Consider the following 141212-nt stretch of genomic DNA (forward strand, 5'->3'; position numbering starts at 1 on the left):
TGGAAAATTGGGGTCCAGGGCTGTCCTCGGCACCGGCCCCCACCCCGCCCCGCTAGACTACAGGGGTGCTTTTTTCGTGGCAGCTCGGCTTTGTGTCCGAGCGCATTTGCTGTTGTCCGTGGATGCAGCTCTTGTCCTAAGACATCTCCCATTCTTGCCGCCCTCTGGATCGAGCATCCACCGAGCACTTTTTCCAGTTCCTTCGTTCTGCGCGCCAGTCAACTTGCTGTGTAGGAACAGAAGATGAGGACGTGAATTCCTCCGGCCCGCAGAGCTGTTGCTGTCGCCCTCATCCGTGAAGCAGGGCACGCTCTCGACCATCCACTCGCAGATCTGCCACAGCGCGAGCCGCTTCTCCGCCGAGCTCTGGACTGCCTGGTGCTGAGGTCGGCGTGGGACAGGTCGCGCCCGGCGTTGCGATGGGACCAGCTGCTCCTGCGCTGCTGCCCCGCGAGCGGCCCGGCGGTGGCGGGGTCCCGTGTGGGTGCTGCGGCGGCGAGGAGAGAAGGCCGCCCGCCTCGGGCCCTGGAGGTCCCCGCACACCCCCGGGGCGGCGTCCCGGCGATCGCGGAAGCCCTCGCTGTCCTCCAGCGGGCTCAGGTTGCTCGTGAAGTCGGCGCTGACCGCGCGGGGCTGGAGGTGGCCGCGTGGGACCCGCGGAACTCCCGCCGGGGCAGCGGCTGGAAAACCGGGTCGACCTCCGTCCCCCGGGGCGCTTCGGCCCTGGGGTCCTGTCCCCTCCCCTCCCCTCCCCTCCCCTCCCCTCCCCTCCCCTCCCCTCCCCTCCCCTCCTCTCCCCTCCCCTCTCCTCCCGTCTCCTCCCCTCTCCTCCGCCAGCCGCGGGCGAGCCAAGAAAGGGGAGAGCAAAGCACCGGGCGGAGGGGAGGGGGCGCGAGGAGGAGGCGGAGATTCCGGGGACAAGGTCGGTTCGGCCCGAGACCGAAAGAAACTGGGAGCCAGGCGGGGGCGGCGGGGGCGGCGGAAGCGCGAGTCCAGAACTGAGCCCGGCGGGGCCGTGCGCGGCGAGGCTGCTCCCGGTCCGCTGCGCGGATGGACGGCGGGCCGGAGCCCCGGGCCGGGGCGGATCCGGGCACAGCGGGCGCCGCACTCCCGCAAACAGGGCCGTGGACCCCGCGGGCCGTGGCTCTCCCCCGAGGCGCGCCCTCTGAGCTGCTGCCTGTGGACTGCGGCACGGAGGCTGCAGAACTACGCGGCCGCGCGACTGACGGGGTCTGCCCTGGTTTATTTATTTTTATCTTTTTTTAAAGTAAGAGTGCAGAAGGCTTCCCCTCCTCTCACGCCACCTCTCCAAAGAGGGCCAATGTGGGTGACTTTCTGAGTGGTCCCCAAAGCAGATCCCGAGGCCTGCGCGTCGCGAATCTTCTCTGCCAGGGCGCTGGTGGAGTAGTTTCTCAGCTGGTGCCTCTGGCCCAGCGAATCCTGCCGGATGGCGGTGGTTCTGGAACGCCCTGTGGATTCGCCCTAAGGCCTTGTAGGCCCGGGGACTCTGGGGATATTGTATAAAGCAGGAAAATACGTAAATGGGTTCCAGGGGGAAGGTAGCGTGGCCGAGCGGTCTAAGGCGCTGGATTAAGGCTCCAGTCTCTTCGGAGGCGTGGGTTCGAATCCCACCGCTGCCAGCTTGGCGTGGTTTGTCCATTTTTGTCCCCCCATAGGTTACAAAAGGAGGATTCGTTGGAACTTTCCTCGGGCCCCACGCTTGCTCGGGATCTGGATTCCATTTGGCAGCGCGCAGCCGTCCAGTGGACGGGCTTTGTAGGGAGTTCCTCGGACCTGGTGTTCACAGCAAGTGAGGTGGGTTCAGTTCTTCCCAGGTTCCAGTGGTTGAGGTGGAAAGGCAACGGTATAAATACCCTGTATAGCGTTTTCTCCTTAACCAGGTGGAGATAGTGGTGGAGTGTTGTAGGCTAGTCCTAAGTGTAATACATTTGAAGTAATGAGGTAAAAAGTAGAAGGAAGTGTTTCCGCCCGGTTTCGAACCGGGGACCTTTCGCGTGTGAGGCGAACGTGATAACCACTACACTACGGAAACCTGCTTGGCTTTCGTGTGCCATCGTAATGACCGACCACACAGGGCCGTCTTTTATTTCCTCATCGTAATTCAGAGCTTCCTCCATGCGTCCCTTCGAGCTTTATTAATGAGCATAAGCACACACACAAAGATATTTCAGCACCTGGAAGGCTGAGGCGGCAGGATAGCTGGAGCCCAGGAGGTCGAGACTGCACTGAGCTATGATTGCAGCACTGCCCTCCAGCCTGGGCGACAGAGCAAGACCTTATCTCGAAAGAGAGAAAAGAAAGAAACGAGAAAAGGAAGTTTTCATGTGCAATGTGGTGGCATAAGTGGGCACGAGAGTCCTGAGAGAGGATGTCCCGGCGACAGTGGGTATGGGGGTTGAACAGCAGGGGCGCGCTGGCACCCACCATTTTCAAAGAGAAGAGACATTCAGAAGAAGCTGCTTGGGGAATATGAGGCCACGTGTTCGTGAGTAGAGCTGAAGCTTGTGTGTCCAGAGAAATTGGAGTGGAATGAAAGAGGAAGTAGCCTAAAACACCATTTTTATTGTTCTATTGTTTGGTAGAACTCTAAGATTTTCCTAGCAGCCACTGCTCTTGGACATTTAGATTACTTTCCTCCCACCAACAGTATGCAAGCGTTATGAAGGCTACCCCCTTGGCAACATTTGGCACTTTTCATTGATTTTTTTTTTAACTTCTAGCCATTTGTGGGTATGTAGTATTCCTTATGGTTTAAGTTTGCATTTAGCTGATAAGAAAAGATGGGCACTTTTTCATGGGTTTATGGCCCATGTGTTCATCTTACTGTGTGAAGTATCTCTTTAAATATCTTGTCCATTAAAAACAAACAAAGAAAAAAAACACACAAACAGAAAACCCCAAGAAACAAAAAACAAAGAACTGGCATGGCATGGTGGCTCACACCTGTAATTCCAGAACTCTGGGAGGGCGAGGTGTGTGAATTGTTTGAGCTCATGAGTTGAGACCAGTCTGGGCAACATTGGGACATCATCTCTACAGAACGTCCAAAAATTAGCTGGGAGTGATGGCGTTCACTTGTAGTTTCTGTAGGTACTTGGGAGGCTGAGGTGAGAGTATTGCTTGAGCCTGAGAGATGGAGGCTGCAGTGAGCAGAGATCTCACTGCTGCACTCCAGCCTGGGTAACAGAGCAAGATCCTGTTCCAAAAAAAAAAAAAAAAAAAAAAAAAAGACTCTCATAGGTTTTTTTAATCTGGAAACTTCTAAATTTCAGCTTGTATGTTTAAGTGTAAACTCTTTCATATAATTTTTTTTGTTATGGTGTGAGGTTGGGATTAAGGTTAATTTCTTTCCCCTATGGATATCCAGTTGTTCCTGAACCCATTGTTGCAAAGACACTATTTCTTTTTTTTTTTTTTTTTTTTTTTTTGAGACGGAGTTTCACTCTCTCGCCCAAGCTGGAGTGCAGTGGCACGACCTCGGCTCACTGCAAGCTCCGCCTCCTGGGTTCACGCCATTCTCCTGCCTCAGCCTCCCTAGTAGCTGGGACTACAGGCGCCCACCACCGCGCCGGGCTCATTTTTTGTATTTTTAGTAGAGATGGGGTTTCACCGTGGTCTCGATCTCCTGACCTTGTGATCCGCCCGCCTCGGCCTCCCAAAGTGCTGGGATTACAGGCGTGAGCCACCGCGCCCGGCCCCAAAGACACTATTTCTACATTGAATTGCTTTGGTGCCTTTGGTGAAAATCAAATAACTTTGAGTATATGTGGGCCCAAATTCTTTTTGTTCATTTTTTGCTTTTCAATTAAAAATTTCAAATAGGCCAGGCATGGTGGCTCACCCCTGTAATCCTAGCGTTTTGGTAGGCTGAGGTAGGAGGATTGTTTGAGGCCAGGAGTTGGAAACCAGTCTGTGCAACATAGCAAGACCATGTCTCTACAAAAAAAAAAAAAAAAAAGTTAGCTGGGCATAGTAGTGCGTGCTTGTAGTCCCACCTAGTTGGGAGGCTGAGGCAGGAGGATTGTTTGGGCCCAGGAGTCCAAGGCTGCAGTGAGCTGCAATCACAGCAGGGCACTGCTACCTGGATGACAGAGTGAATCCCTGTCTCCAAATAAATAAACAAATAAGTAAATTAATAAATGTTTGCATTAGATGAATTATGCCATGTTTTGTTTATCCATTTGTCAATGAATGAACATTTATGTTGTTTCCAATTTTTTTTTTTTTTTTTGAGACAGATTCTCACTCTTGTCACCCAGGCTGGAGTACAGAGGAGCCATCATAGCTCACTACAATCTCCACCTCCTTGGTTCAAGTGATCCTTCCACCTCAGCCTCACAAGTAGCTGGGACCATAGGTGTACACTACCACACCTGGCTAATTTTTGTATTTTTTATAGAGACGTGGTCCCTATGTTGCCCAGGCTGGTCTGGAACTCTTGGCCTCCAGCAGTCCACCCACCTTGGCCTCCCAAAGTGTTAGGATTACAGGCATGGGACACCTTGCCTAGCCTTTGTTTCCACTTTTTCGCTATAATGAAAAATGATGCCATATATATTTTGTGTACATTTTTTTACGTGACAAAAAGGTATATATAAAACTCTCTTTTATATATACCTAGGAGTGGAATTGATGGATTGTATGGTAACCCTATGTTTAAATTTTTGGCATAGCAAAGTGAAACTTGAAACTAGCAATTCCACTAATACTGTTTATTTATATGATATTTCCAGAAAAGGCAGATGAAAACAGAGGAAAAGCAGATCACTTCTTGTGTACCGCTGAGGCTGAGAGCCAGGATTGGCTGCAGATGGGCATGTTGGAAATCTTTGTGGTAACGGAACTGTTTTAAAAGCGGATTGTGGTGATGGTTGCAGAATCCTATGCAGTGACTAAAAAATCATTGATCTGTGTATTTACAATGAGTGGATTTTATTGTATTGAATTGTACCCCAATAAAGCTGTTATAGAATGCTAAACCATAAAAACAAACCTCCAAACACAGCAACAGGCAGTTAGTGATTCCCTGGGATCAGCTCAGGTGACAGTTGCATTGTGCAAAATGATTCCTGTGACCCAGAGTATAATTAATGTTTACATAATGCTTTACCGCAGCCTTGGAGGGCAGGTAACTTGCACCTTGAAACTTGAAGGTCTTGCTAGTATTGCTTGTAATCAAAGTAAAGTAATTGTATAAATAAACAAGGTGTGAATAAATTTAAGGAGATGCCAAGTAAATGAAGGAGATGAGCAATCACCGCGAGACTGAAGCTGGGAGGGGCGTGACGGAAGTCATCCAATCCAAAATTATCGGAATAGAGACCTTGCCAATGGATGGGTTTAAAAAACGAAAAGTGCGTGTTACAGAAACGAAATGAGGATCCGTCATAGGATCCAGTTTATGGTCAACACGGGGACGTCCACCCAATACTGTGCGTCTACAGGAGGCACTAATGTGTGCTGCTGTGCTTTGGGTGTGATGTGCAAAGTACCGGTCCTTGAGGAGATGCGGGCACTGGTTTTTATTTTCCACAGCTGTCTTTTTAAATCTAGAAGACAAAAGCTTCTGTTGAGGAGCGCTCGGGGCTGCAGGAGGGTCGTGGAGTTGAATGTGCTGGCCCTCTGCAGGGGCCGCCTGTGTGTGTGTGTTTGGGGTGGGGGGTGAGCTCCTGCACTGGCTGTCAGGGTGCGAGTTACACAACCCCTGGAGGTGGCAGTTCCTTGTCTGTAGAATGGGGTGAGAGCAGCGCCTTTCTTACAGGTGGATGACGAGGGTTAGAGCAATTAACACACGCACTAGCACTAGGTAAGACTGAAGAAAAACTCACTGGATCTACAGCTGTGCCAAGGCAGCTCAGTTCCAGGCCCAGGGGACACAGCATGAAGGAAACAAAACCGAAGGATCTTTCTCCCCAGAAGGGAAGGGTGGGGGTGAGGAACAAGGGAAGACCGAGGCCGCACAGGCGGACAACGGCGGACGGCACTGCGCGATGGAGAGGGGCCTCCGCCCAGGAGATGTGAAGAGGCGGCGCTGGGCGCACGGAGCTGCAAGGGAAAGGCGGGTGCGGGGGCTGCAGGGGCCGAGCAGGAGGCTGGGCGAGGACGGTGCGTACCCCCAGCAGCGGCAGGAAGGAGACAAGCCTGGATAGTGGGCCCGTTTGCCGCAGCCTCGGCTTCTGGTTTGTGTTCAGGAAAAGCCCGCGCTCAGTCCGGTCTCAGCCACTCCCAGGAGCGAGCGCAGATCGCGCTACACCCGTTTGTCGTCCTCCGCTCCCGCCTTGGGAGCAGCAGCATCTCCGCGACTTCCCCGTGTCCGCGCTTTCTTCCAGGGCTTGGCAACCGGAAAGTGTCTAACAGCGGTTCAAGGAACCGCCTCTGGGCTGCAGCGGAGCGGGGACATCCCTTGGGAAAGGCAGCGCGTCCTCTGGTCGCGCCCAGGAACATCCCGAGCCTGCGAGTCCGATCGCGGGAGTCCCCCAGGCCGACGCCGCCCCAGCTCGCTCGCAGCTCGCCCTGGAGAGGACCTGGAGCCTCCGCGGATGACCCGAAGCCAGGGGTCCCCTGCACATTCTCGAAGCGGCTGCAGGGAGACCTGCCCGGCGCGCCTGGGAGTAGAGCAGCGCCGCAGTCCCTCTCGCTGAGCGGGATCTGCCCCTGTCTGCTGGACCTCTCCAGGGCCACGGGTGGGGGTGGTACTGTCCCCGCGGCAGCCCTCACCCCGTTCCAGGCGCCGCCTCCCTGGATGGGCCAGCTCTTGGAGAGGGCCGGCTCCTCTCAGAGTTGGTCTGAGCACGGAAGAGAGCCTGGGTGTCCACTGTTTTCTCAAACCCACCCGTATGTTACACTGTGTCCTGGATGGGGTGAGGCTGGAGCTCAGAGCGGGACAGCGGTGTGAAGAGCTGCGGTGGTGGCATCTTCCCTCGGGCTTTCTGGAGAAGGCGCCTCTGAGCGGATGGGGCTTCAGACCCGGCTCCCTGTGAGCTGTGAGCCTGTGTGGGCAGCAGCCAGCCAGGCAGCCCTTCACCTGTGACTGGGAGGTCGCGCTGGGCTTGGGTTTCCTGGAGGTTTCACCCTGGGCATGGGCCTGGGAGTGACAGGGCCGTCTGTGAAGACGTCTGGAGGAGTTTCCTAGGGCTGCCAGAACAAAATAGCCCGGCCTGGGGCTTCGACAACAGATGGTCGTTTTCTCCCAGGTCTGAGGCTGTGAGTCCGAGATCAGGGCACACGGAGGCTTGTTTCTGCGGAGGCTTCTTTTTTTGGCCTGCAGTTGGGCGCCTTGTTTCCGTGTCCACACGTGGTGTTTTGTCTGTGCACCTGCACCCATGATGGCCCCGTGTGTCCACATTTCCTCTTCTTCTAAGGACACCAGTCAGGTTGGATTGGGGTCCACCATGGTGACCTCATTTTAGTGTGACCACCTCTTTAAAAGCCCTATGGCCAAATACAGTCACATTTTGAGGTGAAGAGGGTTGGAGTGCTAAGATGAATTTTGAGGAAACATGATTCCACCATAGTAAGACTTTTCAGGCCTGAGATCTCCCGGTGAACAGAAAGGCAGAGTCCAAACTGCAAATGGAGGCTCTGGGGGGTGTGAGGGGGGCGGAGGGTCAAAAGTGTCGCCTTAGGCTGGAGGTGGGAGGAAGTGATCTACTGGGTCCTCTTTTACTGGTTGTTCCAACGCGTCCAGGAGGAGAAACCGGGTTGGCGCTGCCTTTGCCCATCTGGAAAGCCATCTGGATTCATTTCCAGGGTTGTGTGTTTCTGGAGGCGATGCATACCCAGGCCGAGTGCCAGTTTAAGGACGTGCTCTGTGACCACAGGCCAGCCACTCCCATCTCAGCCTGTTTTCACATCAACAAGATGAGGATGAATGAGATGATCTCAAAGGTCCCTGCTGGCTCTAAACTCTCAGCTTTCCTGTCCCTGAGATTCGTCCTGTTTCTAAGATCTCTGCTGAATATCCTGCCCCTCAGCAGAGTGAGTGAAGCCAAGATAAAGAGCCAATTTTCTGGGCTGTTCTTCAGTACAGGAGGAGAAGGTGGCCCATGTGACTGAGATGAGGCACCCACCCCCAAACGCCCCCCCACTGGCATCCCTCCTGCCACGGCTCTTCTTCCTGACTCCTTGACCCCTAGAGCCCTGGGCCTGGGCCTCAGCAGGAGCTCACAGCTGTCTGTCATCAGAGTCATTCCACTGCTGGCTCAGCTGCTCTGGGCTGGGGCAAAGCTGGCCACTGTCTCAGAAGGACTCGCAGGGTGTTCCAGAAGACAGGGAGGGCTCTGGGTAGACTGGGCCCTGCTTACTCCTCAGGACAGAGTCTGGGTAAGTTGACCAGAAGAGCCATTGTCATCATGTGAGCTGGCCCGCAAAGACGAGAGCTCAAGGAGTAAAAGTGCAGATTGGTATAAATTGTCACAGTGTCCTGGAGGGGGCCTCTGGGGTCACTTGGTCAAATGCCCACAGCGTCTTCTGCGGAAACCAGGAGTTGAAGGCTGTGCTGCCTGTGGGCCTCCCCCTCTGCTCTAGTCTCTGGGGGGAGGAGGGGGTGAGGAGGTTCCTCATCCGGGTCTTATCTGGAACCTCTTTCCTCCTGATCACCGGACTCTAGGTCCTGAGTTTAAAACACTGGTTTTCCCCTCTCAGCAGGGGTAACTGGACTCCTGCATTCATTTCCACTCAGGATTGGCCTGCAGAAGGCCCTTCTTTAGCCTTTAAACTTATCCCATGTCTTTAAATTCATTTATCTGTTCCCTGCTGTGCGCACACTCAGTCATCCCCACTCCCACGTCTGTGTGAGCAGGGCTGTGCGTGCCAGGGCACCTGGGTGTGTGAGGGTGTGGGCACCTCTAGACATCAATCTTGGGCACATCTCCCTTTTCCCCACTGGTCTCTGGGCTCATCCACATGGCTGCCCACCCCCAATGACCATGCCCATCCTGGCCCCACCCCCAGTGACGATGCACGCCCTACTCCTCCCCCAGTGACGATGCACACCCTGCCCCCACCCCTGAGGGTTTCTTGGGGACATCCTAGGTGTGATCTCACTGGGTCTGGGCTGCCCCCTCCTCACTGCCTCCTAGGAAGCCCCAGCCTCTACTTGCTTTTCAGTCATCAGGCTCCGGCTGCGTCTCCCACACATTCAGAACCAGCCTCTCCCCTCATCCGCCCAGGGCTCTTCCTCCTCCTGGAGCGGCCCCCTAGCCTGCACCTAGCATGGGTTTGGGCAAAGCCCCTGCATCCTTCTGAGCTCAGGGCCTGCCACAGGCCGAAACCTTGGTCCACTCCCTGGGTGCCCCTGCTCCCTGCAGTTCTGTGCTGGTGGGGCTGTGAGCGTGCCATGGCCAGGGTGCTACTATTGCACTTTGCCATGTGTGGAGGGTGGGGAGTCATCCTCGGGTGTCAGCTCAGGACCACACAGACAGATGGCCCTGGAACAGGCTTGCTGAGAGCACGGTTGCCTTCTCCAGAGAGTCCCAGACCTGCCTTCCTGGGTCACCCTCATGCAGGTCCCAGTCTGCCAGTGACTACAGTGGGTCTTTGGGAGACAGGCAGACCTCCCAGCACCCCTGAAAGTTGGGCCTGGGGATGGCTGTGGGTTTGAGGAGGGGGCCTTGCCCACGGGGACCTCAGGCATGGGAAATTCCCCGCTGCAGCCCCTGCCTTGCAGCGCCCCCTGGCTCTGGGTGTGGCTTTTGAGGTCCCCAGAATCACACCCACCCTCTGCCTGCAGGTGTTTCCCACCACCCTCCCGCGAGCCCCTTCCCCGCACCTCCCCCAGGCTGTCCTCAGCGGGGCCCCTGCTAATCCTCTCCGCAGTCAGTAGGAGCTCCCACCGGATCCTCCTGGGCTGGCCTGCGCTGCCGCCACGCACCTCACTCTCTTTACTGTCGCCAGCCCCCTGCAGTCCATGCTGTTATTACCCCCATGTGACAGATCAGGACGCCCATGCACAGAGAGGCTGGCAGCCTTGCCAAGGGCAGCAGGTCGGAGGCTGGAGTACAATGTACCCCGCTCCCATCTCTCCTCCACCGGCACTGGATTCGTCTGCACGGCCACGTCTCTGGCTATTTCAGACCCACGGGATGGCACAGGTTACTTAAAGAAAAACAGACAAAAAGCTGCTTCTGTCCCGGGCTGGTTGGGATCGTGGCTCTCTGCTGCCCTCCAGTGGCCGTTGGTTTTCCTGGGTAGGGAAGGGCGCTGACCTCACTGACAGCAGCAGATACTCCTGTAGGGTGTGGGAGGGTCAGACTATGGAGCACAATGTGGTCAGGACGGATCCGAGGCTTTCTGTTTTGGAGAGGCCAGCTTAGTTTTCATACATTACACAAACACATATGCAGTCTTTCCAAATGCAGGTGCGAAACAGTTTTTAAATTTAATTCTTTTTATTTTATGTTTTACTTATTTATAGAGCCGGGATCTCGCTATGTTGCCCAGGCCGGTCTCGAATGCCTGGGCTCAAGTGATCTGCCCGCCTTGGCCTCCCAAAGTGCTGGGATTACAGGCGTGAGCCCCCTGCCCAGGTGTAAGTTAAAAAGTTTTAATTTTTAGAGACAGGGTCTCCGTGTCGCCCAGGCTAGAGTGCAGTGACATGATCATAGCTCACTGCAACTCCAAACTCTTGGGCTCCAGTGATCCTCCCACCTCAACCTTCCAAGTAGCTGGGATTACAGGCGTGAGCCACCAGGCTTGGCTTAAAGCAATTCTTCATATTCACACAGGCAAAGAAAACATTGACCTACCTGATTGAAATGCAGATTCATCGCATGTATGCCCCCAAATCTCCCCAGAAACTGAACGGACCATTTAATAGCAAAGGATTAGGTATGGTAGTTGGCAAAAACCTGGCCTGTTAGCTTTTTAAACCATTAATTATAGAAAATTTCAAGCATACACAAAAATGAAGCAAGTATCATAAAGTCCCATGTCACCTAACACACAAAAGGTTCCCGTTTTGAAACCGGGCAGTAACAGCTTTTTCCGTTGTTTTCTTCATTACTTCAAATTTATGACATCGGGTACTAGAACATCCTGCCGCTATCTCCACCTGGTTACAGAGGTGCGCGGAGGAAAGGACGTCTACACCGTTGCCTTCCCGCCTCGACCATCGCCACCTAGGAAGGACTGAACCCACCTCACTTGCTGTAGACACCAGGGCTGACGACCTTGGCGCAGAGCCCGTCCACTGGAGAGCTGTGCGCTGCCAAATGGAATCTCTGATCCCGCGCAAGCGTGGGGCGACGGTGAGTTCCAACGATTTTTTTTTTTTTTGAAACCCGTTGGGAAAAGGGGCGCAGTCTCAACAAGCTGGGATTCGAACCCACGTCTCCGAAGCGACTGGAGCCTGGATCCAGGACCTTAGAATGGCTCAGCCACACTACCTTCTTCGTCGGGTCTGCTTGTGTATTTTCCTTCCGTGTACAGCGTCCCCAGGATCCCTAGAGCAGCAGGGCACTGGGGCGAATCCACAGGGCACTGCAGAACAACTGCAGCTTCCAGCAGGATTTCCTGGGCCAGAGGCGCCGGCTGGGAATCCGCTCCACGAGCGCCCTCACAGAGAAGATATGCGAAGCGCAGGCCTAAGAATCTGCTTTGGGAGGGTCACTTAGGAAGTCGCTGCAGCCGACCCCTTTGCGGAGTGGGCATGAGAACAGGAGAAGCCTTCTACACTCTCACTTAGAAAGGAAACACGAAAGATCGGATGCGGTGGCTCACGCCGGTAAGCGCAGCACTTTGGGAGGCCGAGGCCGGCGGATCACTTGGGTTTGGAAGTTTGAGACCAGCCTGGGCAGCATGGGGAAACCCTGTGTCTATGAAAAATACAAAAGTTATTGTATTTTTACAATAACCCGCTTGAACCCTGGAGGCTAAGGCTGCAGTGAGCCGAGATCGCGCCATTGCCATCCGCCTGGGTGACAGAGCGACACTCCATCTCAAAATAATAATAATAATAATAATAAAAACAGACAACAAACTGTGAGCATTAATGATTTTATGAATTTAAAAAAACAGAAAAACCCTGTACATCCATTCCGTTCCTTTTTTTTTTTTTTTCTTCTGTGAAATGTGTTCCCTAGTAGATGTTAAGCTCTGACACCAGGACCTTCAGGTGTCGGATAAAGAGCATTGTTTTTGCAAAAGTACCCGTGATTACCCAGATGTTTTGCTTGACTTCAAAAACATCTAATCCTCCTGCCAGAGTCTTCACAGAGAACTGTTGGTTTGTGGTGAGGTCCAACTTACTTTTTTTTTTTTTTTTTTTTTTTTCTGGTGTCAAGTCAAAGAACTCTTCACCCAGCTCTAGGTCTAGATTTTCTCCTATGTCTTTTTGAAGTTGTATAGTTTTAAATGTGACAGTCAAGCCCACCTTCTCCTTTGGGTTCATTTTTGTCTCAGCTGCGAGGCTTTGCTAAGGTTCATTAGTTTGGCCTATGGCTGCTCCAGCACTGTTTGGTGAAAACGTAATCCTTTCTCCGTTGGATTGCTTTTGCACTTTTTTTTTTTTTTTTTTTTTTTTGTGTGTGTGTTATGAGACGTATTCTCCCTGTGTTGCCCAGGCTGGAGTGCGGTGGCGAGATCTCGGCTCACTGGAAGCTCCGCCTCCCGGGTTCCCGCCATTCTCCTGCCTCAGCCTCCTGAGTATCTGGGACTACAGGCGCCGCCACCACACCTGGCTAGTGTTTTTGTATTTTTAGTAGAGACGGGGTTTCCTCGTGTTAGCCAGGATGGTCTCGATTTCCTGACCTCGTGATCCGCCCGCCTCAGCCTCCCAAAGTGCTGAGATTACAGGCGTGAACCACCGCGCCAGGCCGGCCCTGGTTTTTTTTTGTTTTTTTTGTTTTTTTCTTTTTTTAATCTTTCTTTAAAGTGAGAGTGTAGGAGGCTTTCCCATCACTCACGCCGGCTCCCCAAAGACAGCCGATGTGGGTGACTTTCTGAGTGACCCCCAAAGCAGATCCTGGGGCCTGTGCTTTGCCAGTCCTCTCTGCCCGGGCGCTGGTGGAACGTTTTTCCGTCTGGGTCCTCTGGCCCAGCGAATCCTGCTGGAAGGCGTTGGTTCTGCGATGCCCTGCGGATTCGCCCCAATGCCTTGTTGGCTCGGGGACCCTAGCGATGTTGCATAAAGAAGAGAAATATGTAAGTACACCGCCGTGAGAAAGAGAGCTAAGGCCGAGAGGTCTAAGGCGCTAGATTAAGGCTGCAGTGTCTTCGGATGCATAGGTTCGAATCCCACCACTACCATCTTTTTGTGATTTCTCCATTTTGTCCTCCCATGGGTTACAAAACGTTGGAACTCGCTTTGGGCCCCACGCTTTCTCGGGATCTGGATTCCATTTGGCAGCGCGCAGCTGTCCAGTGGACGGGCTTTGTGCGAAGTTTGTCGGCGCTGCTGTCCGCAGCAAGTGAGGTGGGTTCAGTTCTTCCCAGGTGCCAAGAGTTGAGGTACCACCTGGGGTGCCTCAACCGTTGAGGAAGGGCAACGGTATAAATACCCTTGATGGCCTGTTCTCCGTAACCAGGTGGAGATAGTGGTGGGGTGTTCCAGGCTAGTTGTCTGTGTAATTAACTTGAAGTAGTGAGGTGTAAAATAGAAAGTGCTGTTTCCGCCCGGTTTCGAACCGGGGACCTTTCGCGTGTTAGGCGAACGTGATAACCACTACACTACGGAAACTCGCTTGGGTCTCCAGGCCCATCACAATGAGGCACGACAACGGGCCCTATTTGATTTCTCACGGTGATTCTGAGCTTCCTCCATGCGTCCCTTTGAGCTTGGCTAATGGGCATAAGCACGCAAGAAAAGGACGTTTCAGCACTTGGAAGGCTGAGACGGATGGACGGCTGGAGCCCAGGAGGTCGAGGCTGCACTAAGCTATGTTTGCGCCACTGCACTCCAGCCTGGGAGACAGAGCAAGACTCTGTCTCGAAAGAGAGAAAAGAAAGAAAAAGCGAGCGAGCGAGAGAGAGACAGGAAAAGGAAGTTTTCATGCCCGACGTGGTGGCATAAGTGGGCATGGGAGTCCTGAGGGAAGCTGTGGTGGCGACCTCAGAGAGATGCGAGGCAGTCGAGCTGTCTGGGGTTGACAAGTGGGCGTGGGGTTGAAGAGCAGGGGCGCGCTGGCACCGTTTTCTAAGAGAAGAGACTTTCAGAAGAAGCTGCTTGGAGAATATGAGGCCATGAGTTCGTGAGTGGAGCTGGAGCTTGTGGGCCTGGGGAAATTGGAGTGGAATGAAAGAGCAACTAGCCCACAACACCATTTTCATTGTTCCATTGTTTGGTGGAGCTCTCGATTATCCAAGCAGCCACTGCGGTTGGACATTGAGGTTATTTTCCTCCCATCAACACTGTGCAAGCGTTGTGAGGCTCCCTCCGTGGCAGCATTTGGTACTTTTCACGTATTATGATGATATTTTTTTAACTTCTAGCCATTCTTCTGGGTATGTAGTATTTCCTCATGGTTTAAGTTTGCATTTAGCTGATGAGGAAAGATGATAAGCACTTTTTTCATGTGTATGACTCATTTTTTTTTATCTTCCACTGTAAGGTGTCTCTTAAATATCTTCCATTAAAGACAAAGAAACACACAACAAACAACCAAAACTGGCCTGACATGGAGGCTCACACCTGTAATCCCAGCGCTTTGGGACGCTGAGGCTGGTGGGTCGTTTGATCCGATGAGTTCAAGGCCAGTCTGGGCAACATATTGGGACACCATGTCTACAGAAACTCCCAAAATTAGCCAGGAGTGGTGGCGCACACCTGTAGTTCCTGTAGCTACTCGGGAGGCTAAGGCAGGAGTATCGTTTGAGCATGGGAGACTGAGGCTGGAGTAAGCAGAGATGTCACTGCTGCACTGCTGCCAGGACAACAGAGCAAGACCCTGTTCCAATCACAGCCCCCCCCCCAAACACTCTCCTATTTTTTTTCTTTTAATCTGGAAACTTTAAAATTTTAGCTTGCATGTTTAAGTGTAAATTCTATTTCATATTAATTTTTTTGTTATAGTATGAAGTCGGGATTAAGGTTAATTTCTTTCCCCTGTGGAGATTCCATTGTTCCTGAACCAATTGTCCCCAAAGACGTTATTTCCACATTGAATTGCGTTGGTACCTTTGGTGAAAATCAAATAACTGTATATGTGGACCCTAATATTTTTGTTCATTTTTCAGTTAAACATTTCAAATAGACCAGGTATGGTGGCTCACCCCTGTAATCCAAGGGCTTTGCTAGGTTGAGGCAGGAGGACTGCTTAAGGCCAGGAGTTGGACACAAGCCTGTGCAACATAGCAAGACCACATCTCTACAACAGACAAACAAACAAAGTTAACTGGGCATGGTAGTGCTTGCTTGTAGTCCCACCTAGCTGGGAGGGTGAGGCAGGAGGATTGCTTGGACCCAGGAGTCCAAGGCTGCAGTGAGCTGTAATCACACCAGTGCACTGCTTCCTGGATGACAGAGTGAATCCCTGTCTCCAGATAAATAAATAAATAAATATATATATATATATATAAATTTTTACATTGTGTGAATATTCCATTTTTTCTATCCATTTATCAATGGATGATCATTTAATTTTTTTCCACTACTTATTTTATTTTATTTCGAGATGGAGTCTTGCTCTGTCACCAGGCTCTAGTGCAGTGTTGCAATCTCAGCTCACTGCAATCTCTGTCTCCAGGGTTCAAACGGTTCCCCTGCTTCAGCCTGCAGAATAGCTGGGACTACAGGCGTGCGCCACTACACCCAACTCATTTTTTGTTTTATTTGTAGAGATGGAGTTTCAGCATGTTGGCCAGGATTTCTCCATCTGCTGACTTTGTGATTCGCCTGCCTCAGCCTCCCAAAGTGTTGGGATTACAGGCGTGAGCCACCGTGCCCAGCCTATTTATTTATTTGTTTTAAGACAGGTTCTCACTCTGTCACCCAGGCTGAAGAACAGTGGTGGCATGACAGCTCACTGCAACCTCTGCCTCCTTGTTTCAAGTGATCTTCCCACCTCAGCCTCACAAGTAGCTGGTACCATAGGTGCCCACCACCAGATGTGGCTACTTTTTGTATTTTTTGTAGAGACAGGTTCACTATGTTGCCCAGGCTGGTCTAAAACTCTTGGTCTCCAGCAGCTCACCCGCCTTGGCTTCCTCAAGTGCTGGGATTACAGGTGTGAGCCACCTTGCCCACCCTTCTTTCCACTTTTTTGCTATGATGAATAATAATCCTATGAACATTTTGTGTACAATTTTTTACATGAACACGTGTTTTCAACTCTTTTTCATGTATACCTAGGAGTGGAATTGATGGATTGTATAGTAACCCTATGTTTAACTTTTTGTTATAGCAAAGTGATACTTGAAACTAGCAATTCCACTACTACTGTTTATCTATATGACATTTCCAGACAAAGCAGATTAAAACAGAGAGAAGGCAGATCACTTCTGTCTAGGGCTGAGGCCGAGACCAGGGCTGGCTGCAGATGGGCATGCTGGAAATTTTTCTGGCAAAGGAACTGTCCTAAAAGTGGATTGTGGTGATGGTTGCAGAGATTAAAAATCATTGAGCTGTAGACTTACAATGAGTGGATTTTATTGCATTGAATTGTACCCCAATAAAGTTGTTATAGAATGCTAAACCATAAAAGCAAATCCCCAAACACAGCAACAGGCAGTTAGTGTTTCCCTGGGATCAGCTCAGGTGACAGTTGCATTGTGCAAAACGATTCCTGTGACCCAGAGCATAATTAAAGTTTGCATAATGCTTTACTGCAGCCTTGGAGGGCAGGTAACTTGCACCTTGAAACTTGAAGGTCTTGCTAGTGTTGCTTGTAATCAAGGTAAAGTAGTTGTATAAATAATCTAAATGTGAGTAAATTTACGGGGATGCCAAGTAAATGAAGGAGGTGACCCACCACCGCGAGACTGAATCCAGGAGGGGTCGATGGAAGTCATCCAATCCAGAACCGCCGAAATAGAGACCTTGCCAATGGATGAGTTTAAGAAACTAAAAATGCATGTTACAGAGACGAAACGAGCATCCGTTATAGGATCCAGTTTATGGTCAACACGGGGACGTCCACCCAATAGTGTGTGTCTGCAGGAGGGGCCGGAGTGTGCTGCTGTGTTTTGGGTGTGATGTGCAAAGTACTGGTCCTTGAGGAGATGGGGGCACTGGTTTTTATTTTCCACAGCTGTCTTTTTAAATCTAGAAGACAAAAGCTTCTGTTGAGGAGCGCTCGGGGCTGCAGAAGGGTCGTGGCGTTGAACGTGCTGGCCCTCTGCAGGGGCCGCCTGTGTGTGTGTGTTTGGGGTGGGGGGTGAGCTCCTTCGCTGGCTGTCAGGGTGCGAGTTACACAATCCCTGGAGGTGGCAGTTCCTCGTCTGTAGAATGCGGTGAGAGCAGCGCCTTTCTTACAGGTGGATGACGAGGGTTAGAGCAATTAACACACGCACTAGCACTAGGTAAGACTGAAGAAACACTCGCTGAATTTACAACTGTGCCAAGGCAGCTCAGTTCCAGGCCCAGGGGACACAGCATGAGGGACACAAAACGGAAGGATCCTGCTCCCCAGAGGGGAAGGGTGGGGGTGAGGAACAAGGGAAGACCGAGGCCGCACAGGCGGACAACGGTGGACGGCACTGCGCGATGGAGAGGGGCCTCCGCCCAGGGAGATGTGAAGAGGCGGCGCTGGGCGCACGGAGCTGCAAGGGAAAGGCGGGTGCGGGGGCTGCAGGGGCGGAGCAGGAGGCTGGGCGAGGACGGTGCGTCCTCCCTGCAGCCGCATGAAGGAGACAAGCCTTGAGAGGTGGCCCGTTTGCCTCGGCTTCTGGTTTGTGTCCGGGAAGAGCCCGGGTTCAGCCCCATCTCAGCGGCTCCCACAAGCCAGCGCAGGCCGCGCTGGACCCGCTCCTCGTCCTCGGCTCCCGCCTTGGGAGCAGCGGCCTCTGCCTCCCTTTCCAGGTCCGGCGCCTCCCTCCAGGGCTCGTTAACGGGAAAGTTTCTATCAGGGATTCAAGGAACCGCCTCTGGGCTGCCGCGGAGCGGGGACATCCCTTGGGAAACGCAGCGCGTCCCCTGGTCGCGCCCAGGAACTTCTCCAGCCTGCGAGTCCGCTCGCGGGAGTCCCCCAGGCCGACGCCGCCCCAGCTCGCTCGCAGCTCACGCGCCCAGGGAGAGGACCTGGAGCCTCCGCGGCTGGCCCGAAGCCGGGGTCCCTGGGCCTTCCCGCAACGGCTCCAGGGAGACCGGCCCGGCGCGCCTGAGCGCAGGGCGGCGCCGCTGTCCCCTCGCAGGAGCGGGAACTGCCTCTTTCTTCTGGACCTCTCCTCTGCCAGGGGTGGGGGTGGTACTGTCGCCCTGGTAGCCCCTACACAGCCCTAGAGGCCGCCTGCCCGGATGGGCCGGCTATTGGGGAAACCCATGGGGCCACCCCCTCTCAGGACTGGTCTGAGCACAGAGACAGCCCGCGTGCTCCTTGGTTTCCCAAACCCACCCGTATGTTACACTGTGTCCTGGATGGGGTGAGGCTGGAGCTCAGAGAGGGACAGCGGTGTGAAGAGCTGCGGTGGTGGCATCTTCCCTCGGGCTTTCTGGAGAAGGCGCCTCTGAGCGCATGGGGCTTTAGACCCGGCTCCCTGTGAGCTGTGAGCCTGTGTGGGCAGCAGCCAGCCAGGCAGCCCTTCACCTGTGACTGGGAGGTCGCGCTGGGCTTGGGTTTCCTGGAGGTTTCACCCTGGGCATGGGCCTGGGAGTGCCAGGGCCGTCTGTGAAGACGTCTGGAGGAGTTTCCTAGGGCTGCCAGAACAAAATAGCCCGGCCTGGGGCTTCTACTACAGATGGTCATTTTCTCCCAGGTCTGAGGCTGTGAGTCCAGGATCAGGGCACACGGAGGCTTGTTTCTGCCGAGGCTTCCCTTTTTGGCCTGCAGGTGGCCGCCTTCTCTCTGTGTCCACACGTGGTGTTTTGTCTGTGCACCTGCACCCATGATGGCCCCGTGTGTCCACATTTCCTCTTCTTCTAAGGACACCAGTCAGGTTGGGTTGGGGTCCACCATAGTGACCTCATTTTACTGTGACCACCTCTTTAAAAGCCCTATGGCCAAATACAGTCACATTTTGAGGTGAAGAGGGTTGGAGTGCTAAGATGAACTTTGAGGGAAACACGATTCCACCATAACAAGACTTTTCAGGCCTGAGATCTCCAGGTGAACAGAAAGGCAGAGTCCAAACTGCAAATGGAGGCTCTGGGGGGTTCAAAAGTGTCGCCTTAGGCTGGAGGTGGGAGGAAGTGATCTCCTGGGTCCTCTTTTACTGGTTGTTCCAACGCGTCCAGGAGGAGAAACCGGGTTGGCGCTGCCTTTGCCCATTTGGAAAGCCATCTGGATTCATTTCCAGTGTTGTGTGTTTCTGGAGGCGAAGCATACCCAGGCCGCGGGCCAGTTTAAGGACGTGCTCTGTGACCACAGGCCAGCCACTCCCATCTCAGCCTGTTTTCACATCAACAAGATGAGGGTGAATGAGATGATCTCAAGGGTCCCTGCTGGCTCTAAACTCTCAGCTTTCCTGTCCCTGAGATTCATCCTGTTTCTAAGATCTCTGCTGAATATCCTGCCCCTCAGCAGAGTGAGTGAAGCCAAGATAAAGAGCCAATTTTCTGGGCTGTTCTTCAGTACAGGTGGAGAAGGTGGCCCATGTGACTGAGATAGGGCACCCACCCCCAAACGCCCCCCTGCCGGCATCCCCCCTGGCACGGCTCTTCTTCCTGACTCCTTGACCCCTAGAGCCCTGGGCCTGGGCCACAGCAGGAGCTCACAGCTGTCTGTCATCAGAGTCATTCCATCACTGGCTCAGCTGCTCTGGGCTGGGGCAAAGCTGGCCACTGTCTCAGAAGGACTCGCAGGGTGTTCCAGAAGACAGGTAGGGCCCTGGGTAGACGGGGCCCTGCTTACTCCTCAGGACAGAGTCTGGGTAAGTTGGCCAGAAGAGCCATTGTCATCATGTGAGCTGGCCCGCAAAGAGGAGCGCTCAAGGAGCAAAAGGCAGACTGGTATAAATTGTCACAGTGTCCTGGAGGGGGCCTCTGGGGTCACTTGGTCAAATGCCCACAGTGTCTTCTGGGGAAACCAGGAGTTGAAGGCTGTGCTGCCTGTGGGCCTCCCCCTCTGCTCTAGTTTCTGGGGGAAGGAGGGGGTGAGGAGATTCCTCATCCGGGTCTTATCTGGAACCTCTTTCCTCCTGATCACCGGACTCTAGGTCCTGAGTTTAAAACACCGGTTTTCCCCTCTCAGCAGGGGTAACTGGACTCCTGCATTCATTTCCACTCAGGATTGGCCTGCATAGGGCCCTTCTTTTTTTTTTTTTTTTTTTTTTGAGACGGAGTCTCGCTCTGTCACCCAGGCTGGAGTGCAGTGGCCGGATCTCAGCTCACTGCAAGCTCCGCCTCCCGGGTTCACGCCATTCTACTGCCTCAGCCTCCCGAGTAGCTGGGACTACAGGCGCCCGCCACCTCGCCCAGCTAGTTTTTTTTGTATTTCTTAATAGAGACGGGGTTTCACCGTGTTAGCCAGGATGGTCTCGATCTCCTGACCTCGTGATCCGCCCATCTCGGCCTCCCAAAGTGCTGGGATTACAGGCTTGAGCCACCGCGCCCGGCCAACAGGGCCCTTCTTTAGCCTTTAAACTTATCCTATGTCTTTAAATTCATTTATCTGTTCCCTGCTGTGCGCACACTCAGTCATCCCCACTCCCACGTCTGTGTGAGCAGGGCTGTGCGTGCCAGGGCACCTGGGTGTGTGAGGGTGTGGGCACCTCTAGACATCAATCTTGGGCACATCTCCCTTTTCCCCACTGGTCTCTGGGTTCATCCACATGGCTGTCCACCCCCAATGACCATGCCCATCCTGGCCCCACCCCCAGTGACGATGCACGCCCTGCTCCTCCCCCAGTGACCATACACACCCTGCCCCCATCCCTGAGGATTTCTTGGGGACATCCTAGGTGTGATCTCACTGGGTCTGGGCTGCCCTCTCCTCACTGCCTCCTAGGAAGCCCCAGCCCCTGCTCACTTTTCAGTCATCAGGCATCCGGCTCCCCCACATTCAGAACCAGCCTCTCCCCTCATCCGCCCAGGGCTCTTCCTCCTCCTGGAGCGGCCCCCTAGCCTGCACCTAGCATGGGTTTGGGCAAAGCCCCTGCATCCTTCTGAGCTCAGGGCCTGCCACAGGCCAAAACCTTGGTCCACTCCCTGTGTGCCCCTGCTCCCTGCAGTTCTGTGCTGGTGGGGCTGTGAGCGTGCCATGGCCAGGGTGCTACTATTGCACTTTGCCATGTGTGGAGGGTGGGGAGTCATCCTCGGGTGTCAGCTCAGGACCACACAGACAGACAGCCCTGGAACAGGCTTGCTGAGAGCACGGTTGCCTTCTCCAGAGAGTCCCAGACCTGCCTTCCTGGGTCACCCTCATGCAGGTCCCGGTCTGCCAGTGACTACAGTGGGTCTTTGGGAGACAGGCAGACCTCCCAGCACCCCTGAAAGTTGGGCCTGGGGATGGCTGTGGGTTTGAGGAGGGGGCCTTGCCCACGGGGACCTCAGGCATGGGAAATTCCCCGCTGCAGCCCCTGCCTTGCAGCGCCCCCTGGCTCTGGGTGTGGCTTTTGAGGTCCCCAGAATCACACCCACCCTCTGCCTGCAGGTGTTTCCCACCACCCTCCCGCGAGCCCCTTCCCTGCACCTCCCCCAGGCTGTCCTCAGCGGGGCCGCTGCTAATCCTCTCTGCAGTCAGTAGGAGCTCCCACCGGGTCCTCCTGGGCTGGCCTGTGCTGCCGCCACGCACCTCACTCTCTTTACTGTCGCCAGCCCCCTGCAGTCCATGCTGTTATTACCCCCATGTGACAGATCAGGACGCCCATGCACAGAGAGGCTGGCAGCCTTGCCAAGGGCAGCAGGTCGGAGGCTGGAGTACAATGCACCCCGCTCCCCTCTGTCCTCCACCGGCACTGGATTCGTCTGCACGGCCACGTCTCTGGCTATATGAGACCCACGGGATGGCACAGGTTACTTAAAGAAAAACAGACAAAAAGCTGCTTCTGTCCCGGGCTGTTTGGGATCGTGGCTCTCTGCTGCCCTCCAGTGGCCGTTGGTTTTCCTGGGTAGGGAAGGGCGCTGACCTCACTGACAGCAGCAGATACTCCTGTAGGGTGTCCGAGGGTCAGACTATGGAGCACAATGTGGTCAGGACGGATCCGAGGCTTTCTGTTATGGAGAGGCCAGCTTAGTTTTCATACATTACACAAACACATATGCAGTCTTTCCAAATGCAGGTGCGAAACAGTTTTTAAATTTAATTCTTTTTATTTTATGTTTTACTTATTTATAGAGCCGGGATCTCGCTATGTTGCCCAGGCTGGTCTCGAATGCCTGGGCTCAAGTGATCTGCCCGCCTTGGCCTCCCAAAGTGCTGAGATTACAGGCGTGAGCCCCCTGCCCAGGTGTAAGTTAAAAAGTTTTAATTTTTAGAGACAGGGTCTCCGTGTCGCCCAGGCTAGAGTGCAGTGACATGATCATAGCTCACTGCAACTCCAAACTCTTGGGCTCCAGTGATCCTCCCACCTCAACCTTCCAAGTAGCTGGGATTACAGGCGTGAGCCACCAGGCTTGGCTTAAAGCAATTCTTCATATTCACACAGGCAAAGAAAACATTGACCTACCTGATTGAAATGCAGATTCATCGCATGTATGCCCCCAAATCTCCCCAGAAACTGAACGGACCATTTAATAGCAAAGGATTAGGTATGGTAGTTGGCAAAAACCTGGCCTGTTAGCTTTTTAAACCATTAATTATAGAAAATTTCAAGCATACACAAAAATGAAGCAAGTATCATAAAGTCCCATGTCACCTAACACACAAAAGGTTCCCGTTTTGAAACCGGGCAGTAACAGCTTTTTCCGTATTTTTCTTCATTACTTCAAATTTATGACATCGGGTACTAGAACATCCTGCCGCTATCTCCACCTGGTTACAGAGGTGCGCGGAGGAAAGGACGTCTACACCGTTGCCTTCCCCCCTCGACCATCGCCACCTAGGAAGGACTGAACCCACCTCACTTGCTGTAGACACCAGGGCTGACGACCTTGGCGCAGAGCCCGTCCACTGGAGAGCTGTGCGCTGCCAAATGGAATCTCTGATCCCGCGCAAGCGTGGGGCGACGGTGAGTTCCAACGATTTTGTTTTTTTTGAAACCCGTTGGGAAAAGGGGAGCAGTCTCAACAAGCTGGGATTCGAACCCACGTCTCCGAAGCGACTGGAGCCTGGATCCAGGACCTTAGAATGGCTCAGCCACACTACCTTCTTCGTCGGGTCTGCTTGTGTATTTTCCTTCCGTGTACAGCGTCCCCAGGATCCCTAGAGCAGCAGGGCACTGGGGCGAATCCACAGGGCACTGCAGAACAACCGCAGCTTCCAGCAGGATTTCCTGGGCCAGAGGCGCCGGCTGGGAATCCGCTCCACGAGCGCCCTCACAGAGAAGATATGCGAAGCGCAGGCCTAAGAATCTGCTTTGGGAGGGTCACTTAGGAAGTCGCTGCAGCCGACCCCTTTGCGGAGTGGGCATGAGAACAGGAGAAGCCTTCTACACTCTCACTTAAAAAGGAAACACGAAAGATCGGATGCGGTGACTCACGCCGGTAAGCGCAGCACTTTGGGAGGCCGAGGCCGGCGGATCACTTGGGTTTGGAAGTTTGAGACCAGCCTGGGCAGCATGGGGAAACCCTGTGTCTATGAAAAATACAAAAGTTATTGTATTTTTACAATAACCCGCTTGAACCCTGGAGGCTAAGGCTGCAGTGAGCCGAGATCGCGCCATTGCCATCCGCCTGGGTGACAGAGCGACACTCCATCTCAAAATAATAATAATAATAATAATAAAAACAGACAACAAACTGTGAGCATTAATGATTTTATGAATTTAAAAAAACAGAAAAACCCTGTACATCCATTCCGTTCTTTTTTTTTTTTTTTCTTCTGTGAAATGTGTTCCCGAGTAGATGTTAAGCTCTGACACCAGGACCTTCAGGTGTCGGATAAAGAGCATTGTTTTTGCCAAAGTACCCGTGATTACCCAGATCTTTTGCTTGACTTCAAAAACATCTAATCCTCCTGCCAGAGTCTTCACAGAGAACTGTTGGTTTGTGGTGAGGTCCAACTTACTTTTTTTTTTTTTTTTTTTTTTTTCTGGTGTTAAGTCAAGGAACTCTTCATCCAGCTCTAGGTCTAGATTTTCTCCTATGTCTTTTTGAAGTTGTATAGTTTTAAATGTGACAGTCAAGCCCACCTTCTCCTTTGGGTTCATTTTTGTCTCAGCTGCGAGGCTTTGCTAAGGTTCATTAATTTGGCCTATGGCTGCTCCAGCACTGTTTGGTGAAAACGTAATCCTTTCTCCGTTGGATTGCTTTTGCACTTTTTTTTTTTGGTTATGAGACGGATTCTCCCTGTGTCGCCCAGGCTGGAGTGCGGTGGCGAGATCTCGGCTCACTGCAAGCTCCGCCTCCCGGGTTCCCGCCATTCTCCTGCCTCAGCCTCCTGAGTATCTGGGACTACAGGCGCCGCCACCTCACCTGGCTAGTGTTTTTGTATTTTTAGTAGAGACGGGGTTTCCTCGTGTTAGCCAGGATGGTCTCGATTTCCTGACCTCGTGATCCGCCCGCCTCAGCCTCCCAAAGTGCTGAGATTACAGGCGTGAGCCACGGCGCCCGGCCGGCCCTGGTTTTTTTGTTTTTGTTTTTGTTTTTGTTTTTGTTTTTAATCTTTCTTTAAAGTGAGAGTGTAGGAGGCTTCCCCATCACTCACGCCGGCTCCCCAAAGACAGCCGATGTGGGTGACTCTCTGAGTGACCCCCAAAGCAGATCCTGGGGCCTGTGCTTTGCGAGTCCTCTCTGCCCGGGCGCTGGTGGAACGTTTTCCCGTCTGGGTCCTCTGGCCCAGCGAATCCTGCTGGAAGGCGTTGGTTGTGCCATGCCCTGCGGATTCGCCCCAATGCCTTGTTGGCTCGGGGACCCTAGCGATGTTGCATAAAGAAGAGAAATATATAAGCACACCGCCGTGAGAAAGAGAGCTAAGGCCGAGCTGTCTAAGGCGCTAGATTAAGGCTGCAGTGTCTTCGGATGCATAGGTTCGAATCCCACCACTACCATCTTTTTGTGATTTCTCCATTTTGTCCTCCCATGGGTTACAAAACGTTGGAACTCGCTTTGGGCCCCACGCTTTCTCGGGATCTGGATTCCATTTGGCAGCGCGCAGCTGTCCAGTGGACGGGCTTTGTGCGAAGTTTGTCGGCGCTGCTGTCCGCAGCAAGTGAGGTGGGTTCAGTTCTTCTCAGGTGCCAAGAGTTGAGGTACCACCTGGGGTGCCTCAACCGTTGAGGAAGGGCAACGGTATAAATACCCTTGATGGCCTGTTCTCCGTAACCAGGTGGAGATAGTGGTGGGGTGTTCCAGGCTAGTTGTCTGTGTAATTAACTTGAAGTAGTGAGGTGTAAAATAGAAAGTGCTGTTTCCGCCCGGTTTCGAACCGGGGACCTTTCGCGTGTTAGGCGAACGTGATAACCACTACACTACGGAAACTCGCTTGGGTTTCCCGGCCCATCACAATGAGGCACGACAACGGGCCCTATTTGATTTCTCACGGTGATTCTGAGCTTCCTCCATGCGTCCCTTTGAGCTTGGCTAATGGGCATAAGCACGCAAGAAAAGGACGTTTCAGCACTTGGAAGGCTGAGACGGATGGACGGCTGGAGCCCAAGAGGTCGAGGCTGCACTCCAGCCTGGGAGACAGAGCAAGACTCTGTCTCGAAAGAGAGAAAAGAAAGAGAAAGCGAGCGAGCGAGAGAGAGACAGGAAAAGGAAGTTTTCATGCCCGACGTGGTGGCATAAGTGGGCATGGGAGTCCTGAGGGAAGCTGTGGTGGCGACCTCAGAGAGATGCGAGGCAGTCGAGCTGTCTGGGGTTGACAAGTGGGCGTGGGGTTGAAGAGCAGGGGCGCGCTGGCACCGTTTTCTAAGAGAAGAGACTTTCAGAAGAAGCTGCTTGGAGAATATGAGGCCATGAGTTCGTGAGTGGAGCTGGAGCTTGTGGGCCTGGGGAAATTGGAGTGGAATGAAAGAGCAACTAGCCCACAACACCATTTTCATTGTTCCATTGTTTGGTGGAGCTCTCGATTATCCAAGCAGCCACTGCGGTTGGACATTGAGGTTATTTTCCTCCCATCAACACTGTGCAAGCGTTGTGAGGCTCCCTCCGTGGCAGCATTTGGTACTTTTCACGTATTATGATGATATTTTTTTAACTTCTAGCCATTCTTCTGGGTATGTAGTATTTCCTCATGGTTTAAGTTTGCATTTAGCTGATGAGGAAAGATGATAAGCACTTTTTTCATGTGTATGACTCATTTTTTTTAATCTTTCACTGTAAGGTGTCTCTTAAATATCTTCCATTAAAGACAAAGAAACACACAACAAACAACCAAAACTGGCCTGACATGGAGGCTCACACCTGTAATCCCAGCGCTTTGGGACGCTGAGGCTGGTGGGTCGTTTGATCCGATGAGTTCAAGGCCAGTCTGGGCAACATATTGGGACACCACGTCTACAGAAACTCCCAAAATTAGCCAGGAGTGGTGGCGCACACCTGTAGTTCCTGTAGCTACTCGGGAGGCTAAGGCAGGAGTATCGTTTGAGCATGGGAGACTGAGGCTGGAGTAAGCAGAGATGTCACTGCTGCACTGCTGCCAGGACAACAGAGCAAGACCCTGTTCCAAACACACACACACACACACACCCCAAACACTCTCCTATTTTTTTTTCTTTTAATCTGGAAACTTTTAAATTTTACCTTGCATGTTTAAGTGTAAATTCTATTTCATATTAATTTTTTTGTTATAGTATGAAGTCGGGATTAAGGTTAATTTCTTTCCCCTGTGGAGATTCCATTGTTCCTGAACCAATTGTCCCCAAAGACGTTATTTCCACATTGAATTGCGTTGGTACCTTTGGTGAAAATCAAATAACTGTATATGTGGACCCTAATATTTTTGTTCATTTTTCAGTTAAACATTTCAAATAGACCAGGTATGGTGGCTCACCCCTGTAATCCAAGGGCTTTGCTAGGTTGAGGCAGGAGGACTGCTTAAGGCCAGGAGTTGGACACAAGCCTGTGCAACACAGCAAGACCACATCTCTACAACAAACAAACAAACAAAGTTAGCTGGGCATGGTAGTGCTTGCTTGTAGTCCCACCTAGCTGGGAATCTGAGGCAGGAGGATTGCTTGGACCCAGGAGTCCAAGGCTGCAGTGAGCTGTAATCACACCAGTGCACTGCTTCCTGGATGACAGAGTGAATCCCTGTCTCCAGATAAATAAATACATAAATAAATAAATATATATATATATAAATTTTTACATTGTGTGAATATTCCATTTTTTCTATCCATTTATCAATGGATGATCATTTAATTTTTTTCCACTACTTATTTTATTTTATTTCAAGATGGAGTCTTGCTCTGTCACCAGGCTGGAGTGCAGTGTTGCAATCTCGGCTCACTGCAATCTCTGTCTCCAGGGTTCAAACGGTTCCCCTGCTTCAGCCTGCAGAATAGCTGGGACTACAGGCGTGCGCCACTACACCCGACTCATTTTTTGTTTTATTTGTAGAGATGGAGTTTCAGCATGTTGGCCAGGATTTCTCCATCTCCTGACTTTGCGATTCGCCTGCCTCAGCCTCCCAAAGTGTTGGGATTACAGGTGTGCGCCACCGTGCCCAGCCTATTTATTTATTTATTTTAAGACAGGTTCTCACTCTGTCACCCAGGCTGAAGAACAGTGGTGCCATGACAGCTCACTGCAACCTCTGCCTCCGTGTTTCAAGTGATCCTCCCACCTCAGCCTCACAAGTAGCTGGTACCATAGGTGCCCACCACCAGATGTGGCTACTTTTTGTATTTTTTGTAGAGACAGGTTCACTATGTTGCCCAGGCTGGTCTAAAACTCTTGGTCTCCAGAAGCTCACCCGCCTTGGCTTCCTCAAGTGCTGGGATTACAGGTGTGAGCCACCTTGCCCACCCTTCTTTCCACTTTTTTGCTATGATGAATAATAATCCTATGAACATTTTGTGTACAATTTTTAACATGAACACGTGTTTTCAACTCTTTTTCATGTATACCTAGGAGTGGAATTGATGGATTGTATAGTAACCCTATGTTTAACTTTTTGTTATAGCAAAGTGATACTTGAAACTAGCAATTCCACTACTACTGTTTATTTATATGACATTTCCAGACAAAGCAGATTAAAACAGAGAGAAGGCAGATCACTTCTGTCTAGGGCTGAGGCCGAGACCAGGGCTGGCTGCAGATGGGCATGCTGGAAATTTTTCTGGCAAAGGAACTGTCCTAAAAGTGGATTGTGGTGATGGTTGCAGAGATTAAAAATCATTGAGCTGTAGACTTACAATGAGTGGGTTTTATTGCATTGAATTGTACCCCAATAAAGTTGTTATAGAATGCTAAACCATAAAAGCAAATCCCCAAACACAGCAACAGGCAGTTAGTGTTTCCCTGGGATCAGCTCAGGTGACAGTTGCATTGTGCAAAACGATTCCTGTTACCCAGAGCATAATTAAAGTTTGCATAATGCTTTACCTCAGCCTTGGAGGGCAGGTAACTTGCACCTTGAAACTTGAAGGTCTTGCTAGTGTTGCTTGTAATCAAGGTAAAGTAGTTGTATAAATAATCTAAATGTGAGTAAATTTACGGGGATGCCAAGTAAATGAAGGAGGTGACCCACCACCGCGAGACTGAATCCAGGAGGGGTCGATGGAAGTCATCCAATCCAGAACCGCCGAAATAGAGACCTTGCCAATGGATGAGTTTAAGAAACTAAAAATGCATGTTACAGAGACGAAACGAGCATCCGTTATAGGATCCAGTTTATGGTCAACACGGGGACGTCCACCCAATAGTGTGTGTCTGCAGGAGGGGCCGGAGTGTGCTGCTGTGATTTGGGTGTGATGTGCAAAGTACTGGTCCTTGAGGAGATGGGGGCACTGGTTTTTATTTTCCACAGCTGTCTTTTTAAATCTAGAAGACAAAAGCTTCTGTTGAGGAGCGCTCGGGGCTGCAGAAGGGTCGTGGCGTTGAACGTGCTGGCCCTCTGCAGGGGCCGCCTGTGTGTGTGTGTTTGGGGTGGGGGGTGAGCTCCTTCGCTGGCTGTCAGGGTGCGAGTTACACAACCCCTGGAGGTGGCAGTTCCTTGTCTGTACAATGGGGTGAGAGCAGCGCCTTTCTTACAGGTGGATGACGAGGGTTAGAGCAATTAACACAAGCACTAGGTAAGACTGAAGAAACACTCACTGAATTCACAGCTGTGCCAAGGCAGCTCAGTTCCAGGCCCAGGGGACACAGCATGAGGGACACAAAACGGAAGGATCCTGCTCCCCAGAGGGGAAGGGTGGGGGTGAGGAACAAGGGAAGACCGAGGCCGCACAGGCGGACAACGGCGGACGGCACTGCGCGATGGAGAGGGGCCTCCGCCCAGGGAGATGTGAAGAGGCGGCGCTGGGCGCACGGAGCTGCAAGGGAAAGGCGGGTGCGGGGGCTGCAGGGGCGGAGCAGGAGGCTGGGCGAGGAAGGTGCGTCCTCCCTGCAGCCGCAGGAAGGAGACAAGCCTTGAGAGGTGGCCCGTTTGCCTCGGCTTCTGGTTTGTGTCCGGGAAGAGCCCGGGTTCAGCCCCATCTCAGCGGCTCCCACAAGCCAGCGCAGGCCGCGCTGGACCCGCTCCTCGTCCTCGGCTCCCGCCTTGGGAGCAGCGGCCTCTGCCTCCCTTTCCAGGTCCGGCGCCTCCCTCCAGGGCTCGTTAACGGGAGAGTTTCTATCAGGGATTCAAGGAACCGCCTCTGGGCTGCCGCGGAGCGGGGACATCCCTTGGGAAACGCAGCGCGTCCCCTGGTCGCGCCCAGGAACTTCTCCAGCCTGCGAGTCCGCTCGCGGGAGTCCCCCAGGCAGACGCCGCCCCAGCTCGCTCGCAGCTCGCGCGCCCGGGGAGAGGACCTGGAGCCTCCGCGGCTGGCCCGAAGCCGGGGTCCCTGCGCCTTCCCGCAACGGCTCCAGGGAGACCGGCCCGGCACGCCTGGGCGCAGGGCGGCGCCGCTGTACCCTCGCAGGAGCGGGAACTGCCTCTTTCTTCTGGACCTCTCCTCTGCCAGGGGTGGGGGTGGTACTGTCGCCCTGGTAGCCCCTACACAGCCCTAGAGGCCGCCTGCCCGGATGGGCCGGCTATTGGGGAAACCCATGGGGCCACCCCCTCTCAGGACTGGTCTGAGCACAGACAGCCCGCGTGCTCCTTGGTTTCCCAAACCCACCCGTATGTTACACTGTGTCCTGGATGGGGTGAGGCTGGAGCTCAGAGAGGGACAGCGGTGTGAAGAGCTGCGGTGGTGGCATCTTCCCTCGGGCTTTCTGGAGAAGGCGCCTCTGAGCGGATGGGGCTTTAGACCCGGCTCCCTGTGAGCTGTGAGCCTGTGTGGGCAGCAGCCAGCCAGGCAGCCCTTCACCTGTGACTGGGAGGTCGCCCTGGGCTTGGGTTTCCTGGAGGTTTCACCCTGGGCATGGGCCTGGGAGTGCCAGGGCCGTCTGTGAAGACGTCTGGAGGAGTTTCCTAGGGCTGCCAGAACAAAATAGCTCGGCCTGGGGCTTCAACTACAGATGGTCATTTTCTCCCAGGTCTGAGGCTGTGAGTCCTGGATCAGGGCACACGGAGGCTTGTTTCTGCCGAGGCTTCCCTTTTTGGCCTGCAGGTGGCCGCCTTCTCTCTGTGTCCACACGTGGTGTTTTGTCTGTGCACCTGCACCCATGATGGCCCCGTGTGTCCACATTTCCTCTTCTTCTAAGGACACCAGTCAGGTTGGGTTGGGGTCCACCATAGTGACCTCATTTTAGTGTGACCACCTCTTTAAAAGCCCTATGGCCAAATACAGTCACATTTTGAGGTGAAGAGGGTTGGAGTGCTAAGATGAACTTTGAGGGAAACACGATTCCACCATAGTAAGACCTTTCTGGCCTGAGATCTCCCGGTGAACAGAAAGGCAGAGTCCAAACTGCAAATGGAGGCTCTGGGGGGTTCAAAAGTGTCGCCTTAGGCTGGAGGTGGGAGGAAGTGATCTTCTGGGGCTGCTTGGCTGGTTGTTCCAACGCGTCCAGGAGGAGAAACCGGGTTGGCGCTGCCTTTGCCCATCTGGAAAGCCATCTGGATTCATTTCCAGTGTTGTGTGTTTCTGGAGGCGATGCATACCCAGGCCGAGGGCCAGTTTAAGGACGTGCTCCGTGACCACAGGCCAGCCACTCCCATCTCAGCCTGTTTTCACATCAACAAGATGAGGGTGAATGAGATGATCTCAAAGGTCCCTGCTGGCTCTAAACTCTCAGCTTTCCTGTCCCTGAGATTCATCCTGTTTCTAAGATCTCTGCTGAATATCCCGCCCCTCAGCAGAGTGAGTGAAGCCAAGATAAAGAGCCAATTTTCTGGGCTGTTCTTCAGTACAGGTGGAGAAGGTGGCCCATGTGACTGAGATGGGGCACCCACCCCCAAACGCCCCCCCACTGGCATCCCTCCTGGCACGGCTCTTCTTCCTGACTCCTTGACCCCTAGAGCCCTGGGGCTGGGCCACAGCAGGAGCTCACAGCTGTCTGTCATCAGAGTCATTCCACCGCTGTCTCAGCTGCTCTGGGCTGGGGCAAAGCTGGCCACTGTCTCAGAAGGACTCGCAGGGTGTTCCAGAAGACAGCGAGGGCCCTGGGTAGACTGGGCCCTGCTTACTCCTCAGGACAGAGTCTGGGTAAGTTGGCCAGAAGAGCCATTGTCATCATGTGAGCTGGCCCGCAAAGAGGAGCGCTCAAGGAGCAAAAGGCAGATTGGTATAAATTGTCACAGTGTCCTGGAGGGGGCCTCTGGGGTCACTTGGTCAAATGCCCACAGCGTCTTCTGGGGAAACCAGGAGTTGAAGGCTGTGCTGCCTGTGGGCCTCCCCCTCTGCTCTAGTTTCTGGGGGAAGGAGGGGGTGAGGAGGTTCCTCATCCGGGTCTTATCTGGAACCTCTTTCCTCCTGATCACCGGACTCTAGGTCCTGAGTTTAAAACACCGGTTTTCCCCTCTCAGCAGGGGTAACTGGACTCCTGCATTCATTTCCACTCAGGATTGGCCTGCACAGGGCCCTTCTTTAGCTTTTAAACTTATCCATGTCTTTAAATTCATTTATCTGTTCCCTGCTGTGCGCACACTCAGTCATTCCCTCTCCCACGTCTGTGTGAGCAGGGCTGTGCGTGCCAGGGCACCTGGGTGTGTAAGGGTGTGGGCGCCTCTAGATGTCAATCATGGGCACATCTCCCTTTTCCCCACTGGTCTCTGGGTTCATCCACATGGCTGCCCACCCCCAGTGACCATGCCCATCCTGGCCTCATCCCCAGTGACGATGCACGCCCTGCTCCTCCCCCAGTGACGATGCACACCCTGCCCCCACCCCTGAGGGTTTCTTGGGGACATCCTAGGTGTGATCTCACTGGGTCTGGGCTGCCCTCTCCTCACTGCCTCCTAGGAAGCCCCAGCCTCTACTTGCTTTTCAGTCATCAGGCTCCGGCTGCGTCTCCCACACATTCAGAACCAGCCTCTCCCCTCATCCGCCCAGGGCTCTTCCTCCTCCTGGAGCGGCCCCCTAGCCTGCACCTAGCGTGGGTTTGGGCAAAGCCCCTGCATCCTTCTGAGCTCAGGGCCTGCCACAGGCCGAAACCTTGGTCCACTCCCTGGGTGCCCCTGCTCCCTGCAGTTCTGTGCTGGTGGGGCTGTGAGCGTGCCATGGCCAGGGTGCTACTATTGCACTTTGCCATGTGTGGAGGGTGGGGAGTCATCCTCGGGTGTCAGCTCAGGACCACACAGACAGACGGCCCTGGAACACGGCTGCTGAGAGCACAGTTGCCTGCTGCAGAGTCCCAGACCTGCCTTCCTGGGTCACCCTCATGCAGGTCCCAGTCTGCCAGTGACTACAGTGGGTCTTTGGGAGACAGGCAGACCTCCCAGCACCCCTGAAAGTTGGGCCTGGGGATGGCTGTGGATTTGGGGGGCAGCCTTGCCTATGGGGACCTCAGGCCATGGGAACTTCCCTGCTGCAGCCCCTGCCCTGCAGCGCCCCCTGGCTGTGGGTGTGGCTTTTGAGGTCCCCACAATCGCACCCACCCTCTGCCTGCAGGTGTTTCCCACCACCCTCCCACGAGCCCCTTCCCTGCATCTCCCCCAGGCTGTCCTCAGCGGGGCCCCTGCTAATCCTCTCCGCAGTCAGTGGGAGCTCCCACCGGGTCCTCCTGGGCCGGCCTGCGCTGCCGCCACGCACCTCACTCTCTTTACTGTCACCAGCCCCCTGCAGTCCATGCTGTTATTACCCCACGTGACAGATGCGGACACCGAGGCACAGAGAGGCTGGCAGCCTTGCCAAGGGCAGCAGGAGGGAGGCAGGAGTAGCCTGGACCCCACTCCGCTCTCTCCTTCACCGGCACCAGATCTGTCTCTATGGCCACATCCCGGGCTATTTCAGACCAATACGACGGCACAGGTCACTTAAATAAGAAAGAAAACAAACAAATGTAAACACCTGCGCCCGTCCCAGGCTGCCCGTGCGCTCCTCTGATTGGGATCGTGGCTCTCTGCTGCCCTCCTGTGGCCGTTGGTTGTCCTGGGTGGGGACGGGCGCTGACCTCGGACAGCCCCGGATACTGATTCCTCCAGGGTCAGACTTGGGCGCGCAACGTGACCAGGACAGAGCTGAGCCCCGCGGTTATGGAGAGGCCAGCTTAGCTTTCATACATGTCACAAACACATACACAGTCTTTCCAAATGGAGGTGTAGAGCAATTTTTAAATTTAAAATTCATGTTTTATTTTTATTTGTTCTAGAGATGGGGTTTCGCCATGTTGCCCAGGCTGGTCTCAAACTCCTGTGCTCAAGTGATCCTCCTGCCTCGGCCTCCCAAAGTGCTGGGATTGCAGACATGAGAAACCCTGCCCGGCTGAAATGGAACATTTCTAAGTTGTAGAGACAGGCTCTGTCTGAGCTGCCCTGGCTGGCGCACAGTGACACTGCAATGTCTGACTCCCGGGCTCAAGGTATCCTCCCGCCTCAGCTTCCCATCTTCAGCTGGGATTATAGGAATGAGCCGCCACGCCTGGCTTCAAGCAATTTTATATTCACACACACAGAACATGGACCTAACTGATTGCCATGAAGATTTTTCACATCTATGCTCCCAAACCACCCAATACAATGAACGGACAAGTTGATGGGAAAGGATTTGGTAAGGCAGCAGGCAAAAAAAACTGGCCTTGAGCATATTAAACTATTAATTATAAAAAATGTCAGGTATACACAAAAGTGAAGCAAGTAACAAAAGCTCACAGGTACCCTGGCAAGATTCTTGCTTCTTTTACTCTCCTGTGCTTTCACATGTATTTTCTTTTTATTTTTTGTTCATTTATTTATTCACTTATTTATTTTTGAGACAGGCTTCTGCTCTGTGGCCCAGGCTGGAGTGCAGTGGCACAATCATGGGTCACTGCAGCCTCAACCTCCTAAGCTCAGGCAATCCTCCCACCTCAGCCTCCCAAGGGACCATGCCCGGCTGATTTTTGTATTTTTTGTAGAGATGGGGTTTCACCACCTTGCCCAGGTTGGTCTCCAACTGCTGGGCTCAAGCAATCTTCCCACCTTGGCCTCAGCCTCCCAAAGTGCTTGGATTACAGATGTGTACACCGCACCTGCCCCCCCTCACACATATTTTCTTTCTGTTTATTATTTTCTTACAAATCTCTAACAATTGCAAATCTCTAAGTTTGCAGTTGCTCACACTGAGACTAGTTATGCAACTCTTGTTTCATAAGCGGTATTGGTTAGTGAATTGAATTGTGTGCCTGGACAGAAGAGGACCCTGTGGAAACTTTCTGTGACATAGAACTTAGCACATTTTTGGGTGCTAGTGGTGTTCAGTAGATATTTTTCAATGGAATTACCTGGTCCTTGTGTGGGAAATGAATTAAGGACATCAAGTCTATGCCAATGAAATGCAATTAAAATGAAATGGGAATTCCCCATCATGGGACTGGATAAGGCAAAGGCTGGTAAAACTTTTGCTTGGGTGACTGTGTCCAAAATTCTGCATCATGGAAGGGGCTGGATTATGTTTGCTCTAAATTTTCTTCCAGTCTCGGGGTTCCGTGGCTATAGATAAACAGTTCTGGTTGCAACGCTCAGGGTACTTATGGTTTGAGGAGTGCAAAATCGTAGAGAAATCTGAGGTTAATCAGGGATGCTTCCTAGAAGAGGAGAATTTGGGGCAAATTGAAATTTGTACAAGGCAAAAAGATACGATGAGAATGAGGAGAATACACAGAAAGATATTTGATATTATAGAGTTGAAATTAATTTGGTAGGTTGAGCATTACCTAAGTGATATCAGCAAGTGGTCACAGAATACACTAAGATCCATTTACATAATAGAAAATCATGCAGCCCTGTGACTAAGGAAAGTTACTTCTATTTTCACCAGTCTTCGGAGACACCTCCTGAGGAAAACTGGACGATGAGGCAGGGACTTACCGATCTGAGCCGTAGCTTCCTGTCCTGTAAAATGGGCATCATATTTTCACCACAGAATGTTTTCTGTGAGAATTAAGCTGAGTGGGCAATCTAAAGTCATCTCCCACGGTAGGCCCTGGGTGCCACCTCCCTCCACCTCTCCAAAGCCCAGCAAACACCTCCCTGGGGTTTAGTCTAATTCTGAGGCCCAGTTCTGGCCTCTTTTCTCTCTGCCTTCAATGGAGATGATTTTTTTTTTCCGTGAAAAGAGAATCCTACTGCCAATATGGACAAAGGACAGGTACAGAGCTTGGAAGGATGGATACAAGTCCTGCAAATAGTTCAAACCGAAATACTGAAAATCAGTTTTCAAACAGCAGATGAAATTCTGTCACCATGCTCCAGTCTTCATTCCCCAAAGGGGAAGCAGTTCAGCCAGTTTTCTCCTTACAGACGCTGAGCCGACACAGAGCGGTGCGCACTGCTAGGGCGAGGTGAGGAGACAGCAGGCACGTCTCTACCCTGTCCCTCATCATCTCAAAGACAACTTGTATGCTCCGGATACGTCTTTATGACGTTCCCAGTGGGAAGAGTAGACATTCTCCAAAGAGAACTAAAAAGGTTTATTTTCTGTCATCTGTAAGTTGTTCATCTAAGACCCTAGTGCTGGGCTATAACTGGTGTGAGACGTCATGTAAACATCATACAGGTGGGGTCTATATGTCTATACATAGATCATAGAGCGATGTCTCCCACAGAGTGAGCACAGAATAAAACATTAGCAAGGAGAGTTAGGAGGCTCAGCTCAACGTCTTCGTCTAGTAGAAATAATTCCAATTTTAAATAAGGAGTGACAGCAATCCCAGCGCCTTATTTCTGCACAGTGCTGGTTTACAACGTCCTATATTTATTGTCAATGTGTAGCACAAAATAATTAGTACACAAAAGATTGGGGGGAAAATTGTTTCTTCATCAGATAAAAGTACTGATGTTGGCTGTGCGTGGTGGCTCACACCTGTAACCTCAGCACTCTGGAAGGCGGATTGCTTGAGTCCAGGAGCTCCAGAAAACACTATCTCTACAACAATAGTGAATCCCTTGCTAAAAAATTCATCAGGTGTGGGGCACGCACCTGTATCCCAGTTACTCAGGAGGCTGAGTTGGAGACTCACCTGAGCCCAGGAGATCAAGGCTGCAATGAGCCGAGATTGTGTCACTGCACTCTAGCCTGGGTGACAGAGTAAGACCCTGAAAAAAAAAAAGAAAGAAAGAGAGAGAGAGAGAAAGAAAGAGAAAGACAGAAAGAAAGAAAAAAGAAAGAAAGAAAGGAAAAGAAAGAAGAAAGAAGAAAGAAAAAGAAAGGAAAGAAAGAAAGAAGAAAGAAAAAAGAAAGGAAGGAAGGAAGAAAGAAAGAAAGAAAAAGAAAGAAAGAAAGAAAGAGAAAGAAAGAAAGAACGAACTGATGTAGTGTTTAAAAAGACCTTCCAAGTCTGCGGGTGTCACAATCCTCATTATTAATGAGGAAGCCAAGACTGAAAATGACAGAATTATTAACCCAACATTCCCAGAGCCAAGAGATGGCAGAGCCAGGCACTGGATGCCCTGGGTTCAGTGCTAGCTGCCAATCCTGCAGCGGTCCAGCCCCTTCCTCAGTGCCCCCATCACCTCCCGGTTCCTCAAGCTGTAAATGAGGGGGTTGAGCATAGGAGTAAGGACCGTGTAGAAGACAGAGGCCACCTTGTCATGGCTGGGGGCCCGGTAGCGCCTAGGCCTCAGGTAGATGAACATGGCTGCCCCATAGAAGATGGTGACAGCTGTCAGGTGGGAAGAGCAGGTGGCCAGAGCCTTTTTCCAGGCCTGAGCAGAGCGCACTCGCAGCACAGCCCCTAGGATGCAAGCATAGGAGGCCATGATGATGGAGAAGGGGAAAAGAAGCATGAAGACACAGCAAGCAAATATCACCTTCTCAAACAGGGACGTGTCCACACAGGCTAGCTTCAACAAGGATAGCATCTCACAGAAGAAATGGTTCACCTTCCTCAAGCCGCAGTAGGGAAAGCTCATTACTACCACCATCTGGATCAAGCCATCGATTATCCCAAAGGCCCAGGAGCTCCCAGTAATCTGGAGACAGACCTTCTGATTCATGAGGATGGGATAGTGAAGTGGGTGGCTAATGGCCACATAGCGGTCATAAGCCATGAGTCCCAGCAAGAGCCCCTCAGATCCCACAAGACAGACAAAGAGGCCAATTTGTATGCCACAGCCCACAAAGGAGATGGACTTCCTGCCAGACAGGAAGTTGGCTGCCATCTTTGGCACATTGGTACAGACCAACATGAGGTCCATGAGGGAGAGTTGGCTGAGGAAGAAGTACATGGGGGTGTGAAGTTGAGGGTCCATGCAGATGAGGAAGATGAGGAGGACGTTCCCACAGAGGGCCACTGTGAAGACCACCATCACTGCAGAGAAGAGGACAAGGTCAGCAGTACTGTGGGAGAAGATGCCCAGGAGGATGAAGTCATTTGTGGATGATTGGTTCGCCCATGTCTCCATGGCTGAGTTTGTGTTCCTGGTCACCTGAGAATACGAAAAACATGTGCTAGATTGACTGACATCTCTTTATAGACCTCTGCTGCTATGTCTTTAGTCACTTATTTTGTGTGCGACTCATTAGATCTGAACAACTGAAGCTTTGGAACACATTAGGGGACGCTCCTTCGTATCTCCCTAACGTAGCAGTAGGGGCCCTCCTGGCTCCTAGAATTGAACTGCGTATATGTGCTGTATGTATCCTTACCACAAAAACAAGAACTGAGTTGTTTCATGTGTCAGAGACCTTCAGACAACCCCCTTCAGCAGGCAAAGTCTTGGCTGTACCATATGACACCGAATCTTTTATTTATTTGTTTATTTTTGAGACGGAGTCTCGTTCTGTTGCCCAGGCTGGAGTGCAGTGGCGAGATCTCGGCTCAAGTCCACTTCTGCCACGAAGGGCCCCCACCTGACCCCGCCAGGCGATCCCTTCCCATACACATGGCACCTCTTTGGCACAATGCCTGTGTTGCTGAGGGCTGCTGAGGGCTGCAGCTGGGGTCACGACAGCCTCCTGATTGGTCCCTGGCTTCACCCAGCAGACTGAGGGCGAAGGCGTCGCCTGCAGCTTAAGCCAGGTGGTGTCAGTCTTGTGCTCTGGATATGCCACTGGCTCCCAGCGCACTCCCAGCAAGGGCCAATGCCCTTCCAGGATCCCCCGACTCCACCTCCCGCAGCTGCCTGCCCTCACCCCTGACTCCGGGGGTCTCATCTGCCAAGGCGCTTTTATTATTATTTTCTTCCTGGAGTGAGCCAGACGCATCTGACCTTAGGACCTTTCCTTCTCCGTCTGCACAGAGCATCTTCCCCACTCGCCTACCCTCCCTCAGGTCTCCCCCACATGTCTTCTGCTCATTGAGAACTTTGCTGCAAAGCCCCCCATGCTGCCCTCCTTCCCTGCTTGCTTTCACTCCGCAGCTCTCATCACCCCCGATACCCTGCGTGCTTATCTAGTGGGGCGTTTTTTCTGTTGTGGAGACAGGGTGGTCCAGGGTGGGGTGTGGTGGTGTGATCAAGGCTCACTGTAAGTTGCACCTCCTGGGCTCAAGTAATCCTCCCACCTCAGCCGCCCGAGTAGCTGGGACCACAGGTGCACACCACCATGCTTGGCTAATTTTTTAATTTTTTGTGAAGATGGAGGGTCTCCTTATGTTGCCCAGGCTGATCTTGAACTCCTGATCTCAAGCAATCCTCCTGCCTCGGCCTCCCACAGTGCTGGGATTCCAGGAGTGAGCCACTGCACCCGGCCCTGTGGTTTTTGAATCGTCAGCTCTATTCCACTGGCTGAGTGTCCTGAGAGCAGGGAGCTCCTGCCTGGTTTGCTCTCTGCTCTATCTCTAAGACGGTCCCACGGTGAGATACTCAGTTGCATGTTAACTAAGTAAACAATACCCCTGAAGTGAAATGCAGCAGCAGTTTCCATGTTCTGAAAGCAGAGGATTTCCCCTTTACTGGGGGGAGAGCTTTCTCCTGACCTGAGTGTAGCAGAGGTCAGTGCTAGCTTCCTTCCCGTGCAGAACTGTGAGTACCAGCGCATGTCTTCAGTTTACAAAAGACAAGGGTGAGAGGCACAAATACAAGACAGTTGCATGCAGATGTATTCAGGTCCTTTTCTTGCTACAAAGACAAAATGAGGCCATTCCACAGGACATGTTCTTTGTGCAAAGACCTGGAGTAATGGCCTCAACTCTTATGCACCTGCCCAGGTGCAGAGGCTTGGATTTAGCCACTCGAGCTGTGTCCCACAGAGTGGAGCATGACTTGTGCCCCAGAAGATGTGTCCAGGGGTCTTTGCCACCAACAACACCTCCCTATGATGTGGGGGGGGGGTTTCTATGGAAGCGAACTGCTGTTCCCACAGTCTTCAAACACCATCTTGGCCATATGGACCCGAGGTCCAACCAACCAACAAAACAAACCAAGTCCCCCAGAAATTCACAGCAGAAGTTCCCCTTCCTGCAGACAGGTGCCCGGCCCCACTACCGCGGACAGAGGCGCAGGCCACCTGCACCCTCAGAGACATGCGTCTGTCTGTTTCTGATTCTCTCTCTCTCTGTCCATCTCTCTCTCCCTTTCCCTCCATGTTTACATCTCTGTGTCTCTTCAGAAATGCTTATGGCACATCCATGTAACAAATGACTCTCTCTAGAAATACGTTTTCTTTGCAGAAACTGAAAATAGACAGAAAACTGGAAAGGGCATCTGAAGCCATGGGTCCAAGACCCAGCCCGGCTGCCAGCTACTGTGGGTCATGTCCATCTCTCTGTGACTCTGCAGACATAGCTGTGTCCGCCGTGGAAGGAGGATAATTGTGGCATGCCTCTGAGCCTCTGATGAGGGGGTTTATGTGGGGTTTCCAGGACAGGTTCTGCAGATGTAACTCGTACAATTCTATGTGGGTCACTAAGGACATTTGTCTCCCTCTCCGGGATGGCTTCCTTGAACTCAGATTCTTACACCCACTGTGTACTCAGCATCCCCCCAGATGGCCAGTGCGGCTGTTCTGCCCGAAGAGGCCAAGCAGAGCTGTTGGTCTGCCCCAGAGAAACACTTGTCCTGTCCTCCTTCCCAGCTCGGTTAAAGACAGGTCTGTCCAGCTGCCCAGGTCACAGCACTTGGATTATTCTGGAGTCCTCTCCTCTCACACACACATCCCAACCACTGGAAACTCCTGCTGGCTCTTCTTCCAAAACATCCACCCCACATATCCACCCCTGACCGTCGCTCACCCCTGCCAGCCCCTGCCTGGCCACACCATCTTTGCAGCTGCCCTGGAGGACGGCACGGGTCCCCAACTGGACTTGCCTCCTAAGTCCTCTCTAGTCCCCCACCCCTGCAAGAATAAAGCCAACAAACTTCCAGAGGAAATGCAAGACCTCATCCACAGGCCGTCCATCACCACCCAGACATCCTTTCCTTCTGCCCTCCCCAGAGCTCTGTGGACTCCTGGTCCCTGGCCTCCCTGCGGGTTTCCCTCACACGGCAGGACGAGGCCAACCCAAGGGCCTGGGTCCCTGTTCTCACCTCCATGCAGAAGGCTCTTCCCAGACAGGCCCTGCCTTGCTCCCTCCCTCACTGTCTCGGCCCATTTAGAGTTGAAATCCTTCCTCCTCCCTCCCCTTCCCTGCCTTGACTCCCACAGCACACAAAGCCAGGAGGTGTGCTCCATGCTCTTCATGAAGACATTTTTTCCTGCTTTCCGGAGTAGGACCCATGTTCCCTGGTACCTCTGTGCTCGTGGTGGGATCCCTGGCACTGGGAATGGTGCCTGGCATCTACTGTACTCTCAGTAACCATGTGATGAATGAATAATGATTGTTTTATGAAATACAGCTGAATTTATTCCTGCATCTCACTGGCTCACTTTCCTGCCCTCTAACTTCAGACCTTTCTCCTGGGTGTTTAGCTAATGACTTTATTTTTTTTCCCTAGAAACCACAACATGGAAGAAGTGACCGCGTCTCTGCAATATTCTCCTGGGGATGAGAGGACCCCATCCCACATCAGCCCCCTCCTTCCTAGCCCTTCACCTTCGCTCTCCCCACACATCCATCCTTGTCTTCCTGTTGTGGACCACTCTCCACCCCGGGGACCCAGAGCCCAGTCTCCAACCCAGACAGAGGGAGGGGGACAGGACAAGGGGAGTAAGACACCAAGGAGAGAGAGAGAGACGTGGGTCAAAGGAACAAGATAAGAGTGAGGAGAGACACCACACCAGCAGAGAGATGCCCCTCCAAAAACCCAGACAAAACAATTACACCCTGATGGAGGCAGACAGTAGGAGGAAGAGCAAGTGCTGATGAACAAGAGAAATGGGGACGTGAACCAGCAACAGGAGCAGGAGCTACAGGGGAGAGAGAGGAGGCAACAGGACAAGACCCTCACTCACCTGTGGGTGGGTCCCCTGCAGGGAAACAAACTCAGCAGGGACGCCTGCGGAGGAGATCCTAGCGTCGGAATCATGCACTCATCCTCCTGTGTTTGCTCCCACTGGGTCAGGAGACAGGAGGAGCCCCAGCCCCGACCTCCTTCCTCAGCCCCGGCCAACTCCTCGTCAGGCTGCGGAGCCCACGGCACCCCTGACCTCTGGTGGCCCCTCAGGCTCAGAGAGTGTGGTTCACACAGACCACAGCCTCCTCTCAGAGGGAGAAACAGGCTCAGGGAAGGAGCTGATGCTGGACAGGAGGGCGGAACCAGCAGCGGTGCCCCGAGTCCCCCCAGGATGCCCACCTCCCTGCAGGACACCCTGGCTCTGGCCCAGGTGGCAGAACTGCCTCCCACTGCCCACACAGGTACTGAACCCAGACATGGGGTGAGAAGGGGAAGCTGACTTCAGACCTCAGCTCCCAGGGGACCCCACAGACTCCAGCCCTGGAAGAGGCGCTCCCAAGATTACAATTAAAAAGACCCACAGAGGGGCCTGGGGACAGGAACAGGAACAAGGTCAGTGGGGACAGTGTGAGGAAACCCAGCAGGGGGAGGAAGGATGCAGGGCACAGGAATACATGTGTGAAACCCGAATGTCTGAGACAGGTCTCAGTTAATTTAGAAAGTTTATTTTGCCAAGATCGAAGACAAGCACCCATGACACAGCTTCAGGAGGGCCTGACAACGTGTGCCCAGGGTGGTCAGAGCACAGTTTGGTTTTATGCATTTTAGGGGGACATGAGCCCTCATTCAACATATGTAAGATGAATGTCTGTTTGGTCTGGAAAGGCTGGACAACTCCAAGTGCGGAGGCAGCTTCCAGGTCATAGGAACATAAGAGACAAATGGCTGCATGCTTTTGAGTTTCTGATGAGCCTCTCCAAAGGAGGCAACCATATATGCATTTATCTCAGTGAGCAGAGGGACGACTTTGAATAGAATGGGAGGCTGGTTTGCCCTAAGCAGTTCTCAGCTTGACTTTTCCCTTTAGCTTTGTGATTTTTCAGGAGAAAGCATTTTAGAATAGAAGGAGTCCCTGGTCTCAGGTTTTGTCTGATCTCTCATGGATAGGATGGTTTATTCTTAGATGGGTAGGTCCTGAGTTATTAGGAAAGCTCATTTTTAGCAAGTTGTGAAGTCTCATGTCCTGTGAAGAGAAAATAGGGGGAGGAAGGGGGGTGGGAAACAACAACAAACAAAAGAACAGCCCTGGGAAATTGATACAGGCCACATTACTCTGAGGTCCACACGTCAGTAGGCAGGTATGAGAGTGGTTTATGTATGTAAACAGGTTGTTGTTATTTTCTTCTGAAGTTTAAGTTGTCTGGCTTCAGTTCACAGGGCGTTATGAAGGCACAGCTTAGCTTTCAGTGACTCCAAATTAGGAAAAATGAGAAACAAGAAAAAAATTGAAAACATTATTTTGAAAACTTGTAACCAAGAAAAATTAGAATTCAGTCCAAACTGTAGAGAATAATAAAAATGGAAAAACATTAGACATGACTAGAATCTAACAAGTGTACTATAGTTTCTGAAACATAATTTGTTTTCTCCCCAGTTTCCCATTTTTACTAACGACAAATTATGGCAGGACTGATTTGCTTTAATATACCTGGCCTGATTATTTGTATACAGTGCAGCAATAATAATAACAATAATAATAATTATTATTTTATTATTATTATTTTTGAGACAGAGTCTCACTCTGTTGCCCAGGCTGGAGTGAAGAGGCACGATCTCGGCTCACTGCAACCTCTGCCTCCCGGGTTCAAGCGATTCTCCTGCCTCAGCCTCCTGAGTAGCTGGGATTACAAGTGTATGCCACATACCTGGCTAATTTTTGTATTTTTAGTAGAGATGAGGTTTCACCATGTTGGCCAGGCTGGTCTCAAACTCCTAACCTGAAGTGATCCACCTACCTTGGCCTCCCATAGTATTGGGATTATAGGTTTGAGCCACTGTGCTTAGCCTGAATAATTATTATTTTTTTTACATAGGTTTATAAATTGGCTTTGATGGGACTTTGTTCCATAGAAGGAATCTCAGATAAGACTTTTTAAAGCCGAGCCCAGTCATAGATTTGTATCATCAAATACCTATGAGTTGGGTGAATTCCTCTCCTCTTGAAGTCCCAAGATAAAACATGGGGCTCCTGGGAATGTCAGAAAGTGACATTCTTTACTTACCACAGATCAGGAACCTTGTACAGGGACTGTGTAGACAAGGTATGAGGGCAGTTTTCCCAGAAGGCTTTTATTGGTTCTATAAGTCAAGTTTGAGTCCTTAAAGGAAAACACACCATTCCAGTCAAACTCTTGGGAAAATAACCAGTTTCTTCAATTGTGCCCTGTTACAAATGAAAACAGAATCTTATTACACTTATGCAAATAACTGTATTGACATAAATTAAGAATACTCACAAATAGTTTCCAAATTCTGGAGAATTCAGGTAGAGAGAAAAAAATATGCTCCAAATTTTATTTATAGGAGTATACTAACTTGTTAAAAGCTGTCAACAGCTCAAAAGAAAAGTTTCCTTGATTCTGAAAAAACAAAGCAAAGGATCAGCAATGTTTTAAGCAAAAAGTCAAAAAGATTACTTCAGTCCATGCAGCTAATTCTGGTTCTGCTTGATATTCATTTCAGCTCTCCATGAGTCCTGAAAGCTTTCCCTCTATTCTGATGTCACACTCTCCAAAGTTATCAGACACCTGCATTTAAAAGCACCTGTTAGAGTTTTGCAGCTGATTATAAAACCACCTTCTAGAGAGGATCAAAACAAGACAAGAATTGTCTGTGGATGACAAAAAGTTTTAGGGCAGTCATAGTCAAAGAAACAATTGACATGTAAAATTTATTACCTCTGTTATTAACATAACAATTATAACTATTACTGATAATGCACACTAAGTGATATCAAAATTATAGGAGTTTCCCATAATTTTGGAACTCATACTAATAACATATTTATATAAATACAGCCCAAAGAAAACCAAACACCATTTCATATTTGATAATGCTTTTTGTATAATTGTTATACCAAATAAGCCAAGTAATGTCATCTTTGATCTTTAGGGAAACTAGTACATTAAAGGATTAATTAGGTCAGAAATATATGTAATAATTTAATTTTGAAAAGTTTGTCAAATATCAAAGGTTTAAAACACTTGATATCACAGGTAATTTAAAAATAAGACATTCATTTGACTAAAGTGATACCTCAAGGATTTCAAAAAAAGGTGAAAACCTTCATTCTTTGGGAAAGGAGACTTAATATTCTAAACAATAAGCTCTATAAAACAGCATGAAGCCAGTTAAATTTGTTTCTCAAAATTTAATTAAAATCTATAAAATTTTAATCTCAACCATAAGATATAACTTCCATAAATCTTTTATATCCTTTATAGCCTTTATTGTGCAGCCAGTAAATACTTCAAGAAAACCTTGGTAATCTGACACAGGGGCCCATATCCTGGTCTTATATCAGTGTGCCTTTGACATTAGTGATTAATTTATAGAAAAGTTGAACTTATTTTATCTCTCAAAATCACACAGTCACCCACACCTACCTCTTCTGTGATAGTCCCTGGGCCTTGAGGAATCAAATAGAAGTTGAATAGCTTTAATTTCTGGTCCTGTGTCTCAGGAATGCAATTTATTTTCATTGGCATCTTTTACTGGGCCTGAAGATGAGGCTTTAATTGCTGTTAGTGTTTAAGATTCAGTGTTAAGATTAAGACTCCTTTTTAGACCCAGGAGTCAAAGCCCTGTAACTCAAATGTCACAAGTACTTTACAAGCACATACAGAAAAATATGTGGATATAATAACCTTAATTAAAATTTTTTAAAATCTGTTTTTTTCCCTAAACAAACCAAAACTAATAATAATAGCATAGGAATTGTTTTGATAAACTGTACCATCTGTTAGGCCAGTTACCAAAAGGCAAAATAAAAGATCATCTGCACTGCACAGAATGTTATATCAGAAGAAAACATTTGGCTGGGCGCGGTGGCTCATGCCTGTAATCCCAGCACTTTGGGAGGCCGAGACGGGCGGATCACAAGGTCAGGAGATCGAGACCATCCTGGCTAACACAGTGAAACCCCGTCTCTACTAAAAAATACAAAAAACTAGCCGGGCGAGGTGGCGGGTGCCTGTAGTCCCAGCTACTCAGGAGGCTGAGGCAGGAGAATGGCCTGAATCCGGGAGGTGGAGCTTGCAGTGAGCCAAGATTGCACCATTGCACTCCAGCCTGGGTGACAGAGCCAGACTCTGTCTCAAAAAAAAAAAAAAAAAAAAAAAGAAAACATTTCCTTTAGACTTTTAAGAAAACATTGTTAGCATCAGGCCACAACAAACAGAACTGGAGGAAAAAACTTATATAAGCTGAAAATGAGTTGAAGGAAGAGAGTTACTATTTTATGCCCTTTAAAAGGGGAGAGAAAACCAAAAATGACAAGATACAATAAAAGTAGAATTTTGGGTTAAAATAATTAGTCTCTTATACTTATTAAGAGTAAAACAATCTCGTAAGAAAATTTCATTTTTCTAACCAATTATTTAGTGTATAAGTATTTTTTTACATCAAGCTCAGTCTCTAGAAAGACCATTATAGTTCTCCTCTATAGACAACTTGTAATGTAATTTTTTTGTTTTTTTAAAAACATAAATCCTCTTATTGTGACTGTTCATAATATGCTTGGACTTTCTGGTTTGTCCTGAATATCTTCCTTTCTTAACCAGTCGTTTTATTCTAGGACTAAATTTAGTCCTCATTCAGGACTAAATGAGATTCTTTCTCATGTAAAATTATTTCTCTTTAAGCTACCTAACAAAAAAACTCTTTATTTTTATAACTTTCTTTACATCTCTCTTATTTCCTGTTTTTTTAACCTTGTTTTATAAATAACATTTAAATAAGCTTTGAATTAGACAAAAATGTTCACCTTTTTAAAAAGGACACACATTTATTTTTAGAAAGAATGTTTTCCAACAATATGTTTTTTATTGGAAAATACCCCAATACTAAAATATCTGTTATTTAATTTAATATAACTTTAGATTTTAAATTGTGGTGAGTTTATTTATAAGTATTTATCCCATTACATTTTCCTAATTATTTTATTTTAATTGTTTAGATTATTTATGAAAACTGCAGTAGTCATCATTTAAAGGTATGGAAACACCATTGCAAAATTACAATTGAGACAGTGAAAAAGATCTGACCTAACCGACTCCATCTTGCTTCTCAACTGCAAGGTCCTTGTTCATTCCTGGGTGTAGACTGAACTAACTTTGAGAGGAACTTAGTTTATGGTTTAGCTTTGAAACAAAGATGATAACAGTCCTTTTCCAAAACAAATCTTACTGCCTGTGGACTAGCCCATCTAAAGCCACAGAATTAGCAATTATGGTATCTTACTAAAGTCAAGATGCAGCTATTTTCATTAAAACAATATCAACGTCTTATTTATTAAAAATTAAAAAATTATATCAGAAAAGATTGTTCTGTCATGGGCTGGGTTTGTAGTTTTGTAACCCCTATGCCAAATTTTAACACCTTATAGTATTTGGCAGGGATAAGTATAAAATTGCTTGATTAATAAATGCAAAAATATGTGTGCTGTCAGTTCTTAAGACATTTCTAATATTACCTTACCAATAATTTTAAAGCTAGCTTATTTAAAGATTTTACTTAAGTTATGTAAACTTGAAAAAGCATTTGACTTGTCTTTTCTTTTTTCCTGATAAAATATTTTATTCAAGCACTTTTATTTTCTTAAGCCAATTAGAGCTCTTTTATACATTTTCAGTAGTGAAACATTGTGAACATAACACATAAATCCATAGATGTATTAGGCGTGACAATTGAAGTACATCTTACAGATTCATAAAGAACTTTTTTTTTCTATCTTAGACTTTCAAATTCTTGATAACCTGTTACACTACCCCTGCAATTGTCAGTTACACAGCCTTAAATTTGCATATTAAAGGAAACAACTCAGGTGAAAATCAAGTAGTAAAATTTACATAATAAGTTACAGAGAGAGAAAACGTCTGGTGTTCTAGAGGGAAATTAAAACAGATTTAATTGTCAATTAAGCATAAAATTATAGAAATTATAAAGGCCTTGGCTGGGTGCAGTGGCTCATGCCTGTAATCCCAGCACTTTGGGAGGCTGAGGCGGGCAGATCATGAGGTCAGGAGATTGAGACCACGGTGAAACTCCATCTCTACTAAAAATACAAAAAAAAAAAAAAAAAAAAATTAGCTGGCGTGGTGGCGGGCACCTGTAGTCCTAGCTACTCAGGAGGCTGAGGCAGGAGAATGGCGTGAACCCAGGAGGCGGAGCTTGCAGTGAACTGAGATCGCGCCACTGCACTCCAGCCTGGGCGACAGAGTGAGACTCTGTCTCAAAAAAAAAAAAAAAGAAATTATAAAGGCTTTTAAAATACACACACACACACACACAAACAAAGATCTTATAACTTTTACTTCAGAACTTTAACCATGAGATAAATACAAATTCACCAGCTTGCAAACAAAAAACCCATTAGATCCAAACATTGGTTTCTAACCTTATAGAAAAATAACAGCAGATTTAAAGCAGCCAGAAAAGAAAAAAGAGACAAAAGAGGACCTAGGAACTCTGTAGTTTGCAGGTTGACCTTAGGGCTTTTTTCCTTAATGTAAATGTGCACAAAGGCCATATGACTTCCATTTTACATAAATTCTGTCAAGTAGAGGTGACATAAAACCTACAGAGTCCTTAAAAGGGGGTCAGTCTCCTTGTTTCCTCCTTGTTCTTAGATTATTTGTTTTCCACTTTTTTTCTTATAAGGAGGAACTGAGCTGTGGCCCAGGGTTTTTGTGGGGTGGATTGATGCATGCTGCTTGTGGGCAGCACTCCACAGTGTGTCACCACAGAGTCATTTCCACCCTCTTACAAGTCTCAGTTTCTCTCTCCAGCGGTTTATGACCTCTGAGAGGGCTCAAAATGCTGAGTGATTAGCCCTTACATGTGTTTCCTGGACGAGCCCTTTAAAAATTAATTTTTGTTGGGGATTTCCTGTAGGGCTGCTGCATGTCACAGGGGGTCAACCCCCAGACACTCACAAGAGGCTCCCGGCCACTGAGGGGTGCCCTTTCTCTTTGGAGCTGAGAAAACTCAGTCTGTCATTTACCTATAAAAACAGCAGTTCAATTCCTCACGCAAATGGACACAGACAAGCCAAATAGAGATTAATTTGGGGAGAAAAAGCAATAGGGTAGACCCTGTAGAATACATGTCCGAACTAGAATTAGGATCCTTAAACAACAGCTTCCTAGGAGACAGAAAAAAACCCACAACAACAGCCAAGACCGCTTCCTTTAAATTGTGCTCAGCCGCCCCTACTTTGTAGCTCTCGTCCACCATTACACACACCAAGGTCAAATCCTCTCACAGTATAAGGTCATCTCTGGTACCCCCAAAGTCAAAGAGGTCAGGTCACGCAATACAGGAAAACAGCTTTAGACCTAAGAAGAATTTGCCCGCAACTCTTGAAACTCCACAAAGAAAACAGAACATCCCGAAAGGAGTGAGTGGTGCCTTTGTTCTGCATTCTTTAAAGGGGTTCAAGTAATTAGAAGCCTTCTTTAGATTTTTTGGTACTGCAGATGGTAAAGTGGGTAGGAGGTATAGGGTGGAAGAAAAGTAAATTAAAGAACATTTATTTTTTAAGACAGAAAGCAAACACAGTAACCAAGCTCATTTTTGTTCGTTTGTTTTGTTTTGTTTTTGCTTTGCTTTTTCCTCTTTTGCAGCTGCAAGGAATTTTAGCCAAATTAGGGAGGCATTGTTACCAACCGTAATTTGGAATTCTCACTTGGATTTGACCAAGTGAGGTAGAGTTGGTCAAATCTGATGGGAGAGAGACTGAAACAAACAACAACAACAACAAAGCCCAACAATATGGTCACTCAGTGCTGTAATGGCAAAAGAAGAAATTCAGACCAGCTGGTCGTTAAACATTAGCCAAGACAAAACCCCAATTCAGCTACTGTTGTACCCGAATGAGTTAGAAAGAAACGCCACACTTCGAGATGAATTCAGGTGTCCTTTATTAGCCGGCGACCCAGAGACGGCTAACGCTCAAAATTCTCTCGGTCTGAGGAAGGGGCTTGACTTTCTTTTATACTTTGGTTTAGAGAGGGGAGGGGGTGCTTAACTGTAGCAATTCTACAGAAGTAAAAACATGCACAAAGTTAAAAGGATAAACGGTTCCAGGAAAAACAGTTCCAGGTGCCAGGGCTCTAAATTCATCACAAGGTGACAGGTGTGGGGGCTCTGCCCGACACACACGTGGGGGCTTTATGGTGCTATCTCCCGAGTGAATTCCTGGGAACTACAGACGTAGCTCGCCACAGCACCTTATCATTAATGCGACTCTTTGATATGCGGAGAGTCAGTTTACACAAGTTAACTCCTTGAGGAAGGTGGTGGGTGAGGAGCCCTTGATGTCTTGTGAATGACAGAGCCAAATGGAGTCCATCTGGTTTTCTCAGCTAAGGGAGAGTGGATTCATATTAAAACAAGGTTAGGTAGCTAAGGGAGAGTCTATTCATGTTAAAACAAGGTTAGGTATTACACTACTTACCTAGGGATGGGTCTGAGGCTGAAGACCGCTTTTTACCATCCTAGAAGCAGGAAAAACAACTTAAACTCATCTTCCCTGCTGGGAGTGAGCTCAAGCTCCGTAAGGAGTTACCTGCCTTCCATCATCATGGAAGGAGGAAATCCTGCCTTTCTTGTTGGAAGCAAATAAAACTCCAAAAAAGGAGAGTTGTTCAGGAAAATAAACTTAAGATCTTGACCAAATTTTGGGAGATCAGGGATTCATTCTCTGGAGGAGGTGCTCCCAGACCTCAGCATGTTGTCCTATTGGTTTGAGCCATAAAGTTGGCTCATGCTGGTATCAAGCACTGATAGGAGATCTGTCAAAGGTCAGTGGCATCTCCACTCAGAATCCCCCCGTGGTTACCAAAATGTGAACCCCAAATATCTGAGAGAGGTCTTGGTTAATTTAGAAAGTTTATTTTGCCAAGATTGAAGACCTGCACCCATGATACAGCCTCAGGAGGTCCTGACATGTGGCCAAGGTGGTCAGGGCACAGTTTGATCTTATGCATTTTAGAAGACGTGAGACATCAATCAGCATATGTAAAAGGAACATTGGCTTGGTCTGGAGAGGCAGCGCAACTCGAAGCAAATGTGGGACAAGTCGAAGTGGGGAGGGGGCTTCCAGGTCACCGGTAGATAAGAGACAGATGGTTTCATTGTTTTGAGTTTGTGATGAGCGTCTCCAAAGGAGGCAACCAGATATTCATTTACCTCAGTGAGCAGATGGGTGACTTTGAATACGATGGGAGGCAGGTTTGCCCTCAGCAGTTCCCAGCTTGACTTTTCCTTTCAGCTTAGTGATCTCAGGGCCCCAGGATTTATTTTCCTTTCACACAGGAATGCAGGGGATATTCCTGGTGTTCTACAGGACCCCCACATTCAGCGTTTCCCAGTGACCCCCAGCGCCCTCGTGGGGTCTCCATCTCATACCTCGTGGAAGGGAAAGAGCAGCACCACATGCAGAGGAGTCGGGTGGAGGCATGTGGGCCTTGGGTCATCCCAAACCCTGACAGGCATTTCTGCAGGGCCAGTGCCTCGGTGGGTTGCTGGGACAGGGCTGACGTGCACGTTTCTGATGCTGCCACCTGTGCAGGCACAGGCTGCGCTGCCTTTCACTCTCAAGAGTGTCCAAGTTGGATGATACATTTTACGGTCACTCTGGGCTTGGCTTTATGTCTCATGGAAACAGATCTCTTTCCAAAATGGCAAATTCATTCGAAACCCAATGGTAGAATCACCAACTTATCTGTTCCTTTTAACTGTTTGGTTTTATTTTACTGGTTTCCTTTTATTTTCACAACAGCAATAAAGCATGTTTCACTTGCCATACAAAGCTACTGGGGACTTCAGCTGGAGGCAAAACGACAGAGAACCTCAGTCAGATCAGAGGGCTGAGGGGAGATGGACTGTGGGGAGAGGGGCCAGTGTAGGGAGCGGATGCTGAGGACCGAGGAAAACAGGCCCTGGTCATGCTGGTTCCAGGGATAGCAAAGCAGGCTTTACAGAATCTCCCTACAGTGCCAGCCTCCCTCTGTCCCGGCCTCCCTCTGTCCCGGCCTCCCTCTGTCCCAGCCTCCCTCTGTCCCAGCCTCCCTCTGTCCCAGCCTCCCTCTGTCCCGGCCTCCCTCTGTCCCGGCCTCCCTCTGGGCTATCCCTGCACAGCCAGCTGCTCTGCCCTGGGTCTGTGCAGGGGCCTGGTGTTTCCCCTCCACACTTTCCATCAAGCTCTTCTCTCCTGGGAACTTACTTTGCTTCTCTGTCTCCTCCTACTGAAACTTAACCACCCTATAGGGAAACGTCTAAAATTCCCCTTTACTCTTCAACCTTCCCAAGACTCCATCCACAGCCCCCTCCTCTGCTGTGAGCTCCTCCATGACAACATAGATGAGCCTGGAGGACTCTACGCTCAGTGAAATAAGCCAGGCCCAGGAGGATACATTCCACACCTCTCACTCGTATCCAGAATCTAAAACACGCTCATGGAGGCAGAGCATACAAAGTTGGATCACAGGCTGGGGCTGGGGGACTGCGGAGATTTTGGTCAAAGAGTATAAAGTTTCAGTTAGGAGGAATACATTTTTGAGATCGATTGCACAGCATGGTGACTATAGTTAGTAATCACTATATTATGTATAATATATTGTATTATATATAATATATGTATTGTGTTCTTTGAAATTGCTAAGAAAGTAGATTCCTAATGTTCTCATCATTAGCTGTGGATGTTGGCCTTAGTGTACCAGGACCCAGTTCAGTCTGGTATGAATAATTTTTTTTTTTTGAGACGGAGTCTCGCTCTGTCGCCCAGGCTGGAGTGCAGTGGCCGGATCTCGGCTCACTGCAAGCTCCGCCTCCCGGGTTTATGCCATTCTCCTGCCTCAGCCTCCCCAGTAGCTGGGACTACAGGTGCCCGCCACCTCGCCCAGCGAATTTTTTGTATTTTTAGTAGAGACGGGGTTTCACCGTATTAGCCAGGATGGTCTGGATCTCCTGACCTCATGATCTGCCCATCTCGGCCTCCCAAAGTGCTGGGATGACAGGCTTGAGCCACCGCACCCGGCTGGTATGAATAATTTTAAAATATCCTCACAAAAGAAAGTCCAAGACCAAGTGGCTTCAGTGACACATTCTACCATAAATTTAGGGAAGAAACAATAACAACCTTCCAGGAATGTTTTAAAAAGGGAGTGGAGACTCTTCCCACTCTTTCTATGAGGACAGCATAACTTTTAACCCAGCACATGACAAGGATGTTACAAGAAGGGAAAGTTACAGGCCATTCTCTCTCATGAATATAGATACAAAAATCTTAAGCAGCAAAATATTAGCTAATCGACTACAGTGATATATAAAAAGAATATTACACAACAAAAGTTGTATTAATTCCATGAATGTTATGATGGTTTAACATTAAAAAACCAACCCGTGTAAATGTTATAAGCATACCCAGGATTTATGTGAATCAGGTGTGGTTAGACGCACACACACATAAGTGCCTGTCATGGGGGAAGATGTTTGCACACTCACAGATTCCCCAGAAACGGGAGTAAGGCACCCCATGAATGGCCACATGGGGATGTAGTAGGGTCCTCTAGGAGGCAGAGGGAGCTGGGAAACGTGGACTGAGCCTGTATTGTGGTTTCTGTGGGGAGGAATGGGCAAGGCAGGGCAAGAAGGGTTAGGACGTGCCAGTCAGTAATTTCTGTGGGCTCTGGGACATAGTGGCAATTCCTTGCTGTTGGTACCTGCCCTGGGGTGAGTAGGGCAGGTGGACAGGGTCCAGAGTGTGAGAGCCCAGTAAGGAGGCGGCTGGGGCCTGGGCTCTGGGTTGGTTGGTCTGCAGAGGAAAGGTGAGCTCGCGAGCATCTGTGACTGTGTCTAAGAATGAGCCAGCCTGGGAGGGGCAGTCCTTCCAGGGTCAGCAAGGCCCCAGTGTGTCAAAGACACGTGGGCCAAAATCTCACATTATTATTGTGAACTTGTCTATTTCTACTTTTTTGTTTTGTTTTTTTTTTTTGAGACGGAGTCTCGCTCTGTCCCCCAGGCTGGAGTGTGGTGGTGCGATCTCCGCTCACTGCAAGCTCCACCTCCTGAGTTCACCCCATTCTCAGCCTCAGCCTCCCGAGTAGCTGGGACTACAGGCCCCGCCATCTCGCCTGGCTAATTTTTTTGTATTTTTAGTAGAGACGGGGTTTCACCGTGTTAGCCAGGATGGTCCCAATCTCCTGACCTCGAGATCCGCCTGCCTCGGCCTCCCAAAGTGCTGGGATTACAGGTGAGAGCCACCGTGCCCAGCCCTTTTTTTTTTTCTTTTGAGATGGAGTTTCGTTCTGTCGCACAGGCTGGAGTGAAGTGGTGTGATCTTGGCTCACTGCAACTTCCACCTCCCAGGTTAAAGCAATTCTTCTGCCTCAGCCTCCCGAGTAGCTGGTATTACACCACCACACCTGGTTTATTTTTGTATTTTTAGTAGAGATGAGGTTTCACCATGTTGGCCAGGCTGGTCTCAAACTCCCGACCTCAAGTGATCTGCCCGCCTCGGTGCTGGGATTACAGGCGTGAGCCCCAGTGCCTGGCCTATTTCCACTTTTAGTTCTGTCAAGTTTCCCTTTGTATATTTGAGATTATATATGTACGTGTGTATATATATATTTTTGCTATATCTTCTTGGTGGGTTGATCCTTTTGTGAAAAACCTTTTTTTCCAGTTTAGCCTAATGCTTTTATGTCTGCTTTGCCTGAATTTAACATTTACTTCATCACATTTGTTGTTATTATTGGCAGGGTGTGTATTAGTCCATTCTTTTGTTTTATACCTGTTAATATCCTTAATTTTAAGAGAAATTTTTGTATGCAGTTTATGCTTTTTAAAACAATTGAGCCTGATATCTTCATCTCTTATTTGACGTGTTTAGTCCATTTACATTTAATGTATATATAATTTTGGATCAGTTCGCTAGGGCTAACTTTTCATAGCACCACAGACGAAGTGGCTTAAATAATAGAAATTTATTTTTTCACAAGGAAACAAGTCAGTTTGGATTAGGGCCCACCCTAAGAGCCTCATTTTAATTTAATCACCTCCATTACACCCGTCACCAAATATAGTCACATTTGGAGGTACTGAGGATTAGGGCTTCAACATATAAATTTTGAGGGATACAATTAAGCTCATACCAATATCTGATATATTTAGGTTTGTATCCATAATCTTACTATTTGATTTTTACGTGTCCTACTTGGCTTATCTTTTTCTCCCTGCCTTTTTTGGGGGCACTTAGGAGAGGAACTAAGAAAGTGATATTTGGCCAGGTGCCGGTGGCTCATGCCTGTAATCTCAGCACTTTGGGAGGTCAAAGCAGGAGGATGACTTGAGGCTAGGAGCTTGAGATCAGCCTGGCTAACATGGTGAAACCCCCTCTCTACTAAAAATACAAAAATTAGCTGGGTGGTGGTGCAGGCCTATAATCCCAGCTACTCAGGAAGCTGAGGCAGGAGAATTGCTTGAGTCCAGGAGGTGGAGGTTGCAGTGAGCAGAGATTGTACCACTGCACTCACTGCAGCCTGGGTGACAGAGCGAGACTCTGTCTCAAAGAAAAAAAGTGGTATTTACCATTTATTTCTTCTTTCTCTAATAACTTAGTTATTTTCTTTATTCTTTAGGTGGCGACCTGGGAATTACAACCCACATACCTCACTTACTAGTGTCTCATATAAAGATGTATTTTTGCTACTTCCTGGCTTTCATGAGGACCTTAGAACACATTATTTCCCCCACTGCTCTGCCTTCTTTGTCATTGTTTTTATGCAGTTAGATTCTACACATACCTTAAACCCCACACAGCCTAACCTGATTTGATATTGTCAATATGCAGGTGGATTCACTCACACATTTGCCCTTTCTATCGTTCTTCAGGCCTCTTTGCATGCCCATCCTCTGGGATCATTTTCCTTCTGCTTCTGCTTGTAGAATTCCTTTTAGGGTTTTGTATTTTGCTTTTTGTTTCAGTTCCTTTTTTCATTTTTGTGGTTTTGTTTTATTTTGATGCAAATCTTCTGAAAGAAAATACTCTAAAGTTTTTCTTTGCATGAATTCATCTTTATTTGCCTTCATTTTAAAATAATATTTCTGTTGGAACTATAATTCTACATGGGCAGTAATTTTAATCCAAGACTTTAAAGGTGCCATTTTAGCTTTCATCATTGTTGTGTGTGTGTGTGTGTGTGTGTGTTGAAAGGCCTGCTGTTAGTTTTCTTGTTGCACTTTTTAATGTAATTTGTTTTTTCTTCTGGATACTGCTAAAACTTTTCTTTTTGTTTTGATTATCAGCTGTAATGCTATTGTGAGCCTAGCTTGGACTTCTTTGTATTCATCTTGCTATTGGTTAATAGAGTTTCTTAATCTGTGACTTGATGTCTTTCATCACTTTAAAAAAATTGCTCCACCCATATATATATTTTTTCTTTTCTTTTCTTTTCTTTTTTTTAAATTGAGACAGGGTCTCACTCTTTTGCCCAGGCTGGAGTGCAGTGACACAATCTTGGCTCACTGCAGCCTCAACCTCCTGTGCTTAAGTGATCCTCCTGCCTCAGTCTCCCAAGTAGCTGGGTCCACAGGTGCCCGCCACCGCACCTGGCTAATTTTAAAATGTTTTGTAGAGATGGGGTCTCTCTATTTTGCTCAGGCTGGTCTCCAACTCCTGGCCTCAAGTGATCCTCATGCCTTGGCCTCCCAAAGTGCTGAGATTACAGGCATGAGCCATGAGACCTGGCTTTTACCACTCCTCGGCTTCCATCTATATTTTTAAAAAATATTGTTTGCATCCTATTCTTTCCTGCCCCTCTACTTTTGGGACTCCAGCAACATAGAAGTGAGACCTTGCTATGCCTGTGTGTTTCTCACCCTCCCTTCCATGGTTCACGTTCTTTTTTCTCTGTATTTCAGCCTTGGTTTTGTCTGCTGACCTCATACTCAGTTCACTAACTATCTGTGTCTAAACTACTGCCAAATTCATCTGTTGAGTTGTTGATTTAGCTTTTGATACTTTCAGTTCTAGAGTTTCACTTTATTCTTTTCAAAGGTTACGGGTGTCTGGTGAAATGATCCATCTTGGTGTTTTTCTCTCAAACATTGTGATAACAGTTAATTTAAAGCTCATGAATGGCAATGCCAATCTGGATCTCCTTTAGGTTTGTTTCTTTTTTTCCTTTTGAATTTGGTCCTTTTATCCTGTCCCTAGAATGCCTGGTAATTTTTTCTTGAATGGCAGACAAATGACACAAATAATCTGAAGCTGTGGGTAATACCCTTTTCTTCTAGAGAAGATTTACCTTTGCTTATGGGGGGCAGCTAGATGAGCAGCCCATGGCTGATCCATGTGAACCTGTGGCTGATGCGCATGGACCTGCGGCTGATGCGTGTGGACCTGTGGCTGATCCGCGTGGACCTGTGGCTGATGCGCGTGGACCTGTGGCTGACCCACGTGAACCTGTGGCTGATCCATGTGAACCTGTGGCTGATGCACGTGAACCTGTGGCTGATCCGTGTGAACATGTGGCTGATGTGCGTGGACCTGTGGCTGACCCACGTGAACCTGTGGCTGATCTGTGTGAACCTGTGGCTGATCCATGTGAACCTGTGGCTGATCCACGTGAACCTGAGGCTGATCCGTGTGAACCTGCGGCTGATGCGCGTGGACCTGTGGCTGATGCGCGTGGACCTGCGGCTGATGCACATGAAACTGTGGCTGATGTGTGTGAACCTGTGGCTGATGTGTGTGAACCTGTGGCTGATCCACCTGAACCTGTGGCTGATCCGCGTGGACCTGTGGCTGATGCGCGTGGACCTGTGGCTGATGCGTGTGGACCTGTGGCTGATGCGCGTGGACCTGTGGCTGATCCGCGTGAACCTGTGGGTGATCCGTGTGAACCTGTGGCTGATCCGTGTGAACCTGTGGCTGATGTGTGTGAACCTGTGGCTGATCCGCATGGAGCTGGGTTCAGTCTTTGTGAGAACTGTCTGATTAATAATTACTCTTAGTGTGTAGTGTTCCTGGGGTCCTAGCCGGATGTCTGGGTGTTTTTTGAGGTCTCTAAACCAAATCTTTCCCTCCCAGATCTGTGAGATGACAAGAGGCTTCGCTCAGCTTCCCAGCCTCTGGGCCCTGTGCCAGGGATGAGTCAGCAAATGCCTCGAGAGGAAAAGCACCACGCAATGTCCAGCTCACCCGAAAACATTTCCCCGGGTCTCAGACCCTTGAGTTGTGGCTGTTTTGGCGTCTTTATAATCTCTTATAAAATATTTCATTTTTAGATTTTATCCAACTTCTCCAATTGTTCTTATCATGAAAGTTGTTCTCATACAAACTAGTTCACAGTGGCTGAAATTTTTTTACTTTTTGATTTAATTTTGATTTTTAATTGTATGAAACATGTACTGAAGTCCAACTATAAAATAGAGCACACTTAAAGATGTGTAGTTTTAGCCCAGAGTGGCGGCTCTTGCCTGTAATCCCAGCACTTTGGGAGGCTGAGGGGGGGATGATTGCTTGAAGCCAGAAGTTTGAGACCAGCCTGGGCAACATAGCGTGACTCATCTCTACAAAAAATTAAAGAATCACCCAGGTGTGGTGGCATGCTCCTGTGGTCCTAGCTACTCAGGGGCTAAGGCAGGAGGGTCTCTGGAGCTCAGGAGAGTTCCCTTACCTCAGGAGTTGGAGGCTGCAGTGAGCCATGATGGTACTGCTGCGCTCCAGCCTGGGCCACAGAGCAAGACCCTGTCTCTTAAAAAAAAAAAAGCTAGTTTCTGTCTCTATCTTGTACACACATTTCTTCCCTCCTCCAACGTGGAACCGTATTTATTAGTTTGCAATTATCCTTTTTTTTTTTTTTTGAGATGGAGTCTCGCTCTGTCGCCCAGGCTGGAATGCAGTGGCCAGATCCCAGCTCACTGCAAGCTCTGCCTCCCGGGTTTACGCCATTCTCCTGCCTCAGCCTCCCGAGTAGCTGGGACTAGAGGCACCGCCACCTCGCCCGGCTAGTTTTTTGTATTTTTTTTTTTAGTAGAGACGGGGTTTCACCATGTTAGCCAGATGGTCTCGATCTCCTGACCTCGTGATCCGCCCGTCTCGGCCTCCCAAAGTGCTGGGATTACAGGCTTGAGCCACTGCGCCCGGCCAAGAAGAATTCTTAACAAAGAAACATCAATAATGGCATCTCCTGGATATTTATGTGACAGCTGCTGCTTTCATTTTAGTACAAAAATTAGGGGAGTTTGAAATTTGAAGGTCCTAGACTATATATATATATATATATTTTTTTTTTTTTTTTGAGACGGGGTCTGGCTCTGTTGCCCAGGCTGGAGTGCAGGGGTGTGATCTCAGTTCACTGCAGCCTTGACCTCCTGGGCTTAAGTGATCCTCCCACCTCAGCCTCTGGAGTAGCTGGGACCATAGACATACACCACCACGCCAGATTAAACATTTTTAAATTAAGCTAGTCATATAAAAGAGAGTGCCTCTATTTATGCAAAGTAGTTCTCCAAATAAAAGAAATTGGTTCAGACGTCCTAGTAATTTATTTGAGAAAAACTGACATTTCAAAGAGTATCCCCACCTCCCTTAAAATCTGAAAGGATACATACTATGATTGCTGTTAGCAGACTCTTCTCCCTTCTCTACTGTGGGTCTCCAAGCTCCGGGTTAGTCTTGATTTAGGCTGTGTCAAGGAGACCAACACCGAATTGAATGTGAGATTCAAATTTTGATTTTCAATGGACTGGATTTTAGAATATATAAATGAGCCTTTGTCTTTCCACCCAAAGTCACCAGAAAACTCTTGATCTGCATGAGATGTCATGAAGATGTGGAGAATGAATTGTGATGCCTTATTTAAAAGCAGTGGCTGTACAAAAATAAAAGTGTTTCCTAGTTTGCACGTGATCAAAAGTTCTCCCTGAATAATACGATAAAAGGCAATACAGGAGCTGTCAGCAGGCCATGGACATACGCTGCCAGAGGAACGGACAGGAAGCCGCAGCAGGTGGAGGTCGTGGTGGAATGAGTTCTGGAGGAATTCTGGCTGGAGGTGGGCTTGAGCTGGGCCTTGGGGAATTAGATAAGGCTGAAGAGTAACAGAGGAAGTAGAGAGAGGAAATGCTGATGGGGAGAAGTGGCTGGAGAAAAAGTGAGCGTGGAAAGCATTGGGTGCATAGGAGGATAGAGGAGAAGGCCAGGATGGGAGAGGAGTAGTAGATGCTCCAGGTCCAGTCCTCAAAAGCCAGCCTGCACAACACCAGCTGCGAGGTGGCCATTCCCTTCCTCCCTAGTCTACCTCCGTCTGTCCCTGGTCTTCCTGCGTCTCCCTCGTGGCCTCCTCGCCTGCATGTTCCTCAGACTCCTGCCGTAGCTGGAAGCTGGATCAGGGAGACGGCACACACCAGAAGTGTGGTGGGAAAGACACCGGGGACCTCGAGATTCAGAACAAACGCCTCTGGTGTCTGAGCCGTGTGGCGAGGGGATTTCAAGCACATTGGCCCCTGAGAAAATGACCTGCTTCCGTGGGACATAAAGCCACAGAGTGACCACAAAATGCATCCTCCAATGTGAAATGCTCTTGAGAGTAGAAGGCAGTGCTCCCCATGCCTGCATACGTGGCAGCATCAGAACCGTGGATTTCAGCCCCATCCCCAGCAGCCCACGAGGACAGACCCTGCAGAAACGCCTGTCAGGGTTATGATGACCCCAGCCAGGCCCCCACGCTCCACCTGACTCTCGTGAAGGGGGGACTGTTCTTTCCCTCCCACGAGGTTGTGAACCCCTTGAGCAAGGACTGTGTCCAGAGCCCCCGACCCAGTGCTCTGCACGTCACGGGAGATGTAGGCTGACTTAATGGGGGCAGGTGAAGGACAGATGTGGGCTGTGGGGTGCAGCAAGGGCCCAAGGGACAGCTGTGACATGGAAACCCCAGGGGAGGGTGCTGGAGGTCACTGGGAAGTGGACATGTGTGTCTGTGGGGCAATGTGGAGCACCAAGAATGTCCTCTGCATTCCTGTATTCCTGTGCCCTGCATTCCTCCCCCCAGCTGGGTTTCCTCACACTGTCCTCACTGACCCTGTTCCTGTTCCTGTCCCCAGGCCCCTCTGTGGGTCTTTTTAATTGTAATCTTGGGAGCACCTCTTCCAGGGCTGGAGTCTGTGGGGTCCCCTGGGAGCTGAGGTCTGAAGTCAGCTTCCCCTCCTCACCCCGTGTCTGGGTTCAGTACCTGTGTGGGCAGTGGGAGGTGGTTCTGCCACCTGGGCCAGAGCCAGGGTGTCCTGCAGGGAGGTGGGCATCCTGGGTGGGCTCGGGGCACCGCTACTGGTTCCGCCCTCCTGCCCAGCACCAGCTCCTTCCCTGAGCCTGTTTCTCCCTCTGAGAGGAGGCTGTGGTCTGTGTGAACCACACTCTCTGAGCCTGAGGGGCCACCAGAGGTCGGGGGTGCCGTGGGCTCCGCAGCCTGACGAGGAGTTGGCCGGGGCTGAGGAAGGAGGTCAGGGCTGGGGCTCCTCCTGTCTCCTGACCCAGTGGGAGCAAACACAGGAGGATGAGTGCATGATTCTGACGCTAGGATCTCCTCCGCAGGCGTCCCTGCTGAGTTTGTTTCCCTGCAGGGGACCCACCCACAGGTGAGTGAGGGTCTTGTCCTGTTCCCTCCTCTCTCTTCCCTGCAGCTCCTGCTCCTGTTGCTGGTTCACATCCCCATTTCTCTTGTTCATCGGCACTTGCTCTTCCTCCTACTGTCTGCCTCCATCAGGGTGTAATTGTTTGGGTTTTTGGAGGGGCATCCCCCTTCTGGTGTGGGTCTCTCCTCACTCTTTCTTCTCGTCCTCTTCCTTTGACCCACGTCTCTCTCTCTCTCCTTGGTGTCTTACTCCCCTTGTCCTGTCCCCCTCCCTCTGTCTGGGTTGGAGACTGGACTCTGGGTCCCCGGGGTGGAGAGTGGTCCACAATAGGAAGACAAGGACAGATGTGTGGGGAGTGCGAAGGTGAAGGGGTAGGAAGGAGGGGGCTGACGTGGGATGGGGTCCTCCCGTCCCAGGGAGAATATTGCAGAGACGCGGTGGCTTCTTCTGTGTTGTGGTTTCTAGGAAGAAAAGTGAAGTTATTAACTAAACACCCAACGGAAAGGTCTGAAGTTAGAGAGCAGGAAAGTGAGCCAGTGAGATGGAAGAATAAATTCTGTTGTATTTCATAGTACATTTTCTTTTTGTTTTGAGACATGATATTGCTTTTCTAGCCAGGCTGGAGTGCAGCGGCATGATCACTGCTCAGTGTAGCCTCGAACTTCTGGGATCAAGTGATCCTCCTGCCTCAGCCTCCCGAGTAGCTGGGACCACAGGTGTGAATCACCAGGCCCGGATAACTGTTTCTATTTTTACAATAGAGACAGGGGCTTGCGATGTTGCTCAGGTTGGTCTCAAACGCTTGACCTCAAGTGGTCCTTCTGCCTCGGGCTCCGAAACTGCTGGGATTACAGGCATGAACCACAGTACCCAGCCAACACAATTATTATTCATTCAACATGTATTGACCGAGTGTGGCCGGCGCGGTGGCTCACGCCTATAATTCCAGCACTTTGGGAGGCGGAGGGGGCAGATCACTTGAAGCGAGGAGTTTGACACCAGCCTCACCAACGTGGCAAAACCCATCTCCACTAAAAATATAAAAATTAGCCAGGTGTGGTGGCACAGGCTTGTAATCCCTTTGGGGAATGAAGACTGGAGCATGGTGGCAGAATTTCATCTGCTGTTTGAAAACTGATTTTCAGTATTTCGGTTTGAACTATTTGCAGGACTTGTATCCATCCTTCCAAGCTCTGTACCTGTCCTTTGCATATATTTGCAGTAGAGTCCTCTTTTCATGGAAAAAATTATCTCCATTGAAGGCAGAGAGAAAAGAGGCCAGAAATGGGCCTCAGGATTAGACCAAACCCCAGGGAGATGTTTGCTGGACATTAGATAAGCGGAGGGAGGTGGCACCCAGGGCCTACTGTGGGAGATGACTTTAGATTGTCCACTCAGCTTAATTCTCACAGAAAACATTCTGTGGTGAAAATACGATGCCCATTTTACAGGAGAGGAAGCTGCGGCTCAGATCAGTAAGTCCCTGCCTCATCGTCCGCTTTTCCTCTTCACCTCCCCAGGGGAGACACTGGTTTGTCGGTGCAGCTGAGATGAGCAAACAACTTCGCAGGAGGCTCCTTCCCTTGGGGGTTTAACTGCCAGAGGAGGTGTCTCCAAGGACTGGTGAAAATCGAAGTAACTTTCCTTAGTCACGGGGCTGCAAGATTTTCCATTGTGTAGATGCATCTTAGTGTATTCTGTGACCACTTGCTGATATCACTTAGGTAATGCCCCATCTACCAAATTAATTTAAGCTCTCTGTATGTATTTTTTTGAGACCGAGTTTCACTCTTGTTGCCTGGCTGGAGTGCAGTGGCATGATTTTGGCTCTGGGGTTCAAGTGATTCTCCTGCCTCAGCTTCCCAAGTAGATGGGATTACAGGTGCTCACCACCACACCCGGCTAATTTTTGTATTTTTAGTAGATACAGGTTTTCACCATGTTGGCCAGGCTGGTCTTTAATTCCTGACCTCAGGTGATCTGCCTTCCTCGGCCTCCCAAAGTGCTGGGAGTACAGGCATGAGCCACTATGCCCGGCCATAAGCTCTATAATTTTAAATCTCTTTCTGTGTATTCTCATTCTCATCATATATTTTTGCCTTGTACAAATTTCAATTTGCCCCAAATTCTCCTCTTCTAGGAAGCATCCCTGATTAACCTCATGCCCACTCAGATTTCTCTAGGATTTTGTACCCCTCAAACCATAAGTATCTTGAGCATTTCAACCAGAACTGTTTATCTATAACCACTGAACCTCTAGACTGGAAGAAAATTTATAGCAAACTTAATCTAGCCCTCTTTCATGGACACAGGATTTTGGACCACAATTGCCAAAGCAAAAGTTTTACCAGCCTTTGCCTCAACCGTGGTGGGGTAATTCCTATTTCATTTTTCTTGCATTTCATTGGCATTGATTTTGTGTCCTTAATTCACTTCCTGCACAAGGACCAGGCATTCAGTTGAAAAATATCTACTGAACACCAACCAGCACCCAGAAATGTGGCAAGTTCCAGATGACAAAAAGGTTCCACAAGGTCCTCTTATGTCCAGGCACACAATTCAGTTCACTATCAATGCTACTTATGAAACAAGAGTTGCACAACTAGTCTCAGTGTGAGCAACTGCAAACTTAGAGATTTGGAATTGTTAGAGATTTGTAAGGAAATAATATACACAGAGAAAATATGTGTGAAAGGTGGCCCGATGCCGTAGCTCACACCTGTAATCCCACCACTTTGGGAGGCCAAGGTGGGAGGATTGCTTGAGCCCAGCAGTTGGAGACCAGCCTGAGCAACATGGTAAAACTCCATCTCTACGAAAAATACAAAAATCAGCCTGGTGTGGTGGCACACATCCGTGATCGTGCCACTGCACTCCAGCCTGGGAGACAGAGCAGGAGCCTGTCTCAAAAAAATAAAATAAAATAAACAAAAAGTAAAAAGAAAATACATGTGAAAGCACAGGAGAGTAGAAGAAGCAAGAATCTCGCCAGGGGTCGTGGGAGTTTTTGTTACTTACTTCACTTTCGTGTATGCCTGACATTTTTAATAATTAATAGTTTAATATGCTCAAGGCCAGGTTTTTGACCAAGTACCTTACCAAATCCTTTCCTATCAAGTTGTCCGTTGGTTGTATTGGGTGGTTTGGGGGCATAGACGTGAAAAATCTTCATGGCAATCAGTTAGGTCCATGTTCTGTGTGTGTGAATATAAAAATTGCTTGAAGCCAGGCGTGGCGGCTCATTCCTATAATCCCAGCTGAAGATGGGAGGTTGAGGCGGGAGGATCCCTTGAGCCCGGGAGTCAGACATTGCAGTGTCACTGTGCGCCAGCCAGGGCAGCTCAGACAGAGCCTGTCTCTACAACTTAGAAATGTTCCATTTCAGCCGGGCAGGGTTTCTCATGTCTGCAATCCCAGCACTTTGGGAGGCCGAGGCAGGAGGATCACTTGAGCCCACGAGTTTGAGACCAGCCTGGGCAACATGGCGAAACCCCATCTCTAGAACAAATAAAAATAAAACATAAATTTTAAATTTAAAAATTGCTCTGCACCTCCATTTGGAAAGACTGTGTATGTGTTTGTGACATGTATGAAAGCTAAGCTGGCCTCTCCATAACCGCGGGGCTCAGCTCTGTCCTGATCACGTTGCGCGCCCAAGTCTGACCCTGGAGGAATCAGTATCCGGGGCTGTCCGAGGTCAGCGCCCGTCCCCACCCAGGACAACCAACGGCCACAGGAGGGCAGCAGAGAGCCACGATCCCTATCAGAGGAGCGCACGGGCAGCCTGGGACGGGCGCAGGTGTTTACATTTGTTTGTTTTCTTTCTTATTTAAGTGACCTGTGCCGTCCTATTGGTGTGAAATAGCCCGGGATGTGGCCATAGAGACAGATCTGGTGCCGGTGAAGGAGACAGCGGAGTGGGGTCCAGGCTACTCCTGCCTCCCTCCTGCTGCCCTTGGCAAGGCTGCCAGCCTCTCTGTGCCTCGGTGTCCGCATCTGTCACGTGGGGTAATAACAGCATGGACTGCAGGGGGCTGGTGACAGTAAAGAGAGTGAGGTGCGTGGCGGCAGCGAGGGCCGGCCCAGGAGGACCCGGTGGGAGCTCCCACTGACTGCGGAGAGGATTAGCAGGGGCCCCGCTGAGGACAGCCTGGGGGAGGTGCGGGGAAGGGGCTCGCGGGAGGGTGGTGGGAAACACCTGCAGGCAGAGGGTAGGTGCGATTCTGGGGACCTCAAAAGCCACACCCAGGTGCCCTCCAGGGAGCGCTGCAGTGGGAAAGTGTCCAAGGCCTGATGTTCCCGTGGGCAACGCCCTCCCCTCTAACCCACAGCCACTCCCAGGCCCGAGTTTCTGGGGTGCTGGGAGGTCGACCTGTCTCCTCAAGATCCACTGTGGTCACTGTCAGATGTCCGCATTGTGGGACCTGCATGAGGGTGACCTGGGCAGGCAGGGCCTTCCTGGAGCTGTCCCAGGGCCTGTGTGGTCCTGAGCTGACACCTGAGGATGACACCCCACCCTCCACAGGTCCGAGTGAAATGGTAGCACCCTGGTCATGGCAGCACGCTCGCAGCCCCATCAGCACAGAACTGCAGGGAGCAGGGGGCAGCCTCGGGGGTGGCCAAGGCTTTGGCCTGGGGCAGGCCCTGAGCTCAGAAGGATACAGGGCTTTGTCCAAACCCACGCTAGGTGCAGGGCTGGAGAGACTGTTTCAGAAGGAGGAGGAAGGGCCCCGGGCGGATGAGGGGAGAGGCTGGCTCCAAATGTGTGGGAGTCACAGCCGGAGCCTGATGACTGAAAAGTGAGCAGGGACTGGGGCTTCCTAGGAAGCAGTGAGGAGGGGGCAGCCCAGACCCAGTGAGATCACACCTAGGATGTCCCCAAGAAACCCCCAGGGGTGGGGGGCCAGGACGTGCATCGTCGTTGGGGGTGGGGCCAGGGCGTGCATTGTCATTGGGGGTGGGCAGCCACGTGTATGAGCCCAGTGGGGAAAAGGGAGATGCGGCTGAGTTTGAAGGTCTAGAGGTGCCCGCACCCTCACAGACCCAGGTGCCCTGGCACGCACAGCCCTGCTAACATGGCAGACATGGCGGGGGTGGTGGTGGCATGACTGAGTGTGTGCATAGCAGAGAACAGATAAATGAGCTTAATGACATGGATAAGTTTAAAGACCAAAGAAGAGCCTTGTGCAGGCCAATCCTGGGTGGAAATGAATGCAGGAGTCTTGTTAGCCTCTGCCTGGACGGGAAAACTGTCAAACTCAGGGCCTAGAGTCCAGTGATCAGGAGGAAAGAGGTTCCAGACAGGACCCAGATTAGGAACCTCCTTACCCCACCCCACTCCCCAAGAGACTAGAGCAGAGGGGGAGGCCCACAGGCAGCACAACCTTCAACTCCTGGTTTCCCCAGAAGACGCTGTGGGCATTTGACCAAGTGACCTCAGAGGCCCCCTCCAGGACACTGTGACAATTTATACCAATCTGCACTTTTGCTCCTTGAGCTCTTGTCTTTGTGGGCCAGCTCAAATTATGACAATGGCTTTTCTGGCCAACTTACCCAGACTCTGTCCTGAGAGGAGTAAGCAGGGCCCAGTCTACCCAGGGCCCTCCCTATCTTCTGGGACAACCTGTGGGTCCTTCTGAGACAGTGGCCAGCTTTGCCCAGCCCTGAGCAGCTGAGCCAGAGGCAGAACGACTCTAATGACAGACAACTATGAACTCCTTCACCCGTCTAAGCTCAGGGCCTGCCGTAGGCCAAAGCCTGGGTCCACTCTAACCGCTCCCTGCTCCCAGCAGTTCTGTCCTGGTGGGACTGTGAGCATGTGCTGCCATGGCCAGGGTGCTGTCATTTCACTCTGCCATCTGTGGAGGGTGAGGTGCCACCCTCGGGTGCAGCCCAGGTCCAGGGCTCTAGGGGGTCGAAGAGGCAGGAAGAAGAGCCATGCCAGGGGGTGCTGAGGGGCGTTTGGTGGTGAGTGCCCCATCTCCTGTCACATGGGCCACCTTCTCCACCTGTACTGAAGGGCAGCCCAGAAAATGGGCTCTTTATCTTGGCTTCACTCACCCTGCTGAAGGGCGGGATATTCAGCAGAGATCTTAGAAACAGGATGAATCTGAGGCCGGGTGCGATGGCTCACTCCTGTAATCCCAGGACTTTGGGAGGCCAAGTCGGGTAGATTACACGAGGCCAGGAGTTCAGGACCAACATGGCGAAACCCCATCTCTACTATTAATTTAAAGTAATGGTCAAAACCGCAATTACTTTTGCACCAACCTAATAAAAAATTAGCCGTGCATGGAGGTGCAAGGCTGTAATCCCAGCTACTCTGGTGGTTGTGGCATGGGAATTGATTGACCCAGAGAGGCGGAGGTTGCAGTGACCTGAGATTGCAGCACTGCACCCCACCCTGGGTGACAGAGTGAGAATCTATCAAAAAAAAAAAAAAAAAAAAAAAAAAAGGAAGAAAAGAAAGAAAGAAAAAAGAAAGGAAGAAAGAAAGAAAAAAGGAAAGAGAGAGAAAAAGCAAAAGAAACCTGCCAAATCTCAGGGACAGGAAAGCTGGGAGTTTAGAGTTAGCAGGGACCTTTGAGATCATCTCATTCACCCTCTCATTTTGTCGATGTGGAAACAGGTTCAGAGATGGGAGTGGCTGGCCTGTAGTCACAGAGCAGGTCCCCAAACTGTCCAGGGCCCAGGTTGGGACAACCTCCAGGTCTGTGCAACAGTGCAACTGAGTCCAAATGGATTTCCAAGCCGGCAAAGACAGAGCTAACCTGATTTCTCCTCCTGGGTGCATCAGAACAACCAGTCAAGTAGTCCCAGAAGATCACTCCCTTCCTCTAGCCTGAGGCGACACAGGATGGTCCCACTCGTGAAAGCCGCCAGAGCCTCCCTTGGCAGTTTTGACTCTGCCTTGAGACCTAGCTAGGGCGGAACTGTCTCCCCTGAAAATTCATATCTCAGAACTGCAACCCTCAGTACACCAAAATGTCACTGTGTATGGAGATAGAGCCTGGAAAGAGGTGATTACACTAAAATGAGGTCACTATGGTGGACCCCAATCCAATCTGCTTAGAAGAAGAGGAAATGTGGACACACGGGGCCATCATGGGTGCAGGTGCACAGACAAAACACCACGTGTGGACACAGAGAGAAGGCGGCCACCTGCAGGCCAAAAAGAGAAGCCTCGGCAGAAACAAGCCTCCGTGTGCCCTGATCTCGGACTCGCAGCCTCAGACCTGGGAGAAAACGACCATCTGTAGTTGAAGCCCCAGGCCGGGCTATTTTGTTCTGGCAGCCCTAGGAAACTCCTCCAGACGTCTTCACAGACGGCCCTGGCACTCCCAGGCCCATGCCCAGGGTGAAACCTCCAGGAAACCCAAGCCCAGCGCGACCTCCCAGTCACAGGTGAAGGGCTGCCTGGCTGGCTGCTGCCCACACAGGCTCACAGCTCACAGGGAGCCGGGTCTGAAGCCCCATCCGCTCAGAGGCGCCTTCTCCAGAAAGCCCGCGGGAAGATGCCACCACCGCAGCTCTTCACACCGCTGTCCCTCTCTGAGCTCCAGCCTCACCCCATCCTGGACACAGTGTAACATACGGGTGGGTTTGGGAAACCAAGGAGCACGCGGGCTGTCTCTGTGCTCAGACCAGTCCTGAGAGGGGGAGGCCCCATGGGTTTCCCCAATAGCCGGCCCATCCGGGCAGGCGGCCTCTAGGGCTGTGTAGGGGCTACCAGGGCGACAGTACCACCCCCACCCCTGGCAGAGGAGAGGTCCAGAAGAAAGAGGCAGTTCCCGCTCCTGCGAGGGGACAGCGGCGCCGCCCTGCGCTCAGGCGCGCCGGGCCGGTCTCCCTGGAGCCGTTGCGGGAAGGCGCAGGGACCCCGGCTTCGGGCCAGCCGCGGAGGCTCCAGGTCCTCTCCCCGGGCGCGCGAGCTGCGAGCGAGCTGGGGCGGCGTCGGCCTGGGGGACTCCCGCGAGCGGACTCGCAGGCTGGAGAAGTTCCTGGGCGCGACCAGGGGACGCGCTGCGTTTCCCAAGGGATGTCCCCGCTCCGCGGCAGCCCAGAGGCGGTTCCTTGAATCCCTGATAGAAACTCTCCCGTTAACAAGCCCTGGAGGGAGGCGCAGTTCGGGGAAGCGCGGAGAGGCCGCTGCTCCCAAGGCGGGAGCCGAGGACGAGGAGCGGGTGCAGCGCGGCCTGCGCTGGCTTGTGGGAGTCGCTGAGATGGGACTGAACCCGGGCTCTTCCCGGACACAAACCAGAAGCCGAGGCTGCGGAAAACAGGTCCACTATCCAGGCTTGTCTCCTTCCTGCCGCTGCTGGGGGTACGCACGGTCCTCGCCCAGCCTCCTGCTCGGCCCCTGCAGCCCCCGCACCCGCCTTTCCCTTGCAGCTCCGTGCGCCCAGCGCCGCCTCTTCACATCTCCTGGGCGGAGGCCCCTCTCCATCGCGCAGTGCCGTCCGCCGTTGTCCGCCTGTGCGGCCTCGGTCTTCCCTTCTTCCTCACCCCCACCCTTCCCCTCTGGGGAGAAGGATCCGTCCGTTTTGTTTCCTTCGTGCTGTGTCCCCTGGGCCTGGAACTGAGCTGCCTTGGCACAGCTGTAGATCCAGTGAGTTTTTCTTCAGTCTTACCTAGTGCTAGTGCTTGTGTTAATTGCTCTAACCCTCGTCATCCACCTGTAAGAAAGGCGCTGCTCTCACCCCATTCTACAGAAGAGGAACTGCCACCTCCAGGGGTTGTGTAACTCGCACCCTGACAGCCAGCGGAGGAGCTGACCCGCCCGGGCGGCCCCTGCAAACAGCCAGCACATTCAACACCACGACCCTCCTGAAGCCTCGAGCGCTCGTCAACAGAAGCTTTTCTCGCCTTAGACATTTTTTTTTTTTTTTTGAGACAGAGTCTTGCTCTGTCGCCCAGGTGGAGTGCAGTGGCGCTATCTCGGCTCACTGCTCCGCCTCCCGGGTTCATGCCATTCTCCTGCCTCAGCCTGCCGAGTAGCTGGGACTACAGTCGCCCGCCACTACGCTCGCCTTAGTTTTTGTATGTTTAGTAGAGACGGGGTTTCACCATGTTAGCCAGGATGGTCTCCCCGCGCCTGGCCTCTCGCCTTAGATTTTAAAAGACAGTTGTGGAAAATGAAAGTGAGTGCCCTGTCTCCGCAAGGACCAGTGCTTTGCACATCACACACAAAACACAGCAGCACTCATTGGCGCTACTGCAGACATACACTATTGGGTGGACGCACCCGTATTGACCATAAACTGGATCATATGACCGACCTTCGTTCCGTTTCTGTAACATGCACTACTTTTCGTTTTTTAAATGCATCTATTGGCAAGGTCTCCATTCTGGCAGTTTTAGATTGGATGACTTCCATCACCCCCTCCCAGCTTCAGTTGCCTGCATTCCAGCCCCTTCTCGGGCTGCGTTAGAGCATTAAGTATTGCACAATGCAACTGCCACCTGAGCTGTTCCCTGGGAAACACTATCTCATTGTTGTGTATGGGGCTTTGGTTTTATGTTTTAGCATTTAGTACCCCAGCTTTATTGGGGTACAATTCAATACAAAGAAATCCACTCATGGGAAGTATACAGATCAACGATTTTTTAGTCACTGCATAGAGTTCTGCAAGCATCACCACAATCTGCTTTTAGAACAGTTCCCTTGCCGGAAAGATCTCCTGCGTGCCTGACTGCAGCCAATCCTGGCTGTTGTCCTCAGGCCTAGAGAACCAGCGATCTGCTTTCTGTCCGTATTGATGTGCCTTTTCTGCAGAATTGCTAGGTTGCAAATTTCACTTTGCTATGCCAAAAAGTTAAACACAGGGTTACTATACAATTCATCAATTCCACTCCTAGGTGTACAGACAAGATAATGGAAAACATGTGTTCATGTAAAAAATTGTGCACAAAATGCATACAGTATCATTATTCATCATAGCAAAAGAAAAAGCGGAAACAAAGGCTAGGCAAGGTGGCTCACACCTGTAATCCCAGCACTCGGGGAGTCTACAGTGGGTGGATTGCTTGAGGCCAAGAGTTCCAGACCAGCCTGGGCAACATAACAAACCCATCTCTACAAAAAATACAAAAATTAGCCAGGCATGGCAGTATGTGCCTATGGTTCCAGCTACTTGCAAAGATGAGGTGGGAAGGTAACTTGAACTCAGGAGGCAGAGGTTGCAGTGAGCTACGATGACACCACTGTACTCCTGCCTGGGCAAGAGAGTGAGAATCTGCCTCAAAATAAATAAATCAAAAGTGGAAACAACATAAACATTCATCCATTGATGAATGGATAAACAAAACACGGTATATTCACATGGTGCAAAATTTTACTTATTTATTTATCTATTTATTTGGACACAGGGATTCACTCTGTCCCCCAAGTTGCAGTGCACTGGTGTGATTACAGTTCACTGCAGCCTTAGCCTCCTGGGTCCAAGCAATCCTCCTGCCTCAGCCTCCTGAGTAGGTGGGACTACAAGCATACACTATCATGCTAACTTTTAAAAATGTGTTCGTAGAGATGTGGACTTGCTATGTTGCCCAGGCTGGTCTCCAGCTCCTGGCCTCAAGCAATCCTCCTGCCTCAGCCTACGAAAGTGCTGGGATTACACGGGTGAGCCACCATGCCTGGCCTATTGAAATCTTTAATTGAAAAGCAAAAATGAACAAAAAATTTGGGCCCACAAAGACAGTTATTTGGTTCTACCAAAGGCGCCAAAGCAATTCAATGTGGAAAGGAAAGTCTTTGCACCAAGTGGTTCAGGAACAACTGGGCATCCATAGGAGAAAGAAATTAACCTTAATCCAATCCTCACACCATAACAAAAAATTAGTATGAAATAGAATTTACACTTAAACATACAAGTTAAAATTTAAAAGTTTTCAAAGATAAATGTAGGAGAGTGTCTTTTTTTTTTTTTTTTAATTTAAACAGAGTCTCACTCTGTCGCCCTGCTGGGGTGCAGTGGAACAATCTCGGCTCACTGCAACCTCCATCTCTCTGGTTCAAGCAATTCTCCTGCCTCAGCCTCCCAAGTAGCTGAGACCACAGGCCGGTGCCACCATGACCAACTAGTTTTTGTATTTTTAATAGAGATGGGGTTTCACCATGTTGACCAGGCTTGTCTTGAACTCCTGAACTCAAGTGATCCACCCGTCTCAGCCTCACAAATTGCTGGGATTACAGGCGTGAGCCACTACACTTGGGATTTTTTCTGCTGCTACATCACCTGTCTATGCAGTCACCACCACATCCTCTCTCAGGACTCCCATGCCCACTTAGGCCACCACACTGGGCATGAAAACTTCCTTTTCTTGTTTCTCTTTTTATCTTTTCTGTCTTTCCTTTCTTTCGAGACAGGGTCTTGCTCTGTCTTCCAGACTGGAGTGCAGTGGTGCAATCACACCTCAGTGTAGCCTCTACCTACCTACTGGGCTCCAGCCGTCCTCCTGTCTCAGCCTTCTAAGTGCTGAAACGTCCTTTTCTTATGTGCTAATGCCCATTAGTCAGGCTCAAAGGAACCCATGGAAGAAGTGCAGAACTGGTGGCACAACGGACCCGAGCAGGTTTCCGTAGTGTAGTGGTTATCACGTTCGCCTCACACGCGAAAGGTCCCCGGTTCGAAACCGGGCGGAAACAATTTCTTCTACTTTTCACCTTATTGCTTCAAATTTATTACACTGAAAGCTAGTCTAGAACACCCGATCGCTATCTCCACCTTGTTAAGGGGAAAGAGGGTATCTATTCCGTTGCCTTTCCACCTCAACCATTGGCACCTAGGAAGAACTGAAGGTACCTCACTTGCTGTGGACAAGGGAGCCGGCCAAGTCCGCACAAAGCCCGTCCACTGGACGGCTGCCAAATGGAATCCCCGACCCACGGTGTGGCCCAAGGCGAGTTCCAACGAATCCACCTTTTGTAAGCCATGAGGGGACAAAATGAAGAAGTCACAGCAAGCTGGCAGCGGTGGGATTCAAACCCACGCCTCCGAAGAGACTGGAGCCTTAATCCAGCGCCTTAGACCGCTCGGCCACACTACCTTTCTCCTGGAAGGTATTTATACGTTTTCCTTCGTTATACAACATCCCTAGGGGTCCCTCAGCCAACAAAGCCTTGGGGCGAATCCGCAGGGCATCGCAGAACCACCGCCTTCCAGCAGGATTCGCTGGGCCAGAGGCACCGGCTGGGAAACGGCTCCACCAGCGCCCTGGCAGAGAAGATTCGCGAAGCGCAGGCCTCGGGATTTGCTTTGGGGGCCACTCAGAAAGTCACCCGGGACGGCCCTCTTCGGGGAGCCGGCGTGAGAGGAGGGGAAGCCTCCTACACTCTCACTTTAAAGGAAAATAAAAACAAATAAACCAGGATAGACCCGTCAGTCGGGCGGCCGCGTAGTCCTGCAGCCGCCGCGCCGCACTCCACAGGCAGCAGCGCAGAGGGCGCGCCTCCGGGGAGAGCCACGGCCCTCGGGGTCCGTCCGTCCTTCTGTCCACAGCCCGGTCCGCTGGAGCGCGGCGCCCGCTCTGCCCGGATCCGCCCCGGCCCGGGGGTTCGGACCAGCCGTCCAGTCCGCGCAGCGGACCCCAGGCAGCCTCGCCGTGCACGGCCCCGCCGGGCTCAGTTCTGGGCTCGCGCTTCCACTGTCCCCGCCTGGCTCCCAGTTTCTTTGTCCGCCCGCGGCACCGACCTGGTTCCCCCGAATCTCCGCCTCCTCTTCGCGCCCCCTCCAGCTCCGCCCAGTGCTTTGCTCTCCCCGTTCTCCGCCCGCCCGCAGCTGAGGGAGGCTAGACGAAGGGAGGGGAGGGGAGGCGACGGGACAGGACGGGACGGGAGGGGAGGGGGAGGGGAGGGCAGGGAAGGGGAGGGGAGGGGAGGGAAGGGGAGGGGAGGGGAGGGAAGGGGAGGAGAGGGGAGGGAAGGGGAGGGGAGGGGAGGGAAGGGGAGGGGAGGGCAGGGAAGGGGAGGAGAGGGGAGGGAAGGGGAGGAGAGGGGAGGGAAGGGGAGGGGAGGGGAAGGAAGGGGAGTGGAGGGGAGGGAAGGGGAGGAGAGGGGAGGGAAGGGGAGGGGAGGGGAGGGAAGGGGAGTGGAGGGGAGGGAAGGGGAGGAGAGGGGAGGGAAGGGGAGGGGAGGGGAGGGAAGGGGAGGGGAGGGGAGGGAGGGAAGGGGAGGAGAGAGGAGGGAAGGGGAGGGGAGGGGAGGGAAGGGGAGTGGAGGGAAGGGGAGTGGAGGGGAGGGGAGGGGAGGGGAGGGGAGGGGAGGGGAGGGGACCCTAGGGCCGCAGCACCCGGGAGGGGCGGAGGTCGACCTGAACTTCCAGTCGCTGCGCGGGCGGGAGTTCCGCGGGTCCCACGCGGCCACCTCCAGCCCCGCGCCGTCAGCGCCGACTTCACGAGCAACCTGAGCCCGCTGGAGGACAACGAGGACTTCCGCGATTGCCGGGACGCCGCCCCCGGGGGCTGTGCGGGGACCTCCAGGGCCCGAGGCGGGCGGCCTTCTCTCCTCGCCGCCGCAGCACCCACACGGGACCCCGCCACCGCCGGGCCGCTCGCGGGGCAGCAGCGCAGGAGCAGCTGGTCCCATCGCAACGCGGGGCGCGACCTGTCCCACGCCGACCTCAGCACCAGGCAGTCCAGAGCTCGGCGGAGAAGCGGCTCGCGCTGTCGCAGATCTGCGAGTGGATGGTCAAGAGCGTGCCCTGCTTCAAGCATAAGGGCGACAGCAACAGATCTGCGGGCCGGAGGAGTTCACTTCATCATGATCTGTCCTTACACAGCAAGTTGCCTCGCGCTCCGAATAAAGGAACTGGAAAAAGTGCTTGGTGGATGCTGGATCCAGAGGGTGGAAACAGTGGGACAAGAGCTGCATCCATGGACAACAGCAGATGTGCTCAGAGCCCAAGCCGAGCTGCCACGAATAAAAGCACCCCTGCAGTCTAGCCGTGGGGGTGCCGGGGACAGCCCTGGACCCCAATTTTCCAAATGGCCTGCAAGTCCTGGCTCTCACACCAATGATGACTTCGGTAGCTGGAGTACATTTCGCCCTGGAGCTAGCTCAATTGCTAGTACTATTACTGGGAGACTGTCACCCATTATAGGCAAAGGAGACGATCTTGGAGTTAGGGACGTACATTCTGCGGGGTACCCGCCATTTGCGGCAAAGATGCCCCCTTCTCTACCCAGTCTGAGACAAGCAATCCTGAAACATGGAAAACTTTTTGGGTGATCTCAATCTTATCTCGTCACCAACATCATTAACTGTGTCGACCCATTCGGCACCTGGCTCCATGATGCAGCAGACGCCATGCTACTCATTTGTGCCACCAAACACCAGTCTGAATTCACCCAGGCAAACTACAAAAAATAGACGTAGGGCCGGTCCTCCATGAGCACTTTGTCCCAGATGCCTATGCAAACGCTCCAGGACCACAAATCAAGTTCCGGAGCTGTGAGTGAAACTATGCAGCGGGACTCGCAGAGGAGCTGCTGACTCTCCTTCCCATGACATTGTGACACCAGCGGATCCTGGGGTAGCCCAACCCAACAGCCGGGTTCTCAGCCAGAACATCATGATGGGCATTAATGTGGTCATGGTTCTAATTCTGCAGTGGCTATGGCAGAATGAGCCTAGCCTTCTCTACCAGGGGAGGCTCCCAAGTGACTTGGACGGCATGCTCACTGAGCACTGGGATTGTGACATGGAATCCAAATTTTCATTTGGAATAACTTCATGGATGGAGACACACTGAATTTTAACCTTCACAAGGTGTTGCCCAACCAAAGCGCCCCCCACAGTGTCCAGAGGAGGCCACATAGCTGGGTGTGTCAGGCTGAGAATTAGTGAGCAGGCTATGCTTTTTTTTCTTTGAGACGGAGTCTCGCTCCGTCGCCCAGGCTGGAGTGCGGTGGCGCGATCTCGGCTCACTGCAGGAGTAGCGCCCAGGGCACTCATCGGCATGGGGTGGGGCAGAAGCTCTGGTAAAGGTGTCTTCACTGGGGTCAGGTGGTTCACACCTGAGGTGTGGGGCGTGGTGTTTCCCATGTGAGGCAGGGCACGGCCGTAAACTGCAGACGTCTGCTGAGTGTGTCCAGGGTGGGTATGGAGCTGGCATGCCTCATTTTGTATCCAGATGCTTGGCTGCCATAGGCTGACATGGCTGAATTAAGGCCCATCATGATATTCTGGCTCAGAACCCGGCTGTTGGGTTGGGCTACCCCAGGATCCGCTGGTGTCACAATGTCATGGGGAGGAGAGTCAGAAGTCAGCATCTCCTCCAGGAGTCCTGCTGCACAGTTACACGGACTCACAGCTCCGGAACTTGATTTGTGGTCCTGGAGCGTTTGCATAGGCATCTGGGGCAAAGGGCTCATGGAGGACCGGCCCTACGTCTATTTTTTGTAGTCTGGCTGGTTGAATTCAGACTGGTGTTTGGTGGCACAAATGAGTAGCATGGCGTCTGCTGCATCATGGTGCCAGGTGCCGACTGGGTCGACACAGTTAATGATGTTGGTGACGAGATAAGATTGAGATCACCCAAAAAGTTTTCCATGTTTCAGGATTGCTTGTCTCAGACTGGGTGAAGTAGGGGCATCTTTGCCGCAGATGGCGGGTACCCTGCAGGATGCACGTCCCGGTCTCCAAGATCGTCTCCTTAGGCTATAATGGGTGAAAGTCTCCCAGTAATAGTACTAGCAATTGAGCTAGTTCGAGGGCGAAATGTACTCCAGCTATCAAAGTCATCATTGCTGTGAGAGCCAGGGCTTGCAAGCCATTTGGAAAACTGGGGTCCAGGGCTGTCTCCGGCATTCCCCTGGCTAGACTGCAGGGGTGCTTTGTTCGTGGCAGCTCGGCTTAGGCTCTGAGCGCATTTGCTGTTGTCCGTGGATGCAGCTCTTGTCCTAAGACATCTCCCACCCTTGCCGCCCTCTGGATCGAGCATCCACCGAGCACTTTTTCCAGTTCCTTCGTTCTGCGCGCCAGTCAACTTGCTGTGTAGGAACAGAAGATGAGGACGTGAATTCCTCCGGCCCGCAGAGCTGTTGCTGTCGCCCTCATCCGTGAAGCAGGGCACGCTCTTGACCATCCACTCGCAGATCTGCCACAGCGCGAGCCGCTTCTCCGCCGAGCTCTGGACTGCCTGGTGCTGAGGTCGGCGTGGGACAGGTCGCGCCCCGCGTTGCGATGGGACCAGCTGCTCCTGCGCTGCTGCCCCGCGAGCGGCCCGGCGGTGGCGGGGTCCCGTGTGGGTGCTGCGGCGGCGAGGAGAGAAGGCCGCCCGCCTCGGGCCCTGGAGGTCCCCGCACAGCCCCCGGGGCGGCGTCCCGGCGATCGCGGAAGCCCTCGCTGTCCTCCAGCGGGCTCAGGTTGCTCGTGAAGTCGGCGCTGACGGCGCGGGGCTGGAGGTGGCCGCGTGGGACCGGCGGAACTCCCGCCGGGGCAGCGGCTGGAAAACCGGGTCGACCTCCGTCCCCCGGGGCGCTTCGGCCCTGGGGTCCCCTCCTCTCCCGTCCCCTTCAGTCCCCTCCCCAAGCCGCGGGCGAGGCGAGAAGTGGGAGAGCACAGCACGGGGCGTGGCAGGAGGGCGAGAAGAGCTGGCGGAGATTCGCTCGGACTAGGTGGGTTCCGCGGGAGCCGGAAAGAAACCGGGAGCCGGGCGGGGGCGGTGGAAGCGCGAGTCGAGAACTGAGCCCGGCCGGGCCGTGCGCGGCGAGGCTGATCGGGGTCCGCGGGGCGGACTGGACGGCGGGCGGGAGGACGGACCGGCGGTGGCTCTACCCCGAGGCGCGTCCGCTGCAGGAATACGCGGCCGCCAAACTGACGGGCTCTGCCTTGGTTTGTTTATTTTTATCTTTCTTTAAAGTGAGAGTGTAGGAGGCTTCCCCTCCTCTCACCCCGGCTCCCCGAAGAGGGCCAATGTGGGTGACTTTCTGAGTGGCCCCCAAAGCATATCCCGAGGCCTGCGCTTCGCGAATCTTCTCTGCCAGGGCGCTGGTCGAGCCGTTTCCCAGTCGGTGCCTCTGGCCCAGCGAATCCTGCTGGAAGGCGGTGGTTCTGCGATGCCCAGTGGATTCGCCCCAACGCCTTGTTGGCCCAGGGACCCTGGGGGTGTTGTATAACGAAGGAAAAGGTGTAGACGGACCCTAGAACGGAGGTAGCGTGGCCGAGCGGTCTAAGGCGCTGGATTAAGGCTCCAGTCTCTTCGGAGGCGTGGGTTCGAGTCCCACCGCTGCCAGTTTGTTGTGGTTTCTCCATTTTTGCCCCTTCATGGGTTACAAAAGAAGGAACTCCCCTTGGGCCCCAGCTTTCTCGGGCCCGGGAAACTCTCTCGGGCACGCTTCTTCGTCATCGGGAATTCCGTTTAGCAGGGTGCATCCACCCATGGGACGGGCTTTGTGGGGAGTTCGTCGCGCTGGTGCCCACAGCAAGCGAGGTGGGTTCAGTTGTTCCCAGGTGCCAATCAATGATTGAGGCAGAAAGGCAATGGTTTAAATACCCTTGATAGCCTTTTCTCCTTATCCAGGTGGAGATAGCGGTGGGGTGTTCTAGTCTTCAGTGTAATAAATTTGAAGCGATGAGGTGAAAAGTAGAAGGAAGTGTTTCCGCCCGGTTTCGAACCGGGGACCTTTCGCGTGTGAGGCGAACGTGATAACCGCTACACTACGGAAACCGGCTCGCTTCGTCTTTGCTATCGTAATTAGTCAGCACACACGGCTGTATTTTATTTCTCATGATAATTCTGAGCTTCTTCCGTGGGTCCCTTTGATCTTGGTAAAGGACGTTTCAGCACTTGGAAGGCTGAGGCGTGAGAATGGCTGGAGCCCAGTAGGTGGAGACTGCGCTGAGCTATGATGGCAGCCCTGGATTCCAGCCTGGGAGACAGACAGAGCAAGACCCTGTCTCCAAAACGAGAAAGGAAAGAAACAAGAAAAGAAGTGTTCACGCTGGATGCGGTAGTATAAGTGGGTATAAGTGGGCATGGGAGTCCCGAGAGAGGGTGTAGAGGGACCTCGGAGAGACGTGACAGTGGCAGCGGAACGGTCTGGCGTTGACTGTGGGCATGGGGGTGGAACAGCCGGGATGCGCTGGCACCACTTTCTGAGAGAGGGGACGTTCAGAAGAAGCTGCCTGGGGAATGGGAGGCCATGAGTTCGGGTGTGGAGCTGGAGCTTGCGGGCCTGGAGCAAATGGAGTGGAAATGCAAAAGGAAATATGCTACACCACCATTTTCATTGTTCTATTGTTTGGAAGAACTCTGACCTATATAAGCAGCCACTTGTGGGACATTTGGATTGTTACCAGGTTTTTTTTTTTTCTTTCTTTTTTTTCCCAATTGTAAATAATATTGTAAGATTATCCTTGCGGCTCAATCTCTGTATAACATCATAATGATTTCCTTAGGAGAAATATCTAGTGGAATTAATGGGTCAAATTCCTGTAACTTTTAAAGATACACATCAGCAAATTACAGCAAATTACTCTACAGAAAGGTATTACCAGTTGATAGTGATTTATCTTCCCACTTATTCTGGAGTAAGGCTTCATTCACTCAGCATGTTTTTGAGATTCCTCTCCGTCGTTTACTTTACCGGCAGCTTGTCCGCGCCCCCACCGCCTTTCTTTTTTCTTTTTTTTTTTTTTTTTGAGACGGAGTCTCACTCTGTCGTGCAGGCTGGAGCGGCAGTGGCGCAGTCTCTGCTCACTGCAATCTCTGTCTCCCAGGTTCAATCGATTCACCTGCTTCAGCCTCCCGAGTAGCCGGGATTAAGTTTGCTCCTTTTAGTTGGGAATAGTATCCCACAATTCCTTCCCTTCCTCCCTCCCTCCTTCCCTCCCTTCCTTCCGTCCTTCCTTCTTTCCTTCCCTCCTTCTTTTGTTTTTCTTTTCTTATCTTTTCTTTCTCTTTCTGTCTCTCTCTCTCTCTTTCTTTTGTTCTGAGATCAGTTCTCACCCTGTCACGCAGGCCGGAGTGCAGGGCCCAGGACCAAGGCTCCCTGCAGCGTTGACCTCCCGGGCTCGAGGATCTGTCTTCCCACCTCAGCTTCCTGATGAGCTGAAACTACAGGTGAGTGCCCACCGCTCGCGCTTTCTCTCTCTCTCTGTCTGTCTCTTTTTAAGAGATGGAGTTTCACCATGTTTCCCAGGCCCCAGGCTGCATTTCTTGTTGATAGATATTTGGGCTTGCTCCAGTTTTTTTCTTTTGCAATTATGGATAATGCTGCTACGAACATGTGTGCACAAGTCTTCATGGATATATGCTTTAGGTAAATGCCTAGGAGTAGGACTTCTGGTCGCAGAAGATGTGTATGTTTAGTTGGAAAAAAAAAAAAAAAACTTTTGGCCGAGCGCCGTGGCTCACGCCTGTAATCCCAGCACTTTGGGAGGCCGAGGGGGGCGGATCACAAGGTCAGGAGATCGAGACCATCCTGGCTAACACGAGGAAACCCCGTCTCTACTAAAAATACAAAAAAATTAGCCGGGCGTGGTGGCGGACTAAGGGTCGCAGCTATTCAGGAGGCTGAGGCAGGAGAATGGTGTGAACCCGGGAGGCGGAGGTTGCAGTGAGCCGAGATCGCGCCACTGCGCTCCCAGCCTGGGCGACAGAACCAGACTTTGTCTCAATAAAAACAAAAACAAAGACAAAAACAAAAAAACAAAAAAAAACAAAAACAAAAACAAAAAACAAACTTTTGCCACAAAGTGGTTGTACTAGGTTGTACTATTTTCCTCCATCAACAATGTCCAAGCATTCTGGTTATTTTTTTTAACTTCTAGATGTTCTTGTGGGTATGTAGCATTTTCCTATGGTTTACATTTGCATTTAGCTGATGAGGGATAACGATGTGCACGTTTTCATGTGTTTATGGACCATTTGTTTATCTTCCTTTGTGAAGTATCTCTTCAAATATTTTGTCCATTAAACAAACAATCCCCCCCACCCCCTCCACCGCCAGGAAAAGAACTGGCCTGGATAGTGGCTCAGCTTGTAATCCCAACACTTTGGGAGGCTGAGGCGGGCTGATCCCCTGAGCTCAGGAGTTTGAGACCAGCGTGGGCGACATGGCAAAACCTGGTAGTCCACCTGTAATCCCAGTTACCCCACTGGGGAGGCTGAGGTGGGAGGATCGCTTGAGCCTGGGAGGCGGAGGTTTCATTGGGCCAAATTTGCACCACTGCACTCCAGCCTGGGTGACACAGTGAGACCCTGTCACACACACACACACACACAGACACACACACACACACACACAGAACTGAGTGGTTTAAACTGTATAATTTCAACACTTTGGGAAGCTGAGGCAGGGAGGATCCCTGGAACTCAGGAGTTCTATGAGACCCCATCTGTACAAAAAATAAAAATAAAAAATTAGCTGAGCGTGATGGCCTGGGCCTGTAATCCCTGCTACTTGGGAGGCTGAGGCAGGAGAATCGCTTGAATCTGGAAGGCAGAGGTTACAGTGAGCCGAGATCGTACTCCAGCCTGGGTGACAGGGCGGAACTCCATCAAAAAAAAAAAAAAAAAGACACTCTTCTGTGTGTTTTTTTTTCCTGAAACTTTTAAATTTTAGCTTCTATGTTTAAGTGTAAATTCTATTTTATGTAACTTTTTTGTTATATATATAGCCACATTTCAATTGTCATATGTTACAAAATAACCACTCCAATTGATTTTTCAACCTGCACTTTTTGCCTTTACCCACACACAGCCAGTCCAAAGAATACATATTTATATAACTTTTTTGTTTTGGTGTGAGGTCGGGATTAATGTTAATTTCTTTCCCCTATGGTTGTTTCTGAACCATTTGTTGCAAAGACTTTCCTTTCCATGTTGAATTGTTTTGGTGCCTTTGGTGAAAATCAAATAACTGTGTATTTGTGGGCCCAAATTATGTTTTTGTTCATTTTTGCTTTTCAATCAAAAATTTCAAATAGGCCAGACATGGTGGCTCACTCTTGTGATCCCAACACTTTGGGTGCCCAAAGCAGGCAGATCACTTGAGCTCACAAGTTGAAGACCAGCCTGGGCAGTATAGCAAAACCCATCTCTACAAAACATAAAAAATTGGATGGGCATGGTAGTGTGCACCTGTGGTCCCAGATACTCGGGTTACCTGGGAGGCTGATGTGGGAGGATCACTTGAGACTGGGAGGCGGAGATTGCAGTGAGCCAAGATGGTGCCACTGCACTCCAGCCTGGGTGACAGAGTGAGACCCTGTCACAAAAAAACAAACAAACAAACAAAATATAAAAATAAAATAAACCGCCGTAACAAAGAGACCTCAAATACCATAGCTTAAATTAGAAATTAAATAAAAGTTATTTATCCCTTAAAAAAATTCAAATAGGCCAGGCATAGTGGCCGCCCTGTGAAATCCCAGTGCTTTGGTAGGCTGAGGCTGGAGAATCACTTGAGGCCAGGAGTTGGAGACCAGCCTGGGCAACATAGCAAGACCCCATCTCTACAAGAAAAGGAAAAAAAGTTAGCTGGGCATGCTGATACATGCTTGTAGTCCCAGCTAGTTGGGAGGCAGAGGCAGAAGGATTGCTTAAGCCCAGGAGTCTAAGGCTGCAGTGAGCTATAATCGCACCACTGCCCTGCAACCTGGGTGACAGAGTGAGGCCATGTCTCCAAAATAAATAAATAAATAAATAAATAAATAAATAAATAAATAAATGTTTAAAAAGATTTTTAATATACCAGTCACATGGATGTTAGTATAATGAGCAACTATAAACCACCAATATTTCACAATCAGTAAAATCTTGTGAATTTAGCTTTACATGTATATTTTTTGCTGAAATGTTTAAAAATAAATATAATCATTATATAATTTCATCCCTAAATATTTCAGTATAGCATCTTTAAAAATGATATAGGCAGGGTGCCTTGGCTTACACCTGTAATCCCAGCACTTTGGAAGGCTGAGGTGGGCGGATCACTTGAGGTCAGGAGTTGTAGACCAGCCTGGCCAATGTGGTGAAATCCTGTCTCTACTAAAAATACAAAAGTTAGCCACGTGTGGTGGCACACGCTGGAATCCCAGCTACTTGGGAGGCTGAGACAGGAGGATCACTTAAACCTGGGAGGTAGAGGTTGCAGTGAGCTGAGATCATGCCACTGTACTCCAGCCTGGGGACAGAGTGAGACTCCATCTCAAAAATAATAATAATAATAATAATAATAATAAGAAGAAGAAGAAGAAGAAGAAGAAACCTTTTCCTACACGGCCACATTTCAATTATCATATGTTACAAAATAACCACTCCAATTGATTTTTTAACCTGCACTTTTTGCCTTTACCCACACACAGCCAGTCCAAAGAATACAGAGTACAGTGCAACCACTGGAAAGGAGAGAGTTGCAGAGTCAGAGAGTAGCTCAGAGACACAGCATAGCTAAGTGAACGTGGACGTTCACTTGAACACAAACACATAGAAACCAATTAGTTGGCTGATTTTCTTGAATACAGGCGAATGTAGGGTTTATAAAAGAAAAAGAGGAGAAAGGAGAGAAGCACCACAGCCCATCTTGAAACAGTGAGTCTTTTTTCTCCTGTGGGTAAGTTGCTTGGCTAGAGTTTGTCACAAGTTTATGTCTGGGGACTGCCCAGAATGGGCTGGTTGAGCTCATTGGGAAACGATTTAATTGTTTATAATTTCCCCAAAAATACTTAACTCTGCAGTGCTTGCAAAGTGAAGGTTGTGTCTGCACCATTTTTTATCATTATAATTATTCACAAATTAACATAACCTTTTGATTTTCGCTCAAGTGTACAACCAAAGCTACAGACAGAATTCAGCAGTTTCTTTTATTTCTCAAACACAAAGCAATTTCCAGTTGTTTAAGGGTGGTAATATAGTTTGTATTTATGTCCTCATCAAAATGCATGTTGAAATGTAATTCCCAATATTGGAGGTGGGGCCTGGTGGGAGGTTATTGGATCATGAGGATGGATTTCTGATGGATGGTTTAGCACCGTGGCCTTGGTGCTGTCCTCCCAATTATGAGTTCTCCCCGATATGGTTTTTAAAAGTGTGTGGCACCTCCCCTCTTGCTCTCTCTTGCTCCCACTTTCACCATGTGATGTGCCTGCTCCCTCTTTGTCTTTTGCCGTGATTGGAAACTTCCTGAATCCTCGCCAGAAGCAGATGCTGGCGGAATGCTTCCTGCACAGGCTGCAGAGCCATGAGCCAATGAAGCCTCTTTTCTTATCAATTACCCAGCCTCAGGTATTTCTTTATAGCAATGCAAGAACAGCCTAGCACAGGGAGTATTCAGAAATACAAATTAGTTTAGCATATTGATCTTGTACCTTGCAACCTTGCTAAAGTCACCACACACACACATAATATGCGCTCTAGTAGCTCTTTGTAGATTCCATTGGAATCTGTTAGCTCTAGTATTATTAGTTCTAGTAGCTCTTCATAGATTCCATTGGATTTTCTCCATAGATATCATGTCCTTGTGAATAATGACAGTTTTACTTCTTTCTAACCTAGATGCCTTTAATTTCTTTTTCTCACTTATCGCACCGGCTAGAACCTCTAGTGCTATGTTGACTGGAAGTGGCGAGAGTCAGCATCCCTGGCTGGCTCCTGATCTTGGGGAAAAGCGCCCTGTGTTTCACCATTGAGTGTGATGTTAGCTGTAGGATTTTCATTAACGCCCCTTATTGGGTTGAGAAAGTTCACTGCTGTTTCTTGTTACCTGGGAGCTTTTATCACGGATGGATATTCGATTTTGTCAAATGCTGCTTTGCGACTACTGGGATGATCCTATGGCTTTTCTTAGTTTGTTAATATAGTGAATGTCATTGATAGGTTTTTCAAATGTTGGACTGACCTTGATCAGTAACTGAGATCACGTACGTCATGTGTTTGTTTCTTTTTTCGGTGCCTGCGTCTCCCCTGGGGTGGAGGGCAGGGAGCTTGCTTGATTTGGTCCCGCTGTGCCCCTGGAATGCTGGCGAGAGTACTGCTCAGTGCCAGCTCCAGGCAGAGCCGGGGCAACGCCTTTATCAGCTGATGAGTGACTCCGGAGGGACAGAGGGACAGGACGCAGCACAGCGCTCGCCACAGTCGCAGGTGGCCTCCGTGCTTCTAAAGCCATGAGCGTTTGCAGTTCCCACCTTTGTCAGTTCCCTGAAGCCTCAACAGAGTGGACCTGAACTATGACACCTCCTCCAGTTCCCTCCCGCCTCCTGAGCCTCAGTCTGACTCTCCTCCTCCTCTACCTTTCTTTTGTTTATTTTATTTATTTATTTATTTATTTATTGAGACAGAGTCTCACTCTGTTGCCCAGGCTGGAGTGCAGTGGTGCCATCTGGGGTCACTGCAAGCTCTGCCCCTGGGTTTATGCCTTTCTCCTGCCTCAGCCTCCCGAGTAGCTGGGACTACAGGCACCTGCCACCACGCCCAGCTAATTTTTTTGTATTTTTAGTAGAGACGGGGTTTCACCGTGTTAGCCAGGATGGTCTCCATCTCCTGACGTCATGATCCGCCCACCTTGGCCTCCCAAAGTGCTGGGATTACAGGCATGAGCCATCGCACGTGGCCTACCTTTCTTAAATGTTGGAATTCCACAGACACGGGCCTGACCTCTGTTCTCATGTGCGCTCTCTCCGTGGGCGGCATCGTCCACCACCATGGCTGCAAAGACTATCTGTGTCTCTCCCTGTTATCCCTAGCTCCCGTCTCTCACTTGACCTCCTCCCTCCCTTCATCCCTCCCTACCTTCCTTCTTTATTTCTTCCTTTCCCTCACATATTATTTGTCTGTATGTGTGGTGAGAACACTTAAAATCTACTCTCTTAGCAATTTTCAAGAATACAGTATTTTTATTATACTCACCATGTTGCACAACAGATCTCTCTTGAATCTTTTCTTCCTGTCTAACTGAAATTCTGTATCCTGACCATCTTCCTTTATCCACCCCTCCCCACCACCCAGCCTCTGGCAACCACCATTCTATTCTCTGCTTCTGTGAGTTACACTTTTTAGTCTTCACATAAGAGTGAGGTCATGCGGTATGTCACTTAACACGTCCCCCAGGCTCGTCCATGTTGTCACTAGTGACAGGACTATCTTCTTTTTAAGGCTGGGTGGTGCTCTGTTGTGCACATCCCCTACATTGTCTCCACCCACTCCTTCTCTGATGGCTGCTTGCTTTGCTCGCCTATCTGGGCTATTGTGAATAGTGCTGCAGTCAACACGGCGGCACAGACGATATGGATACTTCCTCTGTCATCTCCACTCCAATTTCTCCAGGCCCTGAAGCTCCAGCTCCATGCCCGAACTCATGGCCTCCCATTCCTCAAGCAGCTTCCCCCAAATGTCCCCTCCCTCAGAAATGGTGCCAGCGCATCCCTGCTGTTCAACCCCCATGCCCACCATAAACCCCAGACAGTTCCGCTGCCGCCGTCTCCTCTGTCTGCCACACCCTCTCGTCAGGTCTCCCATGCCCCCTTATGCTACTACATTGGGCATGAAAACTTCCTTTTCTTTTTTCTCTTTCTTTCTTTTCCTTTGAGACAGGGTCTTACTCTGTCTCACAGGCTGGAGTGCAGTCATGCAATCACAGCTCAGTGCAGCACCAACCTCCTGGACTTAAGCAATCCTCCCACCTCAGCCTCTGGAGTAGCTGTGCCTGGGGACAAAGATTCCTGGCCTCAGCGCACTCTCGGATTCATGGGGAGACAGAACTGAGACTGAGAGCTGGTTCCTCTCCCTCTCTCATGAGGACACAGTGAGACGGCAGCTGGGCATAAATCAGGAAGAGGATCCCTACCAAGAACTCCACTGTGCTGCACCCCGATCTAGACTTCCAGCCTGAAAAACTGTGAGAAATCAGTGTTCATTGTTTCAGCCACCCAGCGCATGGTATCGTGTTATAGCAACCTGAAACAAGACAGGGGAGACAGAAACTGATCTGGAGCCTGCACTCCACCCCGGGGAGGGGAAGATGCCTGTGGACCTGGACAGAGGGTCAGGACAGAGGCAGCGCCTGGGCTGCGGTGACCCTTGCTTGCCGCTTCTGCTCAGGGGCAGTGGGACAGGATTGCAGAAGGTTCCAGAATGCATGTTGGGCGAGCGGTAGTCCCTGCAGAGTTTGGGGTAACATGCACAGAGGAAGAAATGGTGGAAAAGCAGTAACAGGATGGCTTTAGGGCAGGGAGCTGTTGGAAAGTGGCAGACAGTGGGCAGTGGCACGAGATGGTCCAGCGAGGCGCCCCCTGACATGGGAGTGCCATCATGCACTGCACAGCGACCTTCCAGGCAAGGAGGGACACATGCGAGACAGTGGTCCATGATCATGACGGAGCTGAACAACTCCTATGGCCTCGTGATGTCATAGCCGTACTGTAGTAGAACAGACGTCACTTGGAGTGACGGGCTATGCCACCCAGCCTAGGGGTGCAGGAAGTACACCGTCTAGGCTGGTGTGAGGGCACTCTGTGATGTTCACGCCAGGAACCACCTAACGACCATTTCTCGGACTCGGACTGCATCCTTGTTAAGGGGCCCGTGACTGTATGCCTTGGGAAGCCACACGTGACTACTGTCCCGCCCTGCACTGACTGCCCAGCGAGTGCTCAGAATGCATTAGATATGGGGTGGACAGAGGAGGAGGACAGCACCAGCGCTCAGACAGCAACAGCCTTTGGAATCACCATTTCCTGAACCAAGGGACCTCCCCAGCCACCCACACCAAAGCCTAAAATCTCATAACTCCTCTCTCTAAGGCTTGGGTCTGCAGGCTTTCTCTGCAAGGGCCACGTACAGAAACTTTTCGGTTTTGTCGGAAGGACCCACATCTGCCCTTTTAGTGCCAAAGCCGGCAAAGGTGACACATAACAAGAGGGAGAGGCTGTGTGCCGACGGAACTTCACTCACAGACGCCAACATTTGAATTTCATCTAATTTTCACATGTCATGAAATATTATTCTTTTAATCTTTTTAAGCGGTAAAAAGTGTAAAAAATGTTCTTAGCTCACTGGGCAGTAGAAAAATAGCTTGTAAGCTGGATTTGGCTGGAGGGTAGTTTGCTGACCAAGGGAAAGGGGAAAAAACCAAACTTGCTCCAACCTACCTCTCCCTCCAGTCCCATGCAGTCCTACTTTCCTTTTTTTTTTTGTAACCACACCATTATCCCCACCATTAATTTTTCTCACTTTTGACTTGGTTTTCTATTACATAGGTCACTGTTCTCTCAGTTCCCAAACACATTTGGGTCTCTTTGTGGGTTCTGTGGATTCAGTTCCACTCCATTGATCTTCGTGGTTCTTCCTGCCCCAGAACCAAAGTCTTTGTGCAGATTTCTTTGTACCGGGATTTTCAGAAGACTTTCCTAGCCCTGGAAGGCTGGTTTAAAAGAAAGGTTTCTTTCCTCTCTGGTTCCTCCCAAACTGCCCTCTAGAAGGTGAACCCCTTGTGCTCCCACAAGCAGGGTGCTAGGCCCCCAGTTTCTTGCCCTTGGTGGGTTCTATAAATCATTGCAACGTTGGCAATTGGCTAAGCAAGAAATGTCTTACTATTGTTTTAATTGAGTATATTTCTTATACATCCACTTACTTTGTTCTGTGAATCGCCTGTTCATATCTTTTGCTATTTTCCCCCATGCAGGTTTTAATGGTTTAACCAATTTTTAGGAGTTCTTTACCTGTATTTAATATGTAAATATAAATATTTACTTATTCCAGACATTTGTTATATTTTATATGTAATGTGTATATTATCTCCTAATCATTATATGTGTTGCAAATATTTTCACTGAGGTTGTCCCTTAATTTTTTTTTGAGATAGGGTCTCGCTCTGTCGCCCAGGCTGGAGTGCACTGGTGTGATCTGTGCTCACTGCAACCTCTGTCTCCCAGGTTCAAGAGATTCTCCTGCCTCAGCCTCCTGAGTAGCTGGGACTACAGGTGCCCGACACCACGCCCAGCTAATTTTTGTATTTTTAGTAGAGACAGGTTTTGCCATATTCGCTGTCTGGTCTTGAACTCCTGACCTCAGGTGATCTGCCCACCTTGGCCTCCCAAAGTGCTGGGATTACAGGTGTGAGCCACTGCGCCTGGACGTCCCTTAATTTTTAACAGTGATAAAGTTAAACTGTAACACCTGGTTTGTCACTGTCTTCTGCCCTTGGCTGTAAGCTTATGACCTGCTGCTCACCTGTCTGCTCACCACTGCACCCCGAGAGCCTGTCTGTCCTTCCTCGTGGCTGCCACAAAAGCCACAGGCTGTGACCAAGGTTTAGATGGGCCACTTGGTGCAATTTCACAGGAATGTCAAGTGATGGACAAGACCATGCAGGGAACCCGGCAGGGGCAGCAGATCCTTCATTCCTTCCTTAGGATTCCTGGGGTGTTGATTCTGGGGCATCCACTGCTGTGCCCGCCTCCATGGGTGTCTGTAGGAGCTCCACCTCCTTTCAGTCTCTTTCCGAAGCTGCAGCCCACCCTTCTGAGAGGACACAGCCTCTTCAGTGCTCTGGACAAGTCTACGGGACCTCATTGAGTAAGGTGGGGTTGGGGTTTATTATTAGAGATGGGGTCTTGCTGCATTGCCCATGCTGTACCCTAACTCCTGGGCTCAAGCAATAGCTGGGAGTACAGGAACGTGCCACCCCACCCCGCTGGCTTGTTTGCACTTCATTTTGAACAACTGATCATTAATGAGTAACAGATAAGGGATGACAAAAGCAGGAACATAGAATACTTCCAGAAGCTTAGGAACCATCGATGCCCTCCAGCCAAAGACCACCAAGGACGCACAGGCAGTTGGTCAAGTTGGGATTATTGCTTATTGCAGTGCAGGAGAACACACACTTCAGGGAATTGTGGGTGTCTCCCGGGAACGGGGTCTTAGAAGGTATTAATAGGATTTGGTCTTTAGCTGGGGATTTGAGGGCAATGTCTGAGTTTGCTTTAAACTGGATGCTGTTAGAAAGTGAGGGTGGTTCCATGACTGGGTGTCTTGATAAAAGATACCTAATCTATGAGAAGGGAAGACTAGAGGGAAGAATAAGCTGTAACTGACAAAGAAGAAACAGCCACTGGTTTTGGCTGGGAGTGTTTGGTGCTTTGTGGGTGGTGCAGTGAACTTCTCACATCTGTGCTTAGACGAAGTGATGAAGTGGCCTGGCTTGGTCTCCTTTCATCTTTGTCTCCAAGTAGCTCTGTTTGGGGCTGGCGTTCTGTGGGGCTGCTTATGTCCAGCAGGAGAACAGTATGGTGCGGCTGTGAGTGCCACGCCAGCTTCCCAATGTCAGGGCTGCTCTTTAAAAACTTATTTTTGGGTCGGGCGCAGTGGCTCACGCCTGTAATCCCAGCACTTTGGGAGGCCGAGACGGGCAGATCACGAGGTCAGGAGATCGAGACCATCCTGGCTAACACGGTGAAACCCTGTCTCTACTAAAAAATACAAAAAACTAGCCGGGCGTGGTGGCGGGCGCCTGTAGTCCCAGCTACTTGGGAGACTGAGGCAGGAAAGTGGCGTAAACCCAGAAGGCGGAGCTTGCAGTGAGCTGAGATCTGGCCATTGCACTCCAGCCTGGGCGACAGAGCGAGACTCCATCTCAAAAAAAAAAAAAAAAGCTTATTTTTTTCAGAAGTTGTTGTGGCCCCTGGTGGATCCCTGTGACCTTGTGTCCTGGCTTTCCTAGTACAGCCTCAATGTAAAATGTTTTCCTTTTGTTCCATTGGCCAGAATGAATGTGCTGGCATTTGGATCTGAAAATTTACATCCTACAGAAAAAAATCCTGGTGCTTGTTAATGCTAGCTGCTCCTTATTTAAGCACCTGCTATATGCCAGGCATTCACAGTGAACTTCCAAACTCTAATCTTAACTAAAACCCCAGGCGGCAGGCTTCATTATCCTTGTGCCCACGATAGAGGCATTTAACTTGCCCTCAGTCACACAGCCAAGAGGTGACTCAAATCCATGTGGGATTCAAGTGCAGGTGTCCTGACGCCAAAACTCAACTGCCTTCCACCAGCTACATGATCTCTTCTGATTTGAGACCCAAAGACTTCATTGTAGGCTGACATTTTGCAAGTTTCTCAACTGCCAGATGGGGTCATCCCTCTCCCAGAAGGCCTGATCTGGGTGGAGCACTGGGTGTCTCCTGAGCCCATAGGAGGAGGCTGATTTGAGGGGCGGTTTGTAGCCCTGAGGCCCTCCAGACCCTGGGAGACAGGCTTGCCCTGGAGGAAGCCGCCCTTTCCCAAGCGCTCAGTAGCCCACCCAGTTCCGCACACTCCTTCCCAGTCTCCATGTGCTTGGCCCTCAATCTAGACCTAGAAAGAAGATTCTAGATCAGCTCATTTGCAGATGAGGAAACCAGGCAGGGTACGAAGTGGGAGGGTCCCACCAGACAGACACTCAGGTACTAGTGCCCCTCACCCCCACTCACCCCTTGTGGCCACGGCCACCTGCCTCTGCGGGACAGTGTCCCTACTTAACCCCAGCTGTCCTGAATGACTGTTCCCTGGGCCAGCAGGTGCTAACTCCTAGACTCTTCATGGTCATTGCATGGTAGGTTCTGTTGTCTGTTTCCTGGTGAAGACACCGAGGCTCCTAGGGTGTGCTGGGGCTGACCCAGACGCATGCTCAGGTCTGGCTCTGACACAATGGGAACCCCCAGCGCCATGACTTGCGCGACGCCCCCTGGAAGCTCACGCCGACGCTCAGGTTGGGCTCGCTGGGCTCCCAGCAGATGCCTCTGAAGTGGAGACTTGGTTTTTTCGTTTTGTTTGTTTGTGTTTTTTGGAAGCATGTTGCTCTGTCATCCACATTGGAATGCAGTGGCTCGATCACAGCTCACTGCAGCCTTCTCCTCCTAGACTCAAGCAATCCTCCCACCTCAGCCTTCCCAGTAGCTGAGGCTATAGGTGCACACCACCACACCATGCTAATTTTTTTCTGTGTGTGTGTGTGTTTTTTTTTTTCCTGTTGTTGTTGTTTCGTAAATAAGGGGTTTTGTCATGTTGCGAAGGCTGGTCTTGAACTCCTGGGCTCAAGCGATCCACCTGCCTTGGCCCTCCAAAGTTGTGGGATTACAGGCGTGAGCCATCGCGCCGGCCTGGAAGCAGAGCTTTATGCAGGAAGTTTTTGGGGGAGTGATCTTGGGATCACATCCTTGAGGGAGGGAGGGAGGTGTGACTGGGCAGAGGGAGGAGCTGAGCGGCCAGACGGTTACCACTGAGGCCTCAGCCCACCCCAGGGGCTCTGGGAGGAGCCTGCAGGAACGTGAGGCTGAGGTGGGAGGGCCTGGCCTCTGTGCCCCGTTCCAATCAGTCTTTGGGTTCTGGCTGCTTCCAGGGAGGAGGCGTGGCCCTGGGTGAGGCATTTCCCTTCCTCAGGGCAGTGGCTACTGAGGATCTGCACGGGGCACCACAGCACCCACCCTGCTATGGTCACCAAAGACCCGCACAAGGACCTTCCCCCTTGTTTCCCGGGTGGGTCTTGAACCCCTGGCCTCAAGGGATCCTCTAGCCTGGACCTTCCAAATTGCTGGGGTTACAGGCATGAGCTACCGCGCCTGGCCTGAGATTTTAAGTGTCTTAACACACTCTCAGCCAGGTGCGTGAGTCATGCCTGTAACCCCAGCACTTTGGGAGGCTGAGGCAAGTGGATCACTTGAGCCCAGGAGTTCAAGACCCACCTGGGCAACATGGGGAGACCCCGGTCTCTACAAAAAAATACAAAAATTATCCAAGTGTGGTGGCAAGCACCTGTGGTCTCAGCTACTGGGGAGGCTGAGGCAGGAGAATTGCTTGAGCCCAGGAGGTCAAGGCTGTGGTGAGCGGAGATCGCACCACTGCACTCCAGCCTCAGGACAGCCCACTGCAGTAGGGAGGGGGCTGTTGCAGTAGGAGGCCCACTCCTCTGACAGCAAGAACCTCTATCCCAGGCTACAGAGAGGCCTTCACATTTGCAGGGAGGAGTCAGCACAGCTAGAAAGACTGGGGCAGGTGGGGTGGGATGAGCAGTGACAGATGGGACAGTGGATGGGGAGTGTTCTGAAATTGAGATTCTGAGGAGGGGCTGTTAGGGGGATTTCTGTGCTGCTCAAGGTGGGCCAAGGTCACAGCCTGTGGGGAACCAGGAAGCCCGACTAAAGTACGGACAAGTCAACAGGTTGTTCAGTATTGAACAACAGGTTCAACAGGTTATCCAGATTGTTCAGTATGGACAAACAGTTCAGCTAGTCACTCATGAGTTGAGGATCAGGAATTTGGAGGGTCTGGATCTGGCCTCATCGTTGGTCAACAGGGGTTCACCATGAGCCTTATCCACGTGGCAGGGCAAAGGCCTACAGGAAGGTGGGGCATTTCTTCTATTTTTAATAATTTCAACTTTTATTTCAGATTCAAGGGGTATATGTGCAGATTTGTCACCTGGGTATACCGTGTGGTGCTGAGGCTTGGTACTCCCTCACCCAGGTACTGAGCATAGCACCCCGTTTAGTTACACAACCCTCCCCTCTCCCTTCCTCCCTCCCACCTAGTAGTCCCCAGCAGCCCTTGTTGCCATCTTTATGTGCATGACTACCCAGTGTTTAGCTCCCACCTACAGGTGAGAACATGCAGTATTTGATTTTCTGTTCCTTCATTAACTCACTTAGAATGATGGCCTCCAGCTATACCCATGTTGCTGCAAAGGACGTGATTTTGTTCTTTTCTATGTTGTGTCGTATTCCATGGTGTATATGTGCCACACTTTCTTTATGCAATCCACCATGGATGAGCACCATGGCTTTGCTATCGTGAATAGCACTGCGATGAAAACACAAGTGCCATGTGTCTTTTTGGTAAAACAATTATTTCTTTTGGATGTAAACCCAGTAATGAGATTACTGGGTCAAAGGGTAGTTCTAAGTTCCTTGAAAAATTTCCAAACTGCTTTAGAGGGTGGAGGATTTCTTAACAGTTGCTGTTTCCCAGGAGCTCAAGGCTCAGGTGGACGTTTACTATTGTCAGCATCACACCTTATGTATCCATTCCCCACAGATGGACATTGGGGAAGTTTCCAGTTTGGACTGCTATGCGATAGAACAGTGCTGCTGCCTCAGCCTCCCCAGTAGCTGAGACCACAGGTGCTTGCCACCACACTTGGATAATTTTTGTATTTTTTGTAGAGATGGGTGTCTCCCCATGTTGCCCAGGTGGGTCTTGAACTCCTGGGCTCAAGTGATCCACTTGCCTCAGTCTCCCAAAGTGCTGGGATTATAGGCATGACTCACACACCTGGCTGAGAGTGTGTTAAGATACTTAAAATCTCAGGCCAGGTGTGATGGCTCATGCCTGTAATCCCAGCAATTTGGAAGGTCCAGGCCAGAGGATCCCTCGAGGCCAGGAGTTCAAGGGAAACAAGGGGAAACCCTAGTACTCTACAAAAAGTAAAGTAAAAAAAAAAACCTTAGCCACAGCTGCAGTGAGCTATGATCGTGACACTGCACTCCAGCCTGAGCGACAGAGAAGAACCTGTCTCAAAAAAAAAAAAATAAAAAAATAAATAAAAAACACCTATCTCTGGGGTCCATCCTCAGAGTCTGTTTGCTGGGTCTGGGCTGGGGTCCAGGAATTTTCATTTCTAACAAGTTCCCAGGAGATGCTGCTGCTGCTGCATGCAGAACCTCAGCCACAGGGGAAGGTAGCTTTCTGTGACTTGCTGTTTACTACTTATTAAAATTCACTGAGACATTGGATGATAAGGTGTAGCCTTGTGTGGCGGAGATCCAAATGATTCTCGTTGTGTATAAAAGATAGCCCAGAAGCTGCAGGTTTATTGCCTTGGGATTTATTAACCTGTTTTGTATCAAACTTAGCAGTTATATCCATCCTTCTTCCTCCCTGAGCGCGTAACCCCACTTCTCCAACTCCCTGTGACTCAGACTCACCATCCTGACAATTCCCTCATCAATCAGCTATATGCTTTTCATGTGTTTGTTGTACATGTACATGACATATTGATGAGATACATGGTTTGTATATGTGTTGTTAATGTTTCAAAGATTATGCTTTCATGGCAGAAACATCTATATATATACTCCAAAAAATGTGTGGTTGTTCCTTACATCACTGTACTGTAGAAAACCTAGAAGGAAACAATCAGATGTGATCACTAGGAGTGTGGTTACACAGCACATGGTCCATCCACTTTATACACTCAAAAATAGTGAAGTGTGGGCCTCTAGGCCTGGCAGAGGGCAGAAGCTGGCAAATCTGTTCCCACACCCAAAAGTATAAAATAGGACACAATTGTCAAGAGCAGTCATTTCAGAGCTCTCAAAATTGACCAAAAGCAAATCATCAAATGGATGATAGCTCATAATATATACTCATAATAATGTGAGTATATATTCATAATATACGCTCATATACTCATAATAAAAAGCTGCCAGAACTCTAGTTAGAACAGCAGGACTTTGCAGCCTTCTTGCCTGGAGCTGCTGCCATTCTGACACCCCGCCTTGATGTCCTAGGCTGGGCCGGCCTTGAAAACCAGTAGCCTCACCCACAAAGGGGCTGATCTAATTTGGAATTGGGGAAAAAACTCAGACCTGCCGATTAGACGGGATTGTTCCCTTGATTTTGGACCCCTTCACGGGTGGGAACTGGAGAGGCTCCTGTCACTAAGCCTGCTGGGCAGGGCAAGGTGGAGGACACTGCATCTATGAACAAATTTAAAAAACAGCCATGTGTGGTGCCTCCCACCTGTGGTCCCAGCTACTCGGGAGGCTGAGGTGGGAAGAACATTGAGCCCACGAGTTTAAGGTTGCAGTGAACTGTGAGTCCACCCCTGAATTCCAGCCTGGGCAACAGAGTGGGGCCTTCTCTCAAAAAAAAAGTTGCATTGTGTGAATATACTGATATAAAACGTAGAAAGAAATTATTTAGGCAGATAGGGCAAAAGAGTTCTCGGCAGAATTTCCCTTCCAACAAAAAGCAGCCTCCAAAATCATTTCTTTTCTGACAAAGAGCAGCCTGAAAAACGGAGCTTGAAACCGAGAGAAGCCAGCCGGAAGCTTGCACCAGGGAACGCTGGCAGCCCTGCCAACAGAAAAGGGCCAGACGTGTCCCACACGGAGGCTCCATCTTCCCTTTTTTCGTTACCACACGTACAGTAATAAAGAAATGGGCAACATACTGTTCTTGTTATCTTTCCTTGGCTACTGTAAAGCATTTAGAGAAAGTCACAGGGAGGGAGCACGTTCTTCCACCTTCCGGGGGCTGCTGTCTTTCCGGGAGCAGTGGCCCTGCCGTGCAAAGAGCGAGGGATCACCGTGCTGGGTTTGAACGCGGGATTTGACATCTTGGTGGTGGGCCAATTCAGTGTTCTGGAAATTGTCCAGAAGGGACAAGTCATTAGAGAACTCGGAGCTCAGGAACGGGGCCTCCTCTTCAGAGTGACCCTTGCTCACCTGCCGAGGGGCTGGGATGCTCTACGTGCCCGGGAGGGTCATAGGCGCGGCCGCCGGCCTTCCCCGAGGTGGACAACGCGGCCTCCTTTGCTGACAGCCTGCGGGGGAGGGCCGTAGACTACATTACTGCCGTTCACGGAACGCCCGGCAGGCTGTGTCCCTGGCGACTGTGTTTTGATGGGTCCGTGGGCTGCCTCCCCCTCACCAAGTCCTCAGCGACTGGAGGGTAATTGCACCTGCTACGGAACCAGCGCTCCGGCTCTGCCTCGTCGGCCTAACATGCCTCGCCCTGGGCTCTGAACGCGGCCACAAGCGAAGGATCCTCACTCTGGGCCTGGGATTTCTCGTCATCCCGTTTCTCTCCGCAAGGAACCTGCTCTTCCGAGTGGGCTTCGTGGTTTGGTCACGGAGCGAGTCCTGTCCCTCCCCAGCGCCGGGCGCCGCGTGCTGCTGACGTTGGGATTCGGAGCCCTGAGCAAATGCACCGAGGAAGAGACTCACGGATGCTGCGGTGCTGGGAATCTGGGCGAGGTGCTGGGAATCTGGGCGAGGTGCTGGGAATCTGGGCGATGTGCTGGGAATCTGGGCGAGGTGCCGGGAATCTGGGCGAGGTGCTGGGAATCTGGGCGATGTGCTGGGAATCTGGGCGACGTGCTGGGAATCTGGGCGAGGTGCCGGGAATCTGGGCGAGGTGCTGGGAATCTGAGCGAGGTGCTGGGAATCTGAGCGAGGTGCTGGGGATCTGGGCGAGGTGCTGGGGATCTGGGCGAGGTGCTGGGAACCTGGGCGACGTGCTGGGAATCTGAGCGAGGTGCTGGGAATCTGGGCGAGGTGCTGGGAATCTGGGCGAGGTGCTGGGGATCTGAGCGAGGTGCTGGGAATCTGAGCGAGGTGCTGGGGATCTGAGCGACGTGCTGGGAATCAGGGCGACGTGCTGGGAATCTGGGCGACGTGCTGGGAATCTGAGCGAGGTGCTGGGAATCTGGGCGACGTGCTGGGAATCTGAGCGAGGTGCTGGGAATCTGGGCGACGTGCTGGGAACCTGGGCGACGTGCTGGGAATCTGAGCGAGGTGCCGGGAATCTGGGCGACGTGCTGGGAATCTGCGCGAGGTGCCGGGAATCTGAGCGAGGTGCCGGGAATCTGAGCGAGGTGCTGGGGATCTGAGCGAGGTGCTGGGAATCTGGGCGAGGTGCTGGGAATCTGGGCGAGGTGCTGGGAATCTGAGCGAGGTGCTGGGAATCTGAGCGAGGTGCCGGGAATCTGGGCGAGGTGCTGGGGATCTGAGCGAGGTGCTGGGAATCTGGGCGAGGTGCTGGGAATCTGGGCGAGGTGCTGGGAATCTGAGCGAGGTGCTGGGAATCTGGGCGAGGTGCTGGGAATCTGGGCGACGTGCTGGGAATCTGGGCGAGGTGCTGGGAATCTGAGCGAGGTGCTGGGAATCTGAGCGAGGTGCTGGGGATCTGAGCGACGTGCTGGGAATCAGGGCGACGTGCTGGGAATCTGGGCAATGTGCTGGGAATCTGAGCGAGGTGCTGGGAATCTGGGCGACGTGCTGGGAATCTGAGCGAGGTGCTGGGGATCTGGGCGACGTGCTGGGAACCTGGGCGACGTGCTGGGAATCTGAGCGAGGTGCCGGGAATCTGCGCGAGGTGCCGGGAATCTGAGCGAGGTGCCGGGAATCTGAGCGAGGTGCTGGGGATCTGAGCGAGGTGCTGGGGATCTGGGCGACGTGCTGGGAACCTGGGCGACGTGCTGGGAATCTGAGCGAGGTGCTGGGAATCTGGGCGACGTGCTGGGGATCTGAGCGAGGTGCTGGGAATCTGGGCGACGTGCTGGGAATCTGAGCGAGGTGCTGGGGATCTGGGCGACGTGCTGGGAATCTGGGCGACGTGCTGGGAATCTGAGCGAGGTGCCGGGAATCTGCGCGAGGTGCCGGGAATCTGAGCGAGGTGCCGGGAATCTGAGCGAGGTGCTGGGGATCTGAGCGAGGTGCTGGGGATCTGGGCGACGTGCTGGGAACCTGGGCGACGTGCTGGGAATCTGAGCGAGGTGCTGGGAATCTGGGCGACGTGCTGGGAATCTGAGCGAGGTGCTGGGAATCTGGGCGACGTGCTGGGGATCTGAGCGAGGTGCTGGGAATCTGGGCGAGGTGCTGGGAATCTGGGCGACGTGCTGGGAATCTGAGCGAGGTGCTGGGAATCTGGGCGAGGTGCTGGGAATCTGAGCGAGGTGCTGGGAATCTGAGCGAGGTGCTGGGAATCTGAGCGAGGTGCTGGGGATCTGAGCGAGGTGTTGGGGATCTGAGCGACGTGCTGGGAATCAGGGCGACGTGCTGGGAATCTGGGCGATGTGCTGGGAATCTGAGCGAGGTGCTGGGAATCTGGGCGACGTGCTGGGAATCTGAGCGAGGTGCTGGGAATCTGGGCGACGTGCTGGGAACCTGGGCGACGTGCTGGGAATCTGAGCGAGGTGCTGGGAATCTGGGCGACGTGCTGGGAATCTGAGCGAAGTGCTGGGAATCTGAGCGAGGTGCTGGGAATCTGGGCGACGTGCTGGGAATCTGAGCGAGGTGCTGGGAATCTGAGCGAGGTGCTGGGAATCTGAGCGAGGTGCTGGGGATCTGAGCGAGGTGCTGGGGATCTGAGCGACGTGCTGGGAATCAGGGCGACGTGCTGGGAATCTGGGCGACGTGCTGGGGATCTGAGCGAGGTGCTGGGAATCTGGGCGACGTGCTGGGAATCTGAGCGAGGTGCTGGGAATCTGGGCGACGTGCTGGGAACCTGGGCGACGTGCTGGGAATCTGGGCGACGTGCTGGGAATCTGAGCGAGGTGCTGGGAATCTGGGCGACGTGCTGGGAATCTGAGCGAGGTGCTGGGAACCTGGGCGACGTGCTGGGAATCTGGGCGACGTGCTGGGAATCTGAGCGAGGTGCTGGGAATCTGGGCGACGTGCTGGGAATCTGGGCGACGTGCTGGGAATCAGGGCGACGTGCTGGGAATCTGGGCGACGTGCTGGGAATCTGAGCGAGGTGCTGGGAATCTGGGCGACGTGCTGGGAATCTGAGCGAGGTGCTGGGAATCTGGGCGACGTGCTGGGAACCTGGGCGACGTGCTGGGAATCTGGGCGACGTGCTGGGAATCTGAGCGAGGTGCTGGGAATCTGGGCGACGTGCTGGGAATCTGAGCGAGGTGCTGGGAACCTGGGCGACGTGCTGGGAATCTGGGCGACGTGCTGGGAATCTGAGCGAGGTGCTGGGAATCTGGGCGACGTGCTGGGAATCTGAGCGAGGTGCTGGGAATCTGGGCGAGGTGCCGGGAATCTGAGCGAGGTGCCGGGAATCTGAGCGAGGTGCCGGGAATCTGAGCGAGGTGCCGGGAATCTGAGCGAGGTGCCGGGGATCTGAGCGACGTGCTGGGGATCTGAGCGACGTGCTGGGAATCTGAGCGAGGTGCTGGGAATCTGAGCGAGGTGCTGGGGATCTGAGCGAGGTGCTGGGAATCAGGGCGACGTGCTGGGAATCTGAGCGACGTGCTGGGAATCTGGGCGACGTGCTGGGAATCTGAGCGAGGTGCTGGGAATCTGAGCGAGGTGCTGGGAATCTGAGCGAGGTGCTGGGGATCTGAGCGAGGTGCTGGGAATCAGGGCGACGTGCTGGGAATCTGAGCGACGTGCTGGGAATCTGGGCGAGGTGCTGGGAATCTGAGCGAGGTGCTGGGAATCTGAGCGAGGTGCTGGGAATCTGAGCGAGGTGCTGGGGATCTGAGCGAGGTGCTGGGAATCAGGGCGACGTGCTGGGAATCTGAGCGACGTGCTGGGAATCTGGGCGAGGTGCTGGGAATCTGAGCGAGGTGCTGGGAATCTGAGCGAGGTGCTGGGAATCTGAGCGAGGTGCTGGGGATCTGAGCGAGGTGCTGGGAATCAGGGCGACGTGCTGGGAATCTGAGCGACGTGCTGGGAATCTGGGCGAGGTGCTGGGAATCTGAGCGAGGTGCTGGGGATCTGAGCGAGGTGCCGGGAATCAGGGCGACGTGCTGGGAATCTGAGCGACGTGCTGGGAATCTGGGCGAGGTGCTGGGGATCTGAGCGAGGTGCTGGGAATCTGAGCGAGGTGCTGGGGATGTGAGCGAGGTGCTGGGAATCTGAGCGAGGTGCCGGGAATCTGAGCGAGGTGCTGGGGATCTGAGCGAGGTGCTGGGAATCTGAGCGAGGTGCTGGGAATCTGAGCGAGGTGCTGGGAATCTGAGCGAGGTGCTGGGGTGCAGGGGCCAGGGGCGGAGGGGGAGCGGCTGTGCAGAGGCCCGGTCTGCGTCCTCAGTTCCCCACAACACTGGCAACAACCTGGCTGAGAAAGGCAACCAGACAGCAGTCAGCAGGTGCCACCAGGAAGCGGTAAGATGAATTCCCAAGTATGTTCGTGCCGTGAATAATCTTGGAAATAGCTTAAAAGAAAGGCACGAGCTACAGGAAGCTGAGGAGCTGCCGTCTTTGGCTGTTCAAACACTGCCAGACTTTGCCGCTGCGTGGACGGATCCAGGCATCCTGCAGAACAGCCTGAGCGAAGTTACCGGAGGGCGATTAAACACAGAAGGAAACACCCAGATTGTCACCACAGCCTCGGGCTCTGTACGCTGATCTCAGTCGCCACGTGGATGCCTTGAATGCGAGGAGAGAGGAGCTGACACCAGAGCACAGCCTGGCCTGGAGCACGTGATGACACTGCTCGAAAATACAGGTAATTTAGCTCAAGCTGAAGCAGCTGGAAGACAGGCACTGGAATGAACAGCTAATGATCCCTCTGTCATGTTCTCGTTGGCAAAGGTGCTGGGGAAATCCCAGAAATACAAGGAATCTGAAGCTTTGTTCCTCGAGGCAATGAAAGCAAATCCAGATTCTGCAGGTTACCGTGGAAACGTGGCTGTGCCTTATCACGCTGGGGACACCTAGACTTGGCCAAGAAACACTGTGAAATCTCATTGCAGCTTGACCCCAGGACATTAGGAACTAAGGAGAACTACGGTCTGCTAAGAAGAAAGCTAGAACAAAGGCAGAAGAAAGACGTCTGATCCTTTTTCCTTCATGTTTTGAGTTTGAGTGTGTGTGTGCATGAGGCATATCGTTAATAGTATGTGGTTACATTTAACCATTTAAAAGTCTTAGACAAGTTATTTTATTGATTTTTTTCTATGAAAACAAAGACATGCAAAAAGATTATGGCACTAGCAATATACTCTTGAATGCTTGATATGATTTTTCATTGAAATTGTATTTTTTCAGACAACTCAAGTGTAATTCTAAAATTCCAAAATTGTCTTTTTTAATTAAACAGAAAAAGAGAAAAAATTATCTTGAGCAACTTTTAGTAGAATTGAACGTACATTTGGGATCTGAGCCTTGTCAGGTATGGACTAGCACTATTAAACTTCAATTATGACCAAGAAAGGATAGACTGACTCCTACACTTTGTATAAATATTGAACGTGTCTATATGTTAGCATTTTTATCTAATGACAAAGCAAATGAAGATTCTTGTTTTTTTATCTCTTTTTTTAAAAAAAACAATATACTGTGAACTTCGTTTGTAAGGAAATATTTATTCGTATTTTTATGTTTGGAATGGGACAAATAATCGAATGAGGAATGGAAATTTTAACATGTAGGACATCTATTTGCTTTTCCCCATAGGAAGAAATTGACTCTTGCAGTAGTTTTTGAATGCTCTGACTTGGGCAATTTCAATACGTAGGAGGTTATGTAATGTAATATTTTACATAAATGATTACTATCAATAGAAAGTTCAAGCCATGCTTTAGGCAAGGGCAGGCAGCCTCACAGCTTTATTTTTGTTACATCCCAGGTGAAGAGGGCAACACATCTGTGTAAGTTGCTTTTTAGTGTTTTAAACTGAAAAGCCATTTTCCATTTTGCTTAATGAAACTATAGACATTATTCTATCCAGAAAATGCAAAATTTTCTCTCAAATGGAGCTTCATTCAGGGAATTTGTGATATTTTTAAGAATTGAGTTGTTCCTGCTGTTTTTTTATTTGATCCAAACTGTGTTTTTGTTTTGTTCTACTCTGTGTGCTGTTGACCTAATGATTTACACAATCTCTGTAATTTCTTATGCAGTAAAATTATTACAAACTAGCAAAAAAAAAAAAAAAAAAAGAGAGAGAGAGAAAAGAAAAAAAGAAATGGGCAACATGGCGCAGCTCAGGCAGAGAACTCATCTGCATAGTAAAAGATTAGGGTGCGGACTACCTGAGATTCGTGGCCTATGCAAATGGCATGCCTGGTCCAATCAGTTTTTCTTGCCCGATGTAGATCAGACACCACCTGCTCACCAGCTCCTCAGTAACTCCCCTGCATTTCACTGTGGAGCCACAACCCGTTTTTCTGAGACCCCTCTCTGTAGCAGAGAGTTATCTTTCTTTCTCCTATTAAACTTCTGCTCTTGGCTAGGCACGGTGGCTCACACTTGTAATCCCAGCACTTTGGGAGGCCGAGACGGGCAGGAGGTCAGGAGTTCGAGACCAGCCCGGCCAACATGGTGAAACCCATCTCGATTAAAAATACAAAAACTCGCCGGGCGTGGTGGCACATGCCTGTAATCCCAGTTACTTGGGAGGCTGAGGCAGGAGAATTGCTCAATCCCGGGAGGCAGAGGTTGCAGTGAGCTGAGATCATACCACTGCATTCCAGCCTGGGCGACAGAGTGAGACTCCATCTCAGAAACAAAACAAAACAAAACTTCTGCTTTTCATCTCACTCTGTGTGTGTTCACTTCCTCGATCTTCATGACCATGAGACAACGGACCTCAAGTATTACCCCAGACAACGAGGCCTCTTCAATGCACATTTGGTTTATCCGTTCACCGACTGATGGACATGTATGTTGTTTCCACTTTTTGACTATCATGAACAATGATACTGTAAACATTTTGAGTACAGTTCTTCACATAAACACGTTTTCAGTTCTCTTGCGTATATACTGAGGAGTGGAGGCCTTGGGTTGTATAGTAACCCTATGTTTAACCTTTTGGTGTAGCAAAGTGAAACTTACAACATAGCAATCCCACTCACATCGTTTCTATGAGTGGAATTTATATGAAATGTACAGAAAAGGTAGATCAGTACAGACAGAAAGCAGGTTGTCTAGGTTGGAGGCTGAGAGCCAGGGTTGGCTGCACATGGGCATGCAGGACATTTTTCTGACAAAGGAACTGTTTTAACAGTGGATTTCTGTGCTGGTTGCAGAACTGTATACAGTGACTAGAAATCACTGAGCTGTAGACTTACAATGAGTAGATTTTTTCTGGTATTAAATTGTGCCCCAATAAAGCGGTTATGGAATGCTAAAACATAAAAACAAACCCCCAAACACAGCAACGAGGCAGTCAGTGTTTCCCAGGGAGCAGCTCAGGTGACAGCTGCATTGTGCAAAGTGATCCCTGTGACCAGAACATACTTAATGTTTGGGTAATGCTTTACTGCAGCCTTGAAGGGCAGGTAACTTGTACCTTGAAACTTGAAGTTCTTGCTAGTGTTTCTTGTAATTAAGTTAAGTAGTTATATAACTAATACAGATATGAGTAAATTTAAGGAGATGCCAAATAAATGAAGGAGGTGAGCAGCCACCACAAGACTGAAGCTGGGAGGGGCGTGATGGAAGTCATTCACCCCAAAACTGCTGGAATGGAGACCTCGCCAATAGATGGGTTTAAAAAAACAAAAAGTGTGTTTTACGGAAACGAAATGAGGACCCACCATAAGATCCAGTTTATGGTCAACATGGACACATCCCCCCAACTCTGTGTCTGCAGGAGGCCTCAGTGTGTGCTGCTGTGTTGTGTGATGTGGAAAGTCCTGGTGTTTGAGGAGATGGAGCACTGGCTTTTATTTTCTACAGCTGTCTTTTATAATCTAAGGGGAGAAAAGCTTCTGTTGATGAGCACGTGGGGCTGCAGGAGGGTTGTGGTGTTGAGTGTCCGGGCCCTCTGCAGGGGCCGCCGGGGCTGGTCAGCTCCTCTGCTGGCTCTCAGGGTTTGAGTTTCACAACCCCTGGAAGTCCTGGTTCCTCTTGTGGAGTGGCTCTGTCCAAATTTCCTCTCATAAGGACACCAGTCAAATTGGATTTGGGCCCACCCTAGTGACCTCATGTGGTGTAATCACCTCTTTAAAGACCCTATCTCCAAATACAGTCACATTTCGAGGTCCTAGGGGTTGGAGCTCTGAGATACGAATTTTCAGGGGGACACAGTTCAGCACTAGCAAGGTCTTTCAGGCCTCAGGACTCCAGCTGAGCAGCGAGGCAGAGTCCGGAAGGCAAAGGGAGGCTCTGGAGGCTTTCACAAGTGGGACCATCTTGTGCCATTTTAGGCAGAAGGTGGAAGGAAGTGATCTTCTGGGGCCGCTTAGCTGGTTGTTCCAATGAATCCAGGAGAAGCAACCAGGTTAGCTCTGCCTCTGCCCTTTGAAAATCCGTTTGGATTCAGCTCCACTGTTGCCTGGGCCTGGAGGCTGTGCCAACTGGGTCCTGGGCACAGTTTAGGGACCTGCTCTGTGACCACAGGCCAGCCACTCCCATCTCTGAGCCTGTTTCACGTCAACAAAATGAGAGGGTGAATGAGATGATCTCTAAGATCCCTGCTCACCGGCAGTCGCAGAGCAGGTCCGGGATTCCATCTGGCAGCCTGCAGCTGTGGAGTGGACGGGCTCTGGGCCCAGGTCATCTGTGCAGTGTCCACAGCAAGTGAGGTGGGTTCAGTTCTTCAAAGGTGCTAATGCTTGATGTGGGAAGGCGATGGCGTAGATGACTTTTTCTCCTTGCGCCTCTGTAACCAGGTGGAGATAGCGGTGGGATGTTCTAGTCCCTAATGTCATAAATTCGAAGTAATGAAGGAAAAAGTGGAAGGAGCCGTTTCTGCCTGGTTTTGAACCGGGAACCTTTTGCGTGTGAGGCGACATGGGACTTTGTGATACTTGCTTCCCTTTTGTGTGTGCTTGAAATTTTCTATAATAATGGTTTAAAATACGCACAGGCCAGTTTCTTTCCCCCGCCCCCCCCCCCAACTTCCTTACCAAATCTCCTCCCATCAAGTTGTTCATTCAACTTATGGGGTGATTTTGCGTCATACGTGTGACAAATCTTCATTCCAATCAGGTAGGTCAATGTTTCCTGCCTGTGCGAATATGAAAAATTGCTTTAAGCTAGGCATGGTGGCTCATGCCTGTAATCCCAGCTACTTGGAAGGTGGAGGTGAGAGGATCGCTGGAGCCCAGGAGTCTGATGCTGCAGAGAGCTATGACTGCACCACTGCATTCCAGCCTGGGCAACAGACGGAGACCCAATCTGTAAAAATTAAAATATTTTAAGTTTCAGCTGGGGAGGATGGCTCACACCTGTAATCCTGTAATTTGTTTGTCTGTTTTTGAGACAGGGTCACGCTTTGTTACCCAGGCTGGAGTGTGGTGGCACAAAACCAGAATACTGCTTATCAGGCAACTGTTTCCTCATTAAGACTCCTCACGTCTCACGCCCACCAAGCCACTTCCAGCTTCTCAAATCCAGATTCTAACACTCCTACACATCTACCCTTGATCTTCCACTGCTGAAATCCTGCTAAAATGTGGTCATGGTGGTGTTTACCTTTACTGCAAAGGAATAAACTTGGCCTTGTTCGATCAGCAGTTTCTCCAGGTGGTCTTTTTTTTGAAAAAGTCAATAGAGAATAATTTTAATTCCTAAAAGCTTTGAATATTTTTTCTTCTCCTATGCATGGTCGCTCTAGTAGATGATCACAGGTGCATCTGGGTGAAGGTTGAGAAGACTGACGTATATATTCATTTAAAGATAATTCTAAAATTAATTGTCACCCATGACCCAGATGGAAAATTATTGTGCATTATTGTGCAGTTAATCAGATGGTGACTCGAACCACAGTGGCTGTTACAGACGTGCTCATCCTTAGTGTAACAAATCGGCATAGCCTTTTATACATAATATTCAGGTTTTTGTTTGTTTGTTTGTTTGTTTGTTTTGAGATAGAGTCTCTCTCTGTTGCCCAGGCTGGAGTGCAATGGTGCACTCTCTGCTCACTGCAACCTCCGCCTTCCAGGTTCAAGCAATTCACCTGCCTCAGCCTCCGGAGTAGCTGGGATTACAGGCACCTGCCACCACCATGCCTGGCTAATTTTTGTATTTTTAGTAGAGATAGGGTTGCACCATATTGGCCAGGCTGGTCTCGAACTCCTGACCTTAAGTGATTCACCTGCTTTGGCCTTTCCAAAGTACTGGGATTACAGGTGTGAGCCACCACGCCTGGCCCTAATATGCACTTATTGATAGGAAAAAGTGTTTTTTTCTCTGTAACAAGTTGCAAGGACCACAAAAAGCGGCAGTGTACATTCTAGGGCCACAACAGTGCATCTCAACAATCTTGCCTCAGGACTCCGTCATTTCTCCTCCTGCATAATATAATCTACAGAGATCTTAACCAACTTCACATGCCACAGAACATCGTGTTTTGTGCAACAGCTCGGATGCTTGCTCGATGGACTGTGGACAACGTGGTCACGGTTGTAGGCATAGAGGTTATGCGTAGGTGCACCAACACGGTTGTACCCTCACCAAGCTGACCTGGTTACCACCACCACTGAGTGGCCAATCTTCCATCAGCAGAAACTCATTCTGGGCTCCAACATGGCAACTTTCCTTTTGCTACCAGCCTCCTAGAAGCAGGTTTTTAGATCGGATCCCTTTTGTCATGAACGGCGTGGCAATTTGACCTCACTGCAATGGACACCTTTTCTAGGTTTGAATTTGCCTTCCCTGCCCACGCACATCTGACAGCACTGCCGTCTGTGCGCAGAACGCCTCAGATACCCCGAGGATTCTGCATAGCATCGCTTCTGATCAAGGAACTTCTTTTCTAGCAGGAGAACGGCAGTGACGGGCTGGTGTCTGTGGAGCTGACAGGTCCTGTGTTATTCCGTTGCCCAGAAGCAGGTGTTCTCAGTATGACACCAATTCTTTCAGGTGTCAATTCAGAAACCAGACCCTGGAAAGATGGGGGCAAAAGACACAGGGAGTCAAAAATGAAGAAGAAGGTTCTAAATTCCAGTGATGTCTTCAAGATCAATTGCCATGTTGGGGGTGTGTATGTCCCTGTGGGGAAGCTAATTTGTCCTCTCTCTGTCCTCTTATCATTTTACATACCCCTGGTGGTGGAGGCTGCCATTCAGTCAAGATCATGACTATACATGAGGGATGACAGTGCCCACAGGCGGTGCCATGGCTGCTGAAGGCCAGCGTTGTGTGGACACCAACACGTTCTTAGGAAAAGCAAAATGTCCCTGCTGTTTAATGGAAGTTCAGATGTGAGTGAAATGCTGTGTGGACACTGAATGGCCACGCGAGGGTCCTGCACCCGTTTTTAAGCCATTGCCTCAGCCCGCAGCCCACACTCCTGTCCTCTGAGTTGTGACGCTGGGGCTGCTTTGCTGTCAGGACCCCGTCAGGCTCTGCCAGGAGGGGCACTAGAAGGAGGCTGTCAGCCAGCAAGAGGGGAAAGAAACCAGTCCTCATGACTTCCTGTGTTCTCCTGTCCAAATCGTCCTAGCAATGTTTCTTCATCTTGGAAGCTGGCTCCACTTTGCAGATTTTGCTTTCACACTTCTGGTACTCGTCTCATCTTGCCCTTAGGAAAACAAGCACCAGCCGACCGGCCCCCACACTTCAGCAGCCGGGACCTGAAGCCCTCCTCTGAACACCTGGAGTGTCGGGAGCAACCACACAGCAGCTGCTCCTCGGGAGCCTGGGCCCAGCTTTGGACGCCGCTGCTTCTCCCCCGTGCTCCGGAGGTACCACAGGGTAGGACCAGACAGCCCTCCAAGGCCCGCGAGACGCCTCTCCAGGGTCTCTGTTGTTCTCGGAACGCCGTGGTCACTGCGAGCCCCCGGATGTTTGAGCTCCAGGGATCCCTAGTGTTCTGGTTTTGGCCATTCACTTCTCCAATATCTGGTTAGCAATTTTATTTAATTTTTGTGTTTTTTAGACATGGGGTCTCGCTGTCACCCAGGCTGGAGTGCAGTCAGTGGTGCAGCCCTGCCTTACTGTAGCCTTGAACTCCTGGGCTCAAGCCGTCCTCCCTCCTTAGCCTCCCAAGTAGCTCGGACTACAGTAGCTAGGACCAGGCTGGTCTTGCACTCCTGTCCTCAAGTAATCCCCCTGCCTCAGCCTCTCAAAGGGCTGGCATTACAGGTGTGAGCCACCGTGCCTGGACAGCAATTCTTCTTCCTTTTTTTTTTTTTTTTTGAGATGGAGTCTCGCTCTGTTGCCAAGGCTGGAGTGCAGTGGCACGATCTGGTCTCACTGCAAGCTCCGCCTCCTGAGTTCACGCCATTCTCCTGTCTCAGCCTCCTGAGTAGCTGGGACTACAGGCGCCCGCCACCTCGCCCGGCTAATTTTTTGTATTTTTAGCAGACTCAGGGTTTCACTGTGTTAGCCAGGATGGTCTCGATCTCCTGACCTCATGATCCTCCTGCCTCAGCCTCCCAGTGTGCTGGGATTACAGGCGTAAGCCACCGCACCCGTCCAGCAATTCTTTACATTAAACTTTCTGTTAAAATAACTGATGTGATTTTGTTCCTAAATGGACCCTGTCTGATACACAAGTTTCAAAATAATGACTCAGTTTCTCTCCTTATTTCTCTTCCAGTCTTCATCCTCCAAGAGAGAGATAGTTTTAAACTGTTAAAGAACTTGAGGTACTAAAATGAATCACAGCTGCCACAGCAAACTTGACATGTGAACAGTGTCAAGTTTTTAAATGCTTCCATTTATATTACCTCACTTGATGCTCTCTTCTTGCATTCATTCAATAATGTTTTATTGAGCAACTGCTATTTATAAGGCACAGGGTCTGGTACTGTTAATACACTGTGAACCCCAACATTTGAGACAGGTGTCAGTTTATCTAGAAAGTTTATTTTGCCAAGGTGGAGGATGCGCCCATGACACAGCCTCAGGAGGTCCTGACGACACGTGCCCAAGGTGGTCGGGGCACAGCTTGGTTTTATATATTTTGGGGAGACATGAGACATCAATCAATACATGTAAGAAATACACTGTTTCCGTCCAGAAAGGCGGGGACAACTCGAAGCAGGGAGGGGGCTTCCAGGTCACAGGTAGGTGGGAGACAAGTGCTTGCATTCTCCGAGTTTCTGACGAGCGTCTCCAAAGGAGGCCATCAGAAGACACATCTGTCTCAGGGAGCAGAGGGTGACTCTGAATAGAATGGGAAGCAGGTTTGCCCTGAGCCGTTCCCAGCCTGAGTTCTCCCTTTATCCTAGTGATTTTGGGGGCCCAAGATATTTTCCTTTCATGACACACAGAAAACAAGATATTCCCCCTGTGAGGATAACTACTAAACTGCAGGGATTTATTTTTATTACTTAAAGGAGGTTTTACAAAGCCTCTAATTGAACACAGAAAAAGTCAAAGAACTGTCCAAGAAGAGTTATATGGACTCAATTTCTGCCGTTTAGAAAGTTTCCACTTAAGATATCCACATTTGTTAGCCTAAGTCATCAATTAAATAATTTAGAAAGAATAGAAAAGGAATAGGAACCTAGAACTTAGCACGCATCCGATAAAAGACCGCTATTACCAAAAATTAAGAAATATAGCATTAAATAGCAGAAACACACAAAAAATAAAATAAAGAAAATAAAAAACAGAGTAAATTTAGTCCAAGGAGGTTATAAACAATCCACAATGACAATAATAGCAAGGCACTGCTTCTTCATGGAGCTTAAGATTGACACATTGTGATCTTTACAAAATCCCTCAGAGTGCACGCGTCATGATTTTTTTCTTTTTTTCTTTTTTCTTTTTCTTTTTGGTACAGGAATGTTCATAGTGGCTTTTCTTACAATGGCCAAAACCTATAAACCACCCAGTGACCATCAACAGGTGAATGGCAGCAGACACTCACAAAGGTTGAGTGACTTAGCAATGTGACACAGGCAAGAAGTGGCACAGCAGGCACCAGACTCTGGGGTTCAGTGCTGGTTGCCAATCCTGCAGTGGTTCAGCACCTTCCTCAGTGCCCCCATCACCTCCTGGTTCCTCAAGCTGTAAATGAGGGGGTTGAGCATGGGAGTAAGGACCGTGTAGAAGATAGAGGCCACCTTGTCATGGCTGGGGGGCCGGTAGCGCCTAGGCCTCAGATACATGAACATGGCTGCGCCATAGAAGACGGTGACAGCTGTCAGGTGGGAGGAACAGGTGGCCAGAGCCTTTTTCCAGGTCTGAGCAGAGCGCATTCGCAGCACAGCCCCTAGAATGCAAGAATAGGAGGCCACGATGATGGAGAAGGGGAGGAGAAGCATGAAGACACAGCAAGCAAAGAGGAGGGTGTCAAAAAGGGAAGTGTCTACACAGGCTAGCTTCAATAAAGCTTGCACCTCACAGAAGAAGTGATCCACGTTCCTCGAGCCACAGTAAGGTAAGCTCATGGCTGCCACCATCTGAATCACTCCATCGATTATCCCAAAGGCCCAGGAGCTCCCAGTAATCTGGAGACGGACTCTCTGATTCATGAGGATGGGATAGTGAAGTGGGTGGCTAATGGCCACATAGCGGTCATAAGCCATGAGTCCCAGCAAGAGCCCCTCAGAGCCCACGAGAGAGACAAAGAGGCCAATTTGTATGCCACAGCCCACAAAGGAGATGGACTTCCTGCCAGACAGGAAGTTGGCTGCCATCTTTGGCACAATGTTACAGACCAACATGAGGTCCATGAGGGAGAGCTGGCTGAGGAAGAAGTACATGGGGGTGTGAAGTTGAGGGTCAATGTAGATGAGGAAGATGAGGAGGACGTTTCCACAGAGGGCCACTGTGAAGACCACCATCACTGCAGAGAAGAGGACAAGGTCAGTCTGGCTGTGGGAAAAGATGCCCAGGAGGATGAAGCCATCTGTGGATGATTGGTTCACCATCTTCCCATGGCTTAGTCATTCACAGTCACCTGAGAACACAGAGAAATTATGAGATTGAGGGACATGTCTCTATCGTGCTCCAAATTCTTCCGTTCAACAGCATATGCTCTGAGACATGCAGGAGGACATTCTCGTCTTCCTGTGACACAGGTGACAGGACCTCTGCCAGCTCTGGAATTGGACTCCACATGGTTATTCGTGCACGTCCAAACCCAGAGGGTAGAAATGGGATCATTTCACGTGCCCCAGGACTGTTGGACAATTCTCCTTCAGCCAGAAAGCCCAGGCTTTCCACATAGCTGGGGCCACATGGGTTTGGTCCACTGTCTCTAACAGGCCTTGGACTATTTCACACCCAAGAGATCATTTACATGTGTTACAAAAAGGAAAGATCAAGCCAGGCGCAGTGGCTCACGCCTGTAATCCCAGCACTTTGGGAGGCTGAGGTGAGTGGATCACCTGAGGTTGGGAGTTCAAGACCAGCCTGACCAACCTGGAGAAACCCCGTCTCTACTAAAAATACAAAATTAGCTGGGCATGGTGGCACATGCCTGTAATCCCAGCTACTCGGGAGGCTGAGCAGGAGAATCACTTGAACCCGGGAGGCAGAGGTTGCGGTGAGCTGAGATCGTGCCACTGCACTCCAGCCTGGGCAAAAAGAGCGGAACTCCATCTCGAAAAAAAAAGGAAAGATCATGGCAACATGAGATGTTCTTTAGTCTTTATTTTGTTCAGGTCAAAAATCCTGGGACTATTTTAAATTTCTCTATTTCTTTAATTCCCTAGGTCCAAACCATCAGAAAGCCCCTTGGCTGTACCCTCAGTGTTTCTCAGAATCTAATTCGCTCTTCCCACCCCCACCAAAACCACCCCAGTCCCAGCCACCCTCCTCTCTCCAATGGGTTATTGTAACCTCTTCCCTGGTCTCCCAGCTTCTATCCTTGAACCCTTGAGTCTATTGTCACAGCATTTGCAGAGAGTCTGCTAAACTGTAAGGCATTTGTGCAACTTTCCTAGTGAAAGTATGTCGATGACATCCCAAATTACTCCAAATAAAGCCCAGTTCTTACAGTAGAAAGTAAAGTCCTACATCACACACACACACACACACACACACACATAGACACAGAGACAGACACAGACATACAGATACAAACACAGACACACACATAGACACAGAGATACAGACAGACACAAATACACATACACAGACACAGACATACAGACACACAGGCACAGGGAAATATACACACACAGACACACATAGACACACAGACACACATACACATGAAAATACACACGCAGAAACACATAGATACACGGAGGCACACACACAGCCACACAGAGAAACAAAGACACACACACACACAGATACACACCCAGAGACATACAGATATGGAAATATACACACAGACACACACATAGAAACACATAGGCACACATACATCCATATACAGAATCACAGAGACACACACACATACAGTTATACACAAATACAGACATATACACAGGCACACATAGACACAGTTGCACACCGAGACACACAGACACATGGAAACACGCATCCCCCACACGTCCCTCTGAGGTCCCCTGTGGCCCCTCCCTTGCTCACAGAGCTCCCGCGGGTCTCCTGGCCTGGGTGCCCACGCCCTCTGTGCTTTGCTCGTGTTCCTCCGTGGAATGCCCTTTCCCAGGTCTCCCTCCCTCCCTGCTTCCTGTCTTTCCTCAAATGCTGGTCTTCATAGAGAGCTGTTCTGTGGAAGCCGGATGAAAAAGCTGAACATCTCGCTCTCCCAAGCCCCTTCCTGCTGCCGTTTCTCCAGGGCACCGGCGCCATCTGACACGCACACGCTCCCGTATTTGGACTGTGCCCGTCTGTGAGATCCACCAGAGTGAAGGCACCGTTTCCGTTCGCCGTGACCTTGGCAGCCCCCAGAATGGTCCCTGGCTCAGAGCAGGACCTCAACCCATACGTGGTGACTGAATAAAGTAAGACATGATGGAGTGACCTGTGGCTGCAATCTCCGTTTTCTGCAGAAAAGCCCCTACTTCACTGCCCTTGGTCTGAGTGTCACAGGAGTTTGCTGTTTGAATCGTTTCTACCAGGGACAGTGAGTGAAAATGGAGGAAACATCTGCAGCTGCTTACAAAGAGGAGGACCTGCTCCAAATACGGGTGGCCGTTTATCTGTGAGGCCTCTGCATGCTGGTGTATACTTGTCCACCTTACCTCACTGCAAGGCTAATGCGGCTGCTCCATGGGACACCACGCTCTCTGTGCCAAGACCCCGGGAAATTTCCTAAACTGGGATGGGCCTGCCCAGGCCCAGGACCCTGCAGCTGGCTGCTTGATCTGTGTCCCTAGGTAAGGGAGCTTGTCCTGGTTCGTGCCCAGGAGGGTGTGCCCAGGGGTCCTTGCCATGGATGACCCCTGGAGTGATGTGGAGGGGATTTCTACAGGAGCGGATCTGTCCCCACAGCAACCAAGCACCATCTCAGCCATATCAGCCACAGGTTCCGCCAAGCAGTGAAACAAACCAGGTCCCCCCAGATCCCCCAGCAGAAGAAGGGATGCCCAGCCCTGCCACTGTGTCCAGAGGCACCAGCCACAGGCACCTCCCAGGACGTGCACTCCCCACTCCCCCTCCCCAAATCTCTTAAACTACAGCACTGCGTGGTTGACTGATGCCATTTCTCCCTCCCTCCTGCGTGGTTCCCCTGCTCTCAGACTCACACCCGCTGTGCACTCAGCATCTCCCCTCGGCTGCCTCACGGGCTTGTTCCACCCGAAGTGGCTTCTCCCCCAGAGAAGCACCTATTCTCTCCTCTCAGCTCAGTGAGTGGCAGATCTGTCCAGGTTCACAGGTCACAAGACTCGCGTCATCCAGGACTCCCGTCCTTCCCTCTGCACACACGTCCCAGACATCGGAAACCCCCGCTGGCTCCTCTTGCAAAACATATACCACCCCCAGCCCGCACGCACCCCTGCCAGCTCCCCCCCACCTCAGCCAGCACGCACCCCTGCCAGCTCCCCCCCCGGCCAGCATACACCCCTGCCAGCTCCCCCCGGCCCGCACGCACCCCTGCCAGCTCCCCCCCGGCCCACACGCACCCCTGCCAGCTCCCGCCTGGCCCCACCTCCTCTAGAGCGTCCCTGGAGGGTGGCAATGATCCCGACTGCATTTGCCTTCCAGTCTACCCTGGCACGCCCCAGCCTGTCCCGGTCTATCTGTCACATAGCCCTGGGGTGGACCCATCTCTACAAGAATAAAGCCAAAGTACTTCCAAAGGAAATGTAAGACTCCTCAGCAGCCCTCCACCACCACCCACGCCTTTCCTTCCACTCTCCCGGGATTCCCTCCCTGCCCATCTCCCCAGCCTCCTGGAGCTGCTCCCACGCTGCAGGACAAGGCCAGCCCCGGGGCCTGGACACTTTCTCTCACCTCCGTGCAGAAGGCTCTTCCCAGACCGGCCCTGCCTTGCTCCCTCACCTCCTCCTCCTCACCTTCTCAGCAAGGCCTTCCCTCAGCACCCCTTCAGAGTTGAAACCTTCTTCCTCTGCTTCCCTTCCCCGCCTTGGTTCCCACAGCAGGTCAATGGGCAAGGCGGGCCCCAGGTTGCTCATGCGGGTGTCTGTTCTCTGCTTTCCCAACTAGAACCCATGTTCCCCAGTGCCACGGGTGCTCGTGGCGGGATCCCTGGCTCCTAGAACAGTGCCTGCCACATCTGTTATGCGCTAGTCAATATTTGTTGAATGAATAAAAATTATTTTGGCCAGGTACCCTGGCTCACACATGTAACCCCAAAACTTTGAAAGGCTGAGGCAGAAAGATAGCTCGAGGTAGGAATTTGAGACCAGCCTGGGCAACATAAACGAGACCTCATCTGTATTTTAAAAACAGAGAAAATTAGCCAGGCTATCGTGCACACATCTGTAGGCCCAGCTACTCAGGTGGCTGAGGTGAAAGGATGGTTTGAGCCTGAAAGTTCAAGCTGGCAGTGATCTGTGTTCACGCCACTGCACTCCAGCCTGGGTGACAGAGGAAGACTTTGTCTCCAAAATAAAAATAAAATGATACATTAGCTGGGCATGGTGGTGTGCACCTGTAGTTCCAGCTACCTGGAAGACTGAGGCAGAAGAATTGCTTGAACTCGGGGGCGGAGGTTGCAGTGAGCTACGATCACAGCACTGCACTCCAGCTGAGTGACAGAGCTATGACATTGTGTGATGTGGAGGGGATTTCTACAGGAGCAAATCTGTTCCCACAGCGACCAAGCACCCTCTCAGCCATATCAGCCACAGGCTCCACCAACCAGCAAAATACACCAGATCCCCCAGGAGAAGAACGGACTCCCCGCCCTACCACCATGTCCAGAGGCACCAGCCACTTGCACCTCTCAGGACACAGAGGGCAAGACCCTGTCTCAGAAAAATAAAAATGTATTATGAAATACAACAGAATTTATTCCTGCATCTCACTGTCTCATCTTCGTGCTCTCTAACTTCAGACCTTTCCGTTGGGTGTTTAGTTAATAACTTCACTTTTCTTCCTAGAAACCACAACACAGAAGAAGCCACCGCGTCTCTGCAATATTCTCCCTGGGACGGGAGGACCCCATCCCATGTCAGCCCCCTCCTTCCTACCCCTTCACCTTCGCTCTCCCCACACATCTGTCCTTGTCTTCCTATTGTGGACCACTCTCCACCCCGGGGACCCAGAGTCCAGTCTCCAACCCAGACAGAGGGAGGGGGACAGGACAAGGGGAGTAAGACACCAAGGAGAGAGAGACGTGGGTCAAAGGAAGAGGACGAGAAGAAAGAGTGAGGAGAGACCCACACTAGAAGGGGGATGCCCCTCCAAAAACCCAAACAATTACACCCTGATGGAGGCAGACAGTAGGAGGAAGAGCAAGTGCCGATGAACAAGAGAAATGGGGACGTGAACCAGCAACAGGAGCAGAAGCTGCAGGGAAGAGAGAGGAGGCAACAGGACAAGACCCTCACTCACCTGTGGGTGGGTCCCCTGCAGGGAAACAAACTCAGCAGGGACGCCTGCGGAGGAGATCCTGGCGTCGGAATCATGCACTCATCCTCCTGTGTTTGCTCCCACTGGGTTGGGGGACAGGAGGAGCCCCAGCCCCGACCTCCTTCCTCAGCCCCTGCTGACTCCTTGCCAGGCTGTGGAGCTCACCGCACCCCCGGCCTCCAGTGGCCCTTCAGGCTCAGGGAGTGTGGCTCACACAGACCACAGCCTCCTCTCGGAGGGAGAAACAGGCTCAGGGAAGGAGCTCGTGCTGGCAGAACCTCCTCCCGATGTCCACACAGGTACTTAACACAGACACTGGGTGAGAAGGAGGAGTTGACTTCAGACCTCAGCTCTCAGGGGACCCCATAGACTTCAACCTCAAAGAAACACAGCTTAGGAACAGGACTAGTACTAGGGCCACTGGGAGTCGTGTGAGGAAATACAGGAAGGGAGGGGGCCACAGCGCCCTCAGGCACAGGGATACACAAATGCATTGAAAGTTCCCTGGAACTCTGCCACCTGCTCAGGCAATTGGGCCGTCTTCTCCTCCCAACGTGCTGGGATTACAGGCATGACCCACCACGCCCGGCCTGTTTTTGTTTTTGTATTTAAGACAGGGTCTTGCTCTGCCGCCCAGGCGGGAGTGCAGTGGCACAATCACGCTTCACTGTCACCGGGACCTCCTGGGCCCCAGCTGTCCTCCCACCTCATCCTTCCGTGTAGCTGAGATCACAGGCACGCACCACCGCATCTGGTTAATTTTTGTATTTTTAGTAGAGACAGGGTTTCACGATTTTGCCCAGGCTGGTCTCGAACTCCTGGGCGTGGGTGATCTGTCCACCTCAGCCTCCCAAAGTGATGGGATTACAGGCGTGAACCGCTGCACCCAGTCAAATCCATCTTTTTTATTTTTTAAGCTTTAAGTCTTTCAGATGACTAAAGTCATCTTTTCCATTCAAAATTTCTCCCAAAACTCAATCCATGGTGACCTCAGCCTCCCATGAAGCCCTGCAGACCTATCATCTGTACCTTTGGAGACATGATGGCCTTGTGACAGCTCCTCTACTGACATCATTGTATTTTAGAGGATGAACTTGATCATGTGCGAACAAGGAAACAACCCATACCACACTGTTTTTAAATATGATATCCCACTTCTTCTTTCTCCATCTTTGCATGGTATCTCATGGAGATTTAAGAGTTGTTCGGTCACTTTGAGGGGTAAGATGAAGGCTTATTTGTACATTCTAAAGACCAGATCATTGAAAATCAAAACTTGGATTTCACATTCTATTCAATGTTTTTCCCCTTGACTCAGCCTAAATCAACACTGCTTGGACTTTGGAGACCCACAGTAGGAAAAGAATAGTCTATTAATAACAATTACATCGTTTATCCTTTAAGATTTTAAAGACAGGGGAGGTGTTTTTGGAATGTCAACTTTTCACAAATAAATTACCAGGAAGTCTGAACTGATGCCTTCTTTTTATTTTGGAGACTACCTTGCGTAATAGAGACATTCTCTTTTATTTTAATGTGTAAGTCTAATTAATTTTTTGATTGGCTAATGGCATTTTAATTTTAGCAGTATAATAAAAGCAGTAACAGTCATAGAAATGTCTATGAGATGTCAATATTGATGTTTCTTTGTTAGAAATGATTTTTAATGCTCATCCTATTATTATTGTTTTTATCTTTTAAAGACAAAGCCTTCAAACTGTTCTTCACAGCGATTGTACCAATTTACATCCCCACCAACAGTCTACAAAGGTCCATTTTTCTCCATGCCCTTACCAACCCTTGTTTGACTTTTTCATAAAAGGCCAAGTGATGTCTCATTGTGGTTTTAATTTGCATTTCTCTGATGATTTGTAATGTTGAGCATCTTTTCATATACTGTTTAGCCATTTTTATTTCTTCTTTAGAGAAATGTCGATATGGGTCCCTGCCCATTTTTAATCAAGCTATTTGTTTACTTCCTATTGAAAGGAATATATATATATATATATTTTCCTTATATATTTTGCGTATCAACTCCTTATGTAATGTATGACTTTTAAGCATTTCATTTCCATCTGCTGACTGCCTTTTCATGTTGTTGATGGTTTCTTTTGCTGTACAGAAGCTTTGTGATTTTGTGTAGTCCAACTTGTTTATGTTAGTTTTTGTCATCTATGCTTTTGGTGAGATATCAAAAAGTTCTTGCCAAGGGCAATAACCAAGAGCTCTCCCCCTATATTTTCTTCCAGAATTTTGATGGTTTCAAGTCTTATGTTTATCTGTGTTTAATTCATCTTGTGTTGACTTTGTGTATGGTGTAAGATAAGGGTCCAATTTCATGGTTTTGAATGTGGATATTAGGTTTTCCCAGCATCATTTATTGAAGAGACTATCCTTTTTTCTCTGTGTCTTCTTGGTGGCCTGGTCAAAAATTAGTTGACCATGTATGCTTAAGTTAATTTCTGGGATCTCTATCCTGTTCCATTAGTTTATGTGTCTTTTTTTTTTTTTTTTTTTTTTTAATGCCAGTACCATACTGTATTGATCACTATTGTTTTGTGATGTAATTGAAAATCAGGAAATGTGATGCCTCCAACTTGGTTTTTCCTTCTCATGACTGTTTTGGCTACTCAGGGTCTTTTGTTGTTCCATACAAATTTTAGAATTGTTTTTTCTATCTCTGTGAAAAACACCATTGGAATTTTGATAGGAATTGCATTGAATCTGTAGATTGCTTTTGGTAGTATAAACATTTTTACCTCATCTAGTTGGGTAGATGATGGTAAAAAAAGAAAAAATGTATACAACAAAACAAAAAACATTTTTTACAATATTAATTCTTCCAATCCATGAGCGTGGAATATCTTTCGATTTATTTGTGTCTTCTTCAATTTATTTCATCAATGTTTGAGAATTTTCAGTGTACAGTTCTTTTGCTTCCTTGGTTAAATGTATTCCTAAGTATTTTATTATTTTTGATGGTTTTGCAAATGGGATTCTTTTCTTGATTTCTTTCTCAGATTGTTGTTAGTGTAAAGAAATGCTACCAATTTTTGTATGTTGATTTTGTATCTTGCAACCCTACTGAATTCGTTTATTTGTTCTAACAGTTTTTTAGTAGCATGTTTAAGGTTTTCTACATATAGGATTATGTCCTCTGCAAATAGGAATAATTTAATTATTCTTTTCCAATTTGGATGACTTTTACTTCTTTTTCTTTTCTGATTGCTTTTGCTAGTACTTTCAGTACTGTGTTAAATAGAATGGCAATAATGGGCATCCTTGCCTTGTACCAGATCTTAGAGGAAAAGATTTCAGTTTTCTTTCATTGATTATGATATTTGCTGTGGGCTTTTCATGAATGACTTTTTTATGTTTAGGAAATTCCCTTCTGTACCTATTTTGTTTAGAGCCTTTAAAAAAAAATCATGAATAGGCCAGGCACGGTGGCTCACGCCTGTAATCCCAGCACTTTAGGGGGCCGAGGTGGGCAGATCACCTGAGGTTGGGAGTTCGAGACCAGCCTGACCAACATGGAGAAACCCTGTCTCTACAAAAATACAAAATTAGCCGGGTGTGGTGGTGCATGCCTGTAATCCCAGCTACTCGGGAGGCTGAGGCAGGAGAATCACTTGAACCTGGGAGGTGGAGGTTGCAGTAAGCCAAGTTGGTGCCATTGCACTCCAGCCTGGGCAACAAGAGCAAAATTCCATCTAAAAAAAAACAAAACAAAACAAACAAAAAAAACCCATTAATGGATGTTGAATTTTGTCCAGTGCTTTTTCTGCATCAATTAAATTAATCATGTGATTATACTGTGGTGTATCACATGGATTATTTTGCACATGTTAAACTAATCTTGCATTCCAGGGATAGATCTAACTTGGTTGTGGTGTATAATCTTTGATATGTTTCTGAATTTGGTTTGCCAGGTTTTTTTTTCTTTTGAGACAGCATCTTGCTCTGTTGTTCAGGCTGAAGTGCAGTGGTACAAGGGTGTCTCATGGCAGCCTTGACCTCCTGGGCTCAAGCAATTTTCCCATCTCAGCCTCCCAACTAGCTGGGACTACAGGCGTATGCTACTGTATATGGCTTATATTTTTAAATGTTTTTGTAGAGACAGGATCTCACTATGTTGCCCAGGTTGGCCTCAAGCAATCCTCCTCCCTATGCCTCCCAAAGTGCTTAGAATACAGGCGTGAACCACTGCACCTGGCCTGGTTTGCTAGTATTTTATTGAGGATTTTTGCGTATATGCAAATATGGATATTTTTGCAAATGGATATATTTGCAAAATGCTCTATGGAGCAGGCAGGATCCCCACCCTCCTGTGCGGGCTACAGACGCCCACACTGCAGCTATGGATCCAAGCCTCCCTGAGCGCTTTGGGAAGGGCCGGGAGCAGTCAGGATCTGCCTTCCGGGTCGGGTGTGGCTCTAGCCACCCTCCTAGGTGCAGGAGCCGGGTGTCTCTGCAGCCTGTACCCTTGGGGGCCCCAGGAAGGATCCCCTATCCATGCAGGCTCAGAAGTGTCTGCCTGGCCTCTCTCCACTCCTGGTGCCTGCTCTGATCTCAGCACGGGTTGGGGCCGAGCACTGGGGCCATGCATGGCAGCAGGAGGCAGACAGAATCCTGGGTGGAAGGGGGCATGTCCCCAGTAAGGCCCCACCTCCAGGCCAGGGAGCACCCAAAGGCTGGGAGCCCAGGCTGCCAGTCCAGCAGACCAGAGTAGGGACTCCTGGTGCCTCTTCTGGGCCCAGCATGGCTGCCCATGGGCCAATCAGCACACACTTCCTCCCCTTTGAGATCTCTAAAAGCCCTGGGTTCATCCAGAGCTGGGTAGAGGACGGCCAGAGGAGGAAAAGGGCAGACAGACCCACGATGGGACTGACAATGAGGACTGGTTGCAGCGAGGAGCACCCTCTCTGCTGAGAGCTTTGGAGACATGCAGAGACACCACGCCTGTGGAGAGCAGAGGAGCCACCCGCTCCGGGGCCTCCTCCGAGCCACCTTATCCAGGGCCTCCTCCGAGCCACCTTATCCAGGGCCTCCGCTCTGCTAAGAGCTGAACACAAGGCTGGATGACCTGCCTCCAGAGAGGAGCTACCCACTCCTCTTGAAGTGTTTTAATACCAAATACAACTCTTCTTCCTTCTTCACTTGTCTGTGTACCTCATTCTTCCTGGATGCAGGATGACAACTGCGAAAGCTCCCAGCACTCATTGACACCCCGGAGATCCCACTGTAGCAGGACGAGCCACAGACAAAACTCCTCGGACACTGAGTTAAAGAAGGAAGGGGTTTATTCCGCCGGGGGCATCAGCAAGACTCCTGTCTCAAGAGCTGAGCCCCCCGAGTGGGCAATTCCTGTCCCTTTTAAGGGCTCACAACTCTAAGTGGATGCATGTGAGGGGGTCGTGATTGATTGAGCAAGCAGGGTATAAACATAAACTGAGGCTGGAGCCAAACCGGGAACGAAGACACAAGGCAAATGGCAATGAGAATAGCCTTTATTAGGACTCGAGGGTGAGGTTCCTCAGTCCAAAGGTTCGGGCCGAGCAAGTCGCGCTGAGGGAGGAGGGTAGGGGCTTCTTATAGCCTGAGAGGTAGGGAAGCTGGTTGTGCAAATGGGGCCTGGGGGGTATTGAAACTACTAGGGCAGGAGTTGAGTAAGGGTCATGAGGAAGGGGTCTTTGGAAACTGTCAACCGAAACTGCTGTTTACGAACTTGTGGAATGCAGGTGAGCTGCAGGTCATGGGGGAGTGTGGTTGCCCAGCCAGAACTCTGACGCATGTAAGTCTGCGGGTGTGTACAAGGGTGAAGGGAGTCTTTAACAAAAGGCCTGCTATGCTGGGTAATGCCACCACGTTAGGTCTAGATTCCTGCCTAACACAGAGGGTACGTGACTGGGGGCTGCATGCACCGGTAATTAGATCAGAACAAAACAGGATAGGGATTTTCACAGTGCATTTCTGTACAATGTCTGTAATCTATAGAAAACATAACTGATTAGGTCAGGGGTTGATCTTTAGTGGTTAAAGGTAGTTTTAGCGGCACCGGGCTGTGTGCCTGTGGATTTCATTTCTGCCTTTTAGTTTTTACTTCTTCTTTCTTTGGAGGCAGAAATTGGGCATAAGACGATATGAGGGTTGGTCTCCTCCCTTACCGTAACATGATGGGACACCTGCTCCTAGTTAGCCCACCTCCAGCACCCCCACAGCCACAGCCTCCCCTCAGAGCACACCTGAGGCTTCTTTTGCCACTTGAAAGCTTTTCCTCTTCTCTGACGAAGTACAAGTGGCGGTGGCTGACTCCTTTACTATAGGGAACTCTGGGTAAATAGCCTTTGATTTTCTTATTTGGTTGGTCTTCATTTATTTCCAGAGTGTTCAGTAAGTATTTGTTGAATGAACAGTGAATAACCAATGACTGAGTGCCTCAAAGTACAGGCCATCAACTGGGGATGAGGTCCACAGAGTAACTGACTGCGCTGCCCTTCCTGTCAGTCATGCATTAACAAAACTCCAAGTGGAGGCAGATTCTCACGTGACACTCAGCAGGGTCCTGTTCCCTCACAGCCTCCACGAGCGAGAGCCTCCAAGAGCGAGGTGAGGGGTACAGGGCAGAAAAAAGTGGCTTCCCTCCACCTTCCTAGGTTCTTTGTCTGGCCTTCAAGTCAAATTGACATACGACAGGTTAACAGGAGGAAAAATATATTTCGTTGTATACACATGGGAGAGTCATGAAACATGAGACTCAAAGACGGGTCAGATGACTGAAGCGTACACATCCTGAGCTAGAGAAGGGAAGAGGAGTGTGGGGCTGTCTTGGAGACAAGTTATGGGAGGTGATGATGTGAGAGAAGTTAATTAAGAAATTATTTTAGGCAGATAGCGAGGAAAAGAGCCCCTTGGAAAGTTTTTGTTTTTAACTCAGCTCCAGAAACGTTTCTTGCCTAGCTAAAAAGCTGTGGCTTTTAGTGCTGGGCTGGCAACTTTGATATGCAAATGCCATTAGGAACTGGGTCCACCCAAACATGGCGATTCCCGTGTCCCTCTTGCCTTTGCCCCAACAGTGCCTGGCAACATGGCCACGCCCACATATCCCCACAGGGGTAGAATATCAAGGCTCCCTGTATTTGCATATTAAAAAGGTAGGGTGGGGGCCGGGCGCGGTGGCTCAAGCCTGTAATCCCAGCACTTTGGGAGGCCGAGACGGGCGGATCACGAGGTCAGGAGATCGAGACCATCCTGGCTAACACGGTGAAACCCCGTCTCTACTAAATATACAAAAAACTAGCCGGGCGAGGTGGCGGCGCCTGTAGTCCCAGCTACTCGGGAGGCTGAGGCAGGAGAATGGCGGGAACCCGGGAGGCGGAGCTTGCAGTGAGCTGAGATCCGGCCACTGCGCTCCAGCCTGGGCGACGGAGCGAGACTCCGTCTCAAAAAAAAAAAAAAAAAAAGCTAGGGTGGGACGGCCAGTTTTTTCATGGGTTACCTGAATGTCACGCCTGGTCAAACCAAGCCCTTGAGCCCTATGCAAATCAGACGCCACCTCCTCAGTCTCTACATATACCTGGCTGGTTTCTACCCAACTGGGGTCTCCTCTTTCAGCTTTGGAGCCCCCTCCCTCCGTCTCTGTATGGGGAGCTTCTTCCTTCTGCCTTCTTCCTTCTTTCTTGCCTATTAAACTCTCCGCTCCTTAAAACCACTCCGCATGTTTCCGTGTCATTGTATCTAATTCTACTCGAGACAAGAGGCCTGGGGTTCCTCCAGTCATTGGAGCCAGATCATTTTGGTGCATGGGCCAGGAAAGGAAATTTCATTCAACAGACTGGTGAATATGGAGCGGACCTCAACTGTAAATCTGTCCTTTCATCTCCAGGCTCTCTTCCAGCTACCCTGTCACCAAACTTTCTTTCTCTTTCTATCCACAGTCTCTTACCTTCTCTGTGTGTGTCTAATGTGCAGGGATCTTTACAGTTCAGGGAAACAGGTCTGTTAGAAAGGATTGGGAATTGCAGCAGGCAGTAACTCAACAAATGGTCTCTCTCTCTACAGTTTCCCTGGTAAGCACACGGGATTTCCAAGCCACCTAGTAGAAATCAGGCTCTGGGCCTTTTCTGGGAACAGGAAGTTTCTGCTTTTAGCAGTTAGAAGTAAGACGTCTTCCGCAGCCAAATTTCAGTCTCAATATTGTCCCACTGGCAGGAAAACAGCCATTCAGTTCCTACGTTCCTTTAAGGCTTAATTGATAAGGGGATTTTAAGTCCAGAAGTTAACCAGGACCATTTTTCTACAGGTAGATGCTCTAGTATGGGCCACAATAGCAGGATATAGAGTTCAATCTAGCATGCCCCCTCCATTAAACGGGCCGTGCCCAATTACGTGGTTTTTCTTGGAATCCATTTTTTGGAAGGCACCCAGGCCACACAACTCTAGGAGGTCAAAGGGAAATAAAAGGCAGAGGACTGACTGCTTAGGGACAGCACGACTAAGGCCCACAAGTTCAGTTCGTCTGGTGCCGTGGCTTGGAGGGTCATGCCTGCAGTCATGGGTGGCACATTTAAACGTGTGCCGGGAATCCAGGAACCACGGATAAAAAGTAGTTGGGGGATGCCCTCTACTGATTTTCATCTCCATCCTGGATCACATACCGAAAGGAAGAAGACTAGAAGGACACTTGTACCCTCACTTCTCTTTCTAATGGGTAACAGATAACATGCACTCCCCTGGAGTGTATTTTGAAGCACTGGGACCCCTTTGACCTTGAAACTTTGAAGAAAAAGTGACTTATATCCTTTTGCGCAAGGGTATGGCCTTTTAACTAGACCTTTGCCAGTGTTGCAAGATCAACCCAGCTCTTTTAGCAACAATATTGGGCAGGCCCAGAGAAAACTGCCACTGAGGCTTCAGCCTTGCCAAGGGCGGTGGTCCGGGGAGCTGAGGGGTTTATTTAAAATAAGAGATTAAGTGGAAACTATAGATCGAGTGGCTTCCAGGCACCAGGTATCCTGGGAAACTCCGAACATTCCTTGTCTGATGTCATCCCTACCTTGGCTGATGAGATTTCTGATCAGGACAGCGGGCATGGTAAGATTCCGGTTCTCTGCTTTTCCTTCCTTCCTTCCTTCCTTCCTTCCTACCTTCCTTCCTTCCTTCCTTCCTTCCTTCCTTCCTTCCTTCCTTCCTTCCTTCCTTCCCTCCCTCCCTCCCTTCCCTCCCTCCTCTCCTTTCTTTCTTTTTCTTTCTTTCTCTCTCTCTCCCTCTCTTTTTTTTTGGCAGCATCTTGCTCTGTTGCCCAGGCTGGAGTACAGTGGTGTGATCTCAGCTCACTGCAACCTTTGCCTTCCCTTCCCAGCTCAAGCCATTCTCCCACCTCAGCCTCCTGAGTAACTGGGACTACAGGGGTACATCCCCATGCCCGGCTAATTTTTATTTTTGGTACAGATGGTTTTCACCATATTGCCCAGCTGGTCTCGAACTCCTGACCTTGTGATCCATCCACCTCGGCCTCCCAAAGTGCTGGGAATACAGACAGGCGTGAGCCACTGCACCCGGCCAGTTTTAGGAGTTTCTATTGACATGTCCTCAAGTTCAGTGATTCCTCAGCTGTGTCCAGTTTACAAATGAGACCAAAGGCATTCTTCATTTCAGTTAGTGTTTGAACTCTAGCATTTCTTTCTGATTTTGTCGTAGAATTTTCATGTCTGTGTACATCACCTTCTGTTTTTGCATGCTGTCCACATTTTCCATGAGAGCCTTGGCATATCATTCACAGTTGTTTTAAATTCATGGTCTGTTAATTGTACCATCCCTGACGTATCTGAATTTGGTTCTAATGCTTTGCTCTGTCTCTAAACTGTGCTTTTTGCTTTTTAATGTGCCTTGTAATTTTCGTTATTGTTGAATAACAAAATGATGTACTACTGGGTAAAAGGAACTCTGGTAAATAGGCTTTTAGTGATGTGGCATTAAAGTGTGGGGGACGAGGAGTGTTCTAAAGCTTTGTGGTTGGGTCTCAGTCTTCTTTCTTTCTTTCTTTCTTTCTTTCTTTCTTTCTTTCTTTCTTTCTTTCTTTCTTTCTTTCTTTCTTTCTTTCTTTCTTTCTTTCTTTCTTTCTTTCTTTCTTTTTTGAGATGGAGTCTTGTTCTGGAGTGCAGTGGTGCGATCTTAGCTCACTGCAACCTCCACCTCCTGGGCTCAAGTGATTCTCCTGCCTCAGCCTTCCGAGTATCTGGACTACAGGCGTGTGCAACCATGCCTAGCTAATTTTTATATTTTTAGTGGAGACAGGGTTTTGCCATGTTGGCCAGGCTGGTGTCGAACTCCTGACCTCAGGTGATCCACCTGCCTTGGCCTCCCAAATTGCTGCGATTACAGTTGTGAGCCACTGGGACCAGCCCAGGTCTCAGACTTTTAGTGAGCCTGTGCCCTTGGGCTATGAACTTTACCACTGGTTTTCAGTTTCTTCCCACTCTTAGGTGGGACAGGAGGGCTAGAGGGGGCTGGAATTGGGTATTTCTCTTCCCCCAGGTCAGTTAGGCTCTGGTAAGTAGTTTCTCTTGAGGACAGGCTGGGTGAAAAGCAGAATGTTCTGGTGTGTTTCAAAATGGCTACGTTTCCCCTCCCGCTACTGTAATGAGGAGGGGATTATTCTGCGATCTTCACTGAGAACTCGGTAGAGCTGGAGCTGAAATGCATCACAGTGTAGGGACCCTATGACTGAGGCCCTCTGGAGATTTCAACTCACAGACTCGTCTGCAGGAGCCTCCAGCAATTCTTCAGTTACTGTTCTGTCTTCCGGCCGTGGCTTTGGCGCCCATGAATTTCTGCTCTGGCAAGTGGTGATTCTTTGTGTCTGCTTGTCTGTCTCATACTTTGGAGGGCAGTGGTTTGCCGTGTGACCTCATTTCTCTGGATCTAAGAAGAGTTGTTGGTTTTTTTGTGCGTTCAGCGTTTTACTTGTTGTTAGGGCCAAGTGATGACTTCCAAGCTCCTTCTGTGGTGGGCCAGAAACTGGAAGTCTGACCACACGCACTCTCCTGAGTTGGGGCAAGGCCTCAGCACCAAGGGACAGAGCTCAGGAGGGTCAGGGGTGGGGTGAGCAGGGCCCTGAGATGATGGGAGCATTGGGTGGACCTACCTCTCTCATGCCAGAGCTTTAACAGGTTTTGTTGGCACAAATGTGTGGGGAGGGGTACGCAAGAGGGTTTTTCATATTTTTTGGCAAGTTTTTACAAGTAGGCCTCACATGCCCTTGTCTGTTTCCTTCTCCATGCCACAACCCTGGAGGCGTTTGTTATGAGGGAAGGATTCTTGTCTTCCCTTTTACACTCGTATCCCAAGCCCCAGCCCCGTGCCTGATATGGAGGAGGAAATAGATGTCAGGTCAGGTATGATGCCAATGCTGGAATATATAACCAAAAAATATTTTGAAAAACTAGAAATGGAAACAAGAACACGCAGGATCCTAGAATAAGAAAGCATGGCGTGGGCACAGTGGCTCATGCTTGTAATTCCAACACTTTGGGAGGCTGAAGTGGGTGGGTCGTTTGAGCCCAGGAATTCAAGACCAACCCGGGCAATATGGCAAAACCTTGTCTTTACAAAAACTACAAAAATTGGCCAGGTGTGGTGGCACATGCCTGTAGTCACAGCTACTTGGCGGTGCTGAGGTGGGAGGCTCATGTGAGCCCAGAAGGCAGAGGCTGCAGTGAGCTGTGATCATACCACTGCACTCCAACCTGGGTGACAGAGTGAGACCCCGTCTCAAAAATAATAAGGATAAAGCATTGTTGGATTCTTGCCAGAGGCTGCCTGCAACACACCTGTAGCTCTGCAAGTTTTAACATGTAGTGAAATCTCATTGTTTTTAATTTGCGATTCTCTAAGAATGAATGATATCATTATCATTCATTATTATATAATATCATATATATAAATGAATATCATTGTCATTCATTATATGATAATAAATGATACAAGTTGGGTCTATTCCTTGTTGCGGTGAGGAGGAACTCGCCCCATGGGAACTGTGGGGCATCTCAGTAAGAGAGCGTTAGAGGAGACTTAGTTTGGGATTAGGACTGTTGTCAGTGATCTTGGGGAGCATTGAAGGACGCCGGGCTTTGCTGAGGTTACCTGCTCTTGAAAAGCAGTGCTGATTCTACAATGGTGTGGTGATAAGTCCTGTCCAGCAGGGGGCAGACCAGAGCCACTCACATTAGCCAGGGGAGGGATTTGTGGTATTTTGTGACTTGCACAGTGACCTTGTTTCTGTCGGTGCTCAGAAAAGATGACAGATTATCTTGTTTTTTACCTCATTTCATCACAATTACAGAGCGGCGTTGTCTGGTGTTGGCGTCCCGTGGAATGTTTTATGTTCCACAGGAGCGCACCAAAGCCTAGCTGAAAGCCTGGCTCCCTCAGCGTTTGAATTGTCAGGGGTGCTTTTCCCTTTTCCAGTATTTTTCAACATGGTTAATATTAAAAGAATGTGCTTACTACTTAGAGAAGAAGCAGACCTCTTTATTTTTATTTTTTAGAGACAAGGTCTCACTATATTGCCCACGCTGGTCTCAAACTCCTGGCCTTAAGTGATTCTCCTGCCTCGGCCTCCCCAGTAGCTGGGACTCTGGGGGATTTCTAGTGTGCTACCAAGTGCAGCTATTTTTTTTTTTTTTTTATGTTTTGTAGACACAGGGATGGGGTGGGGGCTGTCTCCCTATGTTGCCCAGGCTAGTCTTGAACCCTGCCTCCAGCAATCCTTCTGTCTTGGCCTCCCAAAGTGCTGAGATTTCAAATGTGAGCCAATGCACCCAGCCAGAAACAGACCTCTTATAAAGAATAAAGAATTTATAGTAAGCAAGTAAGCTGAGGCATATGTTCAACTTCAGTTGATAGGTAAAGATCATTCTAAATGAATGATCTAAAAGGTCATTTCTAAATTAACAAATAAATCACAAAGATTGGTACTTGAATATCATATCTGTTTATCAAAATATCCAGGCATAAAACAAACGGAGAGAGAAGCCCAATCATCACACATTATGTCAAGTAAGAGCTAAGGAAAGTACAAAACCAAGTTCTTCTGTCTTGTGACCTCTTCCCAGGACCCGTGGCCGGTTTCTTGTCTTTGGCCTTCAGCCCTCACATCTCCCCAAGGCTTCTACTTGGTGATATCCATCCCACCCTCCTCCTTTCTCTGCTCCTGCTCTCCTTGTAATCGGTCCACCTTTCTCCAACAGCACAGACCTCATCCTGCATTCTGGGCACATGCTGCAGGGACCTAGTTTCCCTTGCCTGTATCTCACCTTCCACTTACTGGACGCAGAGCCCTATTACCACTGCTGACTAGGAGGGGCAGTGGGCATCTTCCTCAGCTCTTTTTCTTGGGGCAGAAAAATCTCCAATGGAGGGGACGGAAGAAAAGGGGAAGGGAGAGCCCTTTCCGTGGAGTTGACACCCAACAATTCTCTGACCTCAAGCCCATCGTCTGGCCCTGGCAGCTCCCGAGATTTTCTGATTCTTGTTCTGCAACTCCATACAGCAGGTTTAACAATAGATAAGTAAATACTAGCCCTTAGCACTGATCCCCCAGGACTGACACGGGCAGGAGTCCTTGTAGCTCAAAGAGCAGCAGCTGGCAGGGCTGAGTAAGGCCATTTTGGAGGGGAAGACTGGATTGGGAAGTCAGGGAGCCTCGCGTTGCATTGCAGCTGGAAAACAGGTGCAAATGGAGAACTGAGCGGGCTGAAAGCAGAATAATCTGCTCCAGAAAAGTGATGGGAGGATCAGGTGCCACTCACTGAGTCTTCACTGGGAGGCACGCAATATCCTCACTCGCACATAGTGCCAGAGACTGTGGTGCCACATCCAGACCTCTGTCTAGCAGAGCTGCCCTTTGGCCTTGCTCTTTCTTCCCTATCTACACTCCCGCATGTCCCCCCACTGCCCCCAGCTCCCCAGAAATGTGAGGAAATGTGCAGTGGTGATGACTCTCAGCCCCTCACTCTTCTCCCTGCAGCTTCTAACAGTGTCCACCTGAGTCAGACTCGCCCAGACCCTGTTACACCTGCGGGTTCCAGGACTCCACCCCAGACCGCCTAAATAAGTATCTGGGGTGCAGCCAGGATCCGTGTTTATGACAAGATCTCACGTGATATGGATGTGCCCTCAGTGTGAAGACCAGGCTTGAGTGCCGCCTGCTGCCGGTGTTTGCCAAGGTCTGCCCGCCCTGGCTGTGCCCAGCCGCCACCTGTCCTGGAGCCTTGCCTACCGAATTTCTTGCTGTCGCTCTGTGGCTGGAAGTCCTTGACAGCAGCTTCATTTTGGTGCCCAGTGCCTGGCACTCAGTGGGCCCTGAGTCAGTGTTTGCCTTTCCTGCCTGTGTGTGGGGGAGGTGGGGGAGTGGGCTGGTGGGGGAGCACAGGGAGCTGTATTTTTGTGACTGGTCAACTCACACAGTGGCTCAGGGCCCTGCTGGAGGCGATCCATTCCACTCCACAGTCTGGAGGAGATGCTGAGCCTGCAAACAAAACACGTCAGTGCCAGCCCTTGGGGCGGGACAGGGCCCCATTTGAAAGCAGAAACAGAATTCCTGGTGAAAGTGGTTTAAATTGGAGAAGAATGTGCTGGGTTCCGTGTAGGATTCCACGTGGCTGTAAAACCAGCTGAACATCCTCAGGATGGCAGGAAGGCAGTAGAACGGTGCCCAGAGTAGGATTTGAGTACACGTTCCACTCGAGCCAAGGGACAGGCCTTTTGCTGTGCCTCAAACAGAATTATCAAACTCCCCAGTGTAAATCTGGGCAGCACTGACCAGCGTGCATCCTGAATGGTTTTGGGATGACGTGATGACCATTCCGCTTTATTCTACAGAGGCTTAAGGTGTCAGGGATCCCACAAGCTCTGAGGGATGGCGCATCCAAGTGGATTTAGCCTGGGGTGGGCTGGGAGACCAGCTGGGAGCTAGTGCTGCAATCCAGGTGCAAATGATGGTATCTTGGACCAGGTGATAAGAAGTGACCTCCTGAACTTACTTGGAAGGTAAAGCTGGCAGAATTTGCCGACAGTCTAGATTGGGGTGTGACAAAGACATGAAGGATGACGCCAAGGCCGTGTGTGTCCTGAGCAATGGGAAGAATGACGTGAGTTACTGTTACCCACAAGGGTGAGGAGCAGGCTGGTTGGGGAGGGAGCAGCAGGTCCTACTTGTATGCAGGTTAGGCTTGCAATGCCGCTTAGACATCCTAGCTACTCTTGCCGCCCTCTCCAAGCCACTATCCCCTGTTGCCTATGCCTGAGAAATGACCTAACCCCTCCCCACACTCACATTTTTACATCCAGCCAGTTCATGTTCTAACTTCTGTATTCTGAAAGAGTGCTCAAAAGTCAAAGTCTGATTCGAATTGCGGGTGTGGCCAATCTCCCATGGTCTCTTGTTGCCCTTGAGGGAATGCCTGGCTTCCTTCTTGTGGTTCACAGACCTCCTTAGTCCAGCCTTGCTGTGACTTCAGCTTCTTTCTGCATTTCCTTCCTCCCCGGCACTGATTGCATCTCCCTGTCCCTGGCGCTTTCTCCACATTGAGCTAACTCCTCGTTCTTCAGGCCTGTCGTCCTCCCGGGACCCTCCCTGTCCCCACTCGGTCCCCCGCTCAGGTAGGGATCCTGTCGCATTGTGCACCCTTCACCCCCCAGTTTCGAGCCCGCAGGCTTCTGCTGTTTCAGCAGTTGGTGTCTGGTCTGTGTTCACACCGGATCCTTGGCCCCCAGGCACAGGGCCGGATGCTTTCTAGGCTTTGGGAACACAAGTTCTCAAACAGATGGATCTGCTGGGTACCCACTGCTAGGTGAAGCCTTTTCTCTGAAGGTAGGATCCAAGTGGTCCACCAGGGCGTCTGCTGTGTCTGAGGTCTGGTGAGGCCGGCGGCACTGTGTCTACCCTGCCAGATTCTTCAGAGCTGTTTGAGCTGCCACATGGCTCCCTGCAGTTCCTCTCCCTTTGCAATCAGAATCACTGCCATGTTTCTCTCAGAATTCTGTAGTGACCCCCTCACCCCATAGTTCTGGAACTATTTATGAGTGGTTGTCAGTATGGGGCCATGGGATTCTAGCCCTCCTTCCTCTAAGGTTTTGGAAACCTGCTTTCCCCAAAGTTGGCTACCATTTGTCTTATTAATAGACTTCATTTTCTAGATAACTTTTGGGTTTACAGAAAATTGAGCTGACAGTACAGAAAGTTCCTATTTACGCTTTTTCCCCCCAACTCCCAGTTTTCCATGATTAACATCTTGATTTAGTATGGTACTTTCGTGACAACTGATGAACCTGCGTTGATAGGCTAGTGTGAACTAAAGTAGTATTAACTAAACTCTGTGGTTTCCATTAGGGTTTATTCTTTTTCTTACAAAGTCTTTTGCTAAGTGCAAAATGCCATGTATCCACCGTTATAGTATCACGCAGAATAGTTTCAATGCTCAGAACGTCTCTTGCACTGTACCTCTTGTCCCTCCATTTTCCCTGAACCCAGGCAACCACGGATCTTCCACTATTTCCATAATTTTGTGTTTTCCAGTATTTCATGTGATTGAAACTATACAGTGTGCGGTTTTTAGACTGGCTTCTTTCCCTTAGTAACATGCATTTATGGTTCCTCCATGTCTTTTCGTAGCTTTGTGGATCATTAATTTTATTGCTGAATAATATTCCGTTACAAGGATAGAGCCCAACGTGTTGATTCATTCACCTTTTGAAGGGTATCTGGTTATCTCCAGTTTTTGGCAATTATGAATAAAGTTACAGTAAGCATTCATGTTCAGATGCATATGTGGGCAAACGTTTCAACTCATTTGAGCAAATACCTAGGAGCATAACTGCTGGATCATATGGTAAGGTTATGTTTGGCTGTGTAAGAAGCTGTCAAACTGTCTTTTCAGGTGACTATCACTTGCCCCGTGTCCTTGTCAGCATTTGGTGTTTGTCATTGTTTTAGATTTTAGCCATTTTTAACATGTAGAACAATCTCATTGTTTTAATTTGCAGTTCTCTAATAATGAATGATATCAAGCATCTTTTCATATGTTTATTTGCCATCTGTACATTTTCTTTGGTGAGATGTCTCTTCAGCTCTTTTGATCATTTATTTTTATTCTTTGAGAGAGAGTCTTGCTTTGTTGCCCAGACTGGAGAGCAGTGGTGTAATCATAGCTCACTGTAGCCTCCAATACTGGGGCTCAGGCGATCCTCCCTACTCAGCCTCCTGAGTAATCTGGGACCACAGCCATGTGCCACCATGCCCAGTTAATTTTTTTTTTTTTTTTTTGTAGACCTGGGGTCTTGCTGTGTTTTGCAGGCCGGTCTCAAACTCCTGGCTTCGAGCAATCCTCCCGCCTCAGCCTCCCAAAGTGCTGGGATTACAGGTGTGAACCACCACACCAGCCTGCATATTTTTTAATTGAATTGTTTGTTTTCTTATTGTTCAGTTTTTGTTTGTTTGTTTTATTTTTTGAGACAGAATCTTGCTCTTTCACCCAGCTTGAAGTACAGTGGCATGATCATGGCTTGCCACAGCTTCCAGCTCCCGGGCTCAAGTGTTCCTCCTGCCTCAGCCTCCTGAGTAGCTAGGACTATAGGCAAGTGTCACCACACACAGCACATTTGAAAAAAAAAAATTTCTCCCTATGTTGCTCAGGCTGATCTCGAACTCGTGGGCTCAAGTGAACTTTCCATCTCAGCCTCCCAGAGTGCTGGTATTGCTGGTTAAGACAAGTGCCTTATTAGATATGCATTCAGCAAATATTCTCTCCTCGTCTGTGCTCTGTCATTCCGTTTTCCTAACAGTGTCTTTGCAGAGCAGAAGCTTTTATGTTCAGTGGAGTCCAACATACCGGCTTTTCTTCAGAGATCATGGATCACGCTTTGAAAAACTTCCCCAGATTTTCCCCGGGGTTGTCTTCTAAAAGTTTTGTAGTTTTGCATGTTAAATTTAGGTCTCTAATCCATTTTGAGTTAATTTTTGTGAGAGGTGTAAGATCAGTGTCTAGATTCATGTTTTTTTCCTTTTTTCTTTTTGTTTTTTTTGTTTTTTTTTGGCATGTGCATGCCTAAATATTCCAGTATCATTTCTGGAAAAGACCATACATTATCTGTTGAATTGCTTTTAATTCCTGTCAGAATATCAGTTAACTATATTTGTGTGCATCTGTTTGTTCTCTGTTCTTCTTCGCTGATCTAGTTGTCTGTTCTTTTGGCAACACTATACTTTATTGATTATTGTAGCTTTATAGTAAGCCTTTAGGTAGTATTAGTCTTCCAACTTGTACCTTCTTCAATATTGTGTTGGCTATCTTCGGTCTTTTGCCTTTTCATATAATGTTTAGAATCAGTTTGTCAGTATTTACAAAATAACCTGCTGGGATTTTGATTGGATTACATTGAATCTATAGATGAAATTAGGAAGAATTGGCGTCTTTAAAAGATTGAGCCTTCCTATCCATAAACATGTAATATATTTCCATTTACTTAGAACTTTTTCTGATTTCATTAGATTTCCTTATATGGACCTTGTACCCATTTTTTTTTGATTTATTACTAAGTACTTTTTAAGTGCTAATGTTAAGTGTTATTGTATTTTTAATTTTTAAATCCCAATTATTGCTGGCATATAGAAAAGCAAATGACTTGTTTATTAACTTTGCATCCTGTATTTAAAACTTATGATCCTTAAGTAAGATGGAGAGCAACCCTTCAATGATTAAGAGAGACACAAAATAGAAATAAAGATTTTATTACTTACAGGTTCTGGTAGTAGATGACATGCTTGAAGGCCCCCCACACAGAGGTTAGGTCAGGGAGTATAGGCAGGGAGAAAGAGTGCAGAAATTAGCAGTATATATTGGAGAATACCGTGTGGGTGACTTTAAGTTCAAGGGCAAATACCTGAATGGTCCATTTAAAGGAAGCAGTGGACAAGTGGGGACTGTCACCTAGACAAAAGAGATTCCTCCAAGGTTTTCATCCTTGGCCACTGGCTTTTGGGCCATTTGGGTGTGGTGTTCTACTTCTAATACATAGGCAGCAACCTCTGCTGCGTCAATACCATTGAAATTGACCCTGTAATGTCTGGGCGTTAGACCTTGTGCCTTATCATGGGTGCTATTTGAGTAGCAGAGACACTAAAGGCTCCTGGAGAAACCTGAGTCAGCCACCTAGTAAGGCATCTGATGAGCATAGTTAAACAAACAAGCAGTCCGAAGGTACCCACTATGACTTGAAATCTCATGTGCAGCCATCCGTCCCACTACATAGAGTATGCAGGGCTAGTCGAGTGGGCTGTATGTAGCTGTCCCATGTGGAGGTGGGCACCGGGAGGCAGTTGTGCAAAGCAGATATCTGGACTGACCACCTTGAGGAACTGGGAGAAGATGGAGAACCTGAAAACTGTCAAGGGTGACTGAGCTCTCCTTCTGGCACAGGAAAGTTAAACTTCCCTTAAAAATGGGTGCTGAGGCAACATAACATTACGATAATTCACTACATTGCAATCTTGCTATAATCTGGCTGGTGCAGTGGCTGATGCCTGTAATCCCAGCACTTTGGGAGGCCGAGGCGGGTGGCTCACTTGAAGTCAGGAATTCATGACCAGCCTTGCCAACATGGTGAAACCTGGTCCCTGCTAAAATTAGAAAAATTAGCTGGGCGTGGTGGCTCATGCCTGTAATACCAGCTACTCTGGAGGCTGAGGCAGGAGAATCACTTGAACGCAGGAGGCAGAGGTTGCGGTGAGCCGAGATCCAGCCACTGCACTCCAGCCTGGGCAGTGAAGTGAGACTCCATCTCAAAAAAAAAAAGAAAAGAAAAAACAAAAAGAAAAGAAAAAATCTTGCTATAATCATCTATTCGTTCAGGAGTTTTTGGTCAATACTTTCATATTTTCTACATAGACAATCATGTCATCTATGAAGAAAGACAGTTTCTTTTTTTTCACCCCGATCTGTATAGCTTTAATTTCCTTTTTAAAATCTTCTTGCATTAGTTAAGACTTGAGTACAATGTTGAGTAAGAATGACAGTATGGGACATCTTGCTGCTGATCCCAGGGAGAAAACACCTAGTTTCTCACTAACCGTTAAGTATGATGTTAGCTAGTTTTTTTCTGTAGATGTTTGTGTGTGTGTGTGTGTGTGTGTGTGTGTGTGTGTGTGTGTGTGTGTGTGTCTTTTTAGAGATGGAATCTCTCTATGTTGCCCAGGCTGATCTCAAACTCCTGGCCTCAAGCAATCCTTCTGCCTTGGCCTCCCACAGTGCTGGCATTGTAGGCATGAGCCAGCATGCTCGGCCTATAGATGTTCTTTATCAGATTGAGGAATTCCCTCTATCCTAGTTTGCTGAGAGTTTGTATCATAACTAGGTGTTGAATTTTGTCCAATGCTTTTCTGCATCTATTTATGTGATCATATGATTTTTCTTGCTTAGTCTGGTGAGGGCATGAATTACATCGTTTTTTGTTTGTTTGTTTGTTTTCAGACGGGGTCTCACTCTGTCTTCCAGGCTGGAATGCAGTGGCACGATCAGGACTCACTGCAGCCTCGGCCTTCCAGGCTCAAGACATCCTCCTGTCTCAGCCCGCTGAGTAGCTGGGACTACAGGGATATGTCACCATGTCTGGCCAATTTTGTGCATTTTTAGTAGAGATGGGAGTTCGCCATATTGGCCAGGCTGGTCTTGAACTCCTGAACTCAGTGATCTGGTTGCCTCAGCCTCCCAAAGTGCTGAGATTATAGGTGTGAACCATCGTGCCCGGCCTTGATATGATTTAATACATATGAGTCTTTTCATATTGTCTCTTTTCTTAGTGTGAATTTCAGTAGATTTTATCTTTTAAGGAATTACTCTATTTCATCTAAGTTATCAAATTTGTGAGCATAGTTGTTGAACATATTTTATTATACTTTTAATGTCCTTGAGATCAGTAGTAATGTCCCATTTTTCATTTCTGATATTAGCAATTTATGTCCTTTCTCTTTTTTTTTGTTAGCCTCGCTGTAAGTTACCAATTTTATTGATCTTTTCAAAGAACCAGCTTTTGATTTTATTGATTTTTTGCTATTTGTTTTTGTTTTCAATTTCATTGATTTTTGCTCTAATTTTTATTATTTATTTTTTTCTGCTTTTTCTAGGCTTACAGTATGCTTTCCTCTCTAGTTTTCTAAGATGGAAGCTTAGATTATTGATTTTAGATCTTTGTTCCTTTCCAATATAGGCATTTAATGCTATAAATTTTCCTTGTAGCACTGCTTTCACTACGTCCTATAAATTTTAGCAAGTTCTATTTTCATATTTCATTCAGGTTAAAACATTTTTAATTTATCCTGAGACTTTGACCTGTGTATTATTTAGAAGTGTCTTATTTTAATCTTCAAATATTTGAGAAACTTTCAGCTATCTGTTACTGATTTCTAGTTTTTATCCATTGTGGTGCAAGAGCATACTTTGTATGATATTTTTCTTTTAAATGTTTTGAGGTGTCTTTTATGGCCCAAAATGTGATTTATCTTCTGAATATTCTGTGTAAACTTGAAAAGAATGTGTATTCTGCTCTCAGTGGATGAATATTCTGTAATTGTCAAGTTCAGTTGTTTGATGGTTGAGTTCAACTATGGTTGAGTTGTTTGAGATATTAGCTTCTGCCTCATGTATTTGGACAATCTCTTGTTAGGGGAACACATATTAAGAATTGTTGTGTTTTCATGGAAATTGACCTCTTTGCAACATCATGCTTCTATTTATCCCTGATAATTTTTGTTCTGAAGTCTGCCTTGTTTGAAATTAATATGGCTATTCCAGGATTTTCTTGGTGTTAGCATTATATATTTTCATCCATCCCTTTATTCTTTATCTGTGTCTTTATATTTAAAGTGGATTTCTTGTAGACAACATGTAGTTGAGTCTCATCTACTCCGTGAGTCTCATCTACTCCGTGAGTCTCTGCCTTTTAACTGGCGTATTTAAACCATTTATATTTAAAGTGGTTATTGATATAGTTGGATTAATATCTACCACATTTGTAACTTTTTTATTCATTTACTTGTTCCTTCTTTTTTTAAAAAAGCTTTCTTTCCTTCTGTCTTCCGGTTTTAACTGAGCATTTTGTATTATTTTATTTTCTCTCATCTCTTAGTATAGCAATTAAACTTCTTTTAAAAATAATTTAGGCTGGGTTTGGTGGCTCATGCCTAGAATTCCAACACTTTGGAAGATTAAGGGAGGAAGCTGGCTTTAACCCAGGAGTTCAAGACCAGCCTGGGCAATACAGCGAGACCCTATCTATTTAAAAAAATTAAGACTTCCTTAGGGTTTTCAAGATACTTTTGCAACTAATTTATAGGTAATTTTTGTTGTTTATTTTTGAGATAAGGTCTTGCTCTGTCACCTAGCCTTGAGTGCAGTGGTGCGATAATAGCTCACTGCAGCCTTGAACTCCTGGACTCAAGCAGCCCTTTCACCTCAGCCCTTCAAGTAGCTGAGACTAAGGTATGCACCACCACGCCCAGCTAATTTTTTTAAAACAATGTTTGTACAGATGGGGTCTCATTATGTTGCCCAGGATGGTCTCAAACTCCTGGGCTCATGCAGTTTTCCTGCTTTGGCCTCCCAAATTGCTGAGATTCCAGGCACGAGCCACTGCACCTGGCTAGTTTATAAGTAATTTAAATCCATTCTCAAATCCACTTCATGGGTAGCGTGAGTACCTTGTAACAGAAGCAGTCACATTGCTGTCATTCATTTAACTTATCCATAAGCTGTATTTACCCAGTACATTTTTGCTATTATTATTTTGAAGCTATCTATTAGGTCAATTAGTAATAAGAAAAATTAAGGTTTTATTTTACCTTCATTTATTCTTTATCTAACATACTTCCCTTCTTTATGTAGCTCCAAGTTTCAGAAATATAACACTTGCCTTCTCTCTGAAGAACTTTAACACTTCTTACAATATGGGTCTACTGGCAACAAATTCCCTCAGTTTTTCTTTGTGTGGTTTTTGTTTGTCCAAGAAAGCCCTTAATTCTCCTTCATTTTATAAAAATTTCTATTTATTTTCTATTGTATATATTTCAGGCATACAACACAATGTTTTCATATATACAAACACAGTGAAATGATTTACTGTAGTCAAGCAAATGAACACACCATCACTTTACATAGTTACATTTTGTATAAGAGCACCTAAAATCTACTCTTAGCAAATTTTCAGCATACAATGTTATTAAATGTAGTCCTCATATAGTCTGTTAGATACTTAGACTTGTTTTATATAACTGCAAGTTTGTACCCTTTGACCAACGTCTCCCAATTTTCTCCCACCTCTCAGCCTCTGGTAACCACTGTTCTGCTTTTCGTTTCTATGTATTTGACTTCTTTTAAGATTCCACCTATAAATAAGATCATTTAGTATTTTTATTTCTGTGTCTTACTTATTTCACGTAGCATAACGTCCTTCAGGTTCATCCATGTTGTGGCAAATGGCATATATCCTTCTCTTTTAAGGCTACATAATATTCATATGTATGTATTTCTCACAATTTCTTTATCCACTCACCCACTGATGAGCCCTTAGGTTGTTTCTATATCTTGGCTGTGGTGAGTAATGCTGCAGTGAATATGGGAACACAGATCTGGCTACAAGATACTGGCTTCATTTCCTGTGGGTATACATGCACCAGAGGGATCACT

General features: G+C 49.7%; 2 protein-coding genes, 1 long non-coding RNA gene, 8 other non-coding genes and 4 pseudogenes across 12 annotated transcripts; 6 read left to right on the forward strand and 9 right to left on the reverse strand.

Annotated features, from left to right (window-relative positions):
* LOC105483965 (forkhead box protein O1 pseudogene) overlaps positions 1–500 on the reverse strand; it is a 2432-nt pseudogene extending 1932 nt beyond the window's left edge.
* A 323-nt stretch (positions 501–823) lies between these two features.
* LOC105483964 (uncharacterized) lies at positions 824–5217 on the forward strand. Of its 2 annotated transcripts, none has more exons than XR_988667.2 (3): positions 824–922; positions 1677–1815; positions 4755–5217. It is a non-coding gene; the product is annotated as an uncharacterized lncRNA (long non-coding RNA). The 2 variants fall into 2 exon arrangements; XR_988668.3 differs by lacking the exon at positions 824–922 and adding an exon at positions 1093–1230.
* On the forward strand, positions 1559–1640 carry TRNAL-AAG (transfer RNA leucine (anticodon AAG)). Its single transcript has one exon. It is a non-coding gene; the product is annotated as a tRNA-Leu (tRNA).
* Positions 1981–2053, reverse strand: TRNAV-CAC (transfer RNA valine (anticodon CAC)). The gene has a single exon. It is a non-coding gene; the product is annotated as a tRNA-Val (tRNA).
* Positions 5218–13623: 8406 nt separating the features above from the next.
* Positions 13624–13696, reverse strand: TRNAV-AAC (transfer RNA valine (anticodon AAC)). The gene has a single exon. It is a non-coding gene; the product is annotated as a tRNA-Val (tRNA).
* Positions 13697–25554: 11858 nt separating this feature from the next.
* Positions 25555–25627, reverse strand: TRNAV-AAC (transfer RNA valine (anticodon AAC)). Its single transcript has one exon. It is a non-coding gene; the product is annotated as a tRNA-Val (tRNA).
* Positions 25628–37283: 11656 nt separating this feature from the next.
* Positions 37284–38225, reverse strand: LOC105483967 (olfactory receptor 2V2). Its single transcript, XM_011745051.2, has one exon. The coding sequence runs from the start codon at positions 38223–38225 to the stop codon at positions 37284–37286; it is 942 nt and encodes a 313-aa protein (XP_011743353.2).
* Positions 38226–72156: 33931 nt separating this feature from the next.
* Positions 72157–76765, forward strand: LOC105484076 (forkhead box protein O1-like; annotated as a pseudogene).
* TRNAV-CAC (transfer RNA valine (anticodon CAC)) lies at positions 73590–73662 on the forward strand. The gene has a single exon. It is a non-coding gene; the product is annotated as a tRNA-Val (tRNA).
* On the reverse strand, positions 73982–74063 carry TRNAL-AAG (transfer RNA leucine (anticodon AAG)). Its single transcript has one exon. It is a non-coding gene; the product is annotated as a tRNA-Leu (tRNA).
* Positions 76766–76775: 10 nt separating the features above from the next.
* LOC105484077 (forkhead box protein O1-like) lies at positions 76776–79397 on the reverse strand (annotated as a pseudogene).
* On the forward strand, positions 79168–79249 carry TRNAL-AAG (transfer RNA leucine (anticodon AAG)). The gene has a single exon. It is a non-coding gene; the product is annotated as a tRNA-Leu (tRNA).
* A 214-nt stretch (positions 79398–79611) lies between the features above and the next one.
* On the reverse strand, positions 79612–79684 carry TRNAV-CAC (transfer RNA valine (anticodon CAC)). Its single transcript has one exon. It is a non-coding gene; the product is annotated as a tRNA-Val (tRNA).
* A 17347-nt stretch (positions 79685–97031) lies between these two features.
* LOC105484078 (protein O-mannosyl-transferase TMTC4-like) lies at positions 97032–102552 on the forward strand (annotated as a pseudogene).
* A 7721-nt stretch (positions 102553–110273) lies between these two features.
* Positions 110274–117504, reverse strand: LOC105483968 (olfactory receptor family 2 subfamily V member 1). Its single transcript, XM_011745052.2, has 3 exons — positions 117457–117504; positions 116812–116867; positions 110274–112477 (listed from the first exon to the last, which is right to left on the reverse strand). The coding sequence occupies exon 3, from the start codon at positions 112446–112448 to the stop codon at positions 111510–111512; it is 939 nt and encodes a 312-aa protein (XP_011743354.2). The 5' UTR covers positions 112449–112477; positions 116812–116867; positions 117457–117504; the 3' UTR covers positions 110274–111509.
* Between the last annotated feature and the right edge of the window lie 23708 nt (positions 117505–141212).

Source organism: Macaca nemestrina, chromosome 6, assembly GCF_043159975.1.
Source record: "Macaca nemestrina isolate mMacNem1 chromosome 6, mMacNem.hap1, whole genome shotgun sequence".
NCBI classification, from domain to species: Eukaryota; Metazoa; Chordata; class Mammalia; order Primates; family Cercopithecidae; genus Macaca; species Macaca nemestrina.

Coding starts and splice junctions, on each gene's coding strand:
- LOC105483967 (XM_011745051.2), bottom strand. CDS start 38,225: ATGGAGACATGGGCGAACCAATCATCCACAAATGACTTCATCCTCCTG.
- LOC105483968 (XM_011745052.2), bottom strand. CDS start 112,448: ATGGTGAACCAATCATCCACAGATGGCTTCATCCTCCTGGGCATCTTT.